We start from the raw sequence: 132,285 nt of genomic DNA, 5'->3' as shown, positions 1-132,285 counted from the left end.
GAGATGGCTGTCTAACTCAACCATTTCAGGACAGAACAGAGATAATTTTATGCAATGCTTAAATATAGACATGAGAAAGTTCTTGTCATGCACTTTTCCAATGGTGTTTCATTATATTTTTTGTGATTTCAAAACAGTTACACTGAAGTGTGGGATGAGATGAAAGCAATAACTAATGATCCAGATCAAATAAAATTGATAAATTGTTATCTCAAAGGTACTATGGACTATTTTAGACTTTCCGCTTACATAAATAGTTTTCTGTCTTCTTTCTTGTATCACAAGTCTTTCTAAAGTTATAATCTGGCTCAATACCTTTCTGAGAAATCCTTAGTGCAACGTTTCCTACATATCCACTCAGGCGTAGACTTTACTGAATAATGCAGCTTACTACTTTGCGAGTATAGCAAAGCACTCTAAAGTACTCAGCACTTTAGAAAACTCAAAGAAGGTTTAACTTACCTTACAGTGTAAATGTCAATGTAACCCTGTTGTAGCAGCATTTTGTTTACTTGTATAGGAGTAATTCTGGATAGCAGTATACAGAGTCTTAATTGATTTTACTTTAGTAAAACATTGGGATAGGGAAGGAGCTTAAAGTTAAAAACACAATTGTGCCTTATCTGAAGGCCTTTTATTATTAAAAAACATACAATGGATATTCATTAGTATATGTGTTCATGAATACACTTTCAGTCTGGAAAGATTTTAACTGCAGTTATGCCCTTATGTTTTGAGAGTAAAGATTTCTTTTTCGCTGTAACTCCAGGAAAATTAGAAGACCAGGCTTTGTAAATCAAATCCAATTTTATTCAGGGAAAGAAATGCATTTCTATCTCTCACCCTAAGAGATTATAACACAGCTTGCCCTAAGAGATCATTACACAGCCCAACCTGGTCCTGGGGTTATATGGGGTGCCGATTCAGAATATTGTATTGGAATAGACCACATCAGCTATAGTTTCTTAGATATGGCTATCATCAGCAAGCAGACAGTGACTGGTAGATGGCATATGTTCTATATCTCAGAAAACTAGAGTTGATATGGTGCCATTTTTGGAATGGTCAAATACACCCAAAAGCAAGTCTTAACATTTGAGGATCCAAAAAGTGTGTTGGCCAGTGTAATCCAAAAAGAATGAAAGCCCAGAGCCACAAGTTCTTACACTCTTAATATAGATTGCCAAGATTGCCAAGCAACTACTACAAATCTCATGTACTGGGAAAACATCATGAAGCTAACAAATGCAATAGAAGTTTGGTCCTTTATGTTGTCAGTTGATCATATACTGACTGCCTCCTGGAAGGTAGACAACCAATCACCAGTCCTTTGTACATAACTTATGTCCCAATTTCTTGGTGCTGAGGAGAACAAAATGCACTATGTCACTTTCACAGTGTCAGCTTATTCTTTTAGATGAATTCCCCTAGCACACTTAACCTGCTAGAACTATGGAAAGCTACCATGAAAGTATTTCAACATAATGATTTTTACACAGTTTGATTACAGGAAATTGCATTTTATCTCAGAATCCATAATTCGATTTATATGTTTGTAGCCTGCAAAGATCAGCTTGACAGAATCGCTTCGTGTTGCTCACTGATGTTGCCTTCTTGGAATCATATCAGAATATTTGAACAATTTTAATACGATGAGACAGTTTAAAAAAGAAAAACAATGATCGACCCAATCTCTGCTAATATTTGGAAAAGAAGAGCGAAAGGTGATCTTGTCTCCCAATGCTGCATATAGCTGCTGGAACATTGTTTAGCTGGTGACAATTTCATAAACACTTGGGAAGTAAGACATCTGGGTGATTAACAGCATTTCCCATGGAGTAACTTAACCTTCATTATGTTTTTTATAGGGTATTGTTTTATTATTTACTTACCAAACACTTTGAATGTATGTTAAAGATTATATGAATAAACCATATTTGTAAATATGTAACCACTTGTTAAGTTGACGATCTGTATTGTCCTGTCAAATGGTACTGGAAGAAGACTTACCAGTCTTGCCCTAGATCAGAAATGCAGGAAAAGGTAGAAGTGGCAAGCTTTTCAATCATCTGGTCATCAGCACAGACAGGGTAGTAGAAGTGTTAGGGAAATGGTTATCCTATCCACCCATGTGTTTCATACTGCAAGTGGTAAAGAAAACCTTATTACTTTTTTGTTGATGGTCAACACAGTAGTTAAAAGTGATACTTAACTGATGGTAGCTTAACTTGTTGTGCATGAGAATACCATCAAGTGGTGGTGAGAAACATATGATCCAGAGAAGCAATCTGCAGTCCTTGTTTCTCCGCAGATCCAAGAATTCATGGTGAGTACAAACACCCTCTTTTACTGCTTTGAGATTACATAAAGAAACATGTATGGTTTGTGTGTGTGTGTGTATTAACAAAGGGATTGACTACTGCAATTGGCCTTCTATATGGGGCCGGCCCTTGGGGACTGGTTACATCTGTATATTACACACAATCTCTATATACTTCCTAGAAACTCTATATGCCTCATAATCTATATATAAAAAAGGATAAAAGCAAAATCGGCCTAGGACAAAACAACAAAACTACACATCCCAGAAACACTAAACTTGGCAACACAACCCTTCATCCGTGCCTCTACGTTCATACAACAAAAAGAAAAGAAAAAGAACGTCCTAATTAGAGGGAGAGGAATAATTGTTTTTATCCAATTGCTGCCAGTTACAAGGCTAAACTTTGCCCACTTGGTCTCCTAGCAACCTACTCAGCCCAGGGGACAGGCACAGTTAGGCCTCAGGCCTCTTCCACACTGCCTATAAGATACAGATTATCTGATTTGAACTGGATTATATGGCAGTGTAGACTCAAGGCCCTTCCACACAGCTATATTACCCATTTATAATCTTATATTATCTGCTTTGAACTGGATTATCTTGAGTCCACACTGCCAGATAATTCACTTCAGTGTGCATTTTATACAGGTGTGTAGAAGGGGCCTCATATAATCCAGTTCTAAGCAGATAATATAAGATTATAAATATACAGTAGATTCTCACTTATCCAAAATAAACAGGCCGGCAGAACGTTGGATAAGTGAATATGTTGGATAATAAGAAGGAATTCAGGAAAAGCCAATTAAACATCAAATTAGGTAATGATTATACAAATTAAGCACCAAACATGTTATACAACAAATTTGACAGAAAAAGTAGTTCAATGCTCAGTAATGCTATGTTGTAATTACTGTATTTACAAATTTAGCACCAAAATATCACAATGAATTTAAAACATTGACTACAAAAACATTGACTACTAAAAGGCAGACTGCATTGGATAATCCAGAACACTGGATAAGCGAATGTTGGATAAGTGAGATTCTACTGTAATATGAAATAATTACTGTGGTAATCCAGTCCAACCCAATTCTGCCATGGAGGACACAATCCAAGTACGCCCAACAGATGGCCACCCAGCCTCTCACTAATAATAATAATAATAATAATAATAATAATAATAATAATAATAATAATATCATACAATCATAAGGTTAGGAGACACCCCTAAGGATCATCGTTCAACTTCCTTCTACCATGCAGGATGACACAAACAAGCACTCCTGACAGATGGCCATCCAAGATCTGCACAGTAATAATACAAATCGAATCACAGAATCAGACAGTTAGAAGAGACCCCAAAAGGCCATCCAGTCCAACCCAACTCTGCCATTGGACGATACAATCCAAGCACTCCCAACAGATGGCCAGCCAGCCTCTCAATACTAATACTACTACTACTAATAATAATAATAACATCATCATACAATCCTAAGGTTTGGAGTGACCCCTAAAGATCATCCAGATGAACTTCCTTCTACCATGCAGGAGGCACAATCCAAGCACTCCTGACAGATGGCCATCTAGCCTCTACATAATAATGATGATGATGATGATGATGATGATGATGATGATAGAAGCATAGAATCCAAGAGTTTGGAGAGACCCCTAAGGGCCATCCAGCCCAACCCTTTCTACTATGCAGCAGGACACAATCCAAGCATTCACAACACATGAACAATGTATAAATACTATACAATACTACACAGGGACATAGACCCCCCTCTACCCTCACCACTTTCACAGTACACAAACAACCAAATGCATACTAAACATAAAGACAACCATACAACAGACATTCAGTACCACCACTACCTCAACAAGTTCTCACCAACACCACCAGACAAGCCACAGCAATGCGTGGCCGGGCACAGCTAGTCTATATATATAAAATGATAAAGTTGTTTGCGCAGTGACTATAACAACAAAACTAAACATCCCAGAAATACGAAATTTGGCAACACAATGCAAAAGGCTTGCCTCCAGGTTACAACAACACAACCACACCACGAAACCACAATCCAGACCCACAAAACTCACAACAACACATCATGCGATAACAACATAACTAAACGCCCCAGAAATACAAAACTTGGCAACACAATGCAAAAGCCTTGCCTCCCAGTTGTAAGAACACAACCACACTACAAAACCACACAGGACCCACAAAACTCACAACAACGCATCGTGACTATAACAACACAACTAAACGCCCCAGAAATACGAAACATGGCAACACAACACAAAAGCCTTCCCTCCCAGTTGTAACAACACAACCACACCACAAAACCACAATCCAGACCCACAAAACTCACAACAATGCATCGTGACTATAACAACACAACTAAACGCCCCAGAAATATGAAACTTGGCACACAACTAAATGCCTGAGAAATACAAAACTTGACAACACAACACAAAAAAGCCTTTTCTCCCGGTTGTAACAACACAACTACACCACAAAGCCACAATCCGGACCCACAAAACTCACAACAACGCATCGTGACTATAATACAACTAAACGCCCCAGAAATACAAAATTTGACAACACAATGCAAAAGTCTTGCCTCCCAGTTGTAAGAACACAACCACAACACAAAACCACAATCTGGACCACAAAACTCACAACAACGCATTGTGACTATAACAAATACAAAATTTGACAACACAACTCATCCACCTCCTCAATCCCTACATTCACACTTGGCCTCCAAAAAAACAATTACAATAATAACAATGACAATAACAACAACAATAAGAATCAACACCATCACAGGCAAGAAACAGCCAGGCACTGAGGCTGTGAGGCCAGTCAGTGCTACACTGGGCCTCCAAAAAACAATACAGCAGCATCTAACTTATCCAACCTTCATGACCACTACAACAACAATAATAATAAACACCTACACAGGCAAAACAAAAAAAAAAGACTATTGTACCACAATAAAAATATAAACCGCACTCAGCAGAATCAGACATTACAATTAACAAACCAAAGACAACAGGGATCTCAAGCAATTATCAATCAACACAAAAATTGAAGAAGGTAACAGACTTCAAATACTACTACTAATGTGAGTATAAAGAAGGTGGAGGTCACAGCATAAATACAACCTAATGTAGACTGACCAACACCACCAGACTAAGACACAGCAACGCGTGGCCGGGCACAGCTAGTACATAATAATATTATAAACTTCTATATGCCTCCTATAAGCTCTATATACAGAATATAAGATCTATATCATGCATAATCTAAATAGCTTCTAGTCCCTTTGGTTCTCGAGGCTGATACTGCTTGAAAAGAGCCTCCTAACTGGACAGGAGAGAAGACATGTCTTGTTTCAGGAGACAAGACAACCCCAAGAGTATATGATAAATAATAATAAATACATTATTATTAATGTAATATATTTATAATATAATTATAACCTGTTATATTAAATATGAAAGGAAAATATATTAATTTATAATGATCAGAATTATGTAATCTGTTACTGTATATTCAATATATGATAAATAATATAATATTGATATATAATATATAATTATATTCAATATATGATAATAATATAGTAATAATAGTAATAGTACTACTAATACTACTACTACTACTACTACTACTAATAATAATAATAATAATAATAATAATAATAATAATAATAGACAATCCTACGGCTCTTCCCCCATTGCTGGAGATCCTCAAGCTTCTCTTAAACCTGGAAGCTACTAATTCGATCTAGAATTGTATTAGCCTTTTTTGCTGAAGCTGGACAGAGGGAAAAGGACAATAAGTTTTGCTTCAAAGAGCCAGGACCTCTCTGCCTTGTCTCCAAGTGACCCCAGAGGGTTAAGAGCAAGACAACGGGTTGTTCTTGATCCCTGACTGACTCCTTGCCCCTTTTCTGATCACAGAGTGCCTGCTGGGCCAGATGGGCTCGGCCTGGGGTTCGAGCTTCCCAGTGAAGAACCCGCTGACGTTGGTGTAGTACTGCAGTATAGATATATTTTTATTAAACGTTTACTTTTTTTTTACACACAAAATAGGAAAATGGAAAAATTGGGTGTAAAAGAAAAGGAAAAAAATATATAAAGGGGAGGGTGGGGATAATGGAGTTATTGTTAGTAATTTAAATCTTTACCAATATCTAATATGTCGTAGAAGAGGGGGGAGGAGTTGAGGGGACAGGGAAATTGGCATGCACAGAATTGTAAATATTACATCTATTTTTCATCTCTATTGCACTTACAAACATTAAATAAAGTATTAAAAGTTCAATATGTCCTCTATAACAAAGAGGAGTGTTATTGTCAACTAATCAGGCCCGGGCTGTGGCGCAGGTGGGAGAGCAAGCCAGTGCAATTAACTGCAATGAATCACTCTGACCAGGAGGTCATGAGTTCGAGCCCCGCTCGGAGCCTATGTTTGTTTGTCTTTGTTCTATGTTAAAAGGCATTGAATGTTTGCCTATATGTGTAATGTGATCCGCCCTGATCCGCCTAACTCGTCAATTTATCCAAAAACTCTTAAATGTGGGATCAATAAGTAATACAAAATTTGTGTTTCTGTAGAAAACCTTCCAAATCTAATTAAATGGTGCCAATCTATCGATTGTCCAAAGTTTCTTATGTGTGGGGTAGATAGGTAATACAGAATGCATTTATGGGTAGTAGTTATATCTTTATGAATTTCATATAAGGTTCCCACTCTTCTTGAAGTTCTGTCGAGGACACTTATGATCGATCCAAAGTCTCTCAAAATTATAGTTTTCTTACCATCATTTTTTTCAGAATCTCCCTGTTGCCATCTAAAAATTAAATCTCCTTTAAGTTCCTCTTGACATAGGTTTTAACCACAGGCAGACCTTCACAAACAACTCTGGCTTCAAACTCTCCAAAGATAGTTGTTTAATTTTCTCACCATGGAGGAAACTCCATCCACTTTTGACATCATGAGGATTCCCTAACCTATAGCAGCCCAGATTGAAACCGAGCTAGTTTCTGGCCAGTTGGGATAGTGTGGGGACTTTGAATGGCCATCAAATAATAAAATGTCTTGTACTGTACTGCATGCTTGTGCCCAATCCTTTTGAGCACAAACACTTATCAGACATCCTTTCAGGCCTGAAAGCAATAAACCTCTGTTCCTTTTACCTCCAAAAACAAGTCATGCGAGACTAATCTGATCTCTTTTTTCGATAGAGCTACGAGTTGGGTCGATACAGGGAATGCCGTGGATGTAGCGTACCTGGATTTCAGTAAGGCCTTCGACAAAGTCCCTCACAACCTTCTGGCAAACAAACTAGTAAAATGTGGGCTAGACAAAACTACGGTTAGGTGGATCTGTAATTGGCTAAGCGAACGAACCCAAAGGGTGCTCACCAATGCGTCGTCTTCATCTTGGAAAGAAGTCACGAGTGGAGTGCCGCAGGGTTCTGTCCTGGCCCAGTTCTGTTCAACATCTTTATTAATGACTTAGACGAAGGGTTAGAAGGCACGATCATCAAGTTTGCAGACGACACCAAACTGGGAGGGATAGCTAACACTCCAGAAGACAGGAGCAGAATTCAAAACGATCTTGACAGACTAGAGAGATGGGCCGAAACTAACAAAATGAAGTTCAACAGGGACAAATGCAAGATACTTCACTTTGGCATAAAAAATTGAATGCAAAGATACAGAATGGGGGACACCTGGCTAGACAGCAGTACATGTGAAAAAGATCTTGGAGTCCTTGTGGACAACAAGTTAAACATGAGCCAGCAATGTGATGCGGCTGCTAAGAAAGCCAACGGGATTTTGGCCTGCATCAATAGGGGAATAGCGTCTAGATCCAGGGAAGTCATGCTACCCCTCTATTCTGCCTTGGTCAGACCATACATGGAATACTGTGTCCAATTCTGGGCACCACAGTTGAAGGGAGATGTTGACAAGCTGGAAAGCGTCCAGAGGAGGGCGACTAAAATGATCAAAGGTCTGGAGAACAAGCCCTATGAGGAGTGGCTTAAAGAGCTGGGCATGTTTAGCCTGCAGAAGAGAAGGCTGAGAGGAGACATGATAGCCATGTACAAATATGTGAAGGGAAGTCATAGGGAAGAGGGAGCAAGCTTGTTTCCTGCTGCCCTGCAGACTAGGACACGGAACAATGGCTTCAAACTACAGGAAAGGAGATTCCACCTGAACATTAGGAAGAACTTCCTCACTGTGAGAGCTGTTCGGCAGTGGAACTCTCTCCCCCGGACTGTGGTGGAGGCTCCTTCTTTGGAGGCTTTTAAACAGAGGCTGGATGGCCATCTGTCAGGGGTGCTATGAATGCGATTTCCTGCTTCTTGGCAGGGGGTTGGACTAGATGGCCCATGAGGTCTCTTCCGACTCTACTATTCTATGATTCTATGATTCAAGCCCAGTCTGCGTATTGATCTTGTCTTCAAGGTAGCAAGGCGCACATTGGACTTTCTTCCCGCTCCTTTGGCAGGTAGCTGAATTTCGGCTTCACAACATTTATTCTCCAAAGTTCTTTTATTATTCCTGCTAGTTATTCACTGACCACCTAGCCACAGATCCCTTATTTTTAGGAAAAGAAACATTAATGAGCCATATTAATGAAACTTCTACTTTGAGCATGAAGGCTTGAGACACAATAAAATAGGCTGCCTAATGTGTATATACACATCCAGAATTAGAAGTGTAGAGAAACAAGGAATTTCTTCACAAGATATGTCTGTATCATACTGTTACATCACTTCAATATCACTATGCAAGCAGTCTTCAAGCTACAAACATCCAATTTATACTTGACTCCTAGTTACAAATGGGTGAGACAACAGGAAGTGAGGGGAAATCTACCCCTAGGAAGGAAAATTTTCAATTTGCCATTTAAAACCAATTAATTTGCAAACTAACTCTAGGCAGGTAAGGTTACAACATAGTTCTCATAATGGTTATGTGTTTGTGTTTTTTTTATTAGGTTGTAAAATTTTCAAAAAGGAAAATTGATTGATATACCAGCAGGGGAAGTTATTTGAAGAACTTGGCAATTTCTCCCAATAAAATGAACTGAGCTATGAGGTTTATGTGGTTTTTTGAATGTAAACTTGAAGGCTTATTACTGCTAAGAATTTCAGTGTCTAGCTGGAAAATTTTACCTGATCCAATGAGATCACAGGTTAATTGGGCACCAACAACTATTAGCACAGATGTTTATGCAAGAGCGTATGTTCTGCTTTAATTTTAATTGTGTTTGGGCATTGAATTATATGTTTCTCAGAGCACTAAAAATCTCAAGCCTTGAAACTGCCAGCCTTTTATATGATACTTTCCGAGATTCCTTCAGACTGAAAAAAAAAATGCTGATGTTTCCCCTCATTTCTCAGTAAAGGGGAAACAAGTTTTAAAAAACCCAAGCAAAACATATGCCAAACGTAATTTAAATCTGCATCTCAGAGGAAAGTTAATAAACTGGGATATGAATATCTGTTGTTTTCTGCACTGATAATGTGTTTCTGTTCCGACACCTCAACTCGAAAGGTTCTGTGGTCGTTATTTCCCTCAATTATATATAGTCTGAAGGTGGCCGTTGCATGCTCACAGGATGTATGGCTCAGCCTGTCCAAATATATGCCTACTTTGGGTTTAGCCTTTTTAAATGAATGCTGTTATTCACTCCTGTCCTGAGCAAAGGGGTGAGGTTAGATGTGTGCTCCGGTTGTTAGAAACCTGGTGAAGTCCTTGGCGCCTTTGGGGTTTTGCAGCCAAGTGCCAGAAGGTGTGTGTCTTGCTGTGGCCGGGAGGATTGGCTTTCAAGGGCCAACGGTAGATTTTCAGAGGGATGGGGGGCATAAGACAAAATTGGAAGAGGGTGGAGTTGCTTTCTGGCAGGAGGTCGTCAATCTGTCTGGGTCGATGAATGATACTGTGTGTGTGTGTGTGTTTGTAGATGCGTCTGAAAGGATTTGAGGGCTGACTGGACAACATTTTCATTTAGCCTCAGAAAGCTGCTTCTTGTTAAGGCTTCCGAGAGTTTGAGCATTTCCAGAGGCCATCTCACTTCTTGCAGGAGCAATGCCCCACAGCAAGGTCCTTCGTCTCATCCTGCTGACACTGACTGGAGTCCTGGTACCTCTTGTGAAAACTGGTACGTTGGATTTCTTCTCTCTTGTCACCATTTCAGCTAGACCACTTACCCTTTCTTACCTGCTTCTCTCTGTTTCTTCTCCATCCCCACTTCTTTTCCCAGCAAAGAGGGGAATTTTGCATGTTGATAGCCATTTCTTGAGGAAGTCCCTGAGAGAGAAATGGAAGCAAGGACACTTTTGTTGCTTTCAGTGAGAAAATCACAGAGCTTTATTTCAGCGAGTTTGTGTTCACGTGGGAACCATGGTGCCTGGGAGATTTGAAGAAGAGGCTATCGTCTTTAAATCACAACTGTGTTCAACGTTATGCAACTATCCAATTCTGCAATTTACCATTATCTGTAGAATTTAGTGTTATGAAATCATAGCTTTTTATGGGTTTTAGTGTGAAATTAGTACAAAATAAGCATGCAAGCAATCCTTGGAGAAATCTCAGAAACCAAGTAGGGCCTGAGTAAGAGTCGTAGTGGCCCAGTGTCAGGCTTTCAGTGTCTTTTCTAGGTCTTTCTCCAGTCTCTTGATTTATAGACAAGATTTCACCAAAACAAGAAGGCTGATGATAAAAAGCTTTAATTGCATGATATATAGATGGCAGGACTTGATTTTTATTTGTGCTAAATATAAAGTATTACGTTGCAAATTCTGATTTTTTTTCTTTCCAAAGCACAAAATATTTTGTTAGCTGCCTTTAAGTCTGCGAATGATGGCAGCCCTATGATTGAGACCTCCAAGTCATCCTGTTATCAATAGCTCTGATCAGGTCTTGCAGATTCAGGGCTTTAGCTTCCTTGATTGAGTCTATCCATCTGGAATGAGGTTTCCATCTTTTCCTACTGCCTTCTACCTCACTGGGAAGTATTTATATTTTCTATTGCATCATGTCTTCTTATGATGTGTCCAAAGTATGGTCATCTTGGCTTCTAGGGAGAGTTCAGGCTTGATTTGCTCTGGCATTATTGGTTTCTACTGGCAATCTATAGAACTTGTCTGCAGCACCACATCTCAAATGAATTTATTTTCTTCCTATCAGTTTTCTTCACTGTCCAGATTTCACAACTATTAATAGAAATTGAAAATACAATGCCACAGGTAATCCTAACTTTACTATTCAGTTATGTAATAATAATAATAAAACAACAACAACTGCAGCAACAACTTTTATTTTTGTACCCTGCCTTCATCTCCCCGAAGCAACTTGAGATGGCTTTCATATGGCACAAGGTGCCTAAAATAACGCATAAAATAAACACACAGTACAATAAAAAATAAAACCACTAGTATATAAAGGTATATATATATGTACCTTTGCAATACACATTTTTTCTTGTTCCTACATAGCTGCCCTTCCAAATCTTAGTTTTTTTCTGATGTCTTGGCTGCAGTCTCCATTCTGTTTAATAGTTGAGCAAGATATGGAACATCTATTTCAATGTCCTCATAATCTGTGCTTATTACTTGTTTTTTCTTAATGTTCAACTGTAAAACTGCCTTTGTACTTTTTCCCCTTGACTCTCTTCAGTAGTCATTCTATTCTTTGGTAATTTCTACTGATAATGTGGTATTTGCATATCTTAATTACTGATATTACTTCCTTCAGTTTATGCATGCATATATATTGATATAAATTTAAGATATATCAGTCTAATCCAATTTATATACACTTCCTCCAAAGTGTACACATGACTAAACTATAAGAAGTGGATTTCAAATCGTCTTATGATACGTTTTGGGCTAATCAGTTTATTTCTAGAATCACTAACTAGCAGGCTCTTTAGACAAGTCTATTTGCTCAGCAGTATTCATGGTAAATTACAAGTAAAAGGAGAATTCGCTGCTGGGGAAATGGTTAGATAAACATATGATTTTAAAGTTGGAGTTTCAAAATAAACTATGATTGCACCCCCAACTTCCTTTAAAACCTTTAGCTTGAATCCAGAGTATATTAGTTGAACTTGGTTTCTAACTGTTGAACCTAACTTCAACTAGAGCTGGATCAATCTCCTTGAGGGATAGTTCTAAAAATATAGACTCATGCATTGAGCACATTGTTTGTCAGTTAGGAAAACCTGTGGTTGTATGAGAATAAATGTTTTATATATCTTTTCTTCTCAAAATGTGCCTGTTTCTCACTTTGGGGAAATAAATAAATAAATAAATAATAACAACAACAATGTTTGGCATATGTTTGTGGTTTTTAAAACTTGTTTCCCCTTTACTGAGAAATGAGGGGAAACATCAGCATTTTTTTTTCATTCTGAAGGAATCTCAGAAAGTATAATTTAAAAGGCTGGCGACTTCAAAGCTTGAGATTTTTTGTGCTCTGAGAAACATGTAATTCAATGTCCAAACACAATTGAAAATAATGCAGAGCATTAATTTTAAACATATAATTCAATGTCCAAACACAATTAAAATTAAAGCAGAATTATTATACTTATTTATGCCTCACTTTATTTCCCCAAAGGGGACTCAAAGTGGCTATGGCACCTAACTGGATTATATCAGTGATTGAAGATTGCCACTGGACTATACCCTCTTTTCTTCTTGCTGTTTCTTTTTCTGTTTTAAGAGGCATTTTGGGAAGAAATTACTAATAATGTGCTTTGAAGGCTCTGTGCCAGTTCTGTAGTGGAAACTAGTTTCTTGCCATTATAAATATATATGGGACTAGAATATTGAGAATTTAGTACTATATTGAGCAGTTAGCACTATATCTACCCTATCCCTTGTACATTAGGATTCAAAGCACTAGTGATATTAAGCTGCTCAAACTATGTTTTGAAAACATTTGTTTCAGTAGACTGTCCAGTACATTGCATTCGTAGTTATTGACTATTTCACTGATAAACAACATAATGGTGATGAGCTCCATCCTTTCATTTATTTATCTAGTAAGAAGGACTCAGCAAGTGCTAGAAACTGTTTTCATCTTTAAGAAGGAACTTTACAGGTGAAAGAAGGAATATTTTAAAACTAAGAGTATACTATTCAGTTGTAAAACAAAATATCCAGATAATTTTTTAAAAATGCAATATAATTTAATGCGAATTGATAAATGCATATAATCAAAATACTCAAAATGATGTCAAATTAGAAAAGCTTTGAAAAACAAAAAGCTTTTAACTAAGATTTTTAAATAATGAGGGATGAAACAATCCAAAATATGCAGGGAGACAATGCCAAACGCATTGAGTAAAAAAGAACAAAACTCAATCAAGGAAGAGGTTATGTGTTGTACTATGTTAATTGCATTGATTTTCCGTATTTGAAGTTGTCAAGAAGTTGAATTAGCATCACTTGATACAGTATGACCCCCGTTCATGGATATGCAAAACCATAGGTAATAGCATACCGCATTGCAATGAAGGACTTGCTCCATTGAGGCACACTGGAATTCCTAGAAAATGCCCAGAAAAGCCATATTTGTCAGAAATTGAGAAATATAACTACAAGTACCAGTCCCATGAATATGAGGACGATATTTTATTAGCAAATTGAAATGTCAATTATCAATAGCAATAACAAGGAGTCGGCAGTAGTGGTACAATTCTCTTTGAAACTAGATTTCACGAATGCCATTTTGTTATCAAGTAGAATTCATCTTTTTAAAGCTTTGTGTTTAGAATCATGACTCTCCAAAGAGATTATTTAATTTCTCCTTATGCCATCTCAGCATGGTATACACTCTCTTTCTCACAGATGCATCCTGCAAAAACTATGTGTGGTAAATTGCATTGGATTAGTTCACATATACAAGCTCATTATATCATTCACCACTTTACTTACCAAGAATTTGTAAACAGACTCGGGTGGCAAAATCTGTTTGAAAGGGTATTAAATTTCTAAGATTGGTTGTGCTATGCCTCATTCCTCTTTTGTTTTAGTATTACATTTGTACTGAGGTTGACATTCATTCACAAACTCGCTTCTGTGTTCTTGAGCTAGTGATAACCTGCCTTGTGAATGTGTTACAGAACTTGGATTCAAATCTTGGTCCAACACTCAACACATTATACATTAGATTTCCTTGCTGGTTCTGTCTTAATTTTTTTTTCATGTCAAGAGTGACTTAAGCAACTGCAAGTTGCTTCTGGTGTGAGAGAACTGGCTGTCTGCAAGGATATTGCCCAGGTGACACCAGGATGTTTGATGTTTTACTATCCTTGTGGGAGGCTTGTCTCATGTCCCCCTCATGGGGAGCTAGAGCTGACAGACGGGAGCTCACCCCACTCCCTGGATTCAAACCACCGATCTTTCGATCAGCAGTCCTGCCAGCACAAGGGTTTAACCCATTGCACCAACAGGGGCTCCTCTGCCTTAGTGATACAAATAGAATAAAAACAGGTGGCCAGGGAATCCAACGAAACCCAAATGTATGTTTGCTTTATTACTGGCCAGTGTGCTATAGACCAAAAACTAAACCAATACTAAAACTGTGTCACACCCACAAGTAAAAAGAACAAAACCAAAAATTATGAAGGAGGTTCATTGTTGTTTTCATTTTATTTGCTATTCTTGACCTACCTGGCAGAAAGGAATTGCTTGCTAGGCGAGGAAAGGGGGCACCGCCAGTCTCCAGGTATGCCTAGATACATACAGCATCCTGGCCTTTTTGTAAACAAGTTTATTTAACATTCAGTACAACTGTGGTGCTCTGTACAGGCCCATGTTTGAGCCCACATCACCACAGACTTCCCTTTGTGCCTCGGAAGAATGGCTTCTTTCATCCACAGACTGGCCACATGCCCATGGTGGCTACCTGAGTCCGGACAGCCCACTCTTGGTCTCCAAATACATTTTGGGTCCCTGGTTTTCTATGTCAGCGCCTCTGGCTGTCCACAGAAGAGCCCTCTAAAGTGAGCGCGGAGAGACTGATCTCAGCCCAAAAACATTAACAATGTTTTACATCTTCAGTAGCTGAGAACCAGCCAAGGGCTTGGCCCTTGATCCCCTTTGCCTTACAAAATACATACACAGAGCAGTTGGATACCCAAAACCTCAATTTTTCTGCAAACAGAAATGAAAGCAACTGAATCAACTGTCTGTGCAGATGTTTCTTCAGCGCACACAAGCTTCAAACATAGAATGAACCAGTGTTAGATTAACGGACTTTCTGCTACAGAGAAAAAGAGATGGCCAGATCTTATTCTGGAGCATGTGACCCAAGGCTGAAATTTTAATATTGCAGCCAGCATGAAGAACTGAAGGCTCCGTTCCACATAAATATGAATGGGTTTGAATATCAGCAACAGGACCATAGCCAGAAAAAAAAAATGGGGGGGGGGGGGGGGAAGGTTGATTTTTTTTTAGCGAATCATGAAGAGTAGTTCCATAACGCAAAATAATTTAGAAATCAGGCTCCGTGGATTAACTTCAGTGGACACTCAAGACAGATAAACTTAAGTGGACACTCATGGGGATTTGGTTAATCAGTTAAAATTCATAAACCAGGTTTAAAAAAAAACCTGAAAAATTTGGGGTGGGCGGTTGAACCCCTACTCCCCTCCCCCCCCCCCCCCCCCCCCCCCCGGCTACAGCCCTGATCGGCAGAGTATCATATTAAACCTTCAGATCTTACCTGCATAGCTAAGATTAGGAAGAAAAGCTCACAGGACCAAAATCTATACTATACCTGCGTATTCAAACTAGTAAAGGTAAAGGTTTCCCCTGACGTTAACTCCAGTCATGTCTGACTCTGGGGGTTGGTGCTCATCTCCATTTCTAAGCCGAAGAGCCAGCGTTGTCCGTAGACACCTCCAAGGTCATGTGCCTGGCATGACTGCATGGAGCGCCGTTACCTTCCCACCGGAGCAGTACCTATTGAGCTACTCACATTGGCATGTTTTCGAACTGCTAGGTTGGCAGAAACTGGAGCTAATAGCGGGCGCTCACTCCGCTCCCGGGATTTGAACCTGGGACCTTTCGGTCTGCAAGTTCAGCAGCTCACTGCTTTAACACACTTCACCACCGGGGTTCCCTATTCAAACTAGGTAACCATTTATTATAATCAACTTCAGAGCCAACCTTAAGAAATGAGGCTACAAAGTGGAGTCCACGACATGCGAGTGTGAAGAAGAGCAAACCACAGACTACTTACTACAATGCAGCCTGAGCCCTGCCATATGCACAATGGAGGACCTTCTCACAGTGACACCAGTGGCACTCCAAGTGGCCAGCTACTGGTCAAAGGACATTTAGTATAATGCCAAGTTGTTGTTGTTTTAAACTTTGTTTCTGTTTTCCAATACATTACAACTTGTACCCTCGGTTCGATTCTGACATAATAAATAAATAAATATCAACTTTGTCCCCATTTCTGTAATATCTAGTAATGCCTGATGATATAGATATGAAAAGACATTCTTCACCTAATAAGGACTGCTGTGATAGATATTGTGAGGTTTGAGTGTCCTGCATATTTAAGTCATCCAAAGTTTGTCCTATATTGGGAAAATAGCTCTAACTAAAAGAGCCGCTTCTAGGAATAGGTATACATATCAAAAGCATTTCAGTAGTTAAAAATTTTGTCTCTTGGATAATGTCAATAGATGATGAAGAGAAAGCTACTTCTACCATTAGTCAGAGAGGACCACTGACAGGAGATGCCAGGTCAACAATCGTAGTCAAGCTGCTATTCCTCCAGAGGCACTTCTCTTTTGGAGGAAAGGCTGTATTGTATCACATTTCTGGAAGGCAGCCTCATCCTTTAAACTGTGGCTTTATATATATGGAAGATACTCTTATCCCACTGAATTAAGATTGAACTGGCAGCCCAATTTCAGAAATAGCTTTTGGAGACCATCTTGACCGTCCTGACTTTACCTCAGGCAGAAAAGTAGCTTTGACTGGCCCTGGTTGAAAGGAGAGGGAGCTGCCAAGTTAGGATTAGAGTCAGGCTTTATTGCTGGAGAAAGGGTGATGCTGAGGTGATACCACAGGAATATTCCTTGCAATCAGTTCTGAGCTTTCCCAGTGCTCCCCAATTACAGGTTTTCCCAAAAATATTTGTAGCTGCATAGCAAGGGGCAGGCAATCTGTGTAACATGGATGCCTAGCCCACATTAATATCTGCAAATTTTGTATGTGGTAATGTGTTTCTTCTATGAGGTGGCATTTCCAGTTTCTGTCTCTGCTAATCTACATGTTAAGATACTTGGGCTGCATCCTTTTTTATCCCAATTCAAAGAACAAATATCTAATGATTCACTGGGTTGCTGTGAGTTTTCTGGGCTGTATGGCCATGTTCCAGAGTGTTGTTCTTTATTTACTGTCCTGATTTCAGCCATAGCAGAGCACTTGATGAACCAACCTGGACACAGAATATTATTTGAGAACACAGAAATGCTGGGCCACCATGTCAGACTACACAGAGAAGCCTTGGAAATCTGCAGGCATGTAGACAATTTCAACAGAAAGAAGGAAAACATGAAAATGAACAAAATCTGGCTATCAGTATTAAAATATGCTCTAAAATCTAGACAGTAAATTAAGAACACCACTCAGAAAACAGGGGAATTCCAGACAGGAAACAATCAGGGCCAGCTAACAACTCCCAATAAAGGTATCCCTCAGGCAGGACGTAGCCAGGCTTTGAATCTGCAAGGTTATTCAGTTCTAATCAAGGTGATCAATTGCAACAGTCACACTTACCTCAAACAGAGAAGAGTTCTTTTTCTCATCCTGGACTTTACACAGATATATAAACCCCACTTTCCTAGTTTCCAACAGACCTCATAACCTCTGAGGACGCCTGCCATAGATATGGGTGAAACGTCAGGAGAGAATGCTTTTGGAATATGGCCATACAGATCGGAAAACTCACAACAATCCAGGGATTCCGGTCAGAAAGCCTTTGACAACACATCTAATGATTCAGTTGTGTGTCGTGTTATTTGACAGTGAACGTTATGTCCTAAGAGCAATTATGGGGGCAAAGATCCTTTGAAAATGTGCCTTGCATGACCGTTTTAACATTTACCTTTTGTATATGGGATATTACAATACAAGGAGATGGCTTCAATTAAACCTCCAAACACTTATAAATACCATTATCTCCTTGTCTCCCCTTCCTCTCTCCTTTTCTCCATTTATATCCTTCTCCCCTCTCCCCATAGGTAATTTAATATATATATATATATATATATATATATATATATATATATATATATTATATTATATATTATATATATATATATATAGCAAAATAACACAAACCAATAAATCTTTGCACTTCCATCAGTGTTACCAGGTGAGGAATTTCCTCGCATCTCAGATTTTAGGGAGAACCCTGAGACCTAAGCATAACTAGAGCTGATGTCACAGGAAACAGCTCTTGGTGATGCCATTAAGCACCTAAGTTAAGATCAACAACAGTTGCTCAGAGCATGTCGATCAAAAATAATCACACCATCTAGCAAATGAGAAAGCATTTTTGGGTTCCAAATAAACACTGCAGTGAATAGAAAAAATACAAACTTTCCACATCTCTGTCTTTAACATTTTTGTGAGCAGGACTTTTGAAAAACATGGAAGTGGCCTAATGAATAATACTATATTTGATGAGAAGAAGACACCAGTCAGGAATTGTGAGGATGTGGCTCCGGGCATTTCACACCTGAGATCTCCAGTGGAAGGTCTTGTTTGGTGCATTTTTCTTTAGCATATGTTCCTAAAGCCACTGGTTCTCAAAATGGTGTGTACTGGACCAACATATGTGATATTGGTGTCTTATGTGATGTCTTTAAAACATCAAATTTAAGTAGATTCTGGGTCTTTGAATATTGACTATCCCCACTGAGGAGACATGCACAGAACACTGTGAACAGCAAAATCAGTCTGGGGAAAAACTGAAAACCGAAAATTTCTTGCCTGCAAATATTTGAGCAACAGTGGTGAGAGCTTCATTTTTGAGCTTGACAGCTGAAAAAGCCAGCCTCTCTGCACCATATAGCAGGAATCTAAAAACATAGATTTGATACTTCAGCATTTTCATCTTAATAATTACCTTGGCAGCTTTCCAGAAAGTTCTTCAAAAGTCTGCCAAAAGTAGCATCTGCTTTCCAAATATTGAGCTTGTAGCTCAATTTAACAACTGAATGACCAATCGCTTTTATAGGAGAGGTCATAGAATAACTGTATATATTGTATATGTTGACTTTCTGTATAAGGTTTCAGGGCCAAAACTATGGATTTTCACATGACCTCGGATAAGTTGAGGGCCATTCCTTGGAGAAGAGAAAACACCGAAGTCACCACTGCCATTTCCCTGCTCCAGCATTTAACCCTACTGTCCTTTATGAAGACCTTGAGCCAGTGATCAATATAATCCTGTGCCATCAGCCCTGACTAGTTAGCCCTGATCCTTCCAAAATCCAAAATAAGGCAAAGGACAATATAATCCTATGCCATTAGTCTTGACTGACTCACCCTGCTCCTTCCAACTGCTAGGTTGGCAAGAGCTGGGGCTAACAGCGGGCGCTAACTCTGCTCCCTGGATTCGAACCTGCAACCTTTTGGTCCACAAATTCAGCAGCTCAGTGCTTTAACACGCTGCTCCATTGGTGGCTCCATAGTTAATGGTATCTACTGGCCAGATTCCATTAACTTTTGGGCACAGCTATATGGCCAGATGGTTATCTCATTGCTATTAGAAAGCTTTGAATGCCCTGTTCCATCTTTTCAGCTTGGTGTGACATTTCCAGCGGTTTCGACAGAGCCCTGCAGAATGTCTCCTGTTCTTGCGAGGGCCTCTGCTTCATCCCACCTGAACAAAATAAGCATTGATCACTGCCTTCTGGGTCCAGCCCACATATAAACAGTAGCAGCTTTTTTAGTTGCTGCAGAGTCCGTTTGGGGGGGAAAAAACAGGACATGAACTGCGACTTCAAAGAAAATGTTGTTTTCTTGGAATCTCACCTGAGAAGGCAACAGAGGGGCACCGTCGGGGGAAGTTCTGGGTTCCTGTCTGCTCAGGTTCTGAGGCTGTGAGCCCTTCCTATACTCTTCTGCTGGCAGGAAAAGCCTGTTTTTGGGAATAAGAAGCTAACAGTGTGGGCAGGGAAAAGATTGCCAATGCAGAAGCTCCATTAATCCTGCAACTGTACTCTGTGCTCGCCACCTTCTCGGGACAGTTGGTTGTTCAAAATCTCGCAGTGTTGTTGTTTTCCAGGCTGTAAATTGAGGCAGATGTTCTAAAAGCACACATACAGATAGATCATTTTACATGTCCAGCATCTAACAGATGACAAGCAATGTTGCCAGACTGAATTTGAGACAGGGCTCCTGTAACGTTAATCCTCAAGGAGTTTAGCCACAAGAACAGAGCTGGGCACTCCTCCACAGCCCCTTCCCATTTAACTACTGTTTTGGAAAGGAATAGCTCCAAATGAAAGTTGGGCTTGGAAGGTAAGGGGAGACAGATAGCTTTGTCTCGCTTGACTGAAATTTATGATAGTAAAAGGTAAAGGTTTTCCCCTAACATTAAGTCTAGATGTGTCCGACTCTGGGGGTTGGTCGTGTTGTGTCCGACTCATTTCCATTTCCAAGCCGAAGAGCCGGTGTTGTCCATAGATACCTCCAAGGTCATGTGGCTGGCATGACTGCATGGAGCGCCATTACCTTCCCACCGGAGTGGTACCTATTGATCTGCTCACATTTGCATGTTTTCGATTTATGATACCAGTTGCAAAATCTGTTTAAAGATCAAAGTATGGGAGCCCTGTCCTGGATCCTAATTACAAGTGGACTTTGCAAGGAAAGAAAAGGTTTCTCAATTCCTTTGAAGAGGCAATGAAAAATATGTCCAGAAGTCAATAGTAAATGACCATCTAGCCATCAACACTTCCCACATTTTAGTCTCCAAGGTTCCAAAAGACAAAGAACAAATTAAGCCTGAATGGACACCATAAACACTAAAGCAGGCATGGGCAGGCTTCAGCCCTCCAGGTGTTTAGGACTTCAACTCCCACAATTCCTAACAGCCTACTGGCCATGCCTGCATTAAAGGAACAGAGCAAGGCATTAGTTGGGAAAGTGAATCAAATAGAATGTGCTCTTAGACTATGAGATTTACATGATAAAACCTAAGACCAAGGATGATCTTATGACCAAGGATGATCTTCCACCTCATGATGATGTCATGGGGTAGAACTCGGTAACCGTATTAGACACTAAATAGGAAACATAATTGTTCACGACTTGTCATTCGAACACAAACACATGGACAACATCTTTCTATGGCTGAAAATTAGGTATATTTGCTATTTTTGCAAAATGCAGCTAACTGCAGGATTGATGCAATGTTTTAAATGCCTTAATGTTAAATGTTTTAATGTTTTATGGTATGCCTGATGATTTATATAGTTTTAATTAGCTTGTTAATGGTTTATGCATTGATTTTAGACTTGTAATGCTTTCTTTTATATGGTTGCGAGACACTGAATTTTTGCCACTTACTACTGTATTTCCTCGAAAATAAGACATCCCCTGAAAATAAGGCCTAGTAGAGGTTTTGGTGACTTGCCAAATATAAGACATCCCCTGAAAGTAAAACCTAGGAGGAGAGAGCTGCCGCCGCTGAGGAAGGCGCACTTAGGTTGTTAGGAATTGTGGGAGTTGAAATCCAAAATTTCCATAATACTTAGCTCTACTATTATGTGCCCTGTTCTGTTCTGGATGAGTCTGATCCTTTTCAAAAATCATTTGAGTATTGTACATTTTTCTCACCAGTTTTGCCATGTTTGTTTTTCCAATTAGACAACAACAGAAAAGCAAACAAAGTTCAGCACCTCAATTGCCCCAACTGTGCTCTGAGAGCTGGAACGTTGAGTAAGAAAAAATAATGGCCCTAGGCACTTGTGTTGCTGTGTGTTTGTTTTGCTATCCTCTTTTACATAATCTCTAGTACTGTTTTCTTTTTCCTGCGCTTTACAACTAGGCACTTTCGTCTGTGTTTCTTCTATTGGCTTTTCTGGTCCCCTCTTATTAAACATATTGAGAATGATGCATTTCCCTAATGAATATTCTGAGCAAGAAGCCCAAGAAGTGATTTCTCTTCCAGTGCCTCTTGTTTTGTAGTTTCTTCCTTTTCTTCCTTTATCCTTCTGACCTTTCTTTAAGGTTTTTTAAAATTGAAAAACAGTATCTCACAAAGGCATCCAAGTGGCAAACTGTACATTTTTTGCTGAGATAACTTGACAAAGCCTACTGTTGGCCCTCCACATTTGCGAGTTTGACTTTCGCGGATTTGATTATTCACGGATTTGTTTTAAATGTTTTCTTTAGGAATCCCTAAACCTTTCAGTGCAATCCAATGGAAGTTGGCCATAGAGTTATGCTGGCGAACGTAGAGATTCCTAGCATGATGTTCTCTCAGATAAAGAAAGCATTGCTTTCATTCATATTTTTTTCCCTTTCACAGGAGTCTTGCGCCTCTAACCTCAGCAAATGTAGAGGTCTGACTGTACATTAATTTCAAAAGTTTAATTATATTCATTATTTTGTTAAAATACAATGTAACATCATTTGGATGGCCTTATATGGTGCGGATTCATGAAAAATGCAACTTTAGCCTGTGGATTTCCAAGCTTGTCTTGCAGGTCATTTCCATCATGTGTGGGCCAGACATAATTTGCTCCCAGACCCTCATATTGGCTGCCAGTGTGTACAAAAATATGTACAGTATTTTAAAACATACCCAAAAGGTGCACCTATGAGGGATGTAAGTTAAAAAGAAAAGGGGGTAAATTTCACCCTATTAAAGGAAAACAAAAAGAAGATGACTGAACATGGATGTAGGGAAGAATCTGATGGATATGAGAGTTGGTAAATGTGGACACACCTCTGTATACACATGGCAAGCCATGTGGGGACATAACTGTGGGGACAAAAAGGAAGGAAGGAAGGAAGGAAGGAAGGAAGGAAGGAAGGAAGGAAGGAAGGAAGGAGGGAAGGAAGGAGGGAAGGGATGAAGTAACTTTCTGAAAGGATAATGATTTAAGCATACCACTAGATCAGAGTTTCTCAACCTGAGGGTCGGGACCCCTGGAGGGGTCCTCAGAGGGGTGTCAGTGCAAGATCAGGGGGGTCACCAAAGACCACCAGAAAACACATATTTATGATGGTGTTGTCGACCGCACTTTAGGGGATCGGGCCCTTAAGGAGAGTCCCGATCCGGTCCTGAGAGAACGGACCTTGGCGGAGCCAATAGGAAAATATGAGCCGCAATACAACCTGAAGCCGAAATGAAGAAGGTCCGCCAAAGTTGAAGGAAAATCCGCCAAGGAGTCTTTATTGAGCGATTCAGCTGAAAAGGACTCTAGTAGTGATCATTCAGTCTACTAGGGTAGCACATAACCAAAATAAAGCCATATTTATACAAAGTTTCAGTCTGACAGCCCTTTGAATTTTCCGCCCCACTCCCCCGCCCATCTGATCGCTGGTAGGCTAGAAGGTTGAACGAGGCGGGCTTTCGTTTCCCGCCTTGCTCTGTTGGCCCAATAGGGAGCTGCTTTTTGTCCCCACTCGAGCCAATCAGGGAGGAGAAGGCGGGAGTTATTGAAACAATGAAGTGACTGGGCAGGAAAGATCGGATTAATTCCTGCCCGGCCGATTTCTAAAGGGATTAATGACAGCAATCAAGGGTTCCTGTCACGTATACAGATTTCAGATATGCCTTGGGGTGTCAGGGGGGGAGGTAGTGATGGGTGGTGATGAGCCATAATTGACAGGCTCTGCAGGGCGCCTTCCTGAGGAGATATGACAATGTTTGCCTTGGGGGCGAATCACCTTTAGGTCAATACTCCGAATTCGGTGACTCAAGCCCTATATTGTCCATGCAATCTGGATTTGATTGGGTTAAGCGGTGGCGGATTATCCTTTTGTTTTTGGGACGGGAAGCCTGGGTCATAGGATCTGGGGTTCAGGTTGAGTTCAAAATATTTCCTATTTGATTTCATGATTTGACAATTATATGAAATAAAATGAAAAATAAAATAAAGTTGGAATATAAACCCTGCTGGGGAGAATACATATTTTCCGGGGATCCCAAAGAGTACAAATACATATAGGCAGATAGATAGATTTCAAGGAAATAAGGGAGAATCCATAAAGGTGGGTTACATTGCATAAAGGGGAATCATGAATGATATAAACAATTGAAAACATTTGATAAGAACGAAATTCACAACATCTGGGGAACCCAATATGGAAATTCATAAAAGTGGAGTTTTAGCAGCATGATTTCACAATTCATGAAGTTAGCCCAACGATTAGAAATTCATACAACAGTGATTCATGAGGGTGTCCAGGTACATAGAATATGAAAATTCACGGATACATTGGGAAAAGAGTTCATCTGTGGTGGAAGGAATTCATAGAAATAGCATGGGGAAGAGGTACATGTGGGTTGCAGTCTTTGGAAATATAGGATTTCATAAGTTCAGGGGTAGGTCTGGGAAGAGTGTCCCTCTCATTCATAAAATTATGAAGGTATGAATGAAACGTGGAGGGCGCCCGTCCAGGCACCCTCCTGGCAGCTGTAGAGAGGGTGAAGGTCCTTGGAGAACTATGTCTCCCCAGCGGGAGAGTGATCCCCCATCCACAGTTCACAGAAAGGGACCAGTGATCTCTTAAAACCATCCCGCGGGTCGCGGGGAGAGGAAAGTCCGGGATAAGGCTGGAAGAGAGCAGTCTGGCTTGAAAAGAGCAATCGGTTCCGTTTGACAGTCAGCTGATGAGGTGCCGAGAACTGGACCGATTTTGGTTCCGCTGGTGGTCCTTGAGTCAGGAGCCTTAGAAAGGGTTAGGACTAAAAGAAGAGCGTGCTAGGGGTAATTTTGATAAAGATATGAGCCAATTTGTATCGTCCGCCGTATTAATATATGGCGGAGGAGCCTCAGCCAGAGTTAAAAGGACGGACGGGTTAGAGAGAGAGAGAGAGAGATTGCGTGCAAAAGAAGGAGTCAGGGAAAGACACAAAATAACCAGGTAGAGAGTGTTACTGTTAAAAATGAATGCTACTTTTATTGGGGGATTTGTTACATAGTTCAGGGAAGGGGAAAGTGAAGAAAAAAAGATCTTTTAACAATAGTCTGCTGCGGTCCCGCTCCGTTCCTTAGGTGATGGATCTGCGGAACTCTCCGCTGCGGGTTCAAATCAATTTGAAAGCTGGCGCCTCGGTCATCAATGGTCTTAGAAACCTCTTTGGCAGAGAAGGCTGAAGATCTCTCAGCCAGTCCTTCTCTTCCTTTCTGGAAACAGATGGCGAATCTTCACACCAAAAGCTCTCCTCCTGCTGTGATTGGCTGGCCTTTCTACTGGCTTCTCAGCCAAGGGAAGGGTTGTTTCCGGGACTCCATACGGGGAGGGGAGAGCAAGTTTGCTCAGATCATGGCAGCGTGGTGCACATGTGTGGGCAAGGGAGAGCATGTGAGGCTGGAGGGAAGCTCGTGCCAGCAAGTCCCTTCAAGGCAGGGGGGAAAGCGCCCACACAACATGGGACTGAGAGTGGCCCACCAGTATCAAGAGAAGGAGCAGCAGCTTAGGTAATTTGTAACACTATTTATTATTTTTAAAAAATCAGTATTTCCTTTTGTTTTTTTATTAATGCTTGCATTAGAAAATGCATAAGGACGTGGATGAACTACAGTGCCCAAAATTGTGGGTCAATCCTCCCCAGATCCCACTAGTATTCACACCTGGCCTGTTGGATCTGTGTGTCCAGTTTACTTCCGATCCATCATCAGTGGGGGTCATAGGGTTCTCTGGATGCAGGAGAACTACAATTACCATCATGTTGGGTCAGTTCACCCCCCCCGCCCCCGCCCCCTGCAAACTCCACCAGTAAGGTTTATCATATTGGGTATTTATGCCAAGTTTGGTCCAGATCCATCAGTTGGGTACACATTGCTCTGTTAATGTGGGTGAACTGTAACTCCTAATCCCCTCGAAACCCCACCAGTATTTAAAGTTTGGCATGTTGGGTATGTGTAGCAAGTTTACAAGTTCCATCACCAGTTTGGTACAGAGTACTCTGTAGGTGAACTACAACTCCCAGAATTCAAAAATCGCCCCCCAAATCTCACCAGTATTCAAATTTGGGCGTGTCGGGTATTTGTGCCAAATTTGGTTCAGTGAATGAAAATACATCCTGCATATCAGGTATTTACATTATGATTCATAACAGTAGCAAAATTATAGTTATAAAGTAGCAATGAAAATAATTTTATGGTTTACATCAGCAACTGTATTAAGGCTCCCTGCATTACGAAGGTTGAAAACCACTGCTGTAGATTTCAGATTTACTGTGGAATGTCTGAAGAGCTCTTAAGACATTGTCCTGAAGAGGGCAGTGCTCCCTGTTCTTTGCTGTCTGTTCTGTTGCTGCCTGGATAGAAAATGTAACTGCAACTTTAGTGGAAAGGTGGTGGGAGCCTTGGCCTGGGTGGCCAAAAGACTAACTAGGCATTTTTGCTTGTTCCTACAGAATATCCCCAAGGACCTTTCCCAACGCTGTGGAATGATCCCCCGGAGCTGCCGTCAGGTGGAGGTCCCTTGGAAACCACCCCCAGCCCTCGCTTCTCAGATTCTCCAGGATTCCCACCTTATACTTCTGATTATGAGCCAGAGGACACAACCCACCTCCACCAGCTGGATAACGGGAATGGTACATGAGCTTGCCAAGAGCACTGCTCTCTTTTTCTCTTTTCTGCTGCCATTTTAATGGACTGAGTTGCAGTGGGGATACTTGTTGGGTTCTTGTCACTTTCAATGCAGCTATACAGATGTGGGGGACACAGATCATAGCATCATAAGCATATACCTCACAAGGGAGAACCATACTAAATTCTATGATTGTTTTTCCAATTCCCACCAGCTTATCTTATAGACCAGTGCTATCCAGAATGGTGGTCAGTGAGCCAGTGCTAGTCCCTGAATCATTGGCTGCCAATCACCAAAGTGTTATCCAAGAAGAAAGAAAGTCTTCTAGTATAGTTAGTGTTAACTATGGTTTAGCAAAAATAAATATTACCTTTGATCTGATGTTGGCTTGTTTCTGTAAACATAGTTAATATTAAATTGGACATAAAAAGTAATCAAGGTGAGTAAAGAATTAGTTATACAAATCAATGCATGTAGCCATATTTTAGCATTACATGAAAATGAGGTCACTGTGATCAGAAATATGTGCCACTCAGACTGCTTTGATCTTGCAAGTATGAGCACCCTGTTCATAGAATCGTAGAGTTGAAAGAGACCGCCTGGGCCATCGCATCCAACCCCCTGCTGTGCAGGAAAAACATATTCAAAGCACCCCCAGCAGATGGCCATCCAGTCTCTATTTAAAAGCCTCCAAGGAAGGACCTTCTACCGCACTCCGAGGCAGAGAGTTCCACTGCTGAACAGCTCTTACAGCAAGGATGTTCTTCCTAATGTTCAGCTGACATCTCCTTTGCTGTCATTTGAACTCATTGCTCCAGGTCCTACGACTTCTTCACATGAATCATTTTTGCTTTCCTTTACGGCAAGGATGAGGCCTGCCATGCACCATCACACAACACATCAGGCCCCACCTACTTTCCTCCCAATTTGGAAGAAGCCCGGAAAGGCACTTCCTCCCCCACTATGGGGAGGAAAATGTATTTTGGGTAGCTCCATTGGAACTACCCACACTTTCCTCCCATTTCCCCATGTGATGGCAGAAAGGACGGTGGGGCAAAGCACATTGCTGCGTGTTGCTGCCCTTTCTGCAATCTGATGGTGAGAGGGAAACGGTGCCAAAGCACCCTCTCCTGTCCCCACTATGTGATGAGGCGAGGAGGGAGGGCATGCAAGGTGCTATGAGCCACCCCATGCCTTCCTTTTCACCAGCAATTGCCAGCGCAACAGCAGGTCCCAAAAGGGCCATGTTAAGAGGTCCCTAGAATCTAGGGCAGCAAAAAAAACTTGCTCCCTCCTCCTTATGACACCCTTTCACATATTTATATATGGTTATCATGTCTCCTTTCAACCTTCTCTTCTGCAGGTTAAACATACCCAGCTCTTTAAGATGTTTCTCGTAGGTATTCATGGTCTCCAGACCTTTGATCGTTTTAGTTGCCCTCCTCTGGACATGTTTCAGTTTGTCAATATCTCTTTTAAACTATGGTGCCCAGAATTGGACATATTATTCCAGGCGAAGTCTGACCAAAGCAAAATAGAGAGGCACCATGACTTTCCTTGATCTAGACCATGGTTCCCAACCTTTTTTTGACCAGGGACCACTTTGACCAAAAACCATCCTCCAACATTAGTACCAAAAGAATGATGAATCATTTTTAGTCAACTTTAAATTTGGTTTAGTTATTTAGGGTACTGACTCAGAAAATTGCTTTGGATAGACCACATCAGCTCTAGTTTCTGATACAGAAAATATGCCATCCAGTAGTTGCCATCTGCTTGCCCACAAAAAACTATATTTAATTATCTAGAGCTGATGTGATCTATCCAATGCAATTTTAAGAATCAGCACCCTAAATAACCCCAGTAAGAGACTTTAAAACGAAGACACCTAGAAAAAACTTTTTTTCTGCAGCTGTGTTATTATCCATAGTAGTAACGGTGAGGCTGCAGAACCATATTTAGTTCTTGTGGACCACTGGTGGTCCACAGACCACAAGTTGGGAACCACTGGTCTAGACACTATACTTCTTTTGATGCAGCTTAAAATCTCATTGGCTTTTTTAGCTGCTGCATCATACTGCTGGCTAACGTTCAATTTGTTGTCCACAAAGATCTTTTTCACATGGACTGTTGATGAGCCAGGCATCACCTAATTTGTATATTTGCATTATTGTTGAAATTCATGTTAGTTTTGGCCCAGCTCTCCAATCTGTTAAGGTCATTTTGAATTCTGATCCTGTTTTCTGGAGTATTAGCTATCCCTCCTAATTTGGTGTCATCTGCAAACTTGATAAGCATGCCCTCTAAACCTTCATCTAAGTCATTAGTTTCCTCTACCTCCTTGGTTCTACATTTTTAAAAAGAAGAGGAGTGGTTCCTTATCCCTGTGCCCTGACCTAGATTGGCCTTCCCGCTAAAAATAGTTGTCAACAACTGGCTCAAAGAATTTGACAGAAGGGTTTTATAGACAGTATTGCTTAAGTTGATCCAATACTGTTCAGTGATATTATCCTCCTGCAACTGCAGTTTTCAGCAGAGGTTTTTGCTGGAATGTATAATCCGACGTCACGCAAGCAGATTTTTTAATGTTGACTCCCTGTCTACAGTGCCTCATGAATATCGGGCTGCTCCAGAGAATTCTCCAGAGCACTGCTTCTTAAACTGTGGATCCTGACCCCAAGCTCAATGTTGGGATCACAAAAAAAATTGACAACAGTAAACGTTTTCTGAATGACACCTATTCTGCACGTTTTCTGAATGACACCTATCTGTGGACTCTGCAGAAAATGCTTTAGCTGTACTCCACAAAAACGAGAAATCAGCCAGTTTAGCAAGCCTTGCAAATTTTCAATAAATTAAATTTTTATACCTATTTTATATACCTATATACCTGGGCTCACGTAAAAAAATTATCAGGTGGAAAGGCGTCCCAAAGGGGAAAAGTTTAAGAAGTCCTGCTCTAGAGGAGCTATTGAAGGTATGCAAGGACGAATTACACCATTTGTATTGCATTAAAAGAAAAATTTAAGGAGAAGTTAAATACAACTCTCAATGCCTACCGCTATGTGAAAACTTTTCACCACCTTTGTCTTGTTTTCCTGAATCAATTTTCCCCCCGCCCCTCTTTATCACCTGCAGGGTCATTGGGTCCGGGAGCCATTGGTGCCATTGTGATTGCTGCTCTGCTGGGCACATCTGTGATTGTGGCCTTGATTGTCATCACCCTGAGAAAGTTTTCAGCTTCCTGAAATCAATAAAAAGTTATTTTTTCCTAATATACACTTGTCCAAGCTCCCTCCTTCTTCTCTGCTTGTATTTTCTATTTGTGAGAGATTAAAAGCAAGATCCTTTAGCACCTGTACTACTCAAACGCCATGGGAAATCCTGCTCTTTGAATGACTTGTGATTGGGGTTATTTTGCTTAGTGGTTTTTTTTTCGTGATAAAAGTGAAGATTGAGTATCCCTTATTCAAAATGCTTGGGATCAAAGGTGTTTATGTTTCTATTTCTTCCCAATTTGTTAATATATATATTGAGGTGGGCTCCAAGCCTAAACACAATATTAATTAATGTTTCGTATACACCTTATGCACATAACCTGAAGGTGGTGTTATATGTTTGTACATGAATCTAAGTTTACGTGCACTGAACCATTTGAGAGCAAAGGTGATACCGGCTCAGCCATCTATGCTGAAAATTTTGCAGTTTGGAACATTTTGGATTTTGGAATTCCACATTAAGGATGCTCAACCTGTTTCATGGTTATCCGTTGCACTAATGAACTTTTGGAAAGTACATATATACAGATTAAGAATCAACTCGACAAAATTTTTTTTGCCATATTCAACTGTGATTAAAATAGACAAGGAACACATACATATAGTGGAAGTAAGAAATATGTGCCCAACTCTGACATACAAGACTATAAAGTAAATAATTTTTAATTTTTTTGTCATTTCTTTAATGTTAGTAGCTGAATGACCATAATATCCTGCATTGATTTTCAGAAAACTCTTTTTAACGATTCTGTTTTGATTAAAATAAATTTCTTGTTATGTTTTTTAAATACTACCTTTGTTCAGGCTTATTTAAAAATACTTTGCGGAAGTGAAGGGGAGAGAGGTTAGAAAGTTACTAAATTAATGGAATTGTTTGTTATAAATATACAGTAAGGAGATGAGGGCAGCTTGTATTTTAACATCTCTCAGATGACAGAATTCAGTAGAAATAGTCTGAGCAGCATGTTGACTGAGCTAAATTAGCCTTTAGCCTTTGATAAATTATAGACAGTAAAAAAGGCAAGAGCTGTGTTGGTATTCTATATGGATCAAACTGTTATAAGTCTTTCTGTAGCACATCAGGCTTTTTTGAAGCTCTATATGCCTTTGTCTCAGTAATAAATGAGGATTAGTGAGAAAGAGAAAGTGGGTCTCTGATACATTAAGTGTTGACCTCCAAATCTATTCAGGCATTCCAGGAATAGCGGTGATAAGAGTGATTATATCATATTATGTATGATTTGACTCAAACATTGTGTTTCTTTCAATATCTGAAGAGGATCAAGCCCAGCTTTATCTTATTCCTCCTTGTAGACATTAAACTGAAGATAACTTCACACTGGAAATTCAATCTGGAATTGAGGAACAAGGGTTGGCTGTTGGCATTGTCTTAAATGTTAACACAACAAAGCAGAAAATAAGACCAGCTAAGCAAGACAGCTTTTAGAAATGTAGTCCCTTTTATCTCTCAGACCAACCAAGACACATCAGGATTTCCTCCCCTTTGTCTGATTTAGCCTTTTGAAAAGACACACTTATCCGATTTAGGACAGTAATGTGTTGTAATCTCCTTTGTAAATCTTTGGGCTGTGACTTCATTAGTATTTTTGAATGTTCTCATTCACATCTTCATTGTTTTAATGTCTTACATGCTATATATTTATATTTCTATGTTATCTAACATGGCTACCCTCATCCCTAATAAAAAGGGGTTTATAGTTAGGAATTAATAATTTTCCAAGGTTTTTTTTTTCTTTGTGTCTGGAGTGACTTGAGAAACTACAAGTTGTTTCTGGTGTGAGAGAATTGGCCATCTGCAAGGACGTTGCCCAAGGGACGCCTTTCTGCTTGCTTGCTGAGCTCTGGAGGTGGGGTTGCCCGGCCATGACTCCCGTGAGTGAATGCGAGGCATTGTGGGCCTGAAGGAGGGAGGGAGGAGGATGATAAGAAGCACAGTGCCTGCCAGGTAGCCGAAAACTGCAGGAAGGGGAGCCAGTGGGTGGGAAGCCCCCTTCCCAGAATGGGCCGATTTTCGGGCCCCGAAACAAAACAACTGAAAACAACCCTCCCAATTTCGGGAGGCTTTCCAAAAACTGATCGGGCCTCGCAACGAAATCCGGAAACGAACCAGAACGAGCTTTTACCTGAATGCACACCACTAATGGCAAGCATGATACTTATATACCATGTCATGTTATACATATCCCTAAACTAACCAAGTGACTTAAAGTTTCTAAAGATGGGTCTATTGCATTTGTTACAATTTGTCCAAATATTTCCAGGATTTTTTTTCTTTAAAAAAACCCAAAACATTAATAATTAAAAACCTGCTCCCCTTTGGGGTTGTTGTATGTTTTCCGGGTTGTATGGCCATGTTTTAGAAGTATTCTCTCCTGATGTTTCACCCACATCTATGGCAGGCATCCTCAGAGGTTGTGAGGTATGGAGAAACTAAGCAAGGAAGGTTTATATATATCTGTGGAAAGTCCGGGGTGAGAGAAGAACTCTTTGTCAGTTGGAGGCCAGTGTGAATGTTGTAGTTAATCACCTTAATTAGCATTGAATAGCTTCATCTCCTGGCTTCTTCCTGCCTGGGGGCATCCTTTGTTCAGAGTCATTAGCTGCCCCTGGTTCCCATGTCTGGAACTCCTCTGTTTTCAGAGTGTTGCTTCTTATTTACTGTTCTAAGTTTTTTGAGTTTTTTAAAACTGGTAGCCAAATTTTGTTCATTTTCATGGTTTCCTCCTTTCTGTTGAAGTTGTCCACATGCTTGTGAATTTCAACGGCTTCTCTGTGTAGTCTGACATGATAGTTGTTGGAATGGTCAAGCATTTCTGTGTTCTCAAATAATATCCTGTGTCCAGGTTGGTTCATCAAGTGCTCTGCTATGGCTGATTTCTCTGGTTGAGTTAGTCTGCAGTGCCTTTCATGTTCTTTGACTCGTGGTTGGGCGCTGCGTTTGGTGGTCCCTATGTAGACTTGTCCACAGCTGCATGGTATACGGCACTGCAGACGCTTGTGCTGGCTGAACTGCTGACCTGGAGGTTGGGTTGCTGACCTGAAGGTTGCCAGTTCGAATCTGCGAGACGGGGTAAGCTCCCGTCTATCAGCTCTAGCTTGAGGTGACATGAGAGAAGCCTCCCAGCTAACACATCTGGGTGTCCCCTGGGCAACGTCTCGATAAACGGCCAATTCTCTCACACCAGAAGTGACTTGTAGTATGTTCTCAAGTCACTTTTGACACGATTAAAAACAATACTACGTCAAATTTTGGCTCTTTCCCCATGCACCTCCCAAATCTGCTATAAAAGGCATATTCGACAGAGCAGGCAGGAGATGGAAAGCTTCTATTACATAAGTGAATGGCAACTTTCACAACAACAGCAGATTGCCATCCAGGTATCTTTAGTTGCCTTTTGGAACTGAATGTTTCTTCTCTCCTTCCTGCTTTCTCCTAGTTACCCTTGTTTACTAGGCAAAGAAATGTGATTTACCGTCTTGTTTTAACTTGTTCAAAAATTTAAACATCATTTGTCCATATATTTACACAAACAGAGGCTTGTTCTGAAATGAAGCAGCCTAAAAAGTTTGCAAGCTTTGCAAAGGTTTTCCATTTCTAGCCCTGACACCTCCTGTTGAAAGTTTTCTGTTTTGAGATCTGCCAATCAGACAAAGATAGAGCTGAACAAACTGACTTGGTATATAAATCACCTTTGGGAAAAGACTGAACTACAATATACACAACCCTTTGTTTATATAACCCCATGTTAGCCCTATGACATGCGGAAGAGCAGTGAGGAAGGTTTGGAGTGTCTCAGTCAAATAAACACAAGTTATTATTTAACACTTTTAATATGCAAAACGCTTTACAATCTTTTAGTCTGTTGATCTCGCTCATGTCTGACCATGTGATTGTCCTTAGACAAATTCTCTCTGTCCATCATTTCCTTTCTTCCATAAGCATCTTGTTGTTATAATGCTTGCATTCAAAGAGGAGATACTTCCCTGATCCTTTTGGTTTTTTGAAGCTTTCCTATATACACCAGTTCAAAAGTATTATACATAGACTGCTCAACTGATATGCATCAGTACAACATGTTCAGACAACGTTTAATTAAAAAGTGTGCCATCTTTTGCCTTAAGTCTTTTGTATGTATGTATCGAGCATGAACACTGGAAGAGGATAATCTTCTGATATTGGAAAGGATGTATTTCATTCATAACTCTCTGAATTTGATGGAAATACTATTAAAAACACTCTGCTCAGAGATCATATATACACCAAGTAGAAACAGTAATTTATACAGAACTTGACTGGTTTGTCCACAAATGAGTTTTTAAGCTTCTCAGATGTAGCATCCCAGAGATTGCAATGTATGCCAATTTAGCAGCCCAAAGATGGTCTTCACTGGTTTTGTTTTTAATTCAACAGATGAGCTATTTTGAACTACTGGAACAGATCCAGTGGTGCACATTAAAAGAAATTGTTCCATGTCCTCTTTACTCCAAACAATGTGGTGCTGTATTATTCATGTAGTAAAATATGTCTACACTGTTTATTGGTGAGAGCTAGTGGTATGCTGTATTTCAGAAGAAGGAACTGAGAAAACTTCCGAGTATTTCTTGCGTAAGAAAATCTTATGAAATTTATGGGTGTTTCCACCCATTGATAGGCAACCTGAAGATACAGACACACGGTGGTGATGATAACATTTTTGTTTTGTTAATAAAATGCAACTGGAAGGGATTTATCAAAGACAAAGTGGTGGTCCTTACAAAAGAGAAGCCTTTGGGCCAGAAATGAGAGAAAAATTGGTCTGGTTCAGTATGTTAGTAGAGAGAGGCTTCTGGTTTGAAAAACATGGGATGCTCAGTGGGTCCAGTGTTACAAAATACAGAACTGCAGCCTGGGTTTCTAGTTATGCTATTTGAAAAAAAAAGGTAGTTTTTCTGTTTCAATACAGCCGAGTCTTGCTTATCCAACCTAAACGGGCCAGCAGAATGTTGGATAAGCGAAAATGTTGGATAATAAGGAGGGATTAAGGAAAAGCCTATTAAACGTCAAATTATGTTATGATTTTACAAATTAAACAACAAAACATGTTTTACAACAAGTCTGCCACTTGTTTGGGTGCGTGGCTGCACTTGTGTTGTTGTTGGGTGTGCTGGCCTGCTGAGTGTTGCTGCCTAGAGAAACACCTGTGGATCCGGGTAGGAGGCAGACTGCGTTGAATAATACAGAACGTTGGCTGAGCCAAGGTTGGATAAGCAAGACTACTATACTTTCTATAAAATGGGAATTCAAACCTTCTTTCAGGACAGCTCCAAACTATCCACTTCATCACATTAGTTAAATTCCACAGAGTCCTACACTTAAAATCTGGTTACTCACTGTATCACATTAGTTTCGGTTCAATGCTTAAAAGACATATTATTTGCGTATTTTAAGCGTGGGGGGCAGCATTCTTTTCCAATGTTTCTGGGGGTGGTATGGAAGCCTATTCTTTGAAATGATCTGGAAGTTTTTGCCAGATTTGTAATATGATGGCATTCGTTGCTCTCGGTTTCATTCTTTTGGTAGCATGTAGTGTTTGGACAGACTGAGCATGCTCAGAACTTCTCAGATCTTGCCTATGTGATCTTGTGTTAGTAGGGATTTCAAAGGGAGGGTTTTTTTTCAACAATGAGCAGGGTGAGGAATGGTGGGCAAGGCCAAATCTCTGCAGTGTGAAGTCAACTGCAGTGAAAGAATACGGAAAAAAATGGAGATATTTAACAGTGTGATGAAGGTAGGGAAAACATCAGTTTCGGAGTAAGACTGAGCTCTTCTCTGCCACACACTTCTCTGTCCCAATGTGATGAAGTCCCAAAAAATATTTTGAACTAGACTAGACTAGACTGCAATACAATTACTTTGCAGGTTCTACCAACCAATGCATTTGAAAAGGAAGTACCTGTCAGTGTTGCCTGTTCAAATTCAGTTTCTAAACTGAAGCTTCCTGATTTTAGGTGTGTGGATGCAGACAGTTATAGTAACTATTTCAAAAGGTATTGTGCCATTATCTTCTTAATATCCCAGACACTATCTTTCCACTAGACAAACACAGCACTTTGTTCTACTGTTGGATGGAACACTGCAGAAGCCACTAGCCTTCTGAGATTTGACATAGTTTTTCCAGTTGTTCAGTGCTCATTGTTTCTTCACCATGCAGAACTGACAAATTAACACATTTTGGAGTTCATAATACACAAGGAAAATTTTTTTTACAGCTCCTACATCTGTACAGGCACACGGCAGCCACACCTCCTTTCAAATGTGTCTTCGGTATTATTATCCAAGCTGTGCCACATATGCAAAGAAGCCCACTAAGTTTGAAGGTGGGAGGCCTCAACTGTCAACAGCTGGCATCTGTATGCCTCCTTCTGCATATTGAATCCCAATGTCCTAGCCTCTGCCATAAATTGCTTTAGATGAAGAACAGATAACTGTGTGCAATGATCACTGTCTGTTCTTGCTGCTCATCTTCCTCCGTTGACTGTCATCTGTCTTGTGCACCCGAAAGCACTCTTTCAAGTTCTGAGACCGAATCTTGGGGTTCATAATCTCCTCGCCCATAGAGGTGGGGAACCAACCCCTCTCTTGATCATGCAAACGCTCCCCAAATATCCAACCTGGGTTTTAAAAAAAGAGGACATGATAGTCAGAAGAATCGGGTGGTAGCACAGTTCAATAAATCAACAATGGCATAATACAAGTTCAAAATGCAATGAAAGAAATGTTTTTGTTTTTATTTTTATGAAAAACAACAAAATCATGGATCATACCAGAATGTATTAAGAGAAAGCTGGTTGCATAATCTTTTAAGTCTGAAGCAGATGCTACAACTCAGAGAGGCTTATAAGAATTCAGATTCGTGGGGATTGCAATACTTTGACATTTATTTATCTACTGAACTGAAGAACAGATTATGAAGAATAGAATGATAAGCATTTGGCAGGCCAACTGCTATCCAGTTATGAAAATATGTACAGTGTCGAGAAAAAGTTTATGAACTCCTTAGGATTGACATAAAGCCCCAATCTAAAACAGTATTAGATCTTTGTGTTGTCGAAAGCTTTCATGGCTGGAATCACTGGCTTGCTGTGAGTTTTCTGGGCTGTACAACCATGATCCAGAAGCATTACCTCCTGACGTTTCGCCCCCACCTATGGAAGGCATCCTCAGAAGTTGTGAGGTTGCTGTGAGTTTTCCAGGCTATATGGCCATATATATATACACCTCACAATCTCTGAGAATGCCTGTCATAGATGTGAGTGAAACATCAGGAGAGAATGTTTCTGGAACATGACCATACAGCCTGGAAAATTCACAGCAACCCAGTATTAGATCTTAATCAAACTTCATAATCCTAGCCTGATCTTGAGCAACAAGGATTTCAAATAAATGTTTCTTGTTACTTTTTCACAATAGTTTTAAGGAATGTTGGCTCTGCTGTAACTCAGTGTTATTTGCCAGCTTCCTTGAATGAGCAGGTTGCTTCATTCCAATGGTTTTGTCTTAGTCCCAGTCATTCTAAAACACACTGTATCTTCTTCTATGATTGCTCTTTAGTAGATTTGTTTGTATGTATGCTTGCGATCACTGTTAAGATGAATGACCCACTTTAGGTTCAGCTTCAGCTCTTGGATGAATGGTCTGGCACCCTCTTCTACAGTGTCCTGATACTCAGCAAAATTCATGGTTGTGTCCATGATGAAAAGCTAACTAGTTACTGAGGCCCAAACTATCACAGAACAAGAATGGCAGTTGAGATGAGGTTCTTCTCTTTGAACCCAGTCTTTATTTTGCCAAATATAAAGGTTCTTATTGAAGCCAACAGGTTCTTCCCTTGACTTGTCTGTCCAGGCAATATTGTTCCGGAAGTCTTGGGGATCAACTTGTTGTCTTTAACAAACTTCAGAAGAGCAGCAATGCTCTTTCCTGGTCTTGAATCTTGTCCATGTGTAAACTATTTGTCTAACAATGGATTGATAGAGCCTAAAATCCTTAGAAATTGTTTTGTAATACTTCCTTGACTGATAATCAGTAATACCTCCTTTTCTGAGACCCTGAGAAATAATCTTTGATTGTGTCAACCAATGTTCCCACAGGACTGTGTGGTGAAGAACAAATCTATGATGTCTCCAATTCTTTTGTAGGATGGTGTTTCCCAAATTCACCCTTGTATTCTGAGCCAATTATTTAATCAACTGATTGTAATTATCTCCTTTAACCGAGTGATGCAAACAGGGAATTCATTTACTTTTACACCTATCCTGTAAAAGTGCAAAAGTAAATGAATTCCCTGTTTGCATCACTCAGTTGAAGGGGATAATTACATCTATCCCCAGAGCCGTGGTGGTGCAATGGGTTAAACACTTGTGCCAGTTGAACTGCTGACCTGAAGGTTTGCAGTTCAAATCCACAAGATGAGGTGAGCTCCTGTCTGGCAGCTCTACTTGCAGGGACACAAGAAAAGCCTCCCAGCAGGACAGTAACACATCCGAGTGTCTCCTGGGCAACGTCTCTGTAGACAGCCAATTCTCTCACACCAGAAGAGATTTGCAGTATGTTCTCAAGTTGCTTCTGACATAATAAAAAAACACCTATCCTACCCTTTCTGTTCTTTTTGTTTGCTTAACTTATGCATCATCATGTTATTTAATTTCAATTAGAATTGTTTAATATACATCATTTTTCTGGATATTTAGAAAAGGCTATCCAGCATGAAGTAATTGAATTTTCATATCTGTCACTAAGGTTCACAAACATTTTTTGCCAGCTTTTAAGATATGATTCTACATTAGCTAATTATTTAAGTATACTTAACTAAATAAAACCTCCTGCGGTCTGCCCCTCTGACCCACCCCTCTCCAAAACCTACTTTGGCAGGCAGCAGCCACATAGAGAAAAGGGGGCTCATTGTACCAGTGATTGGAGAGTCCACCGGAAGCAGGATTTCCATTACATTTCCTTGTCGCAGCCTCTCTAGCTGGCAGGAGTGGCGTAGATATGTCATTACATGTGCTGCCTGACCTCAGCAAAATGCCACCCCTTCTTCGTTGTATACCTGCTTCCCAGTAAATAGGCTTGGGATGGAGATATAGTTGTGGCAATAATACATAGGGACTGTAGCCATGAATATGTAGGGACTGTGAAAATGGGTCCATTAAAGATGTGCAATTCCAGGGTATACATCCATATGTCTGACCCCAAATTCGAGACATAATTCTGTCCTTCTGTAAATGAAATATTGTTGAGATGTCAGTTCTTACCATCATCTGTCTTTTCCAGAATGTTCAGTACATCGGCCAGTTCTAGTGAGAGCTCATCAGGCTGTTGAGCCACATATGGATGGACACACTGTACTTGAGGACAATCTGCCAACAAGAAAGAAAAGGCTTGGAGGATAATAGGACTCAAATTTATATCAATATGAAAATGCTTACTGCAATACATGGTCACCAAGCCCATTACTTCTCTGTAAATGGGTTTTGGAGTGCAAAATAACAAAGTGGTCTGGGCTGAAGTGTAATATTTATTTATGATACCATGGTATTTATTAATTAATTATTTATTTACAGTATTTATATTCTCACCCTGAAGGGGGCTCAGGGCGGATCACAGAACACATATATGGCAAACATTCAATGCCGATTATGACATTGACAAGGCAGACAACAGATAGAGGTATATAGGCTTTCCCATCTTTCGGTATCTTTGGAGGCTGTGCCACCGGGGAGTGCTGTTGCCCTATCTCCCTGCCAAAGCGCTTTCTTTGTTTGTAAATGTCCTCTTTTTTCTGATTTAAACACCAAGCCTAAATACCTCCCCGCTTTAATGCAGTTCCTATTTATCTACCCTCATTTGTTTTAGAACAGCTAGGTAGGCAGAAGCTGGGCTAAAGCTCGCCCTGACCGGGGCTTTGAACTGTCAACTGTCAATATTTATTGCACCTTGGTGATTAACTTGCTGTGCTAAAGCTCAGCCCTATAACTACAATGTGACAGCTAGAGATTAAAGCAGGGTATGTGGGCACATTCACACATATCCTAGAGAAAATTGTAACTCAAAAGGCTGTATTATCACAACAAATGTTTCAATACAATAGCAAGTGAGACCACTGCCTGGTTGCAGAAGAATTTCATCCAATGGTCATCTACTTATGCAAAAAGACTCAAGGAATGCACTCCTTTACATAAGGTATCTGCCACAAGGAACATTAGTGAGGAAGAAACTCTAGGGGTCCTGTTGACTGGGGAGCAAACAAATATGAAACAGTAAACTGTATCAAACCCAAACACATTTCAACTCTGCTTAATTATCACTTGAGTAAAGTGAGTAACTGACCTACTAACTCTGAAAAATCATTTTGAGGTGCCAACTCAAAGCTGAACTTCTGAATTTAAACAATGTTTGGTCCACAAACAACACCTGACCTTTCTTTGTATCACTGAAGCAACATAACTAAAACCAGAAAAGAAAAAATGCTCCAGATGTCACCTGCCCATCATCCCCCCTTTTTCTTTTGCCTTACTTACCCATCATCCTGGATGAAAAGGAAACAAACTTGGTTCGCCTATTTGGGGCCAACAAGATCATCCAGCGCTTCATTTCACTTCTATGTGGGTTAGAGGTGTAAGGAGAGAGAAAAGAGCATTTTTTCCTACTACAATTTGGAAAGAGTGGGTGTTACATGCTTATGCAGTTTTTGTATTTTTTGGTTGATACATATTCTCTGTTATCTGACAGTTTTCTGACACATGCAACTCTTTTGCTCTCACATTTTCCCTTCTTGATCCAATGTTTCTCTCTATTTTCTTTTTCTTTTTTTGCCTAGGCCTAGCTCTTATAGCAACCTTATGTAATAGTGTACCTTTTTTCATGTGCAAATAGGTAAAATCCATGTGCTCTCTTTCTCCTGTCAGCCAAGCTTATAAAGAATCAATTGTCAGCAAGACATTTATGTATTCTGACTCACCTGCTCCCACTCACCGGTTAAAATGTCATGCACAAGATAATACAATAAAGTGTCCAAGTTAAATGTGTGAACTATACTACAAGAATCTGAATATACCGGTATTACAGAGCAGTTGGCTGAACAATGCATTCTGCAGCCAAAATCCTAATGTTTTTTCCCCACTTTTCTTTACATACATTATTTCCTGATATACCTGAAACAGCTATTCTCATGTAATGAGTCAAGTTAGATCTGATTCAGGAAATACAATAATATAATAACAACAAAAAGAGGAGCACTGCAGTCCACGTGAACCTCTTTGAGTCTCTTTGAATTTAGTGTCTTTAACCACTCATTCACATTACAGAATTACAGCACTTTGATATCCCTTTAACTACCATGGCCTCATCCTGTAGAACCGTAGGAGTTGCAGTTTGCCATGGTACCAGAGCTCTTTGACAGTGATGGGTAAATAGCTCACAAAACTACAATTCCAGAATTCCATAACATAGAGCCATGGCAGTTAATGTTGTGTCAAACTGCTATAACTTTGCAGTGTGGATACAACCTAAGTCACATATGCCTTGCAATACCAACTTTATGAGCAAAAGAGAGGCACTGCATGGTTTCCATCAGCTTCCTTTTGCCTCTGATGCTGTAAAGATCACTGAGTACTTTGAGCAAAAGGTGTAAAACCAACAGCTTTAGAGCAAAACACCTTGTCCTTGAGATTTAGTCAATGGAATGGATGAGTGGAGATGGAGAAACAAAAATGTGACACAAAAAAGGAGAAAACATGGAAACATTTCATCATCTTTGCCATATCATTACTCTTGCTCCACCAAACATTGCTGTGACAGGTAACTGAGAACTCATTTGTTGAAATAGGTGCTGGAATATAACACTTCCTTGGCAAATCTTTCTTAAGGATTTCATGAGCTTGAATGTGATGGTGATGGTGGAGTTTTTTTTCATGTCAGGAGCGACTTGAGAAACTGCGAGTCGCTTTTGGTGTGAGAGAATTGGCTGTCTGCATGGACGTTGCCCAGGGGATACCTGGATGTTTTGATGTTTTTACCATCCTTGTGGGAGGCTTCTCTCATGTCCCCATATGGAGCTGGAGCTGATAGAGGGAGCTCATCCGTGCTCTCCCCGGGTTGGATTCAAATCGGCAACCTTCAGGTCAGCAACCCAACCTTCAAGTCATCAGTCCTGCCAACACAAAGATTTAACCCACTGCGCCACCGGGGGCTCCATGATGGTGGTGATGATGATGGTGTGGATTAGTTTTATACCTTGCCTTTCCCCTAAAACTAGGACTCAGGGTAGTTTACTTATTAAAATACAATGCAATTAAAACACAGAAAAGACCAACATTCCATTTTTAACAACACGTAAAAAACATTTTCAAGAAGTGTTTTCTCCACCTGCAAACACACACAGGAAGATGTGTGGCAATTCATTTAGAGGTTATCCCATGAGCCAAATTAGGCCCAAATCCACTGTGATGAAGCAAATTGAAAGGGCACATCCACACAGTTTACACTCTGGGCATCTAACAGTACTTACTGAGAAGATGCCTTCAGCATGTAACTCACTTCCCGATCATCCGCATTTTCCAGCAACCTCAGGATAAATACATTGGCCAAGCTCTGCCCTTGGTCCTCTAACTCTTCCACCCGGAGAAGTCCTCGGGAAGCAGAGTCAAAGACCTGGTACTTGTCGCTAAGAGGAAGGAAATAACAGGGCCATTAGAATCATTAGCAACCAGCTGATATGTATAACATGACTTCAAAAATGGAACACAGAAACACCCAGAGCAATAGAAAATTATCTCTGTAGAAAAACAATGTGACCTATGTGGTATCCACAGTGCTCAATTGTGCCAGTTTTGTAGCACTTTATCTGACATTTATTTATTTATTTATTTACAGCATTTATATTCCACCCTTCTCACCCCGAAGGGGACTCAGGGCGGATCACATTACACATATAGGCAAACATTCAATGCCTATTAACATAGAACAAAGACAAGACAAACATAGGCTCCGAGCGGGCCTCGAACTCATGAGTGATTCATTGCAGCTGGTTACAGCTGGCTTGCTCTCCAGCCTGCGCCACAGCCCGAGCTCTGGCTCTGTTCTACAGAATCCTGGTATATATAGTTTGGTAAGGCACTTGGAATTTTCTGGGAGATGATCCACACTTATTTGAACTGCAATACCAGAGTAGCTTTCAAGCAGAGATTTCCAGTCAATTTTTAAGCAAATTCCAAGATTCTGTAAAATGGATACATGACAGTTAAAGAGGTATCAAACTGGTATAATTGTGTAGTATGGATACACTCTCAGTGTCCAAGGCCTAAGCAACACTTTAATCTGATTTGGGGCATTAAAAAAAACCCAAACCAACACTGACAATCCTTTCTCCATAACACATTATGGAAAGGAAGAGACGATTTGTACTGGAAAAGGCATAGAATAAATGTGTCTCCTTGACTTTTCATGTCTTGGTTATGTTCTGAAATCTTTCCCTATGCAGTAATTTCTATCCTGTGCTGATTTAGGGTTTTTTTTTGTTTACTTTGTAAATGTGGGTATGGAACTGAAGGCACTGCATGATGTGGTGTAAACAAAGAGTTGTCCGAAGGGAACGTTTTAGCACTTACTTTCCATTCAGCCTTTTCTGAGCTAAATCATTATCCCTGTCAATTTAAAAAGGCAGGTTGGGAATTCTCAGTTTTGAAAATTCAGAGTGTTAGGAAACAGAGATGGAAGTTTGCTTACTGTTGCAGCCAGGGTTGTAATGGCTTACAGCTAAGCATGAGCCGATTATCAGAAACTTCCCCTGACAGATCTGATCTAATATAAAATATTTGAATATTATACCCACGATTTGACAGCTATAATTCTGTCTCTGTTTCTGACTCACCCATTAATCTGTCTGCAGAGCACTAGCAAATCATTGAAGAGGAACAAGTAGATTTCCCTGAAGAGTTTCTTTGTGCGAAGGGTACGCGATGTTTTGGGACCATTCATCTGCTGGAGTTCTCCCTGCTTTAGTAGCCAACGGGAATGAGAGATGATGGGCACAGACTAATAAAAGAAAGGAAACAATTATTAGGAAATCTGCCACACAGCACCTTCTGCCAAGCAATCTGAATTCATTACTCATTTCTGTGCCATAATACATGGAGACCATATCACAATGTTGCACATTTCCTAAAGAAGAAATGGAGTTTACATATTTAAACCATGCTATGGGGGAAATGCTAAAATATTTTAAATATCTGAAATAAACAAAATGCAAAAATAGAAAAAAAAGAGTATTTCCACAGGTTTATAACAAGGTTAATAAAAGTTGTGGTATTCTTATGATTACAATGCGAAGCGGATGGATTACAATGCGATTACAATACAATACAATGTGAAGCGGGTAGAGAAGACAGCACTGAAGTCAATAAAATAGGAGAATGCTGAAATATATAAATTTTAAATGATTTCTTTGAGGCTGAAAAAAAAATTAATTGACCGGGCACTGACAAGTACTACATTTCAAGGACAGTAAGCATCTGACAAGTAGTCTGAATAAAGCAACTGTGCCATTGTGATCAAAACTGTTTTCCGCCTTCTATTATTGAATATACATCCTGATGTTATTCACTTCTTAATCCTATCAGACAGCTAAAACCAGTCATTTCTTCTGTAATACAAGCCAGAAGGCGTTAAGGAGGTTTAAACCACCTACCATATATAGTCAAGTATAAGCCAAGTTTTTCAGCCCTTTTTTAGGGCTGAAAAAGCCCCCCTTGGCTTATACTCGAGTGGGGATCCTGGCTGGCTTATATTTGGGTTGACTTGTACTTGAGTATATAGGTAATCAGAGCTGGACAGTCTTATCTTAAATTACAGTTTTATGTAAATATTCAAAAACATTTAACCTACTGACGCCTCCATTAATGTAATTTTATTGGTATCTATTTTTATTTTTATTTTTGAAATTTACCAGTAGCTGCCGCATTTCCCACCCTTATCTTATACTCGAGTCAATAAGTTTTCCCAGGGTTTTTTTTGGTAAAATTAGGTGCCTTGGCTTATATTCAGGTCGGCTTATACTCGAGTATATACGGTACTATATATTTTTAAAATGGGGAAGGAAGGAAGAAAGAAAAAGAAATTTAGCAGCACCTTTAAAATTAACTAGTTTTAATTTTTGAATCAGCTTGCTTTAAACCCACTTCTTTGGATGCAGGACTGGTATTTTGGCTGCACTAGGTACTGAATGGAAAGAACTGAAGGAGGATAAAGTATCAGTGAAACACTGTGCTAACTTGAGGATGTAGAGATGAAGAATGAGTTAACAGAATATAAATGGAAAAAAGAGGAAAAACGGGGGAGGGGATAAAAAGTTGCCTAAAAGAGTGTAGAGGATTCCCACCCACACACCCTATGATGTATAATAAAGACAATCAGAGTCCAGACAAGATATGTGTCTTGGTTTGCTTATCATTAGTGCAAAAGATGTGTAATAGGGGAGTTGAGGCAGAGAGGGAAAAAATGTCTACAAAGAAAATGATAAATGATAAGACAAACAAGAGTAGCTAATAATGCAACTTTAAATGAAGAATATAATATCTCTGGCAGACATAAGAGCAGATCAAAGGAAAGCGTCAGAAGACCAAAAAAAATGGTTTCAAATACTAAAAATAGCAAGATGTCTTAGTTACCAGAGAGAGCAAGAGAAGAAAGGAAAAAAGAAAGACAATATCATTCTCTTTATAGAGACCAGATGCTTTATATCAGTGGTCCCCAACCTGTGGTCCGTGGACCACCAGTGGTCCCCAAGAACTAAAATATGGTCTTCACCATTACCACACCATTGAAACAAGAGCAACTGGTCTTGCGAAACCCTTTTATAGTGCCAGGCAACGGGGATGTCGGGAGGGGAGAGGCTGACTACCCACGAATGGCATGACAACAAGCCTCCTGACTGCTGCTTCTCCTCTTCCTCTCTCCTCCTGAACGGTGCAGTTCCATGTGGCGCCTGGAAGGAGGGGCACTTTGGTGTGTTTGTTTTTAGGCCTGTTCCTGGGGTTATTTGGGGTGCTGATTCAGAAAATTACACTGGATATAACACATTAGCTCTAGATTATGGTTTTCTGTGGGCAAGCAGATGGCGACTACTGGATAACATATGTTCAGTTTCTTCTTTTGGTGATATGGGCTTCAAAAGTCTGCTGGGCCTTTGCTAACCCTGTCTTTTTGCTACCCAGAACCACTGTCTACCCAGAGGTAAGGTCAACTGAGATCAATGGGACTTTCTCCCAGACACATTTGACATAAAATAGTAGCTCAATAAAACTGAATTATGGTGGGAAAGTAGAGAACATTGAACAAGAGGAAATCGACTGAATAAATTGCAGTAAAGAAGATCCAAACAGAACAATTCAAGAACTGTGCCAAATGCAGAGATCCATATGCTAGCCAATACAAGCAAGCCACAAAGAAAGAGGAAATGAACAGCAGTGACTTTACCGATAATACAAAAGTAGATGATACAAAAGAATGTGCATGAAATCAAATAGGCAATGCAAACAAATTAAATTCAAAGCACATAGAAAATGAATAGAGAATAGCACTTCAAACTATGTGCATGTACTACAGTTCAAAAAAATTCAAAATCAGGTTGTGAAAAATACTTGCAAATGATTGATTTAAAAAGAGTTGTTAACACTTTTTACTTTATTAAAATATATAAAATATATGTTCTGGAGCAGTATCTTTTTTGGAATAACTTTATGTATATTTAGCATTGATAGCAAACAATATAAATATACTGGGATGCAATAATTCAAAAGTGGCAATGAACTAACAGCAGACTTTAGATGTATCTTGAAGGGAAATACAGAGATGTCACTCTGAATATATTATAATCGTCTGTGATCAACAAGAATAAATTTGGCAGAGATCTGCAGAACGGCTGCCAGTCATGGATTTATAAGTTAATTAGAAAGGATTTCTAAAAAGATGAAATGGATCAAACTGACAAATTTTATTAAATTCAGAGAGAGATGCCAAAGGCACATTGGGAGAACGAGAGTAAAACAAGCCAACTGTATAGCCTTGTGTGTATTCTAAAAAGTAATTGTTTTCTCCTTGCTCTTTCTTATTCTATGGTATTAACATGAAAGTGTTTCCCCCTTTTCCCATATCAATTCCAAGAAATATAAGAATAAAATTTATGTTAAAATTTATGACATAACATGATAGGGCAATCTGAAAGTCTAAGGATTCTATATGAGAAAAAGAAAGTTAAATTCAGATAAGGAAAAAAAGATGTGTTATCAGCTATCAGGCCTCCTTTCTAAACAAGCAACTATAAGAGATGAGAGATATTTACAATGCCTGAATGATATGATGTTTCAAGAGTCTCCATGAACAAAATATAATAATATAATATAATATAATATAATATAATATAATATAATATAATATAAAGAACTGATGGACTGAGAGAGGAAAGAGTTTCTGCATGAGGAAGAAAGCACAGAAAAGTATAACCTAGTCTGTCTTTGTGATATTACAGAATTTTCACAATACATTGGTGTCTTCTATTACTCATGAAGAAAATATTGCAGAGATCCTGTGATAGTACTAGATTATGCATAGTGATACTCAAGTTTGCTGTGCAACTGTTCCTGGAATAAGCACTATGGCTCTGCTTTGCCTCATCTTACAACAGTTGATTCAACTCCCAATACACTGCTAAGGGATGTATTTACAGAACCTCCCGGACAACACAACCAGTCATACAATAATCTATGCCACCATTAAGACAGTTTGCACAACCCCAGAGTATTACCTTTACTCAGCCTCTGAGCAAATGTCACCACTTGTGAGATTATATTCACACAGCATAAAACCACAACAGAGTTTGACTTTATGTAAATATAAATACTTCCCAGAAGAGAATGTCATCATGGTATATTAACATGATTGAAACTATGCAAAGAATTCAGGATATATAGGCCTCAGTCCTACATCCTCTCAACATAGTGTAAACATCTATATGCAAAACTATTATACACTCAGGCCCCTTCTACACTGCCATATAAAATCCAGATTATCTACTTTGAACTGGATTATATGGCAGTGTAGGCTCATATAGTCCAGTTCAAGGCAGATCATGTGGATTATCTGATTTGAAAATCTGGATTATATGGTAGTGTAGAAGGGGCCTGAGCCATATTCCCTCCCACTGGATTACTGAAAAGTCTTTGAAGTTGCCCTCCACGGCTAGTCCATGCTTTACTGCAAGCAGGTAGACTTGGAGACGTGTCTGACTACACCCCATTGATAAGTAGAGCAGTGCTGATATCCCTGGCGGAGCCTGTCAGATGTCCTCACATTTCATGTGACTATAGCCTAAAAATCCTGCTGAATCCCACGAAGCATAAATTAGACACGCAGAGTAGTTGCAAGGACTTTTCAGCACGTTATGGGGGAATCTGGGTGCTACGGAGGGAGGGAAGAAATACGAACTCTCACAGTACCTGAAAAAGGACATTTCTTTAGGAAAATCGACACAAGTGGATGCTCTAACAGAATTTCTACTACAATCTATTGCCACACTACATTCAACCTGCATGATTCAAGATGATAACACCTCTTATCAAAACTATCCTGAAACTATTCTGTCTAGTTCGTTGCAAAAGAGAGAAGAACAGGAAGAGAAATTTGTGTGAACACTACTGTCTGGAACCCTTGTAAGACACCCTGTTTGAGAATGCAATACTTTAGGCTTGATCGCACATTGACAACTTTATCTGCAAACCCCTTCAGATACTGCAAAACTAAATAATACCAGGTGAGATATTTTTTTGGGCGGTTCACAGTAAACAATAAAGTGGTATGGCAATGAAGATTCCCATAAAATAATTACCAACTAAGGTAAATATAAATCAAGTTGTGCTGGATTTACTGCATAATTCTGGATGGTGATAAATGTGCACTCTGTTCAGGTTTAAAACAAGCTCTACTAATACCTTGATCTTAAATTCTAATTTCTTCTGGATACTGATCATTTGTTCTGTACGGCTCATTTTTCTGACACCTTCATTACAGGCCTTCACCACCTAGAACAGAAGGAGAAATGATATTGTTTCAGAAATAGGTTTCCTTGTCCCCAGAGTTCTAATTTTGAGCTAAAACCTCAATTATGTGAAGGAAAGCATGTACACACTAGGGGGAGAAGAAGACACTCGCACACAGATGAAGGGAAGAAGGCTCCAGCTATTAACAACAAATATGCTTTGCAGGGCTTTGAGACTGTTAATGCCAAGTTTTCCTACTAGTTAGAAAGTGGCCTTAGACAGAAGAAGCCATGAGTCAAAGACTGCTGTGTTCAGCCACTTTCTCAACATATAGGAACTAGCCGTGCCTGGCCACGCATTACTATGGCATAGTCTGGTGGTATTGAAAATAAAGTAATGAAAAGCAGCCAGGATTTTGAGCTGCAAGGCTGTTCAGTGCTATTCAAGCTGGCCAACGGAAGATCCCCTTAGGTAGGAAGTGATGAGGAACTGAAAAATACAGATTTTTAGACATATATTGTATGCACATTAGAAGCAGTGAAATGTAGAAAAATCAGACTCTCTCTGTGTTAGATTCTGTGTAAATGTACAAGCTGGCAGGATAGGGAGAAGGGGGGCCTGTTATCTATACATTCCAGTGTGAATTAGTTCCTAGTACAGCTAATGGAAGGAGAGCGGACTTCACCCCCTCCCTTTTGACAAGGGCCCCTGATTAATGTACTATAGCCGAGCATAGTTATCTGTAACTTGCTACAGGCTTTTAGAGTGCTTAGATAGGAAAATGCTGATCGTGCATATTTATGCTCATGTATGTAAGCATGTGAAGTGACGTACTAATGACGAGATGTATGTAGAAGCATGTTCTTTGTCTGAAAATGTATAAAAGGCAATGTCAACGCCTTGATCGGGGCTCTGGAAAGCTTTCAGAAGAGATTCCACCTCCAGAGTCTTCAGCTGAATATAATAAACCGGACGTTTTGGCCTCTCAAAGGATCGCTCTTGGTGTTATCTCTCCTATCATCTACAACAGAAGCAGCCTGGGTTTGAAGCTACAAGGCTGTTCAGTGCTATTCTAGGTGACCAATGGAGGATCCCTCTAGGTAGGAAGCAGCCTGGGTTTGAAGCTGCAAGGCTGTTCAGTGCTATTCTAGGTGACCAGTGAAGGATCCCTCTAGGTAGGAAGCAGCCTGGGTTTGAAGCTGCAAGGCTGTTCAGTGCTATTCTAGGTGACCAGTGAAGGATCCCTCTAGGTAGGAAGCAGCCTGGGTTTGAAGCTGCAAGGCTGTTCAGTGCTATTCTAGGTGACCAGTGAAGGATCCCCCTAGGTAGGAAGCAGCCTGGATTTGAAGCTGCAAGGCTGTTCAGTGCTATTCAAGGTGGCCAATGAAGGATTCCCCTGCAGGGGTGAGGGGTGGGGCGTGGACAGTCGTTTTCCCAATTTCCACATTCACACTTGCCTCAATTAGAAAAGAGTTCTGTCACACCAGAAGCAGCTTAGTTGCCGTATCAGGGATGGCAGTCTCCCTGGCAACGGATGGTTGTTTTTCCCTTGCGCACATGCGCTGTAACATCTTTTGTGATGTTTTTAAGTTATTTCTGGTTTATATTTTTAGGTTTTTTTTAAAGTGAAGTACATACATTGGATTAGTAGGTGTATTGTGGCCAAATTTGGTGTCATTTCGTCCACCTGTTTTTTTGTTTACTGCGTTGGAAAAACGAACATTACATATAGATAGACAGATAGATAAGACTTTCTTGAGCACAGGAAAGAATTATGTGTTCAATTGTGTGTTTCCTCATCCCAATAATGTATACTTCTCAGAATATGGTCTTCTGTATTTCATAAACCCAACTGAGTTTTCCATGGAATTGTGAGTTTCCTGGATTACACCAGCTGCAAGATGTCATGCGTGCTTGCATGTTCTCTTACTGAAAAATTGATAGAGTTGTACATGTATATAATTCCATGGAAAACTCAGTTGGGTTTATATCATACAGAAGACCATATTCTGAGAAGTATACATTATTGGGATAAGGAAACACCTAAAGGGGAAGTTTTGAACACATTCTTTAGACACGTTCTTTAGGCACATTCTTCAGATTGTTGCGGTTGCATCTTATAATGGCTCATAATGAGGCATCCCTACAATAAGCATGAAGGTGAAAGAGCCTAGGAAAGTTTATGCTACATACTTTTTTCTCTCAATGATAGAAGACCCCTTGACATTGCATAGATGATCATCAGATTCCCCCAAATTGTGTCATTTTGATTAAATATATAGGCCATATGCATATCTTTAATTCTATGTGGATATGGAGGGATATAGGAGGCAGGTTGTCTGCACGTTGTAATCAGGGAATGCCAGTGTACATATTATTCATGCAATAAGCCAGTGGTTCTCAACTTGTAGGTCCCCAGATGTTTTGGCTTTCAACGCCCAGAAATCCTAACAACTGGTAAACTGGCTGGGATTTCTGGGAGCTGTAGGTCAAAACACCTGGGGACCCAAAGTTTGAGGACCACTGCAATAGGCTGTTTCAGGCTAATGATAAAATTATATTGCACTTTGGCTCAGCCCCCACCCCCACCCCAAAGTACACAAATACCAGATAGCACACATTCTCCAAAGTCTCCCAGAAAGGGAGCTCAAAACCGAGTTGAATCACTCATAATAAGCTTCTCCTAGCCCATGTAGTTTTGGGTCAGAATAATAAATTTGCACTCCTGGATGAAACCTGACCTACTAATGGTTTGCTTCACGTGGCAGCTAATTAAACGACTGCTCTCCATGGATTCTGTCACCTTCAAGTACTTGAAAGAAGCTTTTGCTCTCTGAAGTCTCAGGGAACTTTTTCTACATAATACTTATGTCCAAATACCTTTGTATCAGACAGTACAAATACTAGCTGCTTGATCCCACTATAATTGCTTTGGCTTCATCCTGAAGCTGCAGTTTAGTGAAATATATAGAATTCTTTACTAGAGCTTTCTGTCAGAAAGGTCTGATAATATTACAGTAAAATAATTTTACTGTAATATTATTTCAGCTACTTTCCTAACTTTTATCTCATTAAGATAGATTAAACTGCTATAGGAAAGCATGCAAAAACCCTAACTATCCTGCCAAACATTGCGCAAAAAAAACTTACTGTTTCCAGTTCTTTGTGAGCTTCGAGTGCGGTGATTTCTCGTTCAGACTTTTCTTCCACTTTTTTCAGGATATTCTACACAGTAAGACAGAGAAAACAGTTACACTTTCTTCATATTGAGTACTGCTTTTGAGGTATAGCCGTCCTGTCTAATATTTAAGAACATGTTAGGACATTTTAACTAGGGGATAGCAGTCAATTATCCTTTACAAATTGACTCAAATTCGAGTTCAAACAGATAGTGAATAGGTATAACAAGGAGGAGAGGATTTTGGTACAGTGGGACCTTGGTATCTGCTGAGTTTGGCTCCAACCCCCCCAATGGATACCAAAATATGGGGATCCAAAAGTCCTATTATGTGCAATCTTTTTATCATGTCCGAAGCGACTTGAGACCATACTGCAAGTCGCTCCTGGTGTGAGAGAATTGGCCACTTACAGAGACATTGCCCAGGGGATGCCTGGATGTGTTACCATCCTGTTGGGAGGTTTCTTTGAAGTCCCCACAAGCTAGAACAGACAGACGGGAGCTCACCCTGTCTTGTGGATTCAAACCAGGAATCTTCAGGTCAGCAGCCCAACCTTCAGATCAGCAGTTCAGCTGGGGCAAGGGTTTAACCCACTGCGCCATCACGGCTCTACACATGCACATGCAATGGTGTAGTAAAATGACAGAACTCTTACATAAAATGGTGAACTCAAAGTTTGCTTTTGGGATCTCTTTGTGGGAGGAATATTTTCAAGCCATGGATGGTGGAACCCATGGGTGCAGAATCAGTGGATACAGAGGGCCAATTATATTACTTTTTTGTCATTGCATTGCAGGCTGCTAAGTGATGCATTTCCACCACAAAGAACATTCCTCCGTAAAGTGGTTTTGGCTCACTTAGCTGTGGACATAGAAGGGCAGTGTTCAAGTAAGGGCTTGCCGGAAAAGTGTGACCATGCTGTTGTACCTGTACTAGCAGCTTCAGCCGAGTGATCCTCTGAAAAGGCAGGATCAAGAATGATGAGAAAGGCAAGCCTTTGCATTTTGGATCCAGTTCCAACTGTGAGATCACCTCCCGGATCGCTGGCTTGTCCTGGCTGACAACAGAGACAGACGGAAGGTGGTGCTTGTTATTTCCTTGTGCTTTGAACCGCATGAGTAACTGATACACTCTACAATTTATGTTTCTTTCATTCCTTGATGCCACTTCCCTCAGAATTGGCATTTGGCTTTGCTAAATTTTTGAGAATTGTGGAAAAAATATTAGCACCGAGTGGGTCTTAGTTGAAGGCTGGGTCTATTTATAGTAACAAGGAGCAGAAAAATAGGTTTGAAAGTGCAAGCCAGAGTAATGATTTCACATGTGTAGCACATGCAGACTTAGCAGCATACCAGCAAATGCTGAATGCATGTGGGTGGGTGTGAATGGGGTGTGCGCCCAAGTTGATGAGTCAGAGGCATAATTATATGCCTTTACACAGTTGGATATTGTGGTAAGGTGAAATTCATATAGTCACAGGAACAAGGCCTTCCATGAAGTGACTGAACCAAGATAGACCTAGCTGGAAATGACAGGATGAATATCTCATCTGGCATAGGAGAGAGAGGCAACTCAAACTACTGGAGATCTTCCAGTACTGTTGGAGGTCTGCTGTTGCTTGTATGAATCAAGTACTAATCTAAATCAGCATACAATCTTTTGTTTGCGATTTTTAGGTTCCTCCCAGACATAGACAAAATACTTGGATTGTGTGTTCCTGCATGGCAGAGGGTTGGACTGGATGGCCTTTGTGGTTTCCTCCAACTATGGTCCTATGAAAATGGGTACCCATTTGAGAGAATGTTGTGTTCGTAACTAAAGTACAATAAGTTAAAAACCCAGAAATAAAAATATTTATAAATCATGGACAATTAAATTATTGTCCTGCATTAGCATGAAAAAACTCAGACCAGAACCTCATACCAGCTAAAGAACTGTCATAAACATCCGTAGCTCTTGTGGATTTGTTCCCAGTAAGACTCAGCTAAGCCACAAAAAGGATTTTTCTGAGGCAGAGGATGGAAGTAATGAAACTAGCAACAGGAGTATGAATTGACTATGTATCTGGGAACAGGAGCACAATCATGCACCATACATTTGATTACAGGTCAAACATCAAGGAGAATAATATGTCCTATGAGCAGTCCTACTGATGATAGATGGACTTGGAGGTCTCTCATTTATAGGGTCACCATAAGTTGAAGTCAATTTGACAGCAGCTAACAACAATGTGAGAACTACATGAGAATTTTCTCAAGCTTAAGGCAATTTTATGAGGGGATGTGGTGTTATACCACAATGTACGAATACTTAAGAAAAATTTTGAAGAACCAGTTAAAGTAAGATGGAAGTCAACAAATTTTTATTTTTACATTTTTTTTTATTATTTTCTCTTTCTCTTTTTTCTTTTTCTTCTTCCTCTTATCCCATTTCCTACTTTCTATTAACAATAAGTGTTCTCCCACTTTCACTGTGAAATTATTATTATTCTCTAACATATATTATTTTTCTTTTTTTTAATATAAAACCCTCAATAAAGATATTTTTAAAAAGGCAATTTTAATGTCCATCCTTTATCATGACAGACTTCTAAAGGATAGTAAAGGTTTCTCCTTGACATTAAGCCTAGTCGAGTCCAACTTTGGGGGTTGGTGCTCTTCTCAATTTCTAAGCCGAAGAACCACAGTTGTCCATAGACGCCTCCTAGGTCATTGCCCAGCATGACTACATGGAAGGCCATTATCTTTCAAAGCAGTACCTATTGATCTACTCACACCTGAATGTTTTCAAACTGCTAGGTTGACCAAAGCAGGGGCTAACAATGGGAGCTCACCCCGTCCCACGGATTTGAACTGCTGACCTTCTGGTCAGCAAGTTCTGCAGCTTGACGGTTTAATCCACTGCGCTACCGCAGCTTCTTCTAAAGGATACTAATCGATTATTTGCTATTACATACATGACAAGGAAACATTTATAGCATGACAAGGAAATTGTCTACCTTCAGGGGAAAAGGGAAGGAATGGTAGGGAGGATACAAGAAGCAGGACCGTGACAGCTTCCTAGCATTCCTGTTAAATACTATTTAATCTAATTGCTTAGAATCACTTTACAAAGCCCATCTCTAATCAGAGTGAACTTGCAAAGGGTTGTTTTTTTTCTTTCCTTTAGTGTGATTTATAAAATTACTACATCTTAACCATTAGTTTTCCCAGTTTACTAGGACTCCCTTAGTTTAATAGCTTAAAACCCTACTCAACATCTGAGATAATATACAATGTCCAAAATAAAAATAGTAGTATTCAGATCGGTGGAAAATTTCTGACATGCACAAAGATCTTTACTAGTGCTAAATGTTTTCTAACCTTAATATTTTTGCAGACTCACATTTTCCATCTGCATCAAAATGTGCCCAAGAAATCCAAACAGCATTTGAAAATCTCATTTGTAAAGCCTACACATCTATGCCATTCACAAGCAGAAAACAACTATAATTAAATTTAAATTAGACAGCATGTACTAATGGATTGGCACTTTAAGGCTTTTTGATGTTCTGACAAATGTTTTTAAAAGCTCCTTCACAAAAAGAAAAATGTTGTAGAAATCATTAACTGTACATCTCATTTATCTACTAAAGTATACTGAAATATCCCTGATCTAAAGAAAACTACAAAATACATATGGGAAACTGTAATAATGCCATACCATGTTCGTTATTATGGTGATGGTTTCATCCATAGCTTTCATCCAACAAAGTACATCATATGCAACAATTGGATGTAGTCCCCAAGTATATTGTAGCAGTATATTGTAAAAGTGGTGCAGAACACACATATTGCTCTTGTTTTCTACCTTCAAGTCAACTCTGACTTATAACAACTTTATCATAGGGTTTTCTTGGCAAAATTTATTTAGGAGGTTAGCTGTTGTTGTTTTTGTTGTTAATAATAATAATAATAATAATAATAATAATAATAATAATAATAATAATAATATGTTTACTATGCCTTTCTCTAATGCTGAGAATATGTGATTTGAAGAACTCCCATGGCTGAGCAAGGATTTGAACCCTGTCCCTCAGTGTCCTAGTCCAACAGTCAAACTTCTATAATTCATTGAAAAAGGCAGGCTAGGGGACATAAATAATCTTCAACTGATTGAATACCAATTCTGAGCTTTCTGCCTAGTTGTCCATCTCTGTACGAGTATGAAATAACATGATCACTTGAGAATCTACTTATTTTTTTGGAGAAAATGTCAATTCCTAGGAAACAATGGTGTAGATCGGTGGTTTTCAACCTGTGGGTTCCCAGATGTTTTGGACTTCAATTCCCAGAAATCCTAACAGCTGGTAAACTGGCTGGGATTTCTGGGAGTTGTAGGCCAAAACACCTGGGGACCCACAGGTTGAGAACCACTGGTGTAGATAAACCTTTATTTATGCTTAGCCATTTGGCCCTTGCTAGCTCTCTGCATTGTTTGCTGCAGCTGAGTCTTTTAAATACATTCTTACACTTACAGAAGTTGCTTGTAAGTTCTCTCCTGGTAAGTCTGGTTGGAGACGTAGGTGACGTACACTGAGAAATTTTCGATATGACGATAAACAATGTCGCAGACATCGGATATCACAATGTTCTCTTCCACCCGTTTCTCAAGATCCAAAAGGAATCTAAATAAGAAATGTAGAAATAATTATTGTATTCAAACTTATTTCAGGAAATGTTATATGAATCCATGGGTGATTTGAGATAAAGTCAATTATTTTTGTTTTTTCTGAATGGAAGAATTCTGTCTGGTAGATTGTACAATACCAGCAAGAGATATCAGATTTTGGACTGGCTGTTAAGAATGAGATGTGCTAATACCTAAGGAATAATTAAAAATGTCCTGGGGGTGATAGCCTACTTTGGGGGGGGGGGTCTGCATTCTTGTACGTATAATGATGAATCCTTTTTTGTTTTTCTACTCCCTCCCTATTGAGGTATATGACTAGATTTCTACTTTGGAACTTGTCTAAATGTCTCTGATTTCTAGGAACGAAGACAACTGTTTAGGTGTGGGAGTGATGCTAGTCATATACTCACCTCCATAAGAAGGCAGCATATGTACAGAGTAGAAATAGAATATGCATGCAGATATATATGGTGTGTATGTGTCAGCAACTGCACTATGTCATGACACCAATGACAAGAAGGTCAGTGAAAGTTTAAAAAAACAACAACCCTATGCCTTGTTTCTACTTTAGGTTTACTCCGGATCTGTATTGGTCTAAAATTAATTTTGCCATAAGAACATAGAACGATTATAGCAACTGCCTACTTAGGACTGCATCCCATTCACACACTGGTCAGGCAGATGCTTTTAGGAAGCCTACATGCAGGACATGAATGCATTGCCCCTTTCCGCCGGTGTTAATCAGCAATCTCCTTCTAAAAATTGGCTGCCATTACTATATCTTGCGATACCCAGTAAAAATGATGCCCTGTTTGAAGAAATATTCCCTTTTGTCTGTTCTGAATGTCTGATCATGAATAGAATATACTGTATACTGAAAACCTGTTATTTATTAATGCATAATCAGAAAGTGTGTGAGGATAATAAAGGGACAGGCACTCCTTTCATTTAGCACTTCTGGGGAAATACCCAACAGCACTACAGTGGTTATATTAAGAACAGATTTCAGTCAAGGGAATGATGCTTCTATCAGTGAGAAAGTAGACTGGGAAAGTGAAAGTGCAGGCCTCCAAGGTCAGGCAGGACAGCCAAAGACATTTACAGATCAGAGCCGACAATAGGCATCGCAGGGCGGAGCGGCTGCATGGGAAAGTTGGGGTGGGGGGGGGGAGAGAGATTTCAAGGGAGGGAGAATGCTTTCATGGCCGGCTTTTAATTGGTAAGGTGTTTATTTTCACATTAGTTCAGGCAACGCAGCATATGGAGTAAGAAGCTAGACCTGTGTTCCTAATTCATGTTTCAAGTCAACCTTTGGTTTTGGGATTCGAGTATCTTAGAAGTTTCTGTGTTCCTGTTTTATATTCATGATCAAGTTTTACTAAGGATACCTTTTGTTTGTGGACTTTAGCTGTTCTTGTGATTATTGGCTATTCCTGGACTTTGAATCTGTTTGAGACTTTGAGATTCCTATTGGATTATTGCTGATTGCTAAACCTTTTGGATATACCTTTTCCTTCTCTATTCCTGCATTTTTCTATACTTTTGATATATTCAACAATAAACTGTTTGCTTATATTCTGGACTTAGAGGTTTCCAGGCCTGGGGTGCAACATAGAAATAGACAAGTCTGCATGATTGTAACATTAGATGAAACATAGTGGCCAGTGTGACTGCAAGACAAAGTAAAGGTGAGGGCTCCTGTACCCTTAACAGTTGTGTAGAAGAGGGGATTTCTAGACAATTACTGCATTCATAAAACAAGTAACAGTGCAAGAGCTCTGTCCTTTATATCACTAGGCAAATCTATCCAGTCAGGATACACGATACTAAACATATTTCAAATGGCAACCCCACTGACTAAAGAAGCAGTTCATATTCTTACACTTAGCAGAGACACATTCTCACAACGGCTTCTACCTGGTTAGAAGAGGGTGTTTTTTTGGCATTCAATTGCTTCAGATGTAAATGAAGACTTTCTGTGAATAAGCCATATGGGATTCAGCAATGTTGCTATTTCAGTATAGCAATTATGGATAGCAGTATATATCTTTACAATATCAAAAAAAGAGAGGAGCAATAAAATAATGCCCAGCCATCTAGAGAAGTTAAAAACAGGAATGCATTGTGACATAGAAGGGGGAAGAAAGAGCGGATGGGAAATTTCCGAATTATAATAGCCATTAAAAGATTTACCGTTCACTGACTGCCATAACATCTATTACATTGGAAAAGAGGATGTGAGCTTCTGAGGGATGTAGAATCTTTTTCAATCGCTCATTTTCCATGAAATGATATACCAGCAAATTCAGGCTCTTGTAGTATGATGCTTCTGAAGTGACCAGTTCAAACATGGCCTGCGGGAGAATTTGGAAACTGTACATAAAGGATGCATGGTATGATAATTAAGCTCTTGTTTTCTACTTAGTTCCTGCATTCATGACAGTGTAAACATTTACAAAGCTCTGTGGAATTAATGCACAATTATTGTAGCATTCTTAGACTCAACAGGTCTATTCTACATGGACCAAAAGAAATGACATACATACAGTAGGCTACATTGCATAACAACAACTGTAAAAAAAGATTGATAGAATGATTTACACACACTAAAAAGTGAATTTTGCTTCAACATTTCACATTATATGGTTAGGTAGGAGAAAGAACTCTTGTCTGTTTGAGGCAAGTGTGAATGTTGCAATTGGCCATCTTGATTAGCATATAATTATTATTATTATTATTGACACAACGACGTTGTATGACACAGCAAACAAGATAGATATGCTGGATTTCGTATCACAAAATCACAAGTCGAACACTTCCCATGTGTCTAGGATTGTGTGATGTATTTTCGGATGATGCGTGCAGATCCCAGTAGGGTGGCCTTTTGCAGTTGGCAGATCGTAATTTTGTCAATGTCTATTGTTTCCAAATGCCGGCTGAGATCTTTTGGCACGGCACCCATAATAATAATAATAATAATAATAATAATAATAATAATAATTATTATTATTATTATTATTATTATTATTATTATTATTATTATTATTATTATTATTGTATCCCACCCCATCTCACTATGGGGACCAAGCCCAAATGCAGCATAAAATACAATATCAAAATGCATTTAAAACATGTAAACATATAAATACAAGTCATATAAAATACAGTAAAAACATACTCAACCAACCAATAGACTTGCAGGTTCAAAGCATGGCTGCTTCCTGCCTGGGGGATTCTTTGTTGGAAAGTGTCAGCTGGTCCTGATTGTTTATTGTCTGGAATTCCCCTGTCAGTGTTAGGTAACATCTTCCAGTAAAGGATCCCCCCATGCAGAAAGCAGCCAGGCTTTGAAGCTGAAAGGCCACTCAATGCTAATGGTAACATTCACACTTTCCTCAAACAGACAATAGTTCTTTTTCCCAGCCTGGACATTCCAGAGATATATAAACTTGCCTAGTTTCCAACAGGCCTCACTATCCCCGAGGATGCCTGCCATAGGTGCAAGTGAAACGTCAGAAGAGAATGCTTCTGGGACATGGCCATACAGCCTGGAAAACTCACAACTGTCCAGTGATTCCGGACATGAAAGCCTTTGACACACAATTTAAAGAAACATCCCCAAAGCATCTTATTTAACAGTTGATCCCCAAAAATGTTCCCCCAAGTTATTATTTTTCTGACTCTACAAATATCATTATAGCCTTGGAATCCGACTCTCATAACTCTGCAGTTATACCATTTGAGATCATGTCACTGTTTACACTGCGAATTACACCACAGATTAACTGCTGATGACATCATTTGGAAAAGGAAAGAGCGTGAGAACACTGTTTTAGAAGTGAAAAAGAAATCTCTGTGAGGAAAACGGTGCAAAAGGGAGACAGGATAAACATCCAGGCTTCCGTGTCATTGCTAGTTTTCAATTATCAGTGATCCACATAAAACATATTATTCCTTAACTCCCTGGTGTGACGGAATAGTACATGATCCATACAGAACAGTCAGAACATAGCAATAAACACAATGTGTCAGTAAAGATTCCTAAGGGGAAAATACAAATCCGGTGACAAGGAAACAGTACTTCCTCACTTCTGAATGTTTTCCCCAGTGTTAGTGTACAGTGTAAAGTTTTAAAAAGGTGGCTTTTGTTCAACATTTCAAATTATATGGTTAGAAATTTTGCCAAGGACAACAAAAGTCTTGTAGATCTCAGTTTCAATTCAATATTACAGTTACCAGCATTCATTACTGAGGTGAAACATGGTAGTATATCTCCCTACAAACACAACATACGTCCACGTAATTTATTTTTAATGTGTTTAGACAGAAGAAAATAAATATTAATTGAAGCAGGGAGATGTTCCTCTTGTTTGGCTCACAGGGTCACTGCTCCCTTAACACAATCCAGTTAAGCATAGCTGACAGTTTCACCTACCCACCTAACAGATTGAAAGCAGAAATGCGAGTAGATAAATAGGTACTGCTTTAAGCGGGGAGGTAATAAAAATGTGCTTTAAAGGCTATTTCTCAGGAGGATGTCTAAAGATGACAAAGCTCCTCAGCATGGAAGATGGAATGACAACACCCTCCATGGCTGAAGTCAAGCATAGCCTCTAAGATGCTGGAAATAAGATGGGAACTGCCTTTACATTTGTTTGTGTATTATCTGTCCTTGTTAATTGTTTAACAACATTGAATGCTTGCTGTACGTGCCTTCTGTAATCCACTCTGAATCCCCTTGGGGAGATAGAGTGGAATATAAAGTATATTATTATTATTTTATTATGACACAGCAAACAAGATAGATATGCTGGATTTCATATCACAAAATCACAAGTCGAACACTTCCCAAGTGTCTAGGACTGTGTGATGTATTTTCGGATGATGCGTGCAGATCCCAGTAGGGTGGCCTCTTGCAGTTGGCAGATCATGATTTTGTCAATGTCTATTGTTTCCAAATGCCGGCTGAGATCTTTTGGCACGGCACCCATTATTATTATTATTATTATTATTATTATCATCATCATCATCATCATCATCATCATCATCATCATCATCATCATCTGCAATGTATCCAATCCTTCTAGTTTGTATTTCTTGAATGTTCAATCGTTTCTTGTTTAATGTTATTCTAACTCAGTGGTGTCAAGCTTGTGGCCCTCCAAGTGTTTTGGACTTCAGCTCCCAGAATTCCCGATCATTGGACAAGTTGGCTTTTAACTTGTCATATGTTTTCTGTTGTATTGGAAACCGCCCTGAGTCCCTTGAGGAGATAGGGCGGTATGCTGTATAAATAAAGCTGTTATTGTTATTATTGTTGTTGTTATTATTAAAAGCCTCCAAGGAGGCTCCTTCCTTGGAGGCTTTTAAGCAGAGGCTGGATGGCCATCTGTCGGGGGTGCTTTGAATGCGATTTCCTGCTTCTTGGCAGGGGGTTGGACTAGATGGCCCATCTTCCAACTCTACTATTCTATTATTCCATTATTATTATTATTATTATTATTATTATTATTATTATTATTATTATTATTATTATTATTATTGGCAAGGGCTTCTGGGAGTTGGAGTCCCAAACATCTGGAGGGCCACAAGCTTGACACCTCTGCTCTAACCTGTTACCTCCATGAGTGTGTTTGCTATAAAATCAGAAACATAGGTAGTTCAGCTTTCAATTTGACATGTAAGGATAATTTCTGACTTGGCAGTTTGCCCTTCTCACATTTTCCCCAAATAATGTATGTAGTTTTTCCGGTCCTAATTGTGTTTATATTTCTCCAAGAGATGTTATCCGAAGAGGGGAGGAAGCTAAAACTAAGAGACAATCAATACCTAGAGCAAAGGCCAGATAGCTGTGTAATGGAATAAAGCTGAAAAAAAAGCAAACAGAAAACCAATATTTATGTGTGTCTGAGCTAGAATAGACTTTGGAGACCAATTCATTGACACTCTTCCAGCCTCGGGGGGGGGGGGGGGGGGGAGGGAGGGGAAGTAAACCCTTTCTAAATAAATCTTTTCCCCAAACCCCTAAACCAGGGGTCCTCAAACTTTTGAAGCAGAGGGCCGGTCCACAATCCTTCAGACTGTGGAGGGGCCGAATTATCATTTGAAAAAAAAAACACAAACAAATTCCTATGCACACTGCACATGTCTTATTTTTTGTAGTGCAAAACAGCAACAACAACAATGAAAGAACAATACAATATTTTAAAATGAAAACCATTTTAACCGACATAAACCTATCAGGATTTCAGTGGAAAGTGTGGGCTTGCTTCTGGCCAATGAGATAGTCAAGTTAATTAGGATTGTTGTTGTATGTCTTCAAGTCATTTCAGACTTTGGCCAAGCCTAAGTCTAAAATTATTTATTTATTTACTGCATTTATTTACTACATTTATATCCCACCCTTCTCACCCCAAAGGGGACTCAGAGCAGCTGTATGTATATACATTATATTATTAGCATAGCACAATATTAGCATTATATATTATTATATTGAACTATACCACTATACTGTAATATTATATTTTATTTTATTTTTATTTATTAAACTTGTATACCGCTACTCCCAGTTTGGCTTGGAGCAGTTTACAGAAATAGATTAAAACAATACACTTGGCTTTAAAATAACAATAAAAACAATAAAAACAACAATAAAAGCAACAATAAAAACAGACATAGCCCCAAGTTTTTCACCCATTATATATTATTATATGGTATTATTATTAGTATTATATTGTATAACATTATAATATTATTATCAATATTATATGTATATACAATATATTATATTATTAAAACTGATATAAAAATATTATATTATAAAACTGAGGGCGGGGGCCAGGTAAATGACCTTGGAGGGCCGCATCTGGCCCCCGGGCCTTAGTTTGGGGACCCCTGCCCTAAACAATGTGGTGGTTTCAGCTTAGAGTCACTGTAGTTTCCAAATGACTTGAAGGCTCACAACAACAACAGCAACACATGTATACTTATAAGAAAAAGCCTAAATATTACATTGCTAATCTCATCTTCACTATTGGAATGCTATGAAAATGTTGATGCTAGTATAATCCCAAACTGCATTTTTAAGTTGTAGTAATATAGCTATGAACGCATGTAATTCCTGTGTAGATGTTTCAAGCCTCCTACATTTTTGGTTATTTCTTCCATGTCACCACAGTACAAGAACCCGGGTAATGTCTCCTCTTGGCTTGTTCTTCTATTTTCAGCATCATTAAAATATACTCCACATAGCAAATGAAGGTCCTTGGTGATTCACATTTTTCTGTGCTTGAAACTCAACAGATGCCTAGATAAATAAAGCTATCCACCAGTAATACATTCGTTTTTCTCATTATTCCATGACTGTTTTTCACCTTCCTTACTTTTCCTGATGGTCAAAAATATGCAGTTACTGTAATTTCAGGTAATCAGAATGTCAAACTCTGTCTTTTTAAAGTAAAAAAACACAATCATTCTTTTCTCCCCATCTTTCTCCTAAACTAAGTCTGATCAGATCAAATATATGAGATCCCCCCCCCCCCATACATTCTGTGTTTACACTTTCAACCTCACTTTTGGTTTGTGCGCAATGGATTCCAATATATCAAGTGGTAGTGACCCTGATGGTGACCCGCAGTTAGCACAACAGGTTAAACCGCCAGCTATAGAAAATCTTGCCGACCGGAAGGTCAGCCGTTCAAGCTGTGGGTTGGGGTGAGCTCCCGCCATCAGCCCCAGCTTCTGCTTACCTAAGGTAAAGATAAAGGTTTTCCTCTGACATTAAGTCTAGTCAAGTCCGACTCTGGGGGTTAGTGCTCATTTCCATTTCTAAGCCGAAGAGCTGGTATTGTCCATAGACACTTCCAAGGTCATGTGGCCGGAATGATAGCATAGAGCACCGTTACCTTCCCGCCAGAGCGATAGCTATTGATCTACTCATATTTATATTTGTATGTCTTCAAACTACTATGTTGGCAGAAGCTGGGGCTAACAGCAGGAGCTCACCCCGCTCTCCAGATTCGAACCACTGACCTTTTGGACATCAAGTTCAGCAGATTAGCGGTTTACCCCGCTGCGCCCCTGAAGAAACCTGTGAGTAGATAAATAGGTACCGCTTTGGCAGAGGTGAAAGGTGCCCCAGAAGAAGACATGCCTGCAATTCCATCAGGAAGGTGTTATCTTTGGTGTGGAAAAATGGAGCGACAGCACCTCCCCATGGCCGAATCGAGCACAGCCTCCAGATGCCGAAGATGAAAATAGAGGGAAGCCTTGCCTTTGTCTATGTACTGTCTGTCTTGTATAGCAGCACTGAATGTTTGCCGTATATGTATTCTGTGATCTGCTCTGACTCCCTCCAGGGAGATAGAGTGGAATATAAATAAAGTATATTATTATTATTTGAAACACAACAAGTTGAGTCCACATCAGACACTCTGCTGGCTGTTGTATTGGATTGCACGTCGGACACTTCCCAAGTGTCTAGGACTGTGTGATGTATTGGCGAATAATGCGTGCAGATCCCAGTAAAGTGGCCTTCGGCAGCTGGCAGGTGGTAATTTTGTCAGCGCCAATTGTGTTTAAGTGCAGGCCAAGGTCTTTAGGCACTGCACCCAGTGTGCCGATCACCACTGGGACCACCTTGACTGGCTTGTGCCAGAGTCTTTGCAATTCGATCTTTAAATCCTCATATATTATAAGAATAAGTATTTTATTATTATTATTATTATTATTATTATTATTATTATTATTATTATTATTATTATTATTAACTCAAGATTGGCAAGCCATGTGCTATTTATGTAGATATTTGGCAGTTATAAAGTACATAACTCGTTCCTTCCATTATCGTTTCAACATCCTTTAATGTGAAGACTCTTAAAAGCAGAACGCATACTAAGACATGCCTTTTATATGAACAGTCCAGCTTATTCCCAAGTATGGTTTGGATATTTTGCGGGCAGCATTTATTGTTCCTGGAAAGGCTCAGTGACAGCCACTGTTTTCATATTTTTTAGAGCTTGATAACTAAGTACACATTTGAATAACAATGCTAGAGAAGGAGTCAAACATTTTGTGCCCTCAGGACTCCCACAAGGATCATAAAACAGCCACCATGCTTAATTTCTTAACAGTGTCTGTAAATGGAAAAATATTGTAAACAACATGAGGATATCACCTGAAATGGGATTTGTGTGTCATCTCCCTTTTTAAATTATCTTGGAACGCTAGGGTTGCTGTGAGTTTTCCAAGCTGTATGGCCAGGGCCGGCCGGAGATAAATTTATATGTAAAGCGAGGGGGGAAATTGCGCCCCCCCCACCGGCGCCGCGGGAGGCGTGGCCATGTGCCGCGGGAGGCACATGGCCACGCCTACCGCGGCGCCGGCGGGCCCCGCCTCCTGCTCCCTGGCCCCGCCTCTCACGTAGCGTGGGAGGCGGGGTCACGGCGAGCAGCGCGGGAGGCGGGGCCAGGGCTGGCCCCGCCTCCCGCGCAGCTCACCCCGACCCTGCCTCTCACCCAGCGTGAGAGGCGGGGCCGGGGCGCACAGGCCGGGAGGCAGGGCTCCGCCCAGACGGGGCCTTGCCTCCCGCCCCGCGCGGCCTGGGCTTTTCCAGGCAGGCCGACTGCACTGGAGGTCCCTGCAGGCCGCGATCGCGGCCTGCAGGGACCTTCGGTGCAGTCGGCCCGCCTGGTAAAGGCCAGACGGGCGAGGCTGAGCTGCGTGGGAGGCAGGGCCAACCCTGGCCCCGCCTCCCACGCAGCTCACCCCGACCCCGCCTCTCACGCAACGTGAGAGGCGGGGCCGGGGCGCACAGGCCGGGAGGCAGGGCTCCGCCCAGACGGGGCCTTGCCTCCCGCCCCGCGCGGCCTGGGCTTTTCCAGGCAGGCCGACTGCACTGGAGGTCCCTGCAGGCCGCGATCGCGGCCTGCAGGGACCTTCGGTGCAGTCTGCCCGCCTGGAAAAGGCCAGACGGGCAAGGCTGAGCTGCGCGGGAGGCGGGGCCAACCCTGGCCCCGCCTCCCACGCAGCTCACCCCGACCCCGCCTCTCACACAACGTGAGAGGCGGGGCCAGGGCGCACAGGCCGGCCATCCAGGGCCATCCCAGCCGGCCATGAGCTCGCTCGTCACCGAACAGGCCTTCCTGTTCGCCGGCGAGTGAGCTCATGGTCCCCGCTGGGAGGGGGGAAGCCTGACGGCGCCCCCCGGGCCCTGCGCCCGAGGCGGCCGCTGACGCGGCCGCCTAGTAACAACCGGCCCTGTGTATGGCTACGTTCCAGAAGCATTATTTCCTGGCGTTTTGCCCACATCTATGGTAGGCATCTCAGAGGTTGTGAGGTCTGTTGGAAACTAGGCAAATTGGGGTTTTATATATCTGAGGAATGTTTAGGTGGGAGAAAGAACTATTGTCTGTTGGGGGCAATTGGCCTCCTTGATTAGCATTGCAGCTTCAAAACCTGGCTGCTTCTTGCCTGGGGGAATCCTTTGTTAGGAGGTGTTAGCTGGCCCTGATTGTTACCTGTCTAGAATTCTCCTATTTTCTGAGTGTTATACTTTATTTACTGTCCTGATTTTAGAGTTTTTAAATACTGTAGACAGATTTTGTTAAATTACATGGTCTTCTCCTTTCTGTTGAAATTGCCCACATGCTTGTGGATTTCAATGGCTTCTCTGTGTGGTTGTTAGAGTGGCCCAGCATTTCTGTGTTCTCAAAATAATATTCTGTGCCCAGGTTGGTATCTTGGAACATTTTGTATTTTTAACAAAATACTTAGTTTTGTATATTATACATATTTCTTTTGAAATGATAACCTGTTACTTATAAGTGGATTCAGATTTTATCTGTTCATTGTCGTTTAATTCTGAATGGCTATAATTTCTTCAGTCTGAATGGCTATACAGTATTTTTTTTTTAAAGAAACGAAATTACTATTTTAACAGTTGCACAAACCATAAACAAGCATAAGGCACAATACGATTTAAATTAGGGCATAATTCAGATCAATCTGCTCTAGTTACAATCTTCAGTCAGAGCGAAAAACATCCACTATGCTTAATTCCTTAATAGCTGCTTTTCAAAGCTCCCAGTTTCAGAACTTCAAACATCTGTAGACAGAGCAATGCCAGACAGAAAATTACTCATAGAATGACAGTACAAAGTGTAAATGAGAAGCCTCTCCTCTTTTCTGAGAGTTAGTACTAGATTTGGAGGCATTGTATTACCTCTACAACACATTAGAAGCCAATGGTGGCACAGCGGATTAAACCGTTGAGCTGCTGAACTTGCTGACCAAATGGTTGGCGGTTCGAATCTGGGGAGCAGAGTAAGCTCCCGCTGTTAGCCCCAGCTTCTGCCAACCTAGCAGTTAAAAAACATGCAAATGTGAGTAGATCAATAGGTACCGCTTCATGCAGTCATGCTGGCCACATGACCTTGGAGGTGTCTATGGACAACATAGAAATGGAGATGAGCACCAATCCCCAGAGTCGGACACGACTGGACTTAATGTCAGGGGAAAACCTTTACCTTTACTAGATATTTTTTACTTTTTATAGTTATTAGGTCTTTGGGAGAAACGTGGAGTTTATTTGCACATTAAGGCTGTAGTCTTATGCAGACTTACCTAGGAGTAAGTCTCTATGTACATTATACGGATTCTTTCTGATTAGAAATGGATATGATTATATTGCGAACATCACTTTGCCCAGCCCTTTTGAAATTTAGATCAAGACACATTATTTGCATCTTTCTGGATCCTAAACTACCCCACTTCCAGAACTGTACAAATATGCTTTCTAACCCAGACATGGGCAAACTTTGGCTTTCTAAGTGTTTTGGACTTCAATTCCCATCATTCCTAACAGCCTCAGGCCGTTTCCTTTTCCCCCTCAGCCGCTTAAGCGGCTGAGGGGGAAAAGGAAGGGGCCTGAGGCTGTTAGGAATGATGGGATTTGAAGTCCAAAACATCCGGAGGACCTAAGTTTGCCCATGCCTGTTCTAACCTGTTGCCTTAATATCACTCTATTCATGAAAACTCATGCTAAAACAAAAACCAGTTAATCTTAAAGTTCCCTTTTTTCTCCCTCTCCATTCTTCCTTTTTATACTTCCAATCACAAAGACACCTGGATCACACCAATTCTATACCTTGCAAAATCATGTGTGTACATCGCTTTCGCCTAATATTTTACTTTTGATAATATACACAGTTAGGGGGGGGGGGGGAAATCTCACAATGTATACGCAATTATACCTGACAAATACAATGCAGAATGATTACCTTGTGCTGTTTATTTCTAGGTCAGAATCTTCTTTACCAGAGTTGATAAAATTACTTAAGAGCTTTGGGGTTCTTCCAGACTATTCTGTGTATTGATCTAAAGCCTGCTACATCTTGATTGTTTGCTAGTTGGCACTTCCCTTGACATCCAAAACCTATTAGGCATTTGGGCATATTGGTGTCTCAGGATATTGGTCTGAAGATTAAAATGAATTTGCCTACATTGTTTGCAGACTTATGTCTGTGAAGCATTATTTAGATTACATATGTGAGATTAGGTAAATACAGTTAAGATGAACATTTTACCATGGATATTGCATTATATATCTCTTAGGGTTACTTTCAGAAAACCAGTACTGTTATAAAGGAATTTATATAGAGACGTTTGCTACTGTATTTTTCACTCAAAAATATGTAACTACGGGCAGTTCTCAAGTTACAAGCAAGATAGGTTATGGCAGGGTTTGCGGGTGAATGCCCTGAGAATTTTTGAGTTGTAGTTCACCCTTATCCAGACAGCAGTAAACCCAGCTGAAGACGGATTTGAACCAAACTTGGCACCCAGAGCCAACATGACCAACTGTGAATACTGGCAGGATTTGGGGGTGAATGCCCTGGGAATCTGGGAGTTGTAGTTCCCCCTTATCCAGAGAGCTCTAAATCCAGTTGATGATGGATCTGGACCAAACATGGCACTCAGAGCCAACATGGCTAACTGTGAATACTGGCAGGGTTTGGGGGTGAATGCCCCGGGAATCTGGGAGTTGTAGTTCACCCTTATCCAAAGAACACTGAACCCAGACGACGATGGATTTGGACCAAACTTGGCACACAGACCCTACATGGCCAACTGTGAAAACTGGCAGGGTTTAGGGGTAAATGCCCTGGAAATCTGGAAGTTGTAGTTCACCCTTATCCAAAGAACACTGAACCAAGCCGACGATGGAGTTGGACCAAACTTGGCACACAGAACCAACATGACCAACTGCGAATACTGGCAGGGTTTGGAAAGGATTGATCCACGATTCTGGGAATTGTAGTTTAGGTATTGAATTTTTGCCTATTTACTGTAAGCCACTTTGAGTCTCGTCGGAGAGAAAGGTGGGGTAAAAGTGATGTAAATAAATAAATAGTTCGCCCACATCCTTATGTATTTTCTAATGGGAGCATTCATAAAAAACAAAAGGAAAGACTGTCTTTTTTCTAATAAATAGCGTTGCACATTACCAAACTGATATTACCTTACATCTAAAAACAAGCAATGCCAGGTCCCCAAGCTAGCATGCATATATATAAGCTTTGGATAGCACAGATAAGGATTGCCTCCTATGGTGTTTGTTATGCTGTCTGTGCCCCTATTCAGAAGATTTCACCTTGTTTTCTGTCCCTGTGAGGATTGAATTGTGAAATATGTGGCTTGTTGTGGAAACAAGGACTGACACCAAAGCTTCAGTGGAGACAGCTTTTCCCCATGATAATTCTTTCAGGAGTGAATTTCCCTTCCTAGCAGTAGATTTCTCGCACTTCCCATTGTATCACCCCCGTTTGTAATTGTGAGTTGTTTATACGTCAGATGTTCGTAACTTGGGAATTGCCTGTATTTCCAAAAGGTAAATTCAAGAAGTAATTCTATATCCTGAGATGCATCTCATGACTCATACAATTAACTGGCAAACCCAGACACGGTTTCTTGAAGCAATCTTGGAATCAACTCACTTGGAATCTTGGAATCAACTCACTACCTCCTTTTGGATGGATTATGTTAGGTTCTGATCATTTAAAGGGAAAAGAGATGATGTCCCCTATGATCTCTGCAAAGACAGAGACATGTTTCAAGAGTGACGAATGACATTTGTCTACATGGCAAGCCTAACTTACACTACTCCCTAACATTCTGAGCAAAATTAGTGCAATAGCAATGGCGGAAACAGTAGGGCTGGCATAGGTGAAAGTCTCTCAACCACAACCACAACCTCACCCACGCAAGACAAGTAAGATGGGAGCATATCAGTATTGACATTGGCAGGGTAATCATTTTAACTTTTGTAAATTCAGATGGAAAAGTCACATGGGTACATTTAATAACATATGAATTAGAAAGAGCATGGAACTCCTGTCTTTGCTGCTATTTTTTTGCTTTTAGGTACATACACTTCTGACCGATCCACCCACACTAAAACCCTAGATTTTGAAATAGTTGACTATGAGGATATAGGGGGGCAGCATGGTGCAGTGGCTGGAGCACTGGACTATGGCTCTGGAGATGAGGGTTCAAATCCCTGTTTGGCTGTGGAAACTCACTAGATGACACGTTTCTTCATCTTTAGAGAAAGGTAAAGGCAACTCCCCCTTAAACAAATCTTGCTGAGAAGATCCTGTGACATGTTTCCCTAGGGTTGCCATAAGTCAAAAATGACCTGAAGACACACAACAACAACACCTGCAGAGGTTGTACAAGGGTTTGAGATCTCTTGATTTCCATTTATGAAAGCTAGAAACCCAGAAGGTCTTGCTTCAATCCCACCACATGCATCCCACATACATAATGTCTTGGACCTTTCAAAACCATACATTTTGATTTGGATTCAATGTTAATCAGTTTAGCACAGGCATGGGCAAACTTGGGCCCTCCAGGTGTTTTGGACTTCAACTCCCACAGCTGGCAGGCTGTTAGGAATTGTGAGAGTTGAACTCCAAAACACCTGGAGGGCCCAGGTTTGCCCATGCCTGGGTTAGGATTATGATAACATATGTAATTTCCCATTAGGTGCTTTCCACCGCCTCTGGGATATCCATGAGGAAGGGTTCAGAAATTTTCATTTCCATTTTTAAAACCGCTGCTCGTTGCTCTCCAAACATGAAAAATATGTTAATCTTAACTGTGTTTAATGAGACCCACTCAGCTTCATTAGTTTTACTAATTACTGGCAAGATGTCAGACAAAATGCTTAACTATGGTCGATGATCATAATCAATGTGTTGTCAAAAGCTTTCATGGACAGAATCACTGGGTTGTTGCGAGTTTTCCGGGTTCTGGCTGTTAGGAATTGTGGGAGTTGGAGTCCAAAACTCCTGGAGGGCTGAAGTTTGCCCATGCCTGTTCTATATTATTGATACCTTTATTTTCTCTTACTCTGGCTGTGTTTTTTATGGGTTTGTTTTTTGCATCTCATTTTTCTCTGTATTCTCAACATTGTATGTTTTGCATTTTTATTATTATTCATGACTTTCTTATATCACTGTAAGTCAATGTTGCATGAAGTAGAAATCATTGGAGCTAAATGAGTTAAATCTGAAGTTAAATCTGAATGAGTCCCCTTCGGGGGAGATAAAGTGGGGTATATAAATAAATAAATAAATAAATAAATACTGTATAATAATAATGATGCTTTCGGCCTGGATATATATCTAACTTGGCAAAATTTTGCTAGATCCTGAGATCAATGTAAAATTGGTGTGTGGTACTTTCTACCACCCTATAATTGAGAAATAAAATAGGGTTTTAGTGATAAGTTACATATTCTAGTTCAAAGATCAGCCAGTTAAGGTTCTGAAGGGTTCTTGGGTGAATGCCATCAATTCTCACTGACTGTTACTGTTTAGTCCGTTGGGTTAAAAAACAGCCAATTCTATTTGGTTTATTATTGTAGCATTTATAGGACTTTCTATTTGGTTTATAGAACATCATCTGCTCTGCTTGAAAACAAGTTTTTCATCAGCATTGTCCACACTAACTGATGCAAATAACACATAATTCCCCTGTACTTTGTTTTGTTTCAGTACTACTTTTACATCCTTCTAATTGTCTTGCTTCTTCTGATGTTTTTAATTTACACATTTATTGTTAGCTTTTAAAATATGTTCATCAACTTTAGCTCTAACTATGCTTTCTGATACAATTGCATTAATTCTCTGGAAGAGCACTTCTGCTCTAATAGCTTGAGATTTGATTTGAGAAGAAACAGAATATTCATTGATCTTTTAAGAGAAATACATTTTATAGTAATACATTTTAATATGTTTTTTAATTGTGTCAAGAGGCGACTTGAGAACATACTGCAAGTTGCTTCTGGTGTGAGAGAATTGGCCGTTTACCGAGACGTTGCCCAGGGGACGCCCAAATGTGTTACCATCCTGCTGGGAGGCTTCTCTCATGTCCCTGCAAGCTAGAGCTGACAGATGGAGCTCACTCTCTCTCATGGATTCAAACTGGCAACCTTCAGGTCAGCAACCCAACCTTCAGATCAACAGTCTAGCCGGCACAAAGGTTTAACCCATTGTGCCCCCGTGGCTCCTATTTTAATATGTCTATTTGTGGTATTTCTACAATGTTTGTTTTTATATTATTCTGTGACCTTCCTTGAGCCACAAGGAGAGGCAGGTAAGAAATCAAATTATTATTATTATTATTATTATTATTATTATTATTATTACTACTACTACTACTACTACTACTATGAGAAAGGAAGGGAAGTCAAGAATGCACAGACAACTTCACTTTAAAGAACATCATTTGGATGAAAAGAATCAAGCAACAATTAGTTTCATTACAAATGCAACTGCAAAATGATTGAAGATTTGGAGACCATGCCCTATGAGGAGTGGCTTAAAAAGCTGGGGATATTTAGCCTGAGAAAAGAAAGTTGAGAGGAGACATGATAGCCAGGTAGAAATATTTGAAAGGATGTCATAAGGAAGCGGGAGCTGGCTTATTTTCTGCTGCTCTGGAGACTAGGAACAATGGGTTCAAATGACAAGAAAGGAAATTCCACCTGAACATTAGGAAGAATTTCCTGGCCATGAGAGTTGTTCAACAGTGGAACTCACTGCCTCAGAGTGAGGAGGTGCCTTCTTTGGAGGCTTTTAAACAGAGGCTGGATGGCCATTTGTTGGGGGTGCTTTGTGCTTTTCCTGCATGGCAGTGGGTTGGGCTGGATGGCCTATTTGGTCTCTTCCAAATCTATGAATCTATGAATTACCTCTTGAAGTCTGATCTCATCTGGCTGGAGGATATTCAAAACACCGCTGCTTCTGACTTCAGGAAGATCCTGCCACAAATTAAACCTTGAGTTGGAATTCAAGAGCAAGTTGATCTGGGGAACTGCCTTGCTCTCCGTGGCATCTGTAGGTTCGGTTTCTGATGGCGCCTCTTCACCAGCTGAGCCCTCTTCAGTATCTGTTTGAGAGTCTTGCAGTCTCCTGGTTTCAATCTCTTGTTGTGTAGATTTATCCCGATATTCTTGATATAAGAGACCTGGAAAATACCAAAGTATGCCAGATGTTACTGAACAAGTATCATATTTGTATGAGAAAAACAAACATTTCAGAATCTACTGTTAAAACAAGTTCAGACCGGTGAATAGATTTGTCGCTATTCTCTTTCCTTACTACAGCCAGAACAACATGGAAAAGTTAAAGTTGTAATCTAAGACAAAATCTAAGGGTAGTAACTTTCAAGTCAGTTAATATCTCTAGGATTGTGTTTTTAAATTCTCATACCTTAGAAAGACAACTGAAGAACGCATAGTTCTAGCTGGATGAAGCAAGAGAGCTAAGTACAGTGGAGTCTCACTTATCCAAGCTAAATGGGCTGGCAGAAGCTTGGATAAGCGAATATCTTGGATAATAAGGAGGGATTAAGGAAAAGCCTATTAAACATCAAATTGGGTTATGATTTTACAAATTAAGCACCAAAACATCATGTTATACAACAAATTTGACAGAAAAAGTAGTTCAATACATAGTAATGTTATGTTGTAATTACTATATTTACGAATTTAGCACCAAAATATCACGATATATTGAAAACATTGACTACAAAAATGGCTTGGATTATCCAGAAGCTTGGATAAGTGAGGCTTGGATAAGTGAGACTCTACTGTATATACAATTATTAGGCAAGTAAAAAGCCAAAACTACTAGTTTGTTTGATCTGGAAGAGAAATGCCTCTCAGGGCAAAATATAATTATCAGTCCGATTTTGCACATGAGGAACATCAGTAACTTTGATTTTCCAACAATGTATTTAATCAAATGTTATATCATCCAATACCTTTCTTTGGCCCTTGAGGCTCAGAGCAAAGGTTTTTTTTTTAAAGTAAGATCACATGGTGCGGCCCTTTCTGGTCTAAACAAAATACCACTGAAGTACTACCTATAAAGATCAGAAATTGTCACCAAAATGTATTCACATAAATTGAATAGAGGGCTGCTCCCTTTTTCTGCTGGTATGCACAGGCAAAATTCCAAAATATTACAGTTTCAATAAGCCAATTCTTCAGAATCATGCTGGAAATATGCCAAATGCTCCAGCATTTTCTCTTTCCCTTTCATCCGAGAACTCTTCTTTCTATGACTTGCAGTAATATCTGAACTGGAAAAGATATGGTTAGCACTGGCTCTAATTTAGTCAAAACCAGGAATACCCTACAAACATTGCATTGGTTTTAAGATGGTTCCAAGTGGGTCTGTAAAGTGGGTTTTTGAGACAATTCAGTCTTATGCTAAATTATGTTATGTTATTGCATACTGTCCGGAAATCAGTTGTCATGCCAATGCCGTAAATCAAGAAATAGCTTCCTAAGATCCACAGAGATACTGGCAGGAACACCTCAGCAAGTGAGAGTCCAAAAGTGGCAGGCCAAAATCCAGAACCTCAATGTATGGCTGATACCAAATGAGAAACTCCCTCCTGGGCACACAGAAGACTAGGCGACTTGGAAGGCATTGAACAGATTGTGCTCTGGTACCATGAGATGCAGAGCCAATCTTAGGAAATGGAGCCACGAAGTGGAGTCCACGACATGCAAGTGTGGAGAAGAGCAAACCACAGACCACTTACTACAATGCACCTGAGCCCTGACACATGCACCATGGAGGACCTTCTCACAGTGACACCAGAAGCACTCCAAGTGGCCAGCTTCTGGTCAAAGGAAATCTAGTATAATTACAAGTTTTTAACTTTGTGTTTTAAAATACATTATAGCTGTATCCTCCACTTGCTTCCGACACAATAAATAAATATGTTCTGTTCTGAGTTACAGATCTTAGGAAAGTCATGGCAGCTACCTGGATCAAGAGACTTCTGAAACAAATTGACTAGGAAGGAAAGTACTCTGAAAACTTGTGAAATCCCACAGGTCAAAGTAATGTATGACACAAGTATGCAACTGAGCCAGAGGCCAATTCTCTCCATTATACACCCTCAGTGGCATGTTGTTCGACCACTGATCTAGAAGCAATGTCAGGTCACTTGTGGTTCCTGTTGAGTTTATTTTTTGCTATTTATGTGTGTGGGGGGGGGGGGAGAGATTATTTATGTCAACAGGTCAATGAGCTTTGGAGATATTATTTTCATGTTTAAAAAACCACATGAAACTGTTTTCAAACATGTCTTAGGTATCTACATGAGAGTATCCCAGAGGTCTTGGGGGCTGAGAAACATTGGGCTGTGTGCAGCCAATGGAGTGCCTGTCTCTCACCTGAGACACTCACAAATAAATTATGTTACCTTAAAGTGGCAAACCATAACAATACAAGAGCAATCTTTCAAATATCCATCACACTCACAGAACAAACAGGAGCACCCCTTGTTCAATATTATCCAAGACTAATAATTAATTTACAATTAAATATTTGGACAATGAGTAGACAACAGTATTCTTTGGACAGTAATAACCATATCAGTAATAACCACTATATGTTCAAATTGTATTTCTTTTAAGGGCTGCAGAAATACCACAAAATTTAGCAAAACTTCTAGAAGAAATATGAGAATGGAAACATCTATCACACATTAGTGAAACTTTGTAGGCCTTTCACAGGCTGAGATGTTGTTTGTCCCAGAAGACCCATTAAATTTATTGTTGAATGGTGAGTCATCCATTCACTCAGTGGGTTTATTCTAGTCAGGAGAAACAACAGAATTCAGACCACTGTTTCAGAACATGTCCTATAAAGCCTATTTCACACAAATTGAAACACCATATACAAGACTTGTAAGAACCAGCTACGAAATATTCTCTCAATCTGTAAATTAAATGCAATTAACTTTCAGATTAAGCATGCAAAGTACTGGACTTGGACAACAGATATACATTTTTTAAATAACATTTTACATTTTATTTTAGGAATACATTCATATTATAATTCCTTAAGTATTTAGATACACTTCTACAGTGGCTGCTGGTTATTTTATGTCTGCCGGCTGGTGAGCCCATTCTACTTATGCTGTACTTTAAAAGAGCTATCCAAGGTGCCGATCCTATTGGGGAGGGGTACACTTTAACACTTGGTATAGCTTCTTGACATTTCAGACTAGAACCCAGAGTGGATTCGCCTTCCCTAAAACATGGCTCTATGCCTAGCAGTTCAACATGTTATACTCAACTGCTATTATACTGACGTTATCATCTCAGATTTGCATGTATTTTACAGTGGGAGGGTGGTCCAAACGGAATACTTTTTCCATTTGGCCTTACTGTGAATATATTCAGTGATCGCTTCTTTCTGGAGTGCTGTTCAGAATGGGATTAAAATAGCAAGAGGAGAAACTGTACCTTGGAAACCATGCACTTTCCTTTTTAGCTTCCCACACTACACTGAAAAAGGAGAGATTGCCCTTAAACACATTGTGCTCTTCTGGTGGAAAGATGCTTGCATAATTCCACTTGAACTACTTTGTAATATATTTCCAGTAACAGTTGAGATTTCTGTTAATAATCAGCTTAACATCTAAAAAGGCACTTAATGTGGCACAAAGATGGGAAACAACACTGTGGAGCACACTAAACCTTAGTATAGGCTTTTTGCATGGTAGAGAAGCATATGTCGAAGATTTTTGTGCACTTGATGCACACATAATGTTCCAGAATGTTATTAAACATGTCATTCAATCAAAAAGCATAATAATAATAATAATAATAATAATAATAATAATAATAATAATAATAATAATAACATACCTATAAGAAATGAAGTACCCTAAAATAATCTGAAGACAAGCTCTCACTTACCTAGCGATTAAAACAATTTGCTGAAATAACCCACATATTCATTGATTGTAACCTAGAACAGTTTTCTACACTACTGTCATGGAAGGACACAAATATCTCTTAGGTCTCAAGAGCTTCCCTGATTTATATCACCAGAGCATATCAGAGCTCTAGACAATGAAGTCTTTCGAATACAGTGCAATTGGTAATAATAGGGTAGAAGATGAGTTTCAATATCTGGACTGGAAACAAATAAGAGGCCAGCAAAGGAGGATGGCTCATTTCTCATATTACGATTGAAATGGACAATAATATTTAAAAGACCATGATTTTGGCCATGTTCCAGAAGCATTCTCTCCTGACATTTTACCCACATCTACGGCAGGCATCCTCAGAGGATGCGTGACATAGATGTGGGTGAAATGTCAGGAGAGAATGCTTCTGGAACATGGCTATACAGCCCGGAAAACACACAAGAACCCTGTGATTCCAGCCATGAAAGTCTTCGATGACCATGATTTTATTTTTTATGTATAACATAGAAATAATAATGATAACATCTCCCACTGCTTTGTATTGTTAAACATTGATGTTCTGGAATGATTTTGATAAAACATTCAGTTCACAGGAAAATAATGTGTTCATAAAATTTGAGGTTCTTTTATGTTTCTCACATATTTTGCTTCACATTTCTTTCTGGTTCGTATTAATTTTCCCCGCATTAATCTTGTTATCTCAGGCATTTATAAAGAGTACACACAGACAGTAAATAAAGAACAACACTCTGAAAACAAGGGAATTCCAAATATGAAACAATCAGTGCCAGATACCACCTCCCAACAAAGAATTCCCTCAGGCTGGAATCAGTCTGGCCTTGATGCTGCAAGGCTTTTCAATGCTAATCAAGGTGATTAATGGCAACATTCACACTTGCCTCCAACAGACAAGAGTTATTTCTCCCTCCCTGGACCTCCCACAGATATATAAACCTCACTTGCCTAGTTTTCAATAGACCTCACAACCTCTGAGGATGCCTGCCATAGATGTGGGCGAAACATCAAGAGAGAATGCATCTGGAACATGGCCATACAGCCAGGAAAACTCACGGCAACCTAGTTGGATCCTTGTTTGCAGAAAGAGAATCACAAAATAATAGAGCTGAAGGGCAATACAAGGAACATTTAGTCCAACCCACTGCCATGTAAAAATAGACAGCTAAATCATTCCAGAAAGCTGGCTGCCCAACCCCTATTTAAAGGCAGAAAATCCACCATGCTCCACAGCAGACATGGCAAATTATTATAAGTGAAGTTGTTAAGCACCCTTATTCCTCTTGCAGCATCTTTATTCTCAAAACAAACCATGACAGCAAACATCTCAGACATCACACTGCAGTGGAACTTATTCCTCACTGGACTGCCACCCAAATGCTCCTCTTACCTATTTGCTCGATGAAGTTTTTCCAGGAGTCAGCTGTCATGGGGTGAATCATTTGCAGCGCTTCGGGGAAAACAGGTGGGCCATCAGGATGCCCAGGACTCTCTTCTGGAAGAGGAATCGGTCCAGCCATGGAAGGGGAGTTGCTGGGAGAAGAAGAGAAACAGTTGCATGGGTACACCGAGCTGCCTTAATTCCCCTTCTACCCCAAAGGGCAAAGATGTGAGCTATTGCAAGAACGTAAAGAGTCAAGGTAAACTGGGTTGCTGTGAGTTTTCTGGGCTGTAAGGCCATGTAAGGAGCCCCCGGTGGTGCAGTGGGTTAAACTGCTGAGCTGCTGACTGAAAGGTCGGCGGTTCGAATCTGGGGAGTGGAGTAAGCTCCCACTGTCAGCCCCAGCTTCTGCCAACCTAGCAGTTCAAAAACATGCAAATGTGAGTAGATCAATAGGTACCACTCTGCAGGAAGGTAACGGCACTCCATGCAGTCATGCCAGCCACATGATCTTGGAGGTGTCTATGGACAACGCTGGCTCTTTGGCTTAGAAATGGAGATGAGCACCAACCCCCAGAGCCGGACATGACTAGACTTAATGTCAGGGAAAACCTTTACCTTTACCTATTTCCATGTTCCAGAAGCATTCTTTCCTGATATTTTGCCTGCATCTATGGCTGGCATTCTCAGAGGCTGTGAGGTATATGAGCAAAATCTGGCTACCAGTGTTAAAAAAACCCTCTAAAATCAGGACAGTAAATAAAGAATATCACTCAGAAAACAAAGGAATTCAAGCTATGACTCAAGCAGGGCCAGCTAACATCTCCCAACAAAGGATTCCCCCAGGCAGTAAACAGCCAGACCTTGAAGCTGAAAAGCTATTAAATGCTAATCAAGGTGGCCAATTGAAACATTCACACCTGTCTCAAACAGACAAGAGTTCCTTCTCCCGTCCTGAACATTCCACAGATGTATAGTTGCATAGTTTTCTAACAGACTCTTCGCCTTAGAGGATACCTGCCATAGATGCAAGTGAAACGTCAGGAAAGAATGCTTCTGGAACATGGCCATACAGCCCAGAAAACTCACAGCAACCCAGTGATTCCGGCCATGAAAGCCTTCGGCAACTCAAGGTAAACCATCAGTCCCTGATTGCTCTTCTAGGTGAGGCTGAGTGTCACTGCGCTCAAAGTCGAGAGCTGTCATTTTTGTGTACCTTCGAGACATATCTAATTGATGATAGGAACGCCAAGGCACAGGGGTTTCTTGGAAAGGTTTGCTTGGAAGAGGGTTCCCAACCAGTAAAGCTAACAGAAGCGAAGGGTAGGCAGGGAACATACTGGAATTCAGCCCCACTGCTCCAGGGCTCACGGGGAACCTGGAGTCACACCTTCCTGGGGGTGTTATATGCAAATATTTTATATGGGGCTCAACCAGGCTCTCTTGGGGAGGGGAGCACATTCTCCTCTGCACCAGAAGCCCTTTTGTATGTTGAATCTGGACAGGTTCTGCTTCCTGATGCCATGAAGGTCTAAAGAAGAGGGCTCCAGTTGAAAACAGGGCAGGGGTCCATCCACACTGTAGAATTAGTGCAGTTTGACACCACTCGAACTGCCATGGCTCAATGCTATGGAATCATGGCCTTTGTAGCTAGTTATACAGGACCTTTAGCCTTCTTCTCTGCCAAAGAATGCCATGGCCTCACCAAAGGGTAAGTCCTAGGATTGCATAGCACTGAGCCATGGCAGTGAAAGTGGTGTCAAAATGCAGTGTAGAGGCAACCTTAGTCTTGTAATGGGAAAAGGATCTAGGGGCAACAAAGTAAAGTAAAGTCTCTGCCAGACTTCGGGTCTCTTGGGGTTGCATACTGTAGAACAGGCATGGGCCAACTTGGGCCCTCCGGGTGTTTTAGACTTCAGCTCCCACAATTCCTAACAGCCTCAGGCCCCTTCCTTTTCTCCCTCAGCCGCTTAAGCAATGCACTAATCAATGCACTAATTGATTAAACATCAATGCACCAATCAATGCACTAACTGAACATCCTTGTTTCACAATACAAAGCAGCAGCAGGGGGAGACGCTATCATTATTACCTCAATGTCATGCCTCCAAATAATATCTGGTTCTTTAAATATTCTTGTCCATTTCAATAGTCCTATGAGGAACCGAGCCATCCTCCTTTGCTGGCCTCATATTTGTTCCCAGTCCAGATATTGAAACTCATCTTCCACCCTATTATTACCAATTGCACTGCAATCGTATTCAAAGGACTTCATTATCTAGAGCTCGACTATGATCAGGTGATGTAAGTCTTGAGACCTGAGAAATATTTGTACCCTTCCATGACAGTAGTGTAGAAAATGGTTCATATTTCAATCAGTGCACTAATATGTGGGTTATTTCAGCAAATTGTCTTAATCACCAGGCAAGTGAAAGCTTGTCTTCAGATTATTTTAGGGTACTTCATTTCTTATAGGTGTATAATAATAATTATTATGGAGCCCTTGTGCCGGCAGGACTGCTGACTTGAAGGTTGGGTTGCTGACCTGAAGGTTGCCTGTTCGAATCCGGGGAGTGTGCGTATGAGCTCCCTCTGTCAGCTCCAGCTCCCCATGCGGGGACATGAGAGAAGCCTCCCACAAGGATGGTAAAACATCAAAACATCTGGGCGTCCCTTGGGCAACGTCCTTGCAGACGGCCAATTCTCTCACATCAGAAATGACTTGTAGTTTCTCAAGTCGCTCCAGACACTAAAAAAACAATTATGATGATTATTATTAACTATGCTTTTTGATTGAGTGACATGTTTATGAACATTTGGGAACATTAAAGCTTCGATTTATGCAAAATGCCTATACTAAGGTTTAGTGTGCTCCACACTATCGTTTCCCATCTTTGTGCCATATTAAGTGCCTTTTTAAATGATTAAGCGGACGAGGGGGGAAAGGAAGGGGCCTGAGGCTGTTAGGAATGGTGGGAGTTGGAGTCCAAAACACCTGGAGGGAGGGCTCAAGTTTGCCCATGCCTGCTGTGGAATCAATGCTGTCGGACTGCACTTGGCTCCAAGCTATGGATCTATGGGAGATGCTCTTTCCTGTGGCAACAACGCTCTTGAGCAGAAACGCAGGTTCCATAGCGTTGAGCCATGGAGGCTAAATTGGCCCTGGATGTGAATGCTCTGCAAGAAACCCCAAGACTTGCGCCTCCTCCAGGTTCTCAAAGTTGACCTCCAGCTCCCCTGTTTCCTGGAAAGAAGGGTCTAAGAAGGGCTGTGAGAGAGTCACTGCCCTTCTCAGCTCCCAGATTGCGGGTCTCAAGTCGCAAGTTCCCGCGCTCACGTCGGAAGGGTCTCGGAAACGCAGTGCTGCTCACCTGTCCTCCTGGCGGGACCCGGGCAGGCTTTCGGCGGCGCCCTCCTGCTCCAAGGCGCAAGCGGCGCTGAGCGCGGCGGCCAGCAGCTCCATGCTCGGCGGCGGCGGCGGCGGCGAGGAAGAGAAGGCGGAGGAGAAGGCAGGCTCCGGCAGCAGCGGCGACCGTCCGCTTCTGCTGCTACGGAGCGATTCCGCAGCAGGCGCGGGGTTGGGGGAGTCCGGGCGGTTGCCACGGAAACCGGGGTAGGAAGGGAGCAGCCTGCGGAGGAGGGGAAGAAAGGGGGAGAGGAGGGGAGAGAGGGAGAGAACGCCTCAGGGGAAGGGAAGAGGGAGAGCCTCCCTGCTTTCCTCCCTTTTCCCTTTCCCTTTCCCTTCTTTTTCCTTTACTTTCCCCCTTTTCCTTTCCCTCTCTTTTCCTTTTCCTTCCCCTTCCTTTTACTTTCTTTTCCATTTCCTTTCTTTACCCTTCCCTTCCTTTTCCTTTGCTTTTCCTCCTTTCCCTCCTTTCCCTTTCCTTTCCCTTTCTTTTTCTTCCCCTTCCCTTCCTTTTCCTTTCCCCCTTTCCCTTTTCCTTTATTCCTTTTCCCTTTCCCTTTCTTTTCAGTTTCCTTTCTTTTCTGTTTACTTCCTTTCCCTTTTCCTTCCCCTTTTCCTTCCCCTTTTCCTTCCCCTTCCTTTTACTTTCTTTTCCTTTTCCTTTCCCCCCTTCCTTTCCTTTCCCTTCCTTTTCCTCCTTTCCCTTTCTTTTCCTTTCCCTTCCCTTTCCCTTCCTTTTCCTTTCATTTTTCCTTCCCCTTCCTTTTACTTTCTTTTCCTTTTCCTTTCTTTCCCCTTCCTTTCCTTTCCCTTCCTTTTCCTTTCCTTTTCCTCCTTTCCCTTTCTTTTCCTTTCCCTTCCCTTTCCCTTCCTTTTCCTTTCATTTTTCCTTCCCCTTCCTTTTACTTTCTTTTCCTTTTCCTTTCTTTCCCCTTCCTTTCCTTTCCCTTCCTTTTCCTTTCCTTTTCCTCCTTTCCCTTTCCCTTCCTTTCCCTTTCCCTTCCTTTTCCTTTCCTCCCCTTTCCCCTTTCCCTCCTTTTTCTTTCCTTTCCTTCCCTCTCCCCCTCCCCTTCTTTCCTTTCTTTCCCTTTCCTTTCCACCTTAGTGTTTCTCCCACTTCTTCCACTGCTTTTGGAGGCACCTTCCTCTTCTGCAGCCACTTTGCCAGAGGACAAGGAGGGAGTCCAAATGGGCATGGAAGCTGTTCCTTTGGGAATTAGCCAGCCCTGACAAATTGCCCTATTGTTGTTCTCTAAGGAGAACCCATTCCCCTCCAAAGGGAGCCCTCACCTCCACAGGAAGAAGGGACTGGTCCAGAGCATCATCATCCCATTTTCTGGAAAACACACCCTATAGGCTGCTGGTCTTGTAGGTTGTTCCTTTAGAAATTACCCAGCCCTTCCAAAAACCTATCCTATCCAATTTGTTGTCACTCTACTCCTTTGGGCTTCACACAAATCTACCTTCCAAAACGGTAGTCTTAAAATACATGATCTAAGACAGCCCTCCCTTTCCCCAGAGAAGAGACCCATCTGAAGCCAGCCCTCATCTCCAGAGGAAGAGGCAACCAGTTCAGGACATCCCCAGCCCATTGCTCAAACTGTCAGGACGTGAAATAGTTCCTTTAGGAATTTGCCAGCCCTGACAAATTGTTAATCTTGGAATAAGTTATTGCTGTTCTTTAAGGAGAACCCCTCCCCTCCCTGAGAAAAGGAACCCCTCTGAATTGAGCCATTCCCTCCACAGGATGAAGGGACCAGCCCAGAGCACTACCAGCTCCTCCGCAAAACAGACTTGAAAAGACGCCCTGCAGGTCTTTAGAAATTAATTAGAGGGTACATCTACGCTGTAGAATGAATGCCAAATTGCATTAATTCTAACGCGAGGGTGAGCTCCCACTGTCAGCCCCAGCTTCTGCCAACCTAGCAGTTCAAAAACATGCAAATATGAGTAGATCAATAGATACTGCTCTGGAGGGAAGGTTGATGGTGCTCTATGCTATCATGCCAGCCACATGACCTTGGAGGTGTCTATGGACAATGCCGGCTCTTTGGCTTAGAAATGGAGATGAGAACCAACCCCCAGAGTGGACACAACGAGATTTAATGTCAGGGCAAAACCTTTACCCTTTACACTCAAAGAAGGGTAAGCATCTCACCAAAATGCAAATCCCACAATTCCATAGCATTGAGCATGGCAGCTAAAGTGGAGTCAAACTACATTCATCCTATGGTGGAGAGGCAGCCCAGTCAAATAATACATTATTGCTGTGTTTTGACTGCTGGCTGGAAAATGAGATGGGAAACTACTTATTAGGATTTGAACCAAAATATTTTGATGGAGGTAAGTGTCAGAGAGGGGCAGCATTTGCTACTCCGATTCAGGTGGCTGCCTGGGTTTCTTTCTTATGGGAAATAGTCATAAGACACCACTGGCCCATTTAAAACAATATTATTACACTTGGCTGGCGGATTCCCCAAGGTCTCTGTCTCAGCTTTGCTGAGATTATTTCAGATAGCAATGAGAGAACCGGATCTTCCAAGGACACAGCCACTGTATACAAGGCCACAGTTTCCAAAGTAATTGAGTTGGATTGTCTTGATTTCCTTTGTATCCATGGATTTTATATCCAGAGTCAGCCATCCAAGGCTTATGAAAACAAAACAGAAACAAAACAAAAGCACTCTTTGATTTATATAAAGGACACCATTTTACAAGGTATTGTATATAATGGTAGTTGAAGGATCTTGATATCCTTGTAGATACTGGAACTAAACCCTAGCAGATACCAAGGGACGACTGACTTTTAATTTGTTCATCAGTCACAATCAGAATGAGTAAATTGGAAATAGCTTGCCGGTTTCCTCCATTTCTATATACAGTACATGCATAAGGCTAGGCTTCTAATCATCTTTTGTTTTATTGTGTATACAATTGTGGTAGTAACTTCAGAGTATCACCAGTTATTGCAGTGTATCAGCAGCAGCAGATTAAACCGCTGAGCTGCTGAACTTATTGATCAAAAGATGGGTGGTTCAAATCCGGGAAGTGAAGTAAGCTCCTACTGTTAGCCCCAGCTTCTGCCAACATAGCAGTTCGAAGACATACAAATATGAGTAGATCAATAGGTATCGCTCTGGCGGGAAGGTAACGGTGCTCTATGCAATCATGCCGGCCACATGACCTTGGTGATGTCCATAGACACCTTTTGGATGGCAATCACTGTCTCTTCGGCTTAGAAATGGAGGTGAGCACCAACCCCCAAAGTTGGATGCGACTAGACTTAATGTCAGGGGAAAATCTTTACCTTTACTATCATCAGTTATCTGACCATTACTGAAGACAGAAGTGCTGAACTACTCCCTAAATAGGCGCTAGATCTGATCCAGTAAAACTATTCCAATGTTTATCTGATGTCCAAGAAGCAATTTCTTGAAAGCTGGAGTGTAGGAGGAGAGTTATTTTCCTGTTTCTTTCTATTTCTGTGTATATTGTGTATTTATTTTTAGAAAATAAAAAGGATGAACTGAATTTACCATCTTTTATTAATACAGCGATTTCCAGATCTGAACAACAGAGTCAGTTCTGAAAATTGCATCAGTTCTGAAAATTGTCAACCATCTTAGAAATCTTTCTTTGCTCATTTAACACAGTACGCCATCTAGAGTTATTGTTGTTGTTTATACCCCACTGTTTCTCTCCACAAAGGAGACTCAAAGTAGCTACTATGTTTAAACATCACCACCTACACAGACAGAGGAAAACAATAAATGCTAGAACCAGGGCCGGCCCCACTCATGCGGCAGCTGACGCCGCCGCCTCGGGCGCAGGCCCGGGGGGGCGCCGTCAGGCTGGGCGGGAGGCGGGGCACCGCCCTGACGGTGCCCCGCCTCCCGCCCAGTGCGCCCTGGCCCGTCTGGCCTGCTTGAAAAGGCCAGACGGGCGAGCGGGAGTAGCGTGGGAGGCGGGGCCAGCTCTGACGCCGCTCCCCCCCCCCGCCCAGCGTGCCTTGGCCCCGCCTCCCACGCTGCGTGGGAGGCAGGGCCAAGGCACGCTGGGCGGGGGGGGAGCGGCGTCAGAGCTGGCTCCGCCTCCCACGCTACTCCCGCTCGCCCGTCTGGCCTTCCTAGAAGGCCAGAAAGCAGCGGAGGTCCCTCCAGGCCGCGATTGCGGCCTGGAGGGACCTCCGCTGCTTTCTGGCCTGGTAGGAAAGGCCAGACGGGCGAGCGGGAGTAGCGGAGGCGGAGCCAGCTCTGACGCCGCTCCCCCCCCGCCCAGCGTGCCTTGGCCCCGCCTCCCACGCTGCGTGGGAGGCAGGGCCAAGGCACGCTGGGCGGGGGGGGAGCGGCGTCAGAGCTGGCTCCGCCTCCCACGCTACTCCCGCTCGCCCGTCTGGCCTTCCTAGAAGGCCAGAAAGCAGCGGAGGTCCCTCCAGGCCGCGATTGCGGCCTGGAGGGACCTCCGCTGCTTTCTGGCCTGGTAGGAAAGGCCAGACGGGCGAGCGGGAGTAGCGGAGGCGGAGCCAGCTCTGACGCCGCTCCCCCCCGCCCAGCGTGCCTTGGCCCTGCCTCCCACGCAGCGTCCGCTACTCCCGCTCGCCCGTCTGGCCTTTCCTACCAGGCCAGAAAGCAGCGGAGGTCCCTCCAGGCCGCAATCGCGGCCTGGAGGGACCTCCGCTGCTTTCTGGCCTTCTAGGAAGGCCAGACGGGCGAGCGGGAGTAGCGTGGGAGGCGGAGCCAGCTCTGACGCCGCTCCCCCCCCGCCCAGCGTGCCTTGGCCCTGCCTCCCACGCAGCGTGGGAGGCGGGGCCAAGGCACGCTGGGCGGGGGGGGAGCGGCGTCAGAGCTGGCTCCGCCTCCGCTACTCCCGCTCGCCCGTCTGGCCTTTCCTACCAGGCCAGAAAGCAGCGGAGGTCCCTCCAGGCCGCAATCGCGGCCTGGAGGGACCTCCGCTGCTTTCTGGCCTGCTAGGAAGGCCAGACGGGCGAGTGGGAGTAGCGTGGGAGGCGGGGCCAACTCTGGCCCCGCCCCCCCGCCCAGCGTGCCCTGGCCCCGCCTCCCACGCAGCGTGGGAGGCGGGGCCAGGGCACGCTGGGCGGGGGCGGGGCCAACTGTGGCCCCGCCCCCTCACTAATCGCCATGGCCCCGCCTCCCACGCAGCGTGGGAGGCGGGGCCAGGGCGCGGGAGGCGGGGCCGGTGGCGGGGGCGCTTTTCAGCACCCCCGCTTCCCATTAAAAATTATCTCCGGCCGGCCCTGGCTAGAACATAAGCCCATCCAAATCCTTCGTAAATGTAATGTAGGCAACAGGGAGATTAACATCACCTACTCTTTGTATATTCACAGAATACAGCATGACATAGGGTAGTATAATGCTTAAGGCTGGTTTTTACTATATCTATACACCCTCCATGTCTGTGGCAGAAATATTACTCCACTACTTATGTACTAATGATGCTGGCGGAAATGGAAGGAAAAAGGAAGAGGGACCATCCAAGGGCAAGATGGATGGATGGTATCCTTGAAGTAACTGGCTTGTCCTTGAAGGAGCTGGGGGTGGTGATAACTGACAGGAGCTCTGGCGTGGGCTAGTCCACAAGGTCATGAAGAGCCGGAAGCGACTGAAGGAATAAACAACAAAACTTATGTTCAGATGGCATCAGAAAAAGATGTCTGATGTGAGTGTAGAGGTCCTCAACACCGGGGGGGGGGGGCAGTCCCAAATTGGGCCATGTTCCTCCTCATAGGGAGCCCATGCATGCATACATCCATACACATTGCAATTTGTTTTGAAAATATCCAATAACATGGACAGTGGGAAAGAATTTATGCCATAAGTAGTGTGTTGTGGTGCAAGGCGGCAACAGAGGTGGATTATGACTGAATGCCCCCACTTCCTGTGTTTGTTCAAGGCAAGGGATTTGTGAACTTTCCTAATATCTATCTTGATTCAGAAATATGCTTGAAACATCAGTCATGCACTTGAACTGCTATTATAAGTAGCAAATGGGTGCAAATACCCTAAATCGCTACCACTTTATATAACAAATTGATATACAAAAAAATCGGTTCCGTAGGTATTTATGCTATGATTCAGGATTTCAACAAAGAGTCAGAAATTAGGTGCATTTAGCATTCAGTCTTTATTTCTTATCTGTGTGGGAATAAGTATGCAGATGTATGAAATACAGGAAAGAGTATTACATAATGGTTTATATTTATATGCCTGAGTTTGGAAAGGGTTTGATTTTTAAAAATTTCTGTTTTAATATTTGGCCAAATGTACTGTGTCAGAACATTATGGATACAATCCGTTTTACTTCATTTAACAGGAATAAATGTCATCAACAGTATTAAGTTGTTTGCTGGTAAGCCTGAAGACGGAGTTTGCCTTATGCTACGGTTTGAGAGCGAGAGCAAGAGAGAGTGAATGTGCATTGGGAAGACAGTTTTCTTGGCTTTGAGAAGGCAAAGTATCAATGTATACCTCACAACCTCTGAGGATGCCTGGCATAGATGTGGGCAAAACGTCAGGAGAGAATACTTCTGTAACATGGCCATACAGCCCGAAAAACACACGACAACCGAAAGTATCATAGTTGGGTTGGACATTTGGTTCCGCTCATGTAGTCAGTTCCTTTTTTGGATGGGCAATCAACATTGTATACTGAGGAAATTTAAGTGAAGTTACAGTGTACATAGTGGTTGGTTCTGTAATTCATTAGGGAAGCCAGTACATTTTAACTCTTTCAGTTTTAGAAGTAATACATTTGGGGAAAAGAAGGCTGACAGATCACATTATCTAAGAACACCTCCTTCTGAACATGCCTTGGTACAGACATATTGTTTCTGGCACAAAACCCAGAGTTCAACAACCCTGGAGGATGTTTGAGAAAGAATGGGATACATGAACAATAGATGTGTACTTTTGAAGCACAGTATGGAGAGGAGGTTGTGTATACATTTAAGTTTCTTGGTGGCTGTGACTTCATGTAAGGATCAGGATGAGAAGAGCCCAAGGGTTCCAGTAAAACAAAGTTCCTGTGAAGGAGGTTGTGATGGTGAATTTAAATATTTTAGCAGGAGAGTGAATATATGTCTGCTTTTGTTGTTAACTGGTTTTGACATTTGGCAACGATGTATGAGAGATCTCCAAGACAACTTATTGTTAACAATGCTGCTAAAAGGCTCATTCACACTACAGAGTTATGGTACTATTATTCCATTCTTAGAACCCGCAGTGGCACAGCGTGTTAAACTGCTGAGCTGCTGAACTTGCAGACTGAAAAGTTGCAGGTTCGAATCTGGGGAGCGGAGTAAGCTCCCGCTGTTTGCTCCAGCTTCTGCCAACCTAGCAGTTCGAAAACATGCAAATGTGAGTAGATCAATAGATGCTGCTCCGGCAGGAAGGTAATGGCACTCCATGCAGTCATGCTGGCCACATGACCTTGGCGGTGTCTACGTACAATGCCAGCTCTTTGGCTTAGAAATGGAGATGAGCATCAACCCCCAGAGTCGGACACGATTGGACTTAACGTCAGGGGAAACCTTTACCTTTACCTTTACTATTACATTTTTAAACTTCCATACACCCATCCTGTAGTATCTTGCAGTTAGAAGTTTAGTCAAAGGCATGAGAGTGCTCTGGCTGAGGATGCAAAATGGCCCTGCATAAAATGCCAGTCTGATAATTCCATAAGACAGAACCATGGCAGTAAAACTGTCATAATAGAACTATAATTCTATAGTGTGATTGATCCCTTGATCTTGCAGACTCAGAGACATGGCTTCCTTGAGACTATTCACCTGCAATGTGGTCTTCTTTTTCTACTGCCTTCCCTTTTAAAATTTGAAACAGGATGTTCTGTAACCTTTACAGTTGTTAAACGTCTGACTGAGTCTCCATGTCATATCTTATTTGGGATATCTCCATTGGGCAGATAGTGTGGGATATAAATAAAGTTATTATTATAATATTATTATTACATCTTACATTGTACATTAATTAACTATTCCTCCCACGCTTATCGAAATTGTGTGATTTACGGTTCCCAGTAGCCTTAACAGTGAGGAAGACTGGCAGTTGCAATTCAGCAACAACTGAAGAGCCACAGCATTCCCATCTGAATGGAGAGAATGTCAGAGAAGGGTGAGTAAAAAAGGTAAAGGTTTTCCCCTGACATTAAGTCTAGTCGTGTTTGACTCCAGGGTGTGGTGCTCATCTCCATTTCTAAGCCGAAGAACTTGCGTTGTCCGTAGATGCCTCCAAGGTCAAGTGGCTGGCATGACTGCATGGAGCACTATTACCTTCCCGCCGGAGCAGTACCTATTGATCTACTCACATTTGTATGTTTTGAACTGCTAGGTTGGCAGAAGCTGGGGCTAACAGCAGGAGCTCACCCCGCTCCCTGGATTGGAACTGCTGACCTTTCGGTCAGCATGTTCAGCAGCTTAGTGGTTTAATCCGCTTCACCACCGGGGGCTCCTTATTACATGTAGTAGATAACAATTTAAGATTCTTTCTTTTCTACCTCCACACAAACATTCTTGATCCCTGTGTGGACTGTCTGCTAGTAAGAGGTGAATGTTAATTAGCATGGTAATTAAAACATAGGTGATAATAACAAGATATCTGTTGAAACATAATTTAGCAAAACGCAGGAGTTCATGCCCAAGTTTTTTAATCTAATTTTAAATGGTTTAGAATTAGATATTTGACAATCAATCTCACGAATATTTGAAAGTTTTAAGGAATCTTTCAGTGAATTACACCATAAATCATCCCTAGCATTACAACTGAAAAATAAAGAATTTTTAGATTCTTCCCCTTGTCAATTATTGTTCAATGACTCATTTTTAAAGCACGGTGATAGGTCGTCTTTAATCACTTCACTGAGTCCATTTTCATGGAAAATTCAATTGATATTTAACTTTTTCATTTATAACATTTAAAATACATTTGGCAATTACATAACTATGTGCTATTAAATTGGTTTACTGAATGACTTTGCATAGATTAGTAAACTATTTTTTCTCCTATTTTCGTCTTCTTAGTCACAGAAATGTACTGGATGGCTTTGGGCAAGTCATACTCTCAGGGAATCCAGAAATCTTTTTAAGTTGTGTGCATAGGGGTTCGACAGAGGAAAGCAGGATGGGGCTTGGGGGAAAGTGGGACACACACCATAAAAACCAACTACTAGAGCAATACATTAGATCTGTCCAGAGTCCAAATCCTTGATTTCAGTAGCCATATATCTACGGTCAACTTCATCATCTAGCCTTTAGCAAGTCATTATCTCTGAATGTCAGTTTCCCATTTTACTTAACTGTATTTTGAAACACAGCTAAGACCAGATAGATCTACTTGTATTTTGAAAAATTTGTGTGTTTCATTTCGCTCTTTCCATTTCAGGCAAAATGTGTTGTGTGGGAGGGTAAGATCCATAGAGATATCTATCTATTTGGAAGGGCTTGGGTTCATTGCAAACACTGCAAGAATCAATTGTGTGGCTTTTAGAAAAACACTCTCAGCCTCTTCAAGAAAATAGGGGAAACATATCTTTTGGAGGTTTTTAAAAATCATATATTGTTGTTGATGGGTGCACTATATTGCTATTTTACTCTAACTGGCTTTTTCATTTTTAGGGCATCATTTTGGAATTAGCATGGCATGATGTTTACAAACTATCTGTTAAAAATCAGTTCACTTACACAAAATTCAAAAAAAAAATTAAAGCATACTTGCTCATTGAATTGTTAAATTCCAGCAATGCTTTTTTCCCCAATAATGGTTCCCATTATTTTAATTCATTGCTGACCGTTTAAAAATCAATATACAGTAGAGTCTCACTTATCCAACATAAACGGGCCGGCAGAACGTTGGATAAGCGAATATGTTGGATAACAAGGAGACATTAAGGAGAAGCCTATTAAACATCAAATTAGGTTATGATTTTACAAATTAAGCACCAAAAACATCATGTTATACAACAAATTTGACAGAAAAAGTAGTTCAATATGCAGTAATGCTACGTAGTAATTACTGTATTTACAAATTTAGCACCAAAATGTCACGATGTATTGAAAACATTGACTACAAAATTGTGTTGGATAATCCAGAATGTTGGATAAGCGAATGTTGGATAAGTGAGACTACTGTATTTATACTTTTATTTAACAAATTAAACATTATGTGTTGTCGAAGGCTTTCATGGCCAGAATCACTGGGATGCTGTGAGTTCTCCACGCTGAATGACCATGTTTCAGAAACATTCTCTCCTGACGTTTCGCCCACATCTATGGCAGGCATACTCAGAGGTTGTGAGGTCTGTTAGAAAACTATGCAAGTGGGGTTTATATATGTGTGGAATATCCAGGGTGGAAGAAGGAATTCTTGTATGTTTGAAGCAAGTGTTAATGTTGCAGTTGGCCACCTTGATCAGCATTGAATGGCCTTGCAGCTTCAAAGCCTGACTGCTTCCTGCCTGGGATAATCCTTTGTTAAGAGGTGTTCACTGGCCCTGATTGTTTCATGTCTGGAATTCCTCTGTTTTCAGAGGAAAACAAGCACCACAGCATTGTTAATCCTTCCCTGTGCTATTCGAAGCTAAAAAAAAATGGCCGAAGTTATACTTTTTAAAGTACCCGTTTCGACTTACATATAAATTCAACTTACAAGCAAACCTACAGAAACTATATTGTGCATAACTTGGGGTGTGACTATATAGCAGTGATTCCCAACCTTTTTTTGACCAGGGACCACTTTGACCAGGGGCCACTCTCCAACAATTGTACCAAAAGGGTTACAAATCGGTTTTTGGTCAACTTTAGATTTGGTTTGGTTATTTGGGGTGCTGATTCAGAAAATTGCATTGGAAAGACCACATCAGCTCTAGTTTCTGATACAGAACATATGCCATCCAGTAGTCGACATCTGCTCTCCCACAAAAAAACCCATATTTAATCATCTAGAGCTGATGTAGTCTATTCAATGCAATTTTCTGAATCAGCACGCCAGGAATAGGCTAAAAACGAAGACACTAAAGTGCCCCCGCTTCCAGGTGCCACATGGAATGGCTTTGCTCAGGGGGAGGGAGGAAGGAGGAGAAGCAGCAGTCAGGAGGCTTATTGTCATGCCTTTCGTAAGTTGTCAGCCTCTCCCTTCCCGATATCCCTTGGCACTATAAGAGGGTTTTGTGAGACCAGTCGCTCTTGTTGCAATGATGTAGTAACGGTGAGGCTGCAGACCATATTTTAGTTCTGGGGAACCACTGTTATATAGGGAGGAGTTGCAGGGGAAAGAATGAGACACGGTGAGATATGTAGTATCAGAGACTTTTAATGAGGAAATGCAGAAGGGAATGAGAAAGGTGTGAAAAGAGAAATTAATGAGAATGAGAGAAAAAATCAAGCACCCAAGGAGACCTGTAGAAGAAAGGTATTAATATCAATCAGGCTTTGTACTAAGGATGCTGCAACCCACATACACCTCTGAGCAAGAAAAGAACTGTACTGTGGATTCAGGCATAAGGAAACCCACTCTGAACAAATCCTGGAAAAAAAAAACCTCCAAAAACACCTTACGGCTGCCATATATCGGAAACAACTTGAAGGCACTCAGCAACAACAATAGGAAGGTAGGAATAGAAGTAATAAAATTAACAGTAAGAAAGGAAAAGCAGCAGTCCTATAGGACTCAATTTGGGAACGCCAGTGGGAGTAAATAATGAAGTAGCTCATTGTTACACTGTACTAACTGCTGAGTCTTGATTCTGGCTGCGATTTACAACCGCACTCACACACACACACTTCTGAGCCTTTCTGAGGCACTTGGCAGCATTAGAGGTCAGCAATACTTTTAAAAAATAACCAATATTTTCTTTTCAAGGGAGCATCTCGCCCTGAGATTCCTCCCTTTGCCCTGAGGTTTAGAAGAAAAAGGTCACACCCTGAGATCTGACAATCCAAAAGCTGCCATTTTTCTCTATATAATTATTATTACTGTCTCCACCGGACTTCAGAAACAGAGGAAAGCATTATTTGCTTTATGGATATTTGGGGGCAAACACAGTAAAATCAAACATTAAAATAAACAAATGTAGTGATCAGCTGTTATCTGTCATGCTCTTGGGTGTTTTCCCCCCTTTAATTCAAGGCAAAGGTGAACAGGAAATGAAGTAGATTTCTAAGAAATATGACATGAGCATGAAGTTTCTACAACCTGCCAAGCATGTATGAACTTTGAACGGTTTGTCCAACGTACTAACGCATAAATGAAAGATTTATAAGGGAGGGGCTTATATAGATTAATTGCTAATCCAAATAATAATAACATATAGAAACCTTGGGTTGCTGTGAGTTTTCCGGGCTGTATGGCCATGTTCCAAAAGCATTCTCTCCTGACGTTTCACTCACATCTATGGTGAGCTCACAACCTCTGAAGATGCCTGCCACAGATGTGGGTGAAACGTCAGGAGAGAATGCTTCTGGAACATGACAATACAGCCCGGAAAACTCACAGCAATCCAGTGATTCTGGCCATGAAAGCCTTCGACAACATACAGAAACCTTGTTTGTTTGTGCCATGTTATTATCACTGGTAGATGAACAACCATTTCAGAACATTGTCACCCGCATTCTTAACTTAATTGTTTGTAAGTTGGATGTTTATAACTGCTTGTACTTTGTACTGTACTACATGTTGCTATGATTAGTATTTGATAGAATAAAAGTTGAGAAGTGAAAGAACTGGGTGGGGGGCTAAATGGAATTCAGTAAACAAAGTTTGGTGAATGTGATTATATTAATACATTTTATTCTCATTTAAACCCAATTTTATCCTTTTTTAAGAAAAAAATATCTTTACAGAATGGGATATTGTTTTCTTTCTTACCTTTGAAACCATTGTTCTTCTGTAGCTGTCAGATCTGGTTTCACATGAAGAGACATGCCCTTGCGGAATATGCGTAACAGTTCATCTTTGTTCAGAAGCTCATTTCTGGTGCTACCATTTTTAAGTGAGCCTTTGAAATGAAAAAGGAAATGTTGATAGTTAAATTGTCATTATTCTCTTCTGTCGGCTTTTGTAAAGTGATTGCAATTAAGAAGGAAAAGACAAAGAAGTTATGTTCAGTGGACAAGGTTGACACAGCTCTTTACACACTTACATTCCAAAATCTTAACAAGCAGCAGCATACAATGCTGAGTGATAAATGGGGCTGTTAAGCTATGAGTATTCTAATTCTTTCTTGGAATTTAAAACTTTTGTGAGTGAGAGAATAAATTATGTCTGGATTAACTATATACTTTTAAAAATCTTAACTCTAAATTTTCTTTTCTCTTTGAGGATGAGTAACAATAGCAAATTCCATCGACAGCAGCCTATTGAATCAAAAGAACTTAGAAAAACCTTGATTTTGACCAAATTTCCTTTAATTCAATGGATCTGGTGTAGGTAAGACCAGCTATTGGATTTAGGTCAGTATTTTAATACCATTTAATATTACTTTACTTCTAGTAAATTAGGTCAAAAGACAGTTAAACAAATGTTATGCACTCTGATTTATGGCGTTCATAGCAAAAATGGGTAGTGTAAGGAAATTAGAAAGTGATCTCCTATGTAGGCATGGGCAAATTTTGGCCCTCCAGGTGTTCTGGACTTCAATTCCCACAATTTCTAACAGCCAGTAGGGCCGAGGTTTGCCCATGCCTGTGTTATAGCAATTAAAACTTTATGGGCCTTTGTCAGCGTAATCCATTTGAAGTCCATTTGATGTGAATTTATTTCTTATTTGTTGCGCACAGTTCTCAGGTCTTCTCCATACAGATACATTGATTTCACAAGATTTCGTCTTGGGAAATGTACTATTTATTCCAGAGATTTTATTTATTGTTATGAAAACTGCTGCACTGAATATGGTTGAATGAAAGTCATGGCATATTTTATGGTGGAAATAATATAAACAATACAGACAGTTCTGTAATATCTAACAACGCATAATAATAAACATATTTTATTTATTGTACTCCCTACTCCCACTACCATATACAGATACGTCTGTGTGTGTGTGTGATATATACACACACTGAGTGTAGTGTTCTACCTTCTGTTCTCTTCTATCAACCGAAGTATGAATCTAGAACAAGTAGGTCATTTGTTGTTTGAGACATTTGACCTTGATGTTAGGACACAATCCATCTAAAGGCTTATTAACCATGCTATTCCTCAGGCCATTTAGCCTTGACTTGGAACTGTCTATTAGAAGTTGGAATGAGATGATGAATCGCCTGTCATCCTTATAAGATGCTGTATCGACCCATTCCGCTCACCAATATACTTTCCCTCACTGTCAAAGTGAGAGGTGACATAAGGGAACACAGAGCTGTCATCCAAGAAACAAACATGTCCAGTACCTGTTCTGTATAAACAAAGGAGAGAAAAGCTTGACTCGTCTATGTAAACCAACCAAACAACACACATACACACACACACAAATGCAATGGCCTCAAGCTATAATATATAAGACAAGATAAAATGCTCACCCATTCTTATTGTCCATGCACTTTAGCCAATTTTGCAAGAAGAAATCCTCCTGTTTGCCAAAGATTTAGGCTTTGTGGAGCATGCAGAATCCACAGAATCTTTCCTGGTTGTTTGAACAAACATTAACTCAGGCAGGAAATCTTGTTTATGTTCTGAGGGAGAGACTGATTCCTCTTCAAGTTCTTTGGATGAGCAAGGGCTGCTTTAGCAATGAATCAACACAGAATGTAGGGAAACGAAGTGGTCAGGCGGCACAGGTTCCAGGAGACCCAGCTTTCTTCAGACAGATGCTGCTTCTGAGACCCAGACAGGGAGAGGTGTGCCCTTCACAGGTGTTATGATTCTGTGCCGCATGCAGCAGGTCCGTTTCTTCTCCTCAACCGCCCCAGACTTGGTGCAGTGACTCCCTTGGGTTTCGGTGATTCAATGAGAAAAGCTATACAACGTATTTTATTCTGGCTGCATACTGCAATGTCACGGTGGAGAAGACGTCTGTGTCTTGGCATACCAAAGAGCTCATTTTGTCCACAAACTACATTGGTGACTGGAGCTGAATATTAAGTAGCAGTTTTGAGTCTTGTGCTGTCTGTTTATATCCTTGGAGGAAGAATAGAGACCTACGTACATACTGCAAGTGGAAATGGGCCCAGTCATTTGTGAGAGGATGTGAGGTTCTTGCTAGGAAAGCAAGATAAAGCACATCCTATGGGAAATGCTTCCACTTTTTAATGCCAACCTATGAACCTTTCTCCACCTGAAAATATCTTGCTCAGCGCATATTTTTCAGATCCATATAGACCCCACATTTGTTCCCCTGGTGCAGTGGTTCTCAACCTGAGGGTCCCCAGATGTTTCGGCCTTCAACTCCCAGAAATCCTAAAAGCTGGTAAACTCACTGAGATTTCTGGGAGTTGTAGGCCAAAACACCTGGGGACCCACAGGTTGAGAGCCACTGCCTTAGTGCAACATGCAGTCATCACATTGTGGTCTTAAAAAGCAACACATATTCCCTGGGAGAACTCACCTGATGTGAGCTTGCTTGTGAAAAAAATTCTCATATAGGCGGTTCCCGGGTTATAAACATCCAACTTACAAATGACTTACAGTTAAGAATGAGCATGAGACAATAGGAAGTGAGAGAAATCTACCCCTCAGAAGGGAAATCCACTCCATGGAAATCAATGGGGAAAAGGTGTCTCTACTGAAGCTGTATCACCAACCCTCATTTCCACAACATGCCAAATTTTTCAAAATCCCATTCTCATTGGGACTGAAAGTGAGGTGAAATCTTCTGAACAGGGGCACAGAAAGCAAAACAAACACTGCAGGGGTGTTAACTCTTCCCTATGTTATCCAAAGCTTTAAAAATGTACCAATTCTGACTTACATGCAAAGTCAACTTAAGAACAAACCTACAGAAATTATCTTGTTTATGACTTGGGGACTGAGTATATAGCAGTGGTTTCCAACCTTTTTTTTTTTTTTGACCAGGGACCACTTGGGGACTACCTATATTTGCACATTTGGTGGCCACATTGCAGTAGCCACTTAATTTTTCGCCTCTTCCTGTCATGCATATAAATATATGTATTTTCACCTAAGTTATCTTTAGCCATCCTGTTATACAGAATTTTTTTTTCATGTCAGGAGCAACTTGAGAAACTGCAAGTCACTCCTGGTGTGAGAGAATTGGCTGTCTACAAGGATATTGCTCAGGGGACGCCCAGTTGTTTTTAATGTTTTTACCATCCTTGTGGGAGGCTTCTCACATGTCCCCGCATGGAGCTGGAGCGGACAGAGGGAGCTCATCCACGCTCTCCCCAGGTTGGATTCAAACTGGCAACCTTTAGGTCAGCAACCCAACCTTCAAGTCATTAGTCATGCCAGCGCAAGGGTTTAATCCACTGCACCACTGGGGGCTCCTGTTATACAGAAATGTGCTAATACTGATCTATGAGTATACTGATCTGCAATTATCTATATATTTAAAAAAACAGAAAATTTCAAATTAAAAATTCAACTGTGGCTGAAGCCATTTCCTGACAGGAATGATCATGTGACTTGTTAGCTGTGGTCCCTTCTCTCAACAACAATCATATCAAAAGGAAAAAGAAAAACTCTCATTCAGATCTTTGGCCAGAATGCAGGGCGAAAGGTTATTTTTTAAACATTAGGTAAAGGTAAAGGTTTTCCCCTGACAAACCTATCCAACTATAGTCTAGTCCTATCCAACTGGGGGTTGGTGCTCATCTCCATTTCTAAGCCGAAGAGCCGATGTTGTCCGTAGACACCTCCAAGGTCATGTGACCAGTATGACTGCATGGAGCACCGTTACCAGAACAGTACCTATTGATCTACCAACATTTACATGTTTTTGAACTGGTAGGTTGGCACAAGCTGGAGCTGACAGCAGGAGCTCACACTGTTCCCCAGATTTGAACTACCGATCTTTCGGTCAGCAAATTCTTCAGCTCAGCAGTTTAACCCGCTGCGCCATTGGTTAAAAGAACCAGATGGGATGCAAATCATCCTCCAGGATAACAGCCAATATGTGAAGTGTACTATTATTTTTGCCATGTAGAATGTAGAATGCCATGTAGATTATTTGAACGTGTCACAGAAGTACTAAGTGTATAACATCTCTGCTGGATGGTAAAATACAAAAACTTGTGTTTCTGGTACTTGGATGGTTTAAATAACTATATTCTTCTTCTGGAATATGGGAAAATATGCTTATTTATTTTGTGTCAAAGGCATTGCATAATAAATACGTTTAAAACTGATAAAATAAAGGGATCACAAGCTGCTAAATATATGTAGACCAAAAATGGGCAACAGCGACTGCATTGTATGTAGCTTTAAACAATTCTTCCTCTGTGCATGAGTCTGGGCATTGTGGGCAAGCATACACATGCGGAGTTGTTTGTTCTGCTCCACAGTCGCACAAGGTGGAGGATTCTTCCAGGTAGTGCCATTTTGCCAGGTTATTTTTTGATCTGCCCTCTCTGCTTCTGAGTCTGTTCAGGGACCTACAAGTTGCTCCTTCTTGGTTTGCCCCTAGAGGAAGACCCTTGTGGAGAGTAATCAAGTTGGAATTGCCTGATTTTGCTGCCCATGGGGATATGGCCAAACTAACCAATAATAGCAGGAACAAACGTAATGAGGATTTTTTGGAAAAGTTGGCCATGGCATATCTGAGTGGAGAGTCAGTGACATAGAGGATCATCATTAGGAAACAATATTCTTCTTCTGTTTGTGTCCTGAGGCTCCAATCCTAAATATACTTGTTCTGGACAAAGTCCCAGTGCATTGAAAGGAACATGTCACTTTCTCCAACAGCAGGATCCCTTAGAAAATATTATTCTTGATTTTCATTCTTTTGTTTGTTGCAAATGTTGCCAACTAAATAGTCATTCACTGTCAGGTGGCATCAGGCCTCACCTGGCTTGGATTTCTCTCTCAAGATCTTGTTTTAATACCTTTGTCTTTACAGTTTCAGACTTGCTGCAACTTGACATCTAGCAGATGCAGCAGATGTGTAGAGGCAAGCAACCAGAGTCTAAAATCTTTGGTATTGTCACTGTTGGGTTATTGTGAGTTTTCCGAGCTGTATGGCCATGTTCCAGAAGCATTCTCTCCTGGCGTTTTGCCCACATCTATGGCAAGCATCCTCAGAGGTTGTGAGGTCTGCAAGCAAGTGAGGTTTATATATCTGTGGAAGGTCCAGGGTGGGAGAAAGAACTCTTGTCTGTTGAAGACCCTGTTTCCTTTGCAAGAATGGATAGAATCTGGTGTCAATAGGGTATTTAGGTGCCATAATACTTAAGTTCAATCTTGGGGGGGATTTGGTTGGCAGAAATTTTATGTAAAGCTTTAATTGTCATGCTGACAAAATGTGATACATCAAACCTGAATATATTGGAAATAACTCCACCAAGTCTCTGGGAACATATCCCTTTGGACATAAATGGCAATCATAACCTTATGATGTCACATCCATTTGGCAAATGTGAATCTTCATGAAAATGTGGAGACCACCTTTTGAAAACCACTAGTCAAGAAAAGCATGACATGTTAGAAGTCAACCCTTTGAACAAGTGATGTGGTGTGTATATATCTGTGGAATGTCCAGGGTGGGAGAAAGAACTCTTGTCTGTTTGAGGCAAGTGTGAATGTTGCAATTGGCCACCTTGATTAGCATTGAATGGCCTTGCAACTTCAAGGCCTGGCTGCTTCCTGCCTGGGGGAATCCTTTTTTGGGAGGTGTTAGCTGGCCCTGATTGTTTCCTGTCTGGAATTCCCCTGTTTTTTTTAGTGCTGCTCTTTATTTACTGTCCTGATTCAGAGTTTGTTTCATACCGGTAGCCAGATTTTGTTTGTGGATTTCAGTGGCTTCTCTGTGTAGTCTGACATGGTGGTTGTTAGAGTGGTCCAGCATTGCTGTGTTCTCAAATAATCTGCTGTGTCCAGGTTGGTTCATCAAGTGTTCTGCTATGGCTGACTTCTCTGGTTGAGTTAGTCTGCAGTGCTTTTCATGTTCCTTGATTCGTGTCTGGGCAATGCTGCATTTGGTGATCCCTACGTAGTCTTGTCCACAGCTGCATGGTATATGGTAGTCACTGTTGTTTCTGTAAAATTGCTTTACTTGTGCTCACAACTATCAATCCCATTGGGAAAAGAAGAAAAAAGAGTTACTACTTAACCAGCAACTTACCTCCTACAGGTTCAGTTGGAACTTCTTTACCAGTCTTCACTTTCCCTCTGTTCCGACGTCTGAAGGAACGATAGTATTTTGAATTTCTTCGAATGGGAATGTAGTGTGTCTCCAGATCCTTCTCAGCCATGCAGTCTGAATCCTCGGGTTTCTCATCGCAAATCAATTCCAGACATATTGCCTGTGAAGAGCTATCCTTCCTGAGGCCATTGGCTGACTTTTCGTGGTGTCTTTCCACCTCTTCCAGTTCTTCGGTCTCCATGGGAACAGATCTGATTGTTTAATAACACAGAAGCAGACAAGGGACCTTTATAAACTCCATCACATCATTCAGCTTTATATTAACAAAGTATGGGGAAGTTTAAAACATACGTCTAGAATAAAACATGTGCCTCCTATGGGTGTATAAAATGTGGCCCCTCACAGACTCCAGTGCATGTCGCCTTTTCTGATTTAAATAAAGAGAGGTGAATTGCCTCTTCTGAAAACCTCTCCTGGAAATTAATTGCACGTGCACAGAGAGAAGGGGGTCAATCCACTGTGAAATGAATGCGGTTTTACTGCCACTTCAACTGCCACGGCTCAATGTTATGGAATCCTGGGAGTTGTAATTTTACAAGGTCTTTAGCCTTCTCTTGGTGACTCACCAAACTACAGTTCTCAGGATTTCATAACATTGCACCATGGCAGTTAAAGTGGTGTCAAACTACATTGAAGATGCACCCAGAGAGACAGTGCAGCATTAAAAAAAACACCATTAATTATTAAAACTAGACTCAAATTCTAGTTTGAACTTTGGAGTTACTTTTGAATGGTCCATATTACTGCTCTAAGATCCTTACCTCTTTCTAACAACCAACTGCTATATACAATTTGAATAGGAAGTTTGCAGAGGGGGATCCTCATTTCTTCCTCTCATGTTTTATGATATGCATCTTGCAGTTCCTCCTTGAAGCACATGCTAGTGTACATAAGACAATCACATCAGTAAAAAGCTGATATGTAGCACACACTGGCCTCAATACTGTTGTTTTTCCTGATTAGAGTTGACCCAAGGGTTCAAGGGATTTTACCTATATGTTGACTCATCCTTCAACAATGGATCAAATGGCTCCACATTAGTTTGGGCAAATAAATGGATACCAGCCACGAGGTTTTATGATTAATATGATTCACTAAGGTCCCACCTATCTTGCAATGCAGTTTATAACTGCATTGAACTGTCTTATACCGTCTATACTGCATTGAAACTTGATTATACGGCAGTATGGGTGAGGCCTAGCTCTTTGAACCCAAGATTATCCACTAAACTAAGTAAAGGTAAAGGTTTCCCCCTGACATTAAGTCTAGACATGTCTGACTCTGGGAGTTGGTGCTTATATCAATTTCTAAGCCAAAGAGCCGGCGTTGTCTGTAGACACCTCCAAGGTCATGTGGCCAGCATGACTGCATGGAGGGTCGTTACCTTCCCACTGAAGCAGTACCTATTGGTCTACCCAGATTTGCATGTTTTTGAACTGCTAGATTGGATAGAGGCTGGGGCAAATAGCAGGAGCTCACCCTGCTCCCCGGATTCGAACCACCAACCTTTTGGTCAGCAAGTTTAGCAGCTTAGCGGTTTAACCCGCTGCACCACTGGTCTATTCAAATTAGAATCCCTGTACAAGGAATGTGTATACAGCAGCTGATGGTTTTCAAATTCCAGAAATTTTATCCCCTGCCTTGATATGAAGAATAAGACATTTATTGTATTTCCATTTCCTATTTCATTGTTCTAAAAGTTAGCAAAGGTTTGCAGGGCTTTTTTATGCTGGAAGACAAGCTACAGATCTTCGATTGCGGGACCATGAAGATTTTTTCCCTCCCAAGGACCAATAATTTACAATATGTAGATAAAAATGGGTCTGTCCTGATCCACACCTCTTAGAAAAAAAGGACCAAGACTAAAATAATCACTCCGCTTCTGCTTTCTGCAAGCTTACATTCCTCAATGAATAAATACTCATAATATCCTCAGCAGCAATAATCTACTCATCAAATGCATTGTAAAAGTTGCCATAGCAATAAGGAACAGCTACATATTAACTTATTAATAAGAACCACACATGTTTCTGCAACCTCAAACTTTAAAAAGCATCTTTATTCAAAATGAAATACAACAAAATTGTACTAAAACATCAACAAATATTTAGGTGCAATCATTCTATAACTTTTATTCCTTTTATACATTTACATTGCCTAGATAATAATTAAGATTTACCATATCCTAAAAGCTATCCATTATTTGCAACTATATTTTACACTTACACCTTCTTTGGGTATAGAATGGCACATTTCAAACACATCTGTGGTTTCATCTAACTATATTTTGACCTATGACTTCATCACATGGGCAAATTTACCCATGGTACAATGCTTTTAGTATAGTTTGGGGACAGAGCCCGATGGATCCCATCAAATGATGTAGAGCTGCTTTGGGCAGGGTTCTGTCCTCGAACTATGCTGAAAGTGTTGTACAAGGAAGCAATGAGAACATAGGAAGCTTCCCATGTTCTCGATGCGTACAATGGGGCAAGCGTGGGGGGAAATTTGTTGGAAATTACAACCTTCTTCCTCTCTAGTAATTTGTTAATCTATGATTCTGTTTGCTTACTGTTTTGTATGTATGTTCTGGTATGCAGCTTTTTTTGCTCTATGTTTCCAGAAAGATTGTAGAAAAGTCTGCAGACCACATGATCTGATCTGAGACTGCTCAGACCTCAGACTCCATCTTGGATTCTTCTTAGACTTTCGACTGCTAAAACCAGCACTTGCCTGCTGTTGATTGTAAGGAAGATGTCCTGTGCCATCTACACAGGGATTATCTCAAACATATCTGAAACTGGACAGATAAGCTATGTACCTGTGTTATATTGAGTAAACCAAATATGTTATTTTACCAAAGCCTACTTCATTTTTGTCTCTTGAGTGCATGACATAAATCTAATTGTTTTATGGAAGAGTAGATATATATTTTGGGCATTGAAAAACAGATTCCTCCACTACCCGCCAGATTCTTCACTTTGCCTGGTTAATCCCCCCACTGTTGCCCACATTGAACAACTTTGTATGATGAGGTCCCAGGGCTTCTTAAACTGTTATCACTTACAATCTCTTTCCACCTGATAAATCTTTATGTGACCCCAGGTATATAGGTACATAAAATAGGTATAAAAATCAAATATTTACTTAAAATAAATCAGCATTTGCAAGGCATTTGCCAGAAATGGTATGTTTTGCAGCTTCAAAGCTGCTACAGGGTTTCTTTATGTGTCTTTATATCAAGAACTTGTTGCATTAATAATTGGCAGTCAGGCTTTGTTAGCCAAGGTCTGTCTGAACTGAGTGTCTGTGCTAGTAATGCTTTTCTGGAACATGGCCACACAACCCGGAAAATTCACAGCAACCCAGTGTTTTTCTAATCGTGACTGATTTTCATTAAACTAATTACATTCTGGAATTTTATAATAGTAATTAACATGGTTTCCATTGCATGCAAAACACTTGGGCCTAAATTTGATATGTAATCCCAGCTAAACTAATTAAAACAGTGTAATTTGTAAAAATGTTGACTTAGCATGTCACAACTAGTCTTTTCTAGATGAGACTAACAATTAAATGTAGGTGTAAGAGGCCAGGGATAAAGGAAAGCACTGTATGTGAAAGATTCAGGTTTGCTTTGCATTTAAGGGGGGATATGAGAATTGTTGGAATCATTGCATGTGTAATGTTTCAGTGCAGTGGTTGGTCTTTTGAATGTTCCTTTTGTTGGTATCATGACCTACCACCTCCAGTTTCAACTCACAATTTGAAAATTTCAGGGAATAGTTAGTTGTTGGCTTGATGACACCTTCTAGAGCATTAAGAGAATGAGTCACCATGGCACCAGTCAACTTGTGATAGGTTTCATCTTGTTAAAAATGGACTTGACAGCTTACAGATGTCCTCATAGTAAACAATGCACAGTTGCATGATTGATTAAGTAATTGCGTTGGCATAGATGTCACTATATAAAGCCTAAAGAGATTTGAAATGAATGATGTGATTTCAGACGAGACCTTTTGCTTTCCATCTAGGAAGCAAATAGTGCTCAAATTGTGCAGATGATTCATTAGCAATTACCCAGCTATAAAGGTGATTACTTCTAGAAGAACAGCAGGACAGAGTCAGAAGGAATGTCAAACTATAATTTAAAAGAAGTACTAGATTTCTTAGGATTTCATCAGACGGAATTGGGGAAAACGGGTAGAATCGTCTTCTTTGCAGACTGAGAATTTACATACCCCCATCACACAGGATCAGCTCCTCCTGCCTCAACCATCCCAAGGCACTATTCTTAAGGCAGACATCACTTTGGGGATACTTTCCCCTCAATCACATTATGTAAAGGAAACCCAAGGCATCGCTCTTAAGAATGTCCATTCTTCCATGTCACTGAAACGATTCAACACAGGCGAATCTGACAGATCCCATCCCATGTGTTTTTCAGTGCTTTCTCCTGTTTCTAGGCTCATCAGGAGCTCAGAAGACAATTTCTCCCCAGCTTCACTTACCCCTTTTCTCTCCATATTTCTGGCACAGTTTGTCATGTATCATGTCCCGCAGTTGATGGTGGTTGGAGATGTCAGGCCTAGCAGTTGGTGATGGAAGTGTGATGTCTCATGGGCCTTGGAGTTCTGATCCCAGCGCCATCGTGGTTGATGATGACGAAAACATGGGTTTTTTGCCGGCTCAGCAAGAGACGGAATTTTTCCAGATGCCTGTTGTTGATTATTCTACCCAAGAGCCCATTAAGGAAGACCTTGAGCAGGTCTTTCCCACTGCCTCCCCTCCTTTTGCTAGGAAACAGTCCTATGCTGCGAGTCGGGGTGAAAAAGAGCAGTTTCGGAGAAGCTTGAGATTAGCAGCTAAACAAGACGTTAATTAGCTATGTTCCCCTGGGAAATTCTAGGGAGGAACGCATCTGGAGGGAGATGTGTTTCGCTTCCCTTTCCCTTGGGAAAGGAAGCTCTGGACACCTGCTTTGCAGGGAAATGGGACTTAGTTAAAAGTGCCTGACACGGAGGGTTCCGTGCGGAGTCAACAGATCAGCTTCATGAGTGGTTTCGTGTTTCCAGCCAAGTGCGGACTTCGCAAAGTCCGTAACTCCAGTTCCCTTGCCTCGCTTTGCCTTGCCTAGCCAAGTATTCAAGAACTACCTTGCCTTGCTTCCAGCCTTGGACCTTGTTCCTAGTATCGAGCCTTGTTTCCAGTTCTTGCCGTGGACCTACTTTGAAAAGATCTTTGGACGTTTCCCCACTCTATTGCTTGTAAATAGAGTGTGTTTCGGTTTGGAATTATAACTTTGGACTCTAATATAAAATATTGGACAATATAATTTTGGACTCTATTTGACCTTCCCAGAAAGGTCTCTTACTGGACTACATTTCTTACTTGTTTTTATTATTCTTATATATTTCCTTAATAAAGATATTAGATAGTTTTTGGCCTCCGTGTGTCGGTTCTTAGTGCTCCGTTGCCTTGGGCGTGACAGGAAGGGGTTAATGTAAATCTTAGTGCTACAGGGCTGAGTAATCTGCAAGTAGGAGAATGATCTTTGGGGGGAAAGTATTTGTCCTACTTTGACTGTGGATGGTGCTGGTTTTCCCCCCAGGTTTCTGGATTTTTAGTATCCTGACCTGTCTCCTGAACTCTTGAAACCTTGGAATCTGGAACCTCTGGACTGGCCATTCACTACGGTACAGACTCTTGATCCTTGGACTTTGCTCATTGAACTGTCAACATTTGACTATTGGACTGGACCTTTTTTTGACTACGGTGTCTTCTTGTACCTGCATCGGCATTTGCTATCAGTTTTGTTTTTATTCTGTGGCTGAGAGCTATCTATATGTTTTACATTGGGACTTTGAAAACAGGCAGACAGTAAGTGATGCTTTAATTAAACAGTTTGACACAAGCTGGGTGTTTATTTTGGTCCACCTCTGCCTCCATACCAGCAGAGCTCTGGCATCGTGACACAGTTCACTGACGAAACACCACGGATGACAGCTGGACGTCTGTCTGCGTCATATGATGGGCTCCGTGGGACTTCGTCTGTGAAATCCTTGGGGTAGAATTGCATACAGTGCTCGTCAAAACTTGGAAACGTTACTTCTTTGGATTGTAGCTCTCAGAGACTTCCAGCTATGTAGCTAAAGGGTTCTGGAACATGGAATGCCGAAAAGTAATGCTTCTAAGCTCTGCTTCTGAATAGGGATTGCTGCCAAATAGATTTGGTCATACTGGCTAAGGGATTCTGGAAGCTGGACTCCAAAAGGATACAATTTCCAGGTTCCACTGCTTTCTACCCATCCAGATCCTGCAGGAAGTTGTTTCCCACTCAGATGCCAGAACTATTTTCAGTTCTGGGTTTCATTCAGAGAAGAGAGGTTGGAAGAAGTATGTATGAAGGGGAAAACAGAATGTGAAAAAGAAGGTTTTAATATTTCTCTTTTTCTCTTTTTCCTCTCTGCCTCTTGTCTCTCTGTCGGCCTCCTTCTCTTTCACAGACACAAACTTCACTAATATTTGTCAATTATTTGTATTCAAGGACATGAATCTGCCGTCATCAAATATAACTCGTCACTCTCCTCCCCTTCAGAATACTATTTTAATTCAGATACCAGGCATGCATGAGCATCTATGATATTTTTTGGCTAAGGTCCATGTTTTCATGGCTGCGAAACAATTTCTCACTATATTTCTAGAATGATGATTTTTTTAAAAAACAATGGGAGGGATCCTGTTGGTGAATTATGAAAGTCTTAATGATACTTGCAACATTACAACATAATTTTGCATTGCTGTGGTTCCAACCACCCAACAAACAAAATCTCCCCAAAGCCTACCTTTTAAACCTGTTCTCATTGCAATTCCCCAGCCTTGTGTGATAAAGTCCTTAGATATTGTGATGTAGCAGTGCCTCCTATGAATGGTCTTGGTCATTTACAACTTAATTTTTAGTTTATTATTTTGCTATCAAAACTAAGCATTATCTTCTAAACTAATACATTGTAAATGCGCAAAAAGATTTTATATTTGGCAGATGGAAAAAAAAGAAAGCTATCCTTTCCTGTAGCATGATTTCTCACCATGTATGTATTTATATTGCTTCTTTTATTAAAAAGAGAATTCTAGCCTGGTTGTTTAGTTGCTATCTTTTATTCTGGACTGCACATATTAACCTCTTAAAAATTAAGATAAAAATTCAGCAAATCTCTCACAGTACAACAATGTTAAGGCCACTTTCCCCTCTTGCATTGTGACTACATAAATTTGGGCTAGATCCGATGGTAGCAATACAATCCGTCCGCTGCTCTTTGTTCAATTCTAGAAGAGCCATGCCATTTTGCTTTGTTATCTGGACCAGCAGAATAATAGGGCCAGATATTATTTGCAATGTAATGCTGAACTAAAGGAACCGATGGAGAATGTGAAAAATGTGAAGAATGTGTCTAGGCTGGAGATTTTTAGTTCAATGAAAGTAGGTCTCCACTTGAATCAGCCCTCATTTCAACCATTAGTCAAGTACCAAATGGCTAAGAATAACTTTCCTAACAAGTTGGGGGGAAAAACCCAGAGGAAAGCCCTAGTTAGGTGGAAAATGTGAGAAACCCTGGGTTGTGGCTGCATTCAGAGATAGATTCAGTACTGCTTAAAGTGCAACAGAGCTTCACTTGTGATAAACATTATTAATACATTTAGGAAAGTACATCTTGGGTTCTAAGGGGAATCCATGGAAGGAATTAGTAATCTCCCTTTCCGCAACATTTAGATGGGGTTTTCTTAGGCAAGGAATATTCAGAGGTGTTTTTGCCAGTTTTTTCTTGGGAAATATAGCCCCTGGTTAGTACTTGGATAGGCAGTTTCCCATTCAAGTACTAACCAGGACTAACCCTTTTTCTGGGTTGTTGTGCATTTTCCGAGCTGCATGGCCATGTTCCAGAAGCATTCTCTCCTGATGTTTCAGCCATATCTATGGCAGGCATCCTCAGAGGTTGTGAGGTATATTGGAAACCTAAGCAAGGGAGGTTTATATATCTGTGTAAGGTCCAGGGTGGGAGAAAGAACTCTTGTCTGTTGGAGACCCTGTTTCCTTTGCAAGAATTGATAGAATCTGGTGTCTTTGGGGTATTTAGGTGCCATAATACTCAAATTCAATCTTGTGTGTGTGTGGGGGAGGAATTTGGTGGTCAGAAATATTATATAAAGCTTTAATTGTCGTGCTTCTCTGCTGAAGTCCAAAACAGCAACATGCATCCACCTCCACTGAGGTGTGATGCAAACTTAACACATTGAAGTCCATAATCACACATCCACCCCCACTAAGGTGTAAAACAGACTTCCACCTCCAATGAGGTGGTAAGTAGACTGAATATAAAATGGAGTCCTGAGTCTGAACATGCTCAGTCTATAACCCCTCCCACACCAAGGAGGTACAGTCAAACTGGCAAATCAACATACATATCGAATACAGGTTAGCAAATATATATACAGTAGAGTCTCACTTATCCAACATAAACAGGCCGGCAGAACGTTGGATAAACGAATATGTTGGATAATAAGGAGGGATTAAGGAAAAGCCTATTAAACATCAAATTAGGTTATGATTTTACAAATTAAGCACCAAAACATCATGTTATACAACAAATTTAACAGAAAAGGTAGTTCAATACGTAGTAATGCTATGTAGTAATTACTATATTTACGAATTTAGCACCAAAATATCACGATGTATTGAAAATATTGACTACAAAATGCGTTGGATAATCCAGAATGTTGGATAAGTGAGTGTTGGATAAGTGAGACTCTACTGTATTAACTATTAATAAATAGTGAAAGACTTGGGAGGTTGCTATTTCCAACAGAATATGTAGTGTATTTTAAATCTTTATTTAGAAGTTCCCCTCCTAATATTTGGGTTCTCCTATAGAACATATGGGTGAAATGAGAGGATATAATTCTCATACGTATATTTAATGTGAGGTCGTACTTGCAGTGTATGTATTAGTATATTGCTGGTATACTTGCTTGTTATGGATTTGTTGTGTTATTCAAACAAATACCTCGAGTTATAACGTGTACTTGCAAGAATAAAGAGTTAATCAAATAAATATCTCTTAGATCCTCCAATCATCATTCACATCCTGCACAAATCTGTGCCTTGTCTCTTGGGTCCCATTGAGGAGAAGCACTAAAAGCTCTATCTTAGGAAAAGATTTCTCCTTTGGGGCTATTAAGTACTCATTGCTGACATGTAGGAAAAGTCAGCCTTCAGAATATTGAAAATCGACTGAAAATAGGAAGCCCCTTTCACTTCCATGGTAAGATTTCAAAACTAATTAAACTATCACCGACCCTTATTTTATTCATATTCCTTAAGCCAGTATATAAGCAAAGACTGAAGGTTCTTTTCTCAGCAAAGTGTCTCCTCAGCACTTAAGGGAATTAAACTGAAGAAACTTGATTGAGAGGCAGTTTTAACCTTCTCCTTCACCTGCATCTCAGAATCCTGAGATCATCCTTTGGTGTCTGCTGATTTTTAAACAAGGCGAGATTAATTATCAGGAATGCTCGCTTTGGTGTTATCCATTGTTTCCTTGTTATGTGATAAACAGAAATCCAAATTTACTAAGGCTCAGTCTCACACCTTTGACAAACATATTATGGTGAATGTAAAGTTTGCACTGGGCCAAATGTTGGAAGGCGCGCACACATACAATATGAGCTCACATCACAGCTTATGTCCAAGATCCATTCTATTTTGTTAAAAATATAATTTATCAATCAAAATGTATAAGTATACATTCTTTCCTCTTTTTATAATATCTTAGACAAAGGAATATGTCGTATTGTAAACAATCCGACAATAAAAAAAGTAAAAATCAAAAACAACTTTAAGCATATTTCTGATCAGTTTTTAACTTTTCCATTACAACTTTACTACATATCTCTCTACTATACACCTTTTATCTACTTATACATGTTTTATTTAATATTATTACTAGCTTGGGAAGCCGACAATGCCCGGGTTATTTGAAAAAGGCATTATTTGTCTTTGATTGTTAGGTATTCTCAGTTTGTAGTGGGTGAACTACAACTCCCAGAATCGTGGGCCAATCCTCCCCAAACCCTGCCAGTATTCAAAGTTGGCTGTTTTGGGTCTGTGTACCAAGTGTGGTCCAGATCTGTCATTGGCTGGTCATCGCTGGATGGGGGTGAACTACTACAACTCCCGGATTCCCAGGGCAATTTTTCCAAAACATCTGTCAATATCCACAGCAGGCTATGTTGAGTCTGTGTGGCAAGTGTGGTCCAGATCCGTCATTGGCTGGGTTCAGTGCTCTTTGGATGCAGGTGAACTACAACCCCCAAAATCAAGGCCCATTCCCACAAACCCCTGCGAAGTGTTGTCCTGGTCCATTGTTGGTGGGGGTCACTGTTTCTCTGGATGCAGGTGAACTCCCTTTTCCCCAAATTTGTCCAATATGTTCTAGTGGTTATAGGGGCTCTGTGTGCCAAGTTTGGTCCTGGTCCATCATCGGTGGAGTTCCATTGCAGGTGAACTATACATCCCAGTATCTACTACTCCCAAATGTCCAGGCCAATTCCCTGCAAAACCAATGTCAGTGGACAGGAGTGACTTGCTGGCTCCTCAGCACTGGGAACTATAGCCTGGTCGTGGAAGCTGGAGGCTGTCTGTGTGAGCAGACACCTGTGCCACATACACACATACAGTTTTTCACTTTTATTATGGACTAGCTTGGGGACCCGGCGGTGCCCGGGTCATTTGAGAATGGTATTATGTGTCTTTCAATGTTATGTATTCTGTTTGGAGTGGGTGAACTACAATTCCCAGAATCGTGGGTCAATCCTCCCCAAACCCAGCCTGTATGAAAAGTTGGCCATTTTGGGGCCTGTATACCAAGTGTGGTCCAGATCTGTGGTTGGCTGGTCATCGCCTGGGTGAAGTATTCTCTGGATGGGGGTGAATGACTACAACTCCCAGAGTCCTGGGATAATTGCCCCAAAACATCTGTCAGTATCCACAGCAGGCAATGTTCAGTCTGTGTGCCAAGTTTGGTCCAGATCCGTCATTGGCTGGGTTCAGTGGTCTTTGGGTGCAGGTGAACTACAACTTCCAAAATAAAGGCCCATTCCGAAAAACCCCTGCAGTATGTTCAGTTGGTCATGAGGATTCTCTGTGCGAAGTCTGGTCCTGGTCCATTGTCGGTGGGGGTCACTGTTTCTCTGGATGTAGGTGAACTATAACTCCCTTTTCCCCAAATTTGTCCAATATGTTCTAGTGGTTATAGGGGCTCTGTGTGCCAAGTTTGGTCCTGGTCCATCATCGGTGGAGTTCCATTGCAGGTGAACTATACATCCCAGTATCTACTACTCCCAAATGTCCAGGCCAATTCCCTGCAAAACCAATGTCAGTGGACAGGAGTGACTTGCTGGTGTGATCGAGGTGACCTCCCCTCCAGGACTTTGTAAAAGATAGTTCAAAAATCAAGACTTTATGTTCTATATTCCATATATTTATAGTAGAAGGTGATTGAGACTTTTTACTGGAGTTTACTGTGGATTATCCCTGCATTCTGAGGCAAGAGATAACAACTTCATGAATTGTAAAATCATGCTGCCAGAACTCCACTTCTCCCCAGATGTTGTATCAAATGTTTTCTATTGTTTATATCATTCATGATTCCCCTTTATGCAATGTCACCCACCTTTATGGATTCTCCTTTATTTCCTTGAAATCTATCTACCTGCCTATATGTATTTGTACTCTTTGGGATCCCCGGAAAATATGTATTCTTCCCAGCAGGGTTTATGTTCCAACTTTATTTTATTTTTCGTTCTATCCCATATAATTGTCAAATCATGAAATCAAATGGGAAATATTATGACCCCAACGTGAACCTTAGCCCCATGACCCAGACCTCCCTTCCCAAAAACAAAAGGATAATCTGCCACAGTTTAATCCAATCTCATTCCGATCGCATGGACAATATAGGGTTTGAGTCACCAGATTCCTGAAGGTAACTCGCCCCCAAGGCAAACATTGTCATATCCCAGGCCAGGGCACCTCCTGGGGAGCCCGTCAATGACGGCTCATCACCACCCTTCTTCACTTCCCGTCTGACACCCCCAAGACATATCTAAAGACTTGTGAACGTGACAGGACCCCGGACATCCTTGATGGGTGCCATTAATTCCTTTAGAAATCGGCTGGGCCAGAATTAATCTGATATTTCCTGTCCTGTCACCTCATTGTTTCAATAGCTCCCGCCTCCTCCTCTCTGATTGGCCCGAGGGGGGACAAAAAGCGGCTCCCCATTGGGCCAGCAGAGCAAGGCGGGAAACGAAAGCCCGCCTCGTTCAACCTCCCAGCCTATCCACGATCAGATGGGCGGGGAAGCGGGGCGGGAAATTCAAAGGGCTGTCAGACCGAAACATTGTATAAATATGGCTTTATTTGAAACATATGTTACGCTAGTAGATTGAATGATCGCTATTAGCGTCCTTTTCAGCTGAATTGCTCAATAAAAACTCCTTGGCGGATTTTCCTTCATCTTTGGCGGACCTTCTTCATTTCAGGCTTCAGGTTGTATTGCGGCTTATATTCTCCTTTTGGCTTCGCCAAGGTCCGTTCCCTCAGGACCGGGTCGGGTCTCTCCTAAAGGGCCCGATCCCCCAAAGTGCGGTCGACAACACTGGCTCCTCAGCACTGGGAACTATAGCCTGGTCGTGGAAGCTGGAGGCTGTCTGTGTGAGCAGACACCTGTGCCACATACACACATACAGTTTTTCACTTTTATTATGGACTAGCTTGGGGACCCGGCGGTGCCCGGGTCATTTGAGAATGGTATTATGTGTCTTTCAATGTTATGTATTCTGTTTGGAGTGGGTGAACTACAATTCCCAGAATCGTGGGTCAATCCTCCCCAAACCCAGCCTGTATGAAAAGTTGGCCATTTTGGGGCCTGTATACCAAGTGTGGTCCAGATCTGTGGTTGGCTGGTCATCGCCTGGGTGAAGTATTCTCTGGATGGGGGTGAATGACTACAACTCCCAGAGTCCTGGGATAATTGCCCCAAAACATCTGTCAGTATCCACAGCAGGCAATGTTCAGTCTGTGTGCCAAGTTTGGTCCAGATCCGTCATTGGCTGGGTTCAGTGGTCTTTGGGTGCAGGTGAACTACAACTTCCAAAATAAAGGCCCATTCCGAAAAACCCCTGCAGTATGTTCAGTTGGTCATGAGGATTCTCTGTGCGAAGTCTGGTCCTGGTCCATTGTTGGTGGGGGTCACTGTTTCTCTGGATGTAGGTGAACTATAACTCCCTTTTCCCCAAACTTGTCCAATATGTTCTATTGGTTATGGGGGCTCTGTGTGCCAAGTTTGTTCCTGGTATATCATCGGTGGGGTTCGGAATGCTCATTCATTGCAGGTGAACTATAAATCGCAGTAGCTACGACTTCCAAATGTGCAGGGTAATTCCCCTCCAAACCCCCCAAGCATATCTGGGCATATCAGGTATGCATGGCAAGTGTGGTCCAGACCCATCATTGTTTGGGTTCATAGTGTTCTGGGTGTAGGTGAACTATAACTCCTCTACATTCCCAGTCGGGGTCACAGTGCTCTGACTTGGTGCGGGGTGAACTACAACTTCCGCCATGTGGCGTCAATCCCCCAAACTCTTCCAGTAAATGTAGTTGCAGCTCAGTTCTGCTCTGTTTGTTATGCAGACAGATTTGAAAGAAAAGGGCAGTAGGTGGGGCCATGCAAATTCCACAGAAATGGAGAACCCTGGGATGCCTGCCTGTGGTGGAAGAAAAAGCAAAATGTAGGATGAAATGGTCCCCAAATGAAAGCATTCATTGGGTGGTGGGCTGTAGTGTTTGGGAAGGACATTGGCAGGGGCTGGTTTGCATGTTCATGGTGCTCGCTGTAACCGTAATGGGGTTGTTGTGTGTCTTTCGGGCTGTGTGGCCATGTTCCAGAAGCATTCTCTCCTGACGTTTCGCCCACATCTATGGCAGGCATCCTCAGAGGTTGTGAGGTCATTCAGTGTGAGGATGCCTGCCATAGATGTGGGCGAAACGTCAGGAGAGAATGCTTCTGGAACATGGCCACACAGCCCGAAAGACACACAACAACCCTGTGATCCTGGCCATGAAAGCCTTCGACAACACATTGTAACCGTAATGTTAGTGCAAAGGAGTGACTTGCTGGTTTCTCCAAAGTGGGAAGTGTAGCCTGTTTGTGGAGGCCGGAGGCTGTCTGTGTGAGTGGACACCGGTGCCACATACACACATACAGGTTTTCACTTTTATTATGGATGTAGATGTAGATGTAGATGTAGATATGTAGATATATAGATATGATATAGATATATATATCAATATAGATTATACCTTACCCCCTCTTCCCCTTACACTTATTTTGTGTCCCCTTCACTAGGACCAACCAACTCATATTGTTTCACAAGTCCAAAATTTCATTGCCTCTGTTGCCGGCTTGTACCATTCTAAGCAATATCTCTCAGGGTTTTTTCAACTTGACTTACTAGAGTGTCCTGCAGTTATTCTCAAAGCATATAAAAGCCCCACCAAGGGAGACAAGGGCAGATAGATAAAGCAGGCATGGGCAAACTTAGGCCCTCCAGCTGTTTTGGACTTCAACTTCCACAATTCCTAACAGCCTCAAACACAATCAAAGTACCCCCAACAGATGGCCATCCATCTAAGGAAGAAACTTCCACCACACTCCAAGGCAGAGAGTTCCATTGCTGAACAGCTCTTACAGTCAGAAAATTCTTCCCAATGCTCCTTTCCTGTCATTTGAATCCATTGCTCCAAGTGCAAGTCTGCAGGGCAGCGGAAAACAAGCCTGCTTCCTCTTCCTTATGATATCCTTTCTCAGGATAGGAACTGATCACAGTTGGACCCACATCACCCCCACACCACCCACACCCATCTCTTTCAGCTCCAAATAACCTCAATAGGATATCGGTCCAATAAAGTGGCTCTCATTCAGCTCAATTTTTGTTTTTGGTCTTCTTTCCTCCATGGTTGGCCATCAAAGAATCTTTGTAGGAACCCTAGTGCCAGTCCAAGAAATTGCTACAAACAGCACAAACGGGTGTAATGTGTGACAACAATCAGCAAAACCCAAGGATTTATCTTGGAAAATGTCCTATATTATTTCTAGTGCAACCCAAAGGTGTTGATGTATGCCAGGGCTGCAGGCATCTCTGTGAAGTCCCATGTACCCCACCCAGATCCTAGTGGAGCTGATTTTTCTGTCCACTTCTTAGGGGAGGGGAGAGAGGGTTCCTTTCTTAAACTGTTGGGAAGGTGCTACTAATTTAAATCCATTTTGCACACATTTATCAACTGGCTAGATACAGCTAGTGTTCGCTGTATCAGTAAGGGTGTTCAATGTCTTACATTCAACCCACATGCAGTTTCTGTTTATAGATATACATCTCTGTATATCTACATAGACTGTTGGTTTATGCACAAGTATCACTGGACAAACATTTCTGGCTATGTGATCCGTTGCCAGCCTATTGTTCCATTCTGGCAGAGGATTAGTCTGATGGAAACATCACCCACTAATGGAATGGTAAACTGCATAATTTTGATGATCTTCACACTGAATGACAAAATCTGTATTGCCATTGCGTGACAAAAAGAGCCCCTCCTTTCTATTTTCACTGACATTTCTTGGAGCGGTGACAGACTATTTTTAGTCTACAGTAGAGTTCCTCTGAAAAACACCTCTGATTCTATTTTGAAATATGAAAAGGAATGAAATCTTGAGGATTAAGACATGGGATCATAATCTGTATACATTTCCCAGCTGGACACCTTTTTGAGAGCTGTTACAAATACAACCCCATACTCAGAAATGAACTCATTGGTTATGTATGTGTATGAATGTCATGTGTCAACCTATGGCAACCCTATGAATTTCAAGTAATGCTCAGAGGTGGTTTTACTGCTTCCTCTGAAATAAAGCCTGGATCACCTGGTATTAAATCGGTGGGCTTCCATTCAAGTATTAACCAGTGCTGATTTTGCTTAGCTTTCAAGACCAGATAGAATTTAGTGCCTTTAGCACATTGAGTCCAGAACTGGGATTTATTCTCAATATAGTGGGCATAAGATTAGTTTGCAGCCTGTCTTTCTCTCTTTTCTTCATTTCATCACTGCCTTTTGGTTTCCATCTCTCCTGCTCTATCTATAAGGGTCCTACTTCTCAGGCAATCTTGTTGTTGTTTTGTTTATGTGTGTTTGCAAAAGGATTGTTTTTAATGATCAATAACAATACATTATTAGTATTAGTATTAGTAGTAATACTAATATTTATTTATTTATTTACCTTATTTATTTACCTGGGATCGAGAGGAGGGCCTCCCCAGATGACCTTAAACTCCATGGTGGTTCATAGAGGGAGATATGTTCAGACAGATAGAGTGGGCCGGAACCGTTTAGGGCTTTATAGGCTAAAGCCAGCACTTTGAATTGTGCTCAAATAATTGCTGTGATAATAGTATTTGACCTGAAGAATCCTTGCATTACAATCTTCTTTTTGGTTTCCTCTTCCCTTCCTCTCCGAACGTATTTGAACACTTCTTGAAAACTGACTCCAGAAGCATATCTATCAGAAGCGGCTAGAAGCCAGAAGTAGCCAGTGCAATCCCTATGAATAATCATATTGTCTTTGTGACAAAGGTCACAGGAGTGTGAGGAGTTGAAAGAACAGACGTCCCTGAGTCATTTTAATGGCATGAGATTGTGGTTACAAAACACAAGGAACAGTCTGAGGAATTTTATTTGTAACATGATTTATAATCCTCTTTCCTCTCCTGCTCAAATAACAACAGACAAGAAAGAAATCAAGCTAATTACCAAAAAGGAATAGGACGAAGGGCTCATCTACACTGAACAGGTCAGCAAGCACATACATGATGAATCCATGGCTGCAACTGCATTGGTCCAGCTGGGCTGTGAGCTACTCTATGTAACCTATATGTAACTAGCCACTGTTACTCCTAGCTGGCCATGAAGCCCCATCCAAGCACCTATTTATTTATCATGTCAGAAGCGAATTGACAATACAGTTATAATGTATAGAGAAAACCACAAACAAAGTTAAAAATTCGGCATTTAATTAAATTTCCTTTGACCAGAAGCTGGACACTTGGAGTGCCTCTGGTATCACTGTAAGAAGATCCTCCATTGTGCATGCTACAGGGCTCAGACTGCATTGAAATAAGTGGTCTGTGGTTTGCTCTTCTCCACATTTGCATGTAGTGAACTTTGTGGCTCCATTTCTTAAGATTGGCTCTGCATCTTGTTGTGCCAGAGTGCAGTCTGTTCAGCACCTTCCAAGTCGCCCAGTCTTTTGTGTGTCCAGGAGAGAGTTTCTCAACCGGTATCAGCCACTGATTGAGGCTCTGGGTTTTAGCCTGCCACTTTTGGACTTTCGCTTGCTGAGGTGTTCCTGCGAGTATCTCTGTAGATCTTAGGAAGCTATTTCTTGATTTAAGGCATTGGCTTGCTGGCTGGTACTCAAACGGGATGGGCCGGATATGTCAATGCCTTGGTGCTTTCATTACAGTCTGCTACTTCCCAATGGATGTCAGGTGGTGCAATACCAGCTAAATAGGATAATTTCTCCAGCGGTGGAGGGGTAGACATCCTGTGATAATGCAACATGTCTCATTAAGATCCATATCCACTATTTTAACATGGTGAGTTGTATTCCCCACTGGGCATGCATATTCAGCAGCAGAGTAGCAAAGCGCAAGAGCAGGTGTCTTCACTGTGTCTGGTTGTGATCTCCAGGTTGTGCCAGTCAGTTTTCGTATGACATTATTTCTAGCACCCATGTTTTGCTTGATGTTGAAGCAGTGTAAGTCAGAGCATGGTCCAGAGTAACTCCTAAGTATTTTGGTGTACTGCAATGCTCCAGTGGGATTCCTTCCCAGGTAATCCTCAGAACTTGAGATGCTTGTCTGTTCTTAAAATGAAAAGCACATGTCTGCATTTTAGAAGGATTAGGGATCAGATAGACTAGGGATCCATGCATCTGATCCATGCAGTCACCTCTGTTGACGGTACCATGGGATGCTACCATAGGGGTCATTTTCACCTCCATCTTCCTGGTCACATGAGCGACCCACAAGGTGACCATGGTGGCCAGGCACTTGGATAGAGCTCTGTGGCCAACTAGGAGCAATGGTGGCAGCAAGCCACACATGATCCAACCCCTTCCCCTACACTATTCAGCAAGGGATAGTGGTGAAAGGGCCACCTTAATAGCAGTATAGGTTCCTGGGCAAAGTGATGTATTGGGCCCTGCCTACACAACCACTCACAGAAATAAAAAATGTTAATTATCTATAAAACAAACTTATATTTATTAGTATCACCAATGAAATCAATGTTTTTACATTAAAAAAGCATTCTGTACAGCAAAGTTGAGTGAATATAAATGGAAATGGATGCAATATACCATGACCCTTGAAAAACAAAAGTTTAATTGGTACATTATACTGACATATTACATTATGTAACATTTTTTGTTCCTGGGTTATAAATGTCATTTCCTCATTGCTTTTATCATAAAAACATGGGGAAAGCTCATTAAACTGCAAAAACCTTGTTTTTGCAGGATATCTTGCAGCACATTTTGCTATAGTGTTTCAATTAATATCTCGACTCTCAACCAATTCAACATAGTTTGTGGCAGCCATAAAAACAAAGTTTCTAGATTGTAACAACTACTTTCAAAGTAAGTACCACACAATTAAACAGGAAATAATACTTTCAAACCAGGAACAGAGGATTTGTTACATAGTGTTATTTTCAACAGCAGTCTGGGAGCCTACGCTGAATTTAACATTAATTTCCCAACCACCCACATCAATATTCAAAGATCATGCTAATTTGATGAAAGGATTAAAAAGATGACTTGTAAATAACACTATGTAACAAATTTTCTATTCCTGGTTTGAAAATATTATTTCCTGTTTAATTGTGTGGTATTTACTTTGAAATTAGTTGTTACACTCCAGAAACTGTTTTTGTGGCTGCCACAAACTATATAGATTAGCATGGGGCTCCTATGCTCATGGAGCCCTTGGGCAACTGCCCACCGTGCCCATGCATTAAGATGGCATTGAGCATCTGAACTGTCCATTCCAGCTGTCCAGATTATCTCAAAGCCCCTTCAAGCAAACTCCAGGGCATCCCACTGCTTTGCCTAAAGTAGAGCAAAGTCCAAGAATAGAAAAAAAATTGTAGGATATTTACTAGGAGCTGCTTTGTGTTGTGAGGGTTACCAAGAGTCCATTGGCAGTGAGTATGAGATTTTTGGCCCATGTAGACAAACCTGAAGATAGAAGGGTAAGCAGTAAATGCTTGCCAGAGATTTGCAAATCATGGCAGTACACAAACAATAAGTCAAACTGGCCTTGACTGGTAGAGCATCCAAATAGTGGGTGGCACCCTGGACTCAGTTATTTCACTTCTAACTTTAGCTTTAACATCACCTCAGATGACCAGAGATGCTCAAGCAGAGGTTTGCTCATGCTGTAGTGAGAGGCCTTTGTGATAACTTCATTTTTAGCAAGAGCAGTCTTGCAATGACTCAAAAGCAGGTAGTTTTTCAGGCAGCAGATTTTGGGCATCAGAAAAAGTCATTACATTCATTATTAATATTTTATTACTGTATTTTTGATTCCAAGTAGGAAGAAGAGGTGCTAGTGAGATTTTTCTGACTCCTTTGGCAGAGCATAATCCCATGAATGATAGTTTCCAAGGTCCTCTGTGAGGAAGGGTAAAGGATGAATACTAACACCTATACTAATTCAAAGGAGTGGATTAGAGCCATGCTTCTGAAATGTTGGTCCTCCATACATTTTACCATTCTCAGCTCAGAATTCCTCACCAATGGCCATGCTGGCCAGACCATCTGGACACTGAAACTTAAAACATTTGGGGGACCATAGTTTTGGACTGGAATTCTCAGGAAGGAATTCGATGTTCCTTGCTAAATATGTAGAGTAGACATACTATAGAAACATCTCAGAAAAAAAATGACACGAATGAAAAAGTAATGGAGAAATCACCTGCAATCTAAGAGCACTCTGAGCCCCATCAAAGATGGACCTGGAAATGGTTTGAGAGAAATCAGGATTTTCTCAATAAGAAGAAATGTACTCAAGATACACATTCTTGAATACAATCAACCCTCTGCAACCACAGAGCTGCATCCACAGATTCAATCACATAGCTTGAAAATATTTACACCAAAAATCTAATAAGCAAACCTTGATTATGTTATTCTATATAAGAAGCACCATTTTATTTTGTTACTAGCTTGGATACCCAGAGGTGCCCGGGTTATTTTTAAAAGGTCTTGTTTGTTTTTGGGTGTTAGGTAATAGCAGTTTGGTCATATGTTACCCTATGTCTTAGAAAAGAACTCAAAAGTCTTTGCTTTTGTTTTTTATGAATGCTCCCATTAGAAAATGCATATGGCTATCCTTATTTCAATCCTCCTCAAACCCTTCCAGTATTCACAGTTGGCCATGTTGGGTCTGTGTGCCAAGTTTGGTTGAGATCTGTCATGTGCTGGGTTCAGTGTTCTCTGAATACGAGTGAGCTATAACTCTCTAATGCCAAGGTCAATCACCCCAAAGTCCACCAGTAAGCAAAGTTGGCAGTGTTGGGTCTGTGTGCCAAGTCTGGTCCAGATCCATCATTGGTGGGTTCAGAGGGCTCATGAAATACAGGTGAACTATAACCCCCAGAGATAAAGGTCAATCACCTTCAAAGTCCACCTGTATTCCCAGTTGGCCATGTTGAATTTGTGTGTAAAGTTAGTTCCAGGTCCATCTTTGGTGGGGTCAGAGTGCTCTTAGATTGCAGGTGAACTATATATCCCAGTCCCTACAACTCCTATAACTCATGGTGAATTCTCCCTAAACCTCCCTAATATATTCAGTTGCTGATCAATTCCTTTGTTTGGTGTGTGCCATAGGAAAGGGTAGGAAAGGGTTAAAGGAGAAGCAGTGGGCGAAGTCATGCAAATGGACAGGGAAAGGAACACTGGGATGTGCTCACTGTAACTTAAAATGTCCTGGGAGAGAATGATTTGGTTGCTCCTCAGCAATGGGAACTATAGCCTGTTTGTGAAGGCTGTCTGTGTGAGCAGACACGTGTGCCACATACACACATACAGATTTTCACTTTCATTATGTGTATAGATAAATAGATTATACATCATGCACATTGTATATCATAAGGATGCATAGATTTTAGCATTGGGGGAGGGCTGGAAACTGAGAGACCACTGTAATTATACTTTCTGCTTGATGGCATAACCGTCTACTAAAAGCTAGTCCAAACAAATCCCTACTAAAACTTTTTTTGGGATGCATTCAGCCATGAATTTGGGCAAATCTCCAAAGGGGGAGTTGATGTGGCTTTATGGGCAGTAGTTTGAGATGGGGTAGGAATTGTGGGGCCCTCCAGATGTTATCAAACAACAACATTTAGCCAGCAAAGCCGGCAGTGGGAAGAATGTTGGGAGTTGCAGTTAGAGGACCACGTGATCCTCATGCCTTGGTTTAAGAGAATGTGGTCAATTGGGTTTACTTTAAGCATTAAGATCTTTTCAAAAATTAAAACTATTCAAACAGATCTCTTTTAAAGGTGTGGCTTTTGGTTATTCAGGTATGTGAATATTATTGGGCGTGTACTGAAAAATCCCTATTACTCATAGAATTGTCAGAACAATGTGTTCTCTGTGTACCACTGTGTCATTCTGTCCAGGCATTTAATCTAAATTTATTTATATACATGTCCTTCCATATATGTCACATCCACACAAAATCACTGCAATGATAATTAATAATATTTAAATCAGTTTTATGTTGATGATAAACTGCCTTGAATGGTTGCTAGGAAAGTAGAATGGAGAACATAATTCAATATACAAAGAAGTGAGTGTTACGTTTAGGCAGGAAGGGGGCCACAGTGGCACAATGGGTTAAACCCTTGTCTTGGCTGAACTGCTGACCTGAAGACCTGAAGGTCAGCAGTTCGAATCCGTGAAATGGGTGAGCTCCTATCTGTCAGCCCCAGCTTCCCATGTGGGGACATGAGATAAGCCTCTCTCAGGAAGGTAACACATCCAGGCATCCCCTGGGCAACGTCTCTGTAGACGGCCAATTCTCTCACACCAAAGCGACTTGCTATATGTGTCATCGTAGGCTTTCAGTATATTCTCAATTCGCTTCTCAGATGATAAAAAAATAGGCAGGAATTCTATAGCTCATTCTGTGTGGCTCCATGGATTCTCATGTGTGTGTGTGTGTGTGTGTGTGTGTGTATGTATGTATGTATGTATATGTATATATATATATATATATATATATATATATATATATATATATATATGATATTTTCCATAGATATGAAATAAAAACAATAGAAAGAACAGATAGGAAGAGAGAGAAAAGAAAAAAGAAAAGAAAAAATTACAATTCCATCTACTTCATGGTATTGTGCGTAAAAATAAATTCTCATAGTCCTGATGCACTTCATACTGTTTCTTCTAGTGTCCCTTTTCTTTATTCCTAGTACTTAGGAACAACTACTTTTCTTCTGTCCTCTTTCTTTCTTTTTCAGATCAGTATTTTCATTTTTAAACAGTCTTTGAACAGTTGCCAGGCTAACATATTTGATATCAACCAATTGGGGGAAAACAAAAATACAAACATGGATTCTCATGTTAATGTGAGATTATCTGGACATGCTTCCAGAAAGAGGACTCCTAGAACTACAAGCCAGTCTTTTCTGCTTTATTGGCTCTTATGTGGTGGAACACACTCCAAAGCAACGTGAAAATATAGGAAGGTTATAATGTAATACGATGTTGTCTAGAACCCCTGAAAATACTGTGAATGAGTTAAGGCGATTTCACGACAAAGGCCTAATTTCTGGCAGCACACAAAGAACTCCCAAGAACACTTGTTGCTTATTCGGCCTTTGCAAATTACTATGGTTTGGTGGATTAGTGTTCAGAATGTTAATTCAGAAAAATTTGTCCCACGTCATTTCAGGACTGACTGAAAAGGCTGGTAAGTCCCAGATTTTGTTCCTGTTCTTTCTGACTTTATTTTGTAAATCCATATATATATTGTTTAGCCAAAACATTTGCTGTTAATTCCTAGTATGATGAGATAGTTCTTATGCCAGCTTCTCAGGTTGGTTTCTTTTAACACAGTGTAATCGGAAAGAACAGGAATAAGATCTGGAGTTTTTCAATCCATCTGGATGCACCCCTGGATGTTATATAAACAGCTTCAAAATAGCAGATCAACATTATGTATTGAATTGCAATGAAAACTCGATTGGCATACCTTTGCCAATGTTATCCCCCACCACCTCAGGTCATTGTGGTTGTTTATTCGTTCAATCATTTCCGACTCTTTGTGACCTCATGGACCAGCCCACACCAGAGCTCCCTGTCGGCCGTGGCCACCCACATCTCCTTCAAGGTCAAGCCAGTCACTTCACGGATAATATCTATCCATCTTGCCCTTGGTCAGCCCCTCTTCCTTTTTCCTCCCATTTTCCCCAGCATCATTCTCATCTCCAAGCTTTCCTGTCTTCTCATTATGTGGCCAAACTACTTCATCTTTGCCTCTAACAGCTTTCCCTCCACATCATAACTGACTTTAATTATGTAATATTCCAACTGCCCAAATATCTCCCTGTGACTTTCTTTGCCAAGATGCACCAGTCTTGTTTACCTTGCTGCATGCTCTGTCAGAGCTTCCAGATGTACAGGCAGTCCGCAAGTTACAAACATCTAACGTACAAATGACTCATAGTTAAGAATGGGGGTGAAACAACGGGAAGTGAGATAAATCTACCCCTCGGAAGGGAAATTCACTCCTAAAAAGTTATCATAGGGAAAAGATGTCTCCACTGAAGCTTTTTCACCAATCCTTGTTTCCTCAACAAGGAAATTTTTCAAAATCCAATTATGGTATCATAGGGACTGAAAGTGAGGTGAAATCATCTAAAATGGGGCACAAACAGCAAAACAGCTTATCTTTTCAATCCAAAGCTAATATATACAGATTTGGCTGGTGTTATACTTAAAATATGCACCTGTCCTAACTTACAAACAAATTCAACTTAGAAACAAATCTACAGAACCTATCTTGTTTGTAAATTGCCGATATATGCATCCTTTTAAGTCCTGTGCTCCACCAACCATGAATCCTTTCTCCTCAAAGTAGAGGTCTTTCAAAACTCACCTGTTGCCGTATGTTTAGATTTTTCTGGGTCTTTTACCATCAGGCTTCAGGTATAGTTGCAATTTCTCTCCATTCTTTATAGTGATTTAGGGAGCTTTACAGTGACGTTTGGAGGCCTGGGTTGGGGAAATCCTTGCTGGGAATATCAGCAACCTTCAGCCCGGCACCCTCTGTCACCAACCTCTGTGTGTTCAAAAGCAAGGTTTTACCAAGCCACTGTTTACTTAGTTTCCAGAGTCACTGCAAACATGATTTAAAGCAACAGGTCTCTTTTATTCTGATAAGTTAATGCAAACACAATGCCAAGTGTCATTTGTGCTGCTTGAGGGTTTAGCCGAAAGGCTTAGGCAAGCCAAACACACGTTGAATAAATGTCTGGGTGAGGATCTGAAACCTTTGTGTTGACATGTGACAACTGCAAAAGGATGGAGTCAAAGAGGAAAGTAGTTTATGTTGGGGCAAATATATGTACAAAACTGCTGAATGTAAATGCAATGTGACTGCTCCTCTGTTGGGTTTTTAAGCACAATGTGAGTCATTACAGTTCCTTTTCTTATCCCTTTTTAAAACTAATGTTAAAAATTCATTATGTGAACATTGGTGCTGACAGGATAAAGATTTCCAGCTCAAGATCTTAGCCGTCATAAACCATGTCACCAATACCACAAGTCACCTAAATGAAACAATTTCCTTTGAGTTTGGCCATTTTTATTTTCTATCTGCAGAGTGATTAGGAGGATGTTGAGCACCTAGGTAGGATTTTAAAATTATTGTCCTATTATTATGCTTTCTGTCAAATCTGATCCATTTATTTAGGAGCTACCAATGCTTCTTTCGTAAGAGGCGACAACACAACCTGAATACAATATTCCAAATGAGTGCTTCATTGTTCAGTATGCTGTCATTATATTCTGTTCTGGATTATTTCTGAATTCTTTTATTAGCGAGCCCACACATCTTATTTGCATTTTTATAACAAAAAAAGAAGCATTGCAACAATTGTAATGTAAGAGCGACAAAGTAACGCATGGAGAGCAAGGGATGCTGCTGGCAGGCTTGATTCTGCCCTCACTCGCTTGGCTTGCAAGCCACTGCAACTCCCAGTGACTCATTCCTGATTTGTGCCAAGGAAGCAAGTGGCAAGTGGGGAGCCGGCCCCACAGCAGAAAGCTTTTCATCAGCATAAGAAGCAGCAATGGATAATCACCACTTTCAGCATGCTGCTCTTTTACAGCCAAGGCAGCTCATTGATGGGGTGCAGGGAGGATGATTTATGCTGCCAGTGGTCTGCCAAAGGAAACTATGGAATCCTTGTAAACTCTTGCTGCTCATTTCGTTTTGTATACAAGGCAAGCAGATTCTATCTGACTTCACATCTTTAACTGAGATTTCGATGCTTATGGGTGGACTTTTCTATACGTAGCAGAACACATCATGCGACATGTGGGGCTTGATGAATCCAAGGCTGGAGTTAAAACTGCTAGAGGAAACATTAACAACCTTAGATATGCAGATGATACCACTCTGATGGCTAAAAGCGAGGAGGAGCTGAGGAGCCTTATGACCAAGGTGAAAGAAAGTATAAAAGCGGGGTTGCAGTTAAACATCAAGAAAACCAAGATTATGGCAACTAGACTGATTGATAACTGTCAAATAAAGGGAGAAATGTGGAGGTAGTAAGAGACTTTGTATTTCTAGGCACGAAGATTACTGCAGACGCAGACTGCAGCCAAGAAATCAGAAAATGTTTACTTCTTGGGAGGAGAGCAATGACCAATCTCGATAAAATAGTGAAGAGTAGAGACATCACACTAACAACAAAGGTCCGCATTGTTAAAAAAATGGTATTCCCCATAGTAACCTATGGATGCGAGAGCTGGACCATAAGGAAGGCTGAGCGAAGGAAGATAGACGCTTTTGAACTCTGGTGCTGGAGGAAAATCCAGAGAGTGCCTTGGACCACAAGAAGATCCAACCAGTCCATCCTTCAGGAAATAATGCCCGGCTGCTTACTGGAGGGAAGGATGTTAGAGGCAAAGACCAAGTAGTTTGGCCACATAATGAGAAGACAGGAAAGCTTGGAGAAGATAATGATGCTGGAGAAAATGGAAGGAAAAAGGAAGCAGGGCCAACTAAGGGCAAGATGTATGTATGATATTCTTGAAGTGACTGGCTTGACCTTGAAGGAGCTGGGGGTGGCAACGACTGACAGGGAGCTCTGGTGTGGGCTGGTCCATGCGGTTATGAAAAGTCAGAAGCAACTGAACGAATAAACAACAATGATTTGAGGTGATGGGGATAACATTGGCAAAGGTATACCACCCGAGTTGGAAGCAACTTAACAAATAAACAACAACAACAACAACAACAACAACAACAACAGACCTCCAACTGTAAGTTAAGGTAGTGGTCATGGCGTGGCTGGCACCAGCTGCAATATGTCCATGTAGAATCGCCCATAGGCCAACCATCAAACCACTACTTGCTTTCTTTACACTTTACGCTTAAATGTATCTCCAGGCCTAACATTACGCTTAAATGTATCTCCAGGCCTAACAATATAGGGACTTCCTGAGATTATCACTACATTCTTCTCTCAAATGTTAACTACAGGCAATGGATGTAATCTGTATAGGAAACATAAATTAATTTCATGTTTGTGGCCCATCTCCATGATATCTCATTATGTAAGTAAAGGTAAAGGTTTTCCCTGACGTTAAGTCCAGTCATGTCTGACTCTGGGGGTTGGTGCTCATCTCCATTTCTAAGCCAAAGAGCCGGCGATGTCCGTATACACCTCCAAGGTCATGTGGCCGGCATGACTGCATGGAGTGCCGTTACCTTCCCGCCGGAGCAGTACCTATTGATCTAGTCACATTGGCATGTTTTCAAACTGCTAGGTTGGCAGAAGCTGGAGCAACAGCGGGCGCTCACTCTGCTCCCGGGATTTGAACCTGGGACCTTTCAATCTGCAAGTTCAGCAGCTCAGTGCTTTAACACACTTCGCCACCGGGGCTCCTTATCCTTATAATAATCTCATTATGTACATATATGCAAATGCACTTATAGCTAGATCTTAAAAAAACTCAAAACCCATAACACTTCTAGTCCCTATTATTATTTTTGTTGTTGTTGTTGTTGTTGTTGTTGTTGTTTGATATAAAACAAGATTAGTACACAGCAAACAAGATCATTATGCTGGCTGCTGTGTTGGATCATACATCAGACACTTCCCAAGTGTATAGGACTATGTGATATATCAGCAAATAATGCGTGCAGATCGAAGTAGGATGGCCTTTTGCAGCTGGCAGATGGTAATTTTGTTAACGCTGATTGTTTTAAAGTGCTAGCCAGTCACCCCTGGGGCCACCTTTACTGGCTTGTGTCAGAGTCTTTTCAGTTTGATCTTTAAATCTTCATCGATTCTGCTGTCACCTGGGATTGCAACATCGATGATCCATACTTTGTTTTTTAACACGATTGTGAGGTCAGGAGTATTGTGCTCCAAAACTCTTTCCATCTGAATTTGGAAGTCCCAGAGTAGTTTGACGTGTTCACTTTCTGTAACTTCTTCTTCTTGTTGTTGTTGTTGTTGTTGTTGTTGTTGTTGTTATATTTATACCCCACTTTATCTCTCCCAAAGGAAACTCAAAGCAGCTTAACATAAAAACATTAGCATACAATTTAAAATAGTCCCAAGCATTTTAAAGGGATCTTCAACCTATATATACACTTCTTTTTGTACCCTTCAAGTTAAAATGTCATTCCAAAGACTGACATGGCAATCAGATAGATCTAGATTATCTCTGTTTCTATAAGATAATAAATTTAAACCAATCAATAATAAAGGAATAATTATGGAGTTATATTCTTGAATTGCATACTTGTTTGAGACTCTTTAGGAGAAAAAGTGGTACAGTAGAGTCTCACTTATCCAACACTCACTTATCCAATGTTCTGGCTTATCCAATGCATTTTTGTAGTCAATGTTTTCAATGCATTGTGATATTTTGGTGCTAAATTCGTAAATACAGTAATTACTACATAGCATTAATGTGTAATGAACTACTTTTTCTGTCAAATTTGTTATATAACATGATGTTTTGGTGCTTAATTTGTAAAATCATAACCTAATTTGATGTTTAATAGGCTTTTGCTTAATCTCTCCTTATTATCCAACATATTCGCTTATCCAATGTTCTGCCGGCCCATTTATGTTGGATAAGTGAGACTCTACTGTATATAAATATAAATATAATAATAATAATATTTATTGTATCAGTTTTTCCTTAAGAACAAGTAAAAGTTACTTTCATCTTAACATAGAACAGCCCTTTCTAAGCTCCTACTCTCACAAAACCCCAACTCTAACGTCTTAACTCTACACACCAGCTTTCAAACAATCCCATTCAAACTCCCGGCCAATTACCTCCAATATCACAAACTCACACACTCCACCCCGCAACAAATGACTTACCATACATTAGGAACATACTTACATGGGCACCAGTTTTACAACATAAAATAATCCTGTACTTTAATGCGTGCAACAGAAGTATTTGTAAAACTGTCGTGCATCGAGGAAACTGCATAGTGTGTGTACCAGGCTGACCAACCAGCTCTTTTTGCTTCTTTATTATACATATAATAGATCAAAGGAATTCAATGCTTGCTTCTTTTATAACCAGGACAGAGTCAGGATACAAGCTGATATTAGCAGTAGCAAAAAGTGAAGAGCAGGTTGGCAAATACAACCTTTGTGTCAGACCAGGATGAGAGATCAGTGAGCAGAGGGAATTTGAATCTGGACATTCCATATCCAAGCCTGGCATTCGTCTTTTTGTGCCTCCCAGACAAGATTTTAGAGTAGCTCAAGTTCTGTTGTGCTATTGCATGAGTAGCTTCCTATAGATCAGTCCCACCATCTTCATAGACATGCCTGGTAGGAACGTGGAGAAGGACTTTCTTGGTAGCTTCTCCCAGGCTTTTGATCACTCTCTTTAGGATGGCTTCCTTCTTGTTATCCTCTTGTTGACAAGTGACTTTTTCCATTCAGAGAGTTTTGGGGAGTGGCAACGAGGACTTTTAATA

General features: G+C 40.9%; 2 protein-coding genes across 5 annotated transcripts; one reads left to right on the top strand and one right to left on the bottom strand.

Annotated features, from left to right (window-relative positions):
• Positions 1-9,963: 9,963 nt before the first annotated feature.
• On the top strand, positions 9,964-30,451 carry snorc (secondary ossification center associated regulator of chondrocyte maturation). Of its 3 annotated transcripts, none has more exons than XM_062976415.1 (4): positions 10,003-10,148; positions 10,368-10,517; positions 26,999-27,178; positions 30,313-30,451. In XM_062976415.1, the coding sequence occupies exons 2-4, from the start codon at positions 10,445-10,447 to the stop codon at positions 30,420-30,422; spliced, it is 363 nt and encodes a 120-aa protein (XP_062832485.1). In that variant the 5' UTR covers positions 10,003-10,148; positions 10,368-10,444; the 3' UTR covers positions 30,423-30,451. The 3 variants fall into 3 exon arrangements, with proteins under 3 accessions (XP_008104666.1, XP_062832485.1, XP_062832484.1); XM_062976414.1 differs by having other exon boundaries at positions 10,036-10,148; positions 10,320-10,517; XM_008106459.3 differs by lacking the exon at positions 10,368-10,517 and having other exon boundaries at positions 9,964-10,148.
• A 3,834-nt stretch (positions 30,452-34,285) lies between these two features.
• Positions 34,286-127,370, bottom strand: ngef (neuronal guanine nucleotide exchange factor). 2 transcript variants are annotated; one of them, XM_062976412.1, is made up of 16 exons: positions 127,195-127,370; positions 102,760-103,031; positions 96,396-96,525; positions 83,468-83,725; positions 80,106-80,248; positions 74,652-74,926; positions 59,588-59,748; positions 57,240-57,389; positions 53,651-53,780; positions 52,695-52,769; positions 49,497-49,586; positions 44,384-44,547; positions 43,022-43,177; positions 41,034-41,113; positions 39,768-39,872; positions 34,286-37,124 (listed from the first exon to the last, which is right to left on the bottom strand). In XM_062976412.1, exons 2-16 carry the CDS (start codon positions 103,019-103,021, stop codon positions 36,952-36,954), a joined length of 2,352 nt encoding a protein of 783 aa, XP_062832482.1. In that variant the 5' UTR covers positions 103,022-103,031; positions 127,195-127,370; the 3' UTR covers positions 34,286-36,951. The 2 variants fall into 2 exon arrangements, with proteins under 2 accessions (XP_062832482.1, XP_062832483.1); XM_062976413.1 differs by lacking the exons at positions 102,760-103,031; positions 127,195-127,370 and adding an exon at positions 98,045-98,581.
• Positions 127,371-132,285: the final 4,915 nt, after the last annotated feature.

The sequence above is a fragment of the Anolis carolinensis genome, chromosome 3 (genome assembly GCF_035594765.1).
Source record: "Anolis carolinensis isolate JA03-04 chromosome 3, rAnoCar3.1.pri, whole genome shotgun sequence".
Lineage (NCBI taxonomy): Eukaryota > Metazoa > Chordata > Lepidosauria > Squamata > Dactyloidae > Anolis > Anolis carolinensis.
This window is presented reverse-complemented; position numbering and strand designations above follow the sequence as displayed.

What these genes read in the sequence shown, in the direction of transcription:
- snorc (XM_008106459.3), top strand. Translation starts at nt 10,076, where the DNA reads ATGTGTGCTCCGGTTGTTAGAAACCTGGTGAAGTCCTTGGCGCCTTTG. An exon ending in TTGCAGCCAAGTGCCAGAAG is followed by an intron (nt 10,149 to 26,998) that starts GTGTGTGTCTTG and finishes TTGTTCCTACAG; the next exon opens with AATATCCCCAAGGACCTTTC. An exon ending in CCAGCTGGATAACGGGAATG is followed by an intron (nt 27,179 to 30,312) that starts GTACATGAGCTT and finishes TATCACCTGCAG; the next exon opens with GGTCATTGGGTCCGGGAGCC.
- ngef (XM_062976412.1), bottom strand. Translation starts at nt 103,021, where the DNA reads ATGGAGACCGAAGAACTGGAAGAGGTGGAAAGACACCACGAAAAGTCA. An exon ending in GGGTCCCGCCAGGAGGACAG is followed by an intron (nt 80,249 to 83,467) that starts GTGAGCAGCACT and finishes TTCTTCTCCCAG; the next exon opens with CAACTCCCCTTCCATGGCTG. An exon ending in ATGCTGAAGGCATCTTCTCA is followed by an intron (nt 41,114 to 43,021) that starts GTAAGTACTGTT and finishes TAACCCACATAG; the next exon opens with AAGTGAAATGAAGCGCTGGA.